Source organism: Rhipicephalus microplus, chromosome 4 (genome assembly GCF_043290135.1).
Source record: "Rhipicephalus microplus isolate Deutch F79 chromosome 4, USDA_Rmic, whole genome shotgun sequence".
Lineage (NCBI taxonomy): Eukaryota > Metazoa > Arthropoda > Arachnida > Ixodida > Ixodidae > Rhipicephalus > Rhipicephalus microplus.
In genome coordinates this window covers 19918300-20046601 of record NC_134703.1, presented here as the reverse complement: position 1 = coordinate 20046601, position 128302 = coordinate 19918300, and the positions used below count along the sequence as shown (strand labels likewise).

Genomic DNA, 128302 nt, shown 5'->3' with positions numbered 1-128302 from the left:
TACTACATACAAGGGACGTACGACTTACGGCGTAAGGAGCTTCGCCCCTAAAAGGGAACAGAAGCTGAAAGGAATGTAGCCACTAACATTCCAATTGGTGTAGGTTCTTTATATATATATATATATATATATATATATATATATATATATATATATATATATATATATATATATATATATATAGGTACTGGTAGAGCCAATTCAGTGGATTCTGTGCACAACAAACTTGATACGCGCATTTTGAGTGTGGCACGTTGAAATCTTTGCTCCATGGTTTCAGACATCATTTTCTTTAGCAGCGATGCTCTATATGTCTCGGCGAATCTAAATCTCGTCTGTCACATGAGTGCTAAAACTCTTAGCTAGCGTATGTGAATGTTACACTGCAAATGTCGTCAAAAGACGATAGTGTTCTGTCTGGAGAGAGTGAACAAAACGTTTATTTGATGTTCTGCGCAAGAAAATCGGCGAATGGTAATCTGGATGTGCTGCGTAAGAGTGCCTCGAGCGTGCAGCGGAGGCGAACGAGCGCATCAAGTCACGTCAGACGTGAGACATGGGCGCTATCTGGCAGTTATTTTTGAAAACGAAGCGCGCGTGCCCCGCCCGCCTGTCTCGGAGGTGATAAGGTGTAGAACGCAAGGTGACGGGTAGGTGCCACCACCGTGTCATCTTAGCAAAGCGTTGGAAACCCTTGCCTTTTCATGCAAGCGTTGCATGTTCAGCGCAACGTGATTAACGCTGCGGTCCTTAAAATTACCTATGTATGCCTTTTCTAGTTAGAGAACCACATACAGAATAATAATGTGTTGTGATGGTGCCTCAGATATGCGCAATGATTGCTTTTTAATTGACAATCGCGCAAGTATGAACGCTGAACCTTGGACAGTACTGGTGGGCGCTGCGGATGGGTTTGGCCGTTCGGAGTAACGTCTGGTGCCGTATAGGGTACCGTTAAGGGTGGACAAACAGGCAGGCAGACAGACCAAAATTTTTGCGTTGAAGGTCCCCCGAAAAGACTATCGTCTTTAAAAGGGAGAATCGTCCAATAGTTCGAGGGGCTCGTATACACAAATGATTGAAACAACAGAAAGCTAAGCCAAGGGACGAATGGGGGACATTACTTGTGTTTTCTTATCTGTAGTGTAACTATGCTCACTTAAATTGTTACCTTAGGGTGTATGTTCTGCAGAAATTGGCTAAGTCCCATTACTCTCCAGTCTCCACTGGTCTGCCAAAAAAAGAAGGGAACACACGGGCGAGAAACACCAGTTAAGATTCCTAATCAGACACAACTAGTATTTGAGAAAGACTTAAGTGAACCGCCGGGGATGAGCAGTTTTAGCTTTGCTTATTAACCAGCTGTGTGGAGATTGGTCGGTGATTTTATTTTTGCTGTGATTTACCACAAGACTTGGCACAGAGCGGGGAGGGTGAAATGATATAGATGGTGCAGGGGCAGTTTAACTACACTTATAATAATAAAAATTAGAAAGACATTTTCATGCTTTTTTAATGTGTGATATCTGTTTATTACGTCTTGTCGCATAGTGTTGAGAGTAAACCACATCCAGTGTGAACACCTCATTGGTATTCAAGCTGGTATAAGCTGAAAGTTTAGGGTACTTAACGATGTAAACGGCCATTATCCTACCAGAATCCTTCAATGACCCTACATCTCAGCATAGTTTCTATAGGCTCAAATGTTTACCAAATATAATACTGGGCATTAGCTCCTATGTACTCCTGAATACTAATGAGGTGCTTACCTTAGATTTGGACGACTGTGTCCAGTACGTTTGTACGGTGTCTCTTCAGCTGAGTGAAATGCGTAATAGTCGTCGGTGGCCATGTACAGCATGATTTACGCGTGGTAAATGTCAAAAACATCACCCTAGATGGCCAAGAGGATTTGTGTACTGCCAATAATTTAAACTCCAAATATTCGATAGTTTGATTTATACTGAGAAGCACAATTGTCTGGCCGGTTTCCAATGCTTTCAGTGCCTTTTGAAGCTTAAGCAAACCATTTCTAATAAAGGTTGTATATGTCAAAGGCTTCTGCAGCGTCGAAGGTCGGCGCTAGGTGACCTTATAGTTGTGTGCTCCGGTAATCAAGAGATGGCGCCACCTTTGACTCCTTCTGTACCCGAGTGCACGCTTGAATAAACGAGTCCCGCGTCGCAAGGGTTGAGCGCATTCGTTGCTCCCAGTCGAGCCTTGTGCTGACGCTGCAGTTCCCAGGATTTCAAGTGCTTCAAACCGCAGCTTCAGCTTACGTTTAGTGTGAAACTGAATAGAGAATGCCCCATTAACAGTCGAGGCGACTGAGAACGTCTACATGTAGTTGCAGTATAGAAAACGCGCTGTTACGTTTCTGCGCCCAGCTTTCCTGGCGCGCCAGAGATATCCCAGAAAGGCACGCGTGTAACACGTCTTGTAGCAACTGTTTATCTAATCTCTCCCAACCTACATTCGACTGCGTCGGGGCTGGAATCTTGGCTCGCTCTGTAACGGTTAGCTGGGCCCGCCTAGAAGGTAAATGTTACGGCCGGAGAGCTCACTGCACCGATAACCTCGAAAAAAAGGTTGTCGCTGCCATCAAAACAAAACACAGCCCCCCCCCCCTCCCCCGAAAAGATTCTTCCCAGCTCTGACTGCGCCTTTAGAAGCAGAATGTGACGTAGCAACTGGTTCATTATGGAGGCGGAAGTGTTGTAGGCCCGTGTGCTCAGATTTGGGCGCACGTTAAAGAACCCCAGGTGGTCAAAATTACTGGAGCCCTCCACTACGGCGTCTCTCATAATCATATGGTGGTTTTGGGACGTTAAACCCCACAAATCAATCAAAGCAACTGGTTCATTAGCAGTTCCTATGTCACATTTTAGGAACACGTACTTAGGAACTGGTTCATTACCCAGATCCTAAGCATGTGTCGGAATCTGTGTGAAGTTGAACAGTCGGTTTTGACGTCCCAAAACCACGACGCGATCATGAGGGACGCCGTAACGGAAGGCTCCGGAAAATTCGGTGTCCTGGCACACATCAATCCAAGTTCACGGGCCTCTAACATTTTCCTTCATCGAAATATGGCCGCCGGAGTCGAGATTCGATCCGTGACCTACTGGTCAGTATTCGAGTACCGTATCCTCTAGACCACTTGGACGGGGCTTGAAACAAGGTTCTCGAGAAGTAGTTTGGCAGTTAATTAAATGACAAAAAACTACTCATTCTCACCGCATTTCACCGTGTATTGGTTAATGCCCGTTCAGCGCAAGGCAACTATAGGCGCAGGGACACCCACACAGAAGACAATTCAAACGTCGAAAACGCTAATTCGGGAACTGCTCTTGCATTTCATAACTGTCTCAGAGATTGGTTCCACCGAGCGTGAAATTGACCTAATACCGTATATCCCAGGTGTAGTAGTTATCGTTTATGTTATCCGTTTTTGTATGCCAAAACCACGATATATGGTCTTGAGGCGCTCCCTCGTGGGGAATCTTGGATTTGTCTTACCGACCGGCGTCCTTTGACAGGCAGCTGAAATTTTAGTTCACGGACATTTCCCCTCCATCAGATTTGCGGTAGGGTATCTAATACGCGTCTTCGAGGCAGCACTTGAAGCATTCTAAGCACTGTGCACAACAGTTTGTACAGGTGCAGTGCCACAAAAATTGTCTACAGAATCAGCCGTTTGGCGTATGAGGTAAGCGCCAATGTACTTGGCACATCGCTTAAGCTGTGAACGTTATTATAGCGACGTACACCACCTAAATGGCTTGCGGTATGTATACATTCGGAAAGCGTAATTCGGAAGAACAAATGCGGCAGGCAAACGGTTTTCAAGTTTTGAACAAGGGAAAGGGCAGTGATATATAAAAAAAACATACAATAACACAGAATTTATGTTACAGCATTTATCGCATTGTTTCTCTGTATTTTTGCTATCTACATGCTATCTTAGGTCCAGGTGTTTGTCAAGGAACTCCAGAGGGTCAAAATTAATCTACAGCCCCTCTCATAAGCATTCTTTCGTAGCCGCGTCTTGATTGATATGTGGGGTTTAACGTCCCAAAACCACTATATGATTATGAGAGACGCCGTAGTGGAGGGCTCCGGAAATTTAGACCACCTGGGGTTCTTTAACGTGCACCCAAATCTGAGCACACGGGCCTACAACATTTCCGCCTCCATCGGAAATGCAGCCGCCGCAGCCGGGATTCGAACCCGCGCCCTGCGGGTTAGCAGCCGAGTACTGTCTCCGTGGCACAATTGAGTAGCCGCGTCTTGATTACGGTGCTTAAAACAACAGAATCTGATTAATGGCTTTAATAAACATTAGTGCTTATAAATCGTCGCTCATTTCATCAATGATCAGTACTTTATAATGATGACGCATTTACGTCACCACTGTTCCTCAGTACACCCACTCTCCCCAGAACGCATTCTTCACCTTAAAGAATTGCGTATTATGCTCTTAAGCTCAGCTGGCCCGGCCTTATCTTCGCTTCTCTCAGAAACCGCGTGACCACGGCCGTTATCACCTGCAATGGCGTCCACGCTGCGTTTGCTATCAAGGTTCCTCACTTTGACGTCCTGTGTGTGCGTCCTCCTCTTTAGCTTATCGGCAGGTGACAGGGAACTCGTGCGTGTTAGCCTTTCTCACACATTTCTCTGCCGCTCCACGTGTGATAGCGGCACCTGTTGTTTGTTTGGTCGCCGATTGCCACCTTGTGGAAGGCGCGTGACGCCGTGTATAAACATTGGCACCGTTATGAAAACGTCAAGAACGTTGCCGGATGCCATGCACAGTCTGATTTCTGCCTCACGCGTCTTGAACTATCGCTCGATTGTGAGGCGCTTATTGGCAGAGGTGAGATAACGGGTACGCACTCACTCTGATAAAGAAACACATTAGTCACTTAGACCACTGTGCTCCTGATATTTCTGAAGATGACAAGTATAGCTCTGAAAAATTGAACGAAAGTGTTATTATGGTGACATGGTATGTTTGTGAAAGTAAGTCGTTAGAGGACAAGACAATAAAACGTTGCAGCCTGTCAATTTTCTCGCTGTTTCATCCATTACTAGAATTTGAGAAATTATCAGCTCGTTTTGCCTGCGTGCTTTCTGTTGGAGACGACGCACGGAGAAAGCAAAGCCCGGCACCCGAAACGTGGGCCGGGAAGGAGGAGAAAGTGGCACACACGAGACCCGGGCGGAAAATCTCCTTTATGTACAAAGCTTGGCTGATATACACATTCGTACAACGCCCTCTAGGAGCCAGCCAACCGCTTCCGAAGCCCGAACTGAAACCACGACACCACACTTTCACAATGTTTCTGTCACTGTTCCCACTGATGCCCGTAGAAGTAGTTGGGCGTGAGTGTCCTGACATAACAGTTTTGTAGCGTCGTCATCGTCATTTTTCTAGCCACCGCGCTGCGCCTCTCGTGCAGCTCATGCGACAGCTCGTGGCGCGAGCGGAGGAGAACGAGCACCAGGCCTGGTGATTCGGACGTGGCAGCTGCTGCTGCTCCGCGTCGGCAATCGCCTTTGATAATAAAGTGGCGAGAGAACGACACTACCACGTTGGCCGCCGTCCCGTCTTCCTCTTTTGCTACAGTTTTTTCTCTCCCACAGTTAGCTGTTTGAGCCTCAAAATTGTTGAGGCATCTGAGATCGCTCTAATTCTAACCCATGTGTGAATGCGTGGAAGGAAGGAAAAGAAAGAATGCATAAAAGAAATAAAGAAAGAAAGGGGGAGGAAATTTTATTCTAGCAGGCTTTCTAGGAGAGTGAAAATCGGTTTTAGAGAAACCCGCAACGTGGGGCAATGTTCATGAAAAAGGGGAAGAAATTGAATATGTTTGAAGCGCGTAGATGACATGAAAACCAAAACCGTGCCAGTTCATTCGAAATTCATCCTGGTTTTGGGCATAAAGTCGACGCTGATTCGATCGCGTTTAGTCTCCGCTAACCGTGGAGGAGGGCAATAAATAGCAGGAATATTTCATAAATTGTGCAGCTATCACTTTAAAAAATCCGCAGGTATTTTTTTTCGTCAGTCGTTTATAAATTGCGGCATCTATTCAAAAATAACATCATCCATCTAAAAGCAGCATGGAACTTTGTGGTTTCATGCTGCTTATGAATATATGCCACGCTTTCGGTTGGTATATATTGCACGAATAAGTGGCAATTACCGTATCTGTTCCGAAGCCTTATTGTGAATATGTGGAGGGCCGTTACTAGAATGCCGTCAAGTTGCGCATGCACCGTTGTTTTGTTTTCAAAACGACATAGATAACGCGTCGTTCGTGGTATGACGCAATCGCCTGAAACCACAATTGATAATATGCTCTCAATGGTGACGCTATCAATGCGTCACACTACGAGGCCGGCTGGACATGATAACATATGCCGTATCGAAAGCTTCGGGACGACTGGTGTTGCAGAAATTTCGAGGCTTATCTCTGTGCGCGTTTTATTGGCGATAATTAGATATCTTTGCTAACTGTATGATTTGCATGTGCGATGCTTTAGTGCTCGGGAGCATCAAGTTCGGCCATAAGAGAACAAATAGATAACACTTGTAAGCTTCTACTGCAGCATCCTGTTACATATCTGTGGAAGACTATGGGTTATCGTTAAATGCAGTACGGTTCTCTAATGTCGAAAAAATTGGCATGCTGTTCGGCTTTATATTGTAGCTGTTAGGTGACTACGTTCAAGAGGGCGCCTGAGACGTTGTTGATGACTGTTAGGGCAACTTGTAACCAGAACCACTGTGTTTTGAAAACTAACTTGGTGCGCTTGAAACGCTTAAGTAGCATGCGTGCGATGAACGTATACCTTTTCGTGGTATAACAATAGTGCCCACGTAGTTGTATATTCGCACCATGATTTAAGAATTGCAATGCAGTTAACATTAACAGGCGCTTCAAGCGCAACAAAAGAAAGTTTAGAGTGAGGAGAACCAATATCGTCACAATTTCAGCTAGGGATGTGACACCTTCAATAATACAAAAGGTATACAAGCTAGGCAAGTTGGACGTTATCAAATAGGAGTTAGCCGTAGCTTGAGAAAACAGTGTCACATTCTAATGCGCTATATCTTCATTTCTTTTTTTCGGAAACGTTGCTCAGTTTCTTATGCATCTCTATAATGAATCCTTTCTGAGCCCAAGTTTGAAGGATCAAGACAATAATAAATGACGCAGACGTTTAGACGCTGAATGGATGCCACATTTTTATTTCACTCATCAGCATCATCATGGCCGATATTCACAATATGGTTGCAGACTTTCAGATAAAATATTATGACATGACACTTTGGTTTTGCACGAGATAATGCAACAGATATTCGAAAAGTAGAAGCAAGATATTAGAGCCGGCAACACGTTGGAAAACACGACCTCCACAAAGTCGATATAAAACGAAACGCATTTGAAACCTTGGGTATCCAGCCGCACAATTTTTTTGTTCATGATGAATCAGTTTTGCCTGGTTCTCTAGTAAAAAAACTATCAAGAAAACAGATTACAGAATGCGTTAACGAGTGACGTTGTGATGCATTATAAGAAATTGTGATAAATTGAGATAATTACCCAGCTGGTTGGCCTAGTTAGGCCTGCATAGTAAATGACTATAATGCAGTGTAACGCCTGGTACAAATGACTCAGTCATGCACTAATTTGCAACACAATAAAAATGGTTTCTTGACAATATTTACAAAATAAGAAACATTACGCATCTTTCAGATCTTTCTATGGAATTACCGATGATATACGGACATCTGAGTGAGCTGCTCTAGTGAAAAATGTGATGGCACGTTATTCTGACAGACAAATTAAATGTCCCGTCAAAGTACAGGCCACTAAAATTTCACGGGTAACCCCTGGTCGTGCAGCGAAAGTATATATGCACAAAAATGGAACTGCCACGATTCGAGACAGTGTTGACAGTCACAAAATGTCTACGTACAAAGCCATATTTACACAATAAATCACCGTTTGCTGCATGGGCAAGTTGCACGACGGTCAAGACTCCTGGTCCTCGTCGACAGACGACTGCGACTTGCTCTTCGGCTCGGCCGGCTTCAGCTTCTGCAGAGCGGCGTGAAGGGACGACCAGGACAGCTTTCCCAGGCTGCTCCTTCTACGCTGATGGCGCGGTTCCTCGCTGTCATCGATCTCCCTGAGGTCAGGCAGACACTCGGACATGCCGCGGCTTCGTCTTCGTATCAGAATCTTGCGTGCCTCTTCCGCCGTCATGATGGCTGTTTGCGTCGGCGAGCTCGAGACGCTGTTGTTGCGGCTGCTGCTGCGAGACTTGTTAGTGCCGGGACTCGTGCCGGGACTCGTGCTACACACTGAGTTCTTCCGGCTGTTAGGCCCGGAGTATATGTCGTAGTCTTGTTTGACGACCGGCATCATAAACGCCATTGTTGCGGACTGCGGTGTAAGCGTCGCCTCCTTTCGTCTCTGTATCCGATGAAAGCTTGCCTCGCCGTTTTTGGGTGAACAGCTGGTAAGCAAGAATGGTAGCAGTCGCAGCAGCTTGTCGTTGAGTCTCAGCTCTCGATTACAGACGGCTGCAACAGCAATCAAGCAGGGGTCGGCCACGCACTCACTAAAGTCCGGGAGGCAATCCTTCCACTCGTCGTGGTCTCAGTGCCAAGTGCAAGCGCGATCCTGCATGGATGATCTGATACGCGTCCTCGATCGCGGCTCCAGGGGCTATCACGAGTTTGCACTCTATCAGTGCGTGGACTGAGTGGGGTGTGATCGGAACACGTGATACTCAGATGAGGAAGGCCACAAGCGCCGCTGCGTAGATAAAGATACTGTGTGGCACTCCGAGGAGGAGTTGCAGGAATAACAAGTTCCAGTTGTGACTGCGTATCAGATTTCGGCGCCACCACGTCGGCTCGCGAGCTCGAGGCAACGTCGTTTGTATGGCGCGCCGGGCAGCCCAGCTTCCTTTTTATGCTCAATTGCTGCATTCTCCTTTCTCGATTGGTGGCCGGCCAGACGGGCAGCTCACCCCTCGCTCATCGCGCGGACGCTCGTCATCGGTGTACGAACCTGCCCACGCAAGCCTCGGCAGACAGACGCCGATAAGCGTCGATGACGTGTGATTAGCTTTCCACCTTATCGTGTAATTTGAACTGTGTACAATACATCAAAGTACCTCGTATCAGAACCCGCACTGCGGGTGAGAGGAATAGCTTTTATTTTCCCACACCACCCCATTTCTTTTTTTTTATTTTGTACCTCTTACCGTAGACGGACGTCCGTCGTACCCCATTGCGCCTGCTTTGAACGAGTGACAGGGCTATACTTATACCCTACATGTTATGTTTTGTCCTTTCCTCGTTGCACGGCTGAGCGGCAAGGATGCGATCGTCCGTCGGCATTTATTGTACGGGAATTAGTCGCTCCCCCTCGTTGTCAGTCAGGCATAAACACGTGCCACAATCTTCGTAACCTTCAGACAGGTAAGCGCTTCTGTTTTCGCAACAAGAGCTGCGCACGTATACCGGCTAGTGCACCGAGAGTGACGGATGTGCCGCGTCAACGTTTTGCACGCTCTATACGTGTCATGTTTTATCCGCTGTTACGAGCCGCGTCGGTGGCCGCAGCGGACCCAGTAGGTAGCATGGAGCTGGGTGGTGGTCGTCATTCCGCAGGCCACGTGGACGTTCAGAACTCTCGAGAGCTGAGGCAGAGGGACAGGCGTAAAGGAAAACTTAACAAGACGTTTATTTGCAACATGTTGGACAGTAACGTCCGAACGACGACTCTTCTCGCGACGCTCTCCTGATTGCTTCTGGCGGGCTGCTGCCCTTGCCTCGCCGTGCAGTTCCGAATATATAGGCGGAATGTCTCTTCGGGGAACCAACCACTAATCGTGAGCACAACACAAGTGTCCCTTCACACACGTGGCAGGTGCACGTGGCACACGTGCGGGGACTCGGAAGCGACCACGCAGGAGAAATTCACGGCAGTCCCTCCTGTAGCACACAACCGGCCCTCCGCACATTCCAGATGGGCCCGCCCGTGGCCACTGCCCCGCAGGCAAAGCGCACAGCCGAGACAAACAGAGCCGGTGCAGGTGACAACCCGCCCCCACACAGAATGTCCGAGATGACGGGAAGGCACGCTTGGGGGCATCCGGCCCAAGGACTTCGTTACTGCTTTGTAACACCGCACTTGACTGCAATTCAAGTCTCTGTTTACATGAAACACGTGCATTGTGAGGCCGCTCTTGAACGGTAGTCATTGTAATGTAACTGTAGTATGCATGTGCGTTGCTTCGTCCATATAGTTTTTCACCGACAGCTGACCAGCAGGTCGCGGGATTGAATCCTGGCCGCGTTTGCGATGGAAGCGGAGAAGTGGCCGCTCTACTTATTTTGGTGCACGTTAAAGAACCCCAGGAGGGCGAAATTTCCGGAGTCCTCCACTACGGCTTCTCTCGTAATCATACCTTGGTTTTGGGATGTTGAACCTAAACATTATTATTATTATTATTATTATTATTATTATTATTATTATTATTATTATTATTATTATTATTATTATTATTATTAGGGACGAAGCTCTCCTTAGTCTGACCTTGTCATGCGTAACCGAGGGAAGAATAGACGAGAAAAAAAAGGAGGCAGTATCTCCCGAACAGTATAATAGACGGCGCTGTCTCATAGAAGTGCAAACTGCAGTTGAGTGAGGATATTCTAGATGCGCTGTACTGCTACTCTCTGATTAGCTGCTGCACGGGCTGTGCCTGGGTACGCGGAGAACGAGTGCCTCTCTCAGGCTCCTTGATAGTCGCCGTACGTAGCGGATCGTTGGTGGGGCATCGACGAAGCAGAGCAGCGGGCATGTTGACGCTTGCGCTTGGCTTCTTTGGCCCCTGTCTCGTCGGTGTTACCCGCTCACCGTCTGCATTCTCTAACGATATTGGACGCATGCACGGACGGATGGAAGCTCCGCTCCACTCATCATCAGTCACTCTGTGGATATGCTGTGATTATTATTATTATTATTATTATTATTAGTTTTTAGTTGTTATAACATAAATGTGACGCACTTTCCCAATTGTTCACGCCTGTTATCATTTGATTCCGTGCTGGCAGATGCACATATTTCAATATTTTCATGTAATGTATGGCACGTCAAGTTTAACATACTAAATGGCCTATGTGCTGTGTATTGGTGGCTACATGTTGCTATTTATGTTAGTGTACGTTCTATTTGTCCGCGTAACAAATCGTAGGTCTGGTTGGTTCAAGTAAGAAAAGAATGTCATTGCCAGTAAATACATCTCTCGGTAATCAGAGAAATGAGTTCAAATAGCATAATAGGGTCGAAAGTTTACTTGTCAGACGAAAAAAATTAAAACGATGGTGAGGATGGTTAGTGCTCTCAGGAGGGCATGAATTGTATTTTTAAATTGAAACTCATTTGTTTGTTCTGTAGCCTCACAGGCTGAGGTTTACAATCTATGAGCGATTTCAATGCACGTACCTGTGGAAGATATTTCCGAATAATACAAAAGGTCATAACGACAGTGCACAAAAACGAAATTTTATTTCTGTATTAACTGCTTAATGTGCTGACCCGTATCCTTGCCCGAATGCTCGTGTTAGAGCGTCAGCTTTCATGCGGTTATAATAAATTTTAATTTAATGTACTTTAATGTATACGCTTGAGCACCGAGCTGGGAAACCCGTTAAAAAAGGGAATAAAACAATACAGAAAGAGGAACAACATGCGTTGTTTATTTCTGTCACTGTGTGATAAGAAGCGCTCTAGCAAGACTCTTTCGTCCCGTTCCCTTGCTTTATACTGTTTAATTGTCGGAGCAAGTGACAATTTCAGGGATACTTTTTTTTAACACGAAAGTGTTTTATGCCGGGGTCCACCACACCTCCGCTGACGTATTTCCGTAACAGATGTGAAGACGTAAAATATATACTAACAGATTGCTAAAACAAAAGGAGAAGAAAAGGTTATGTTTTGGGGCGTCAAACTAGTGGCCTCTCAATCCGCAGCGCGCTGCGCTAACCACTAAGTGACGCAACGTTTCTTTTTCGCGCTTTTTTATTACTTACTTTCACACATCATACAATAATAATACAGTGCATATATAGTACATACAGAGGTAACGAACAGAATGGCATGTTGTCAAGATTGCTAACGGCAAGCCACTTCTATACATCATGTACCGTCCTGCACCCCTCAATGCTCTGTAATTTCAGCTCCTTCTTATCAATAGCGAGGTGGCGTGGCAGTCTCGCGTTGGGCACGCTGTCAAGGTCGTCGTCGCCTCTAGCGATTCGGTAAGTGCCGCCTCCATGGAGCGTGGTGTCTCCTGCGCTCGCGCTTTTCAGACTGATGATTCGGGGGAGCACAAAGGTCGCTTCGCTCGCTGCCATGGCCATGTGTCGCTCGCTGCCGTGGCCGTAAACAGCGCGCTTAAGTGTGCAGTTTTGACAGTTGTTAGTCCGCGCACATCCTCTGTGTGCTCATTTCGTGCGTACTTTTTGCTTGAGGTGCACGCTGCAAGTTTCCAGCTGGTTGTCGTTCTTCGCATGACGTTGCAATTTGTTGCCGTAGCATTCACTCGATCCTTCGCCCTTATGACGAAACAATGCACAAAACAAAACGCTCAACTACCTCTGTGAAGACATGTTTCGCTTACTTGCTATACCGATTTCTAGAAAGAGTGATCGACCACGTATTTTTTGTTCTTGTCTGAGCGCACTGTTCCCTTATTCAGCATGTTGGTCTCGTAATAACACGTTATAAATATTGCCATATTTTCTTGCTTTTTCTTTTTTTCTTGCTGCTTCAAGGGTCATAGTATTTCTGTTGGTTCACTTTTGTCCCATCGTGTTTTAATTCCATCACGTCATGTCTGCGGCGGAGTAGCTGAACGTGGGCTTTTACGAATGCAACTTTCTTCCAGCCTCCAACAACGCATAAAGCCTCGCCGCGGTGATCTAGAGGTTATTGCACTCGTCTGCTTAACGGAAGGTTGCGGGATCGACTACCGGTTGTGGCTGCTGCGTTTTCTATGAAGGCGAGAATGTTTGAGGCCCGTGTACTTAGATTTAGGTGCACGTTAAATAAGCAGAGGTGGTGAAAATTTTCGGAGCCCTCCAGTATACGACGTATCTCGTAACCACGTGGTAGTCGGGGGACGTTAAGCCCTCAGATATTATTAGTATCAGTAACAACCCATAAAATGTTTAAAGGCAAGAAATGAAAATGCTCTCACCGAAACAAGTTTTCTTGTTTTCCTTTTGTCTTCTTTAGTGACAACGATCTTTTGACAACAATTCACAACTTCACAACTTTAGTGACAACAATTCTTCTTTGACTGACGATCACAAATATATCTGTCTTTTTTTAGGAAGCGCTAGCAAAGATACACAAGATGTTTGACGAATATTTTTACCAAAATGCCCTGTTTTAGTATTTTTTTATTTTGTTTGATCAGTTTCCTAATGAAATCAATGCATATTGAGGTATTTAGCGTGGGTTCTGTGTCTATATCTGCGTCTGGGATTGTACGCGTACAATCGTGAGGACGGATTCAGTGGCAATTGCAGCCTTTGGCTAATGTCGTTCTCCGGCATTTCTTTCCAATGCATGCATCCCTTCGGTTTTATTTTTACGTGCGCGCTATCTCACATATTTTTGTATTATTTATCCTACGTCGACTATTGCCTTCCTTGATACCGCTTTGTGGTACTTATTTAAAATTAGAGTATATAACAATGATTGAACTGCCTTCGTTCATGTTCATACAACTTGGTGTGGCGCAATATGGGCTTGTCTCGGTTCCTCTCAGAAGCTCCGGCCGTGGGATCCCTGCCACGCATTGGTTGTGCCCATCGCGACAATACATGTTTGACTAACTCACCGATTCTTGATAAGAGAATGGGAACTCGTGTAAATATTTATTTCGGTAGCAAGTCTGGCTGGGCCTGTCTCCCACCAGGTACCTTGTAGTTGAAGTGATCCATGACTTGCGAATCCGTCCGATTTTAGTGGTAGGCGGAACGCACGCCGTGACAAGTTCTGGCAGGTTATTTGTTGCGGTACGCAGGTCATTCGAGTAGTATGTGCTCCACTGTCTCTATGCTGCCACAGTTATCACAACATGAACTTGTGGTACGCCCTATGCGGCACATATAAATGTTCGTGTATGCCACGTTCGGTTGAAGATGATCATATAGCGTCTGTAGGTCTAAGAGATGATCTCCCACGAACAATTAACGTTGCGCACCGTATTAGACCATGTGCGCGGACCTTCAAAACAGCGTCAGGTCGTACTGTCTATAATCAATTATTTGTCCTAAATTGGCCTTGTCGGAAGGTTCTAATTATAGAATATCTCACGTAGGCAATTTTTCATTTACTTGATACCTTAATTGTAAACGGTTTTATCAGGTTCACTTCGTCATGACTTTTTTCATATTTTGCTTCCCTTCCTTATGAAATCTATTAGTCCCACGCTGCCATCCCAAGACATAGATAGCATGTCAGCGATATATAGCCGCCGGCGAAAAACTCTTTTTCTAATATGGAGTGTCTCTCTGGCAGGTTACAAATGCTTTAAAGTGCACAGCGTTCTGCGGCTTATACCGGGCTATTCTCTCTCTTGTACGCAGTGATAGGCGTCATGCTAAACGAAATACAAGTATTTGCATCGACGTGTGTGTATTCATGATATTGAGCGTGGAGAAATGGAATATTTATTTAAAGGGCGTAAACAAAAGAAGGTGGACAAAAATGAACGAGTAGAGAAATATTGACTTTATAGAATTTACATAATGTCAAAAATTTGAACATGTCGTGGGTAACGAAATTGTTCTTTTTTTAATTTCGTGAAATAGTTTGAGGCAAAGACGAAGAATAATATGTATACATTTGTTGTGTGCGGTTAGCTGACAGCGATGCACCAAAGCCCTAATGGAGTATACCAGACCTCTATCTGGGCACGCTTGGGTCAAAGAAATGTAGTGGTTGCATTCGCTTGAAACAGCAATATATGTCAAGATATGAAAATTTACTGTACAAAAGTTGAAAATCAGTATGTGAAAGGAGTCCAAAGTTCCTGAGAAAAGCGAATCCCAATAGGGCAGAAGTACAGGAGAAGATGGGAGCTTGATGATATAAAACATTCTCAAACGCATCTTCTGTTTTGGTTGTGATATAGTGTAAGAAACATACGCACTTTGAGATTGGCAGTTACAGCCTTGCAGAAGCAAGACCTCTTGTGAAAACGTTCGCTTTTGCTACATCCTGTTTGGATGGATTGTCAGTGTAAGCAAAGAAATTGTCAATGCTTCATACTGCCTATTCATTAAATCTAAAGACGCCGCTTGCCCTAAGGAACATCTCACAAATCTTGTCCGTTAGGCTTGCGTGAATATCGGTCTCTATTAGCTCATATAAGTGGCCCAAACATCTGCCCGAGCGTTCGCACTGTTGGGCTTCTCGCTAATCCGGTGATATCGGTCGCATGACCCTTTCCAATGCTTGGCAGTGGGCGGCCACGAGCCGTTGTTTGTTTTGCTGCCAGTGACAGTTGCGCAATGCGATATCGCGGCACACTGGCGCCCACCACTGACGTGTCGCCGCTGTCGGCGATGGGGAAGGGGATACGCGGGCGAGAGGCTGTACGGGTTTGCTGGCCTCTGGCGAACTGCGCAGAAGTGCACCAACTGTCAAAGACCGCCTCAAGGTTGCCCGAGGGGCGGGTTTTTCAGACGACAAATGTGCGCATCTGTGTGCTTGCGCCCACTATGGGGGATATTCGGCATTTCCCTGCCAGTAGCCGCTCGCAACATCAACGACACACACACGCACACGCACACGCACACGCACACGCACACACACACACACACACACACACACACACACACACACACACACACACACACACACACACACACACACACACACACACACACACACACACACACACACACACACACACATACACATACACATACACACACACACACACACACGCACACACACACGCACACACACACACGCACACACACACACGCGCGCGCGCGCAAGTGCCATTGTATGTGTACACTTGTGAGCAAAAGTATACGGACCATTGTACTTGGTATACATTTGCTGTCTAGAGGCGAACCGTCTGCTGTGGGGACCATTTCACTGACGAAAGCTGTCAGAGTAACGCTCACGAAAGCTATTCGGTCAAAGCAATGATCTCGACAGCAGACGCCTCGCGTCAACGGCTATCTTCAGTCGATTAAGAAGCCCAATTGGTTAACTGTCCATATTCATAGATCAGGTGTGGGTTATCATTTTGTGTCAGAAGAACTCCCAGTACTGAAAGGAATATTAACGAAAAGTCAGTGGCTATACTGACATGAGAGATAAGAAATGCTACATAACACAATTTTGTGTATCTTGCCAATTGAGTAAACTGACCGCGTTGCGTGAACTATTACATCTGGCCGAGACGAAATCATAGAGCAGTAGAACAGAAACGCTTTGTTTGCTGTGGAGACGTTTCAACCATGTGTTTGGATTGCTGGCTCTGATGTAGCAACACTTTGTGTGTACTTTGTGTAAAGAATCGCTTCAGCCTAGCTGAAGCGATTCTTTGGACAGTGTTGAGAAGCATTGTTTGCAGATAACCTTACAATGACACACAATATATGTGCGATTAAAAAATATTGCAATATCTACAACACGCATCCACGTGAAATCTTTCTCGGCTTCGGAAAAAGCTAAACAGCATACGTTTTTGCGGAAACCACGTGCTTCTCTATGACAGCTGTTTGTTTTCGTGCTTGTCACTTGCTAAACCCGGTGCTCTACGTGAAGCAGGCAATTTCTCTACATATCTGCCGTCTTTGTGCGTGCGTGCGTGTGTATGTGCGTGTTTGCCTGGGCTATACAGTCAGCCCTGTTATCGAAGGGGTTGAGTGGCCGCCACGTAACCGCTCTCGAGATCTCACAGCTCCTCCACTATCTCGGATACCCACTACTAAGCAACGCTTGATTTTTGCTGCGTTTGCAAGAGCTTTTCTTGACTGGAAAAAAAAAGAAAATAGCCTTCATGCAAGCTGGAAAACATGGCATCGTCAGCCATCCCCTTCAGCCGACGCCATCGACCGACCTTGGCTCTTTCCGCGTACTCCTGCGAGAGTCGTAGAGGGGCAAGAAAACAAGTGCTTGGAACAGCATCACATGTCAGCTCTGCCGTTATTCTCGCTAGGTCAAAATAAATGCCTGTCGCGGGGGCATCATAGAGGCAACGTGCTTGGCCTTGAAAGGGCTGAGCCAATTATCCCCACACAGGAGTTCCTCCTTGGTGAATGACTGGCTGGCAGCACGGCGGATTCTTTTTGTGCACCTAAAGAGGGCGTTGGGGCTGGAACTGTGTTAGTGTGTCGTGGCCCCAAGCCGACCGCAGTGCCACCCAGGATGGGTGGTGGTGGGGATGACTGTAGTGAATACGGCAGTGATTTATTTATTTATTTATTTATTTATTTATTTATTTATTGAAGTGTTACAGAAAGGAGTGATGTTACGAATTCAATATGGTACTCTTTAATGATGCATGGCCATGGCCAGGAAATAGCACCCCACCCCCATATTCTTACGGAGCACAAAATAACACTCTACCGCATTCCCCTCCTTCACCCCCACTTGAGATCAAGAAGGTACGCCGTCCCCGATCAACCATTTAAACCAGCGCCCATGATGACCAAGGTTGCTGGCGATGTAGACAGGGAGGTGATTCCCTTTTTATGGTGTCTTTTTCACGTAGGGATGGAAGTACATGTTGACCTGGTAAAGCGGCACTTGGACGTTGAAGTTCTGGTCCTCGCGAGATAAAACGTGCGAAAGTGGCGAGTACAACGAGAATTTCTTGATTCGTGAAGATTTTATGAGTGGCATGGGCGAGCCTTCTTCTATCGGTTGTAAGGTTAGGGTGCTATAGAGACGTTTTTATCGAAGTTATACTGGAAGTACGAGAATTATTAGCAAAAATGAACCAAACTGAATTATTTTCGATGTCTTCTAGTCCATCTGCAAGGGTACAGCCGCAGTGATGTTGTGCAGTAAGTAACACACTGCTGCAATAGTGCTGTCTATGGCGGGCCGTAGCCCTTTTACACGGCAGTCTGAATGGTCGTGTGGTGAAACTTAAACACAAGCAACGAGCTCTGTTGCAGAAAGCTCTTACTAAATGTTAGCACAGCTTGCACTAAGTCACTCAATGCTGGGTCACAGCTGAGCTGGTGGTACACTCTACGTGGCTATATATGATCGCTCTCTTTCTTCTATCTTTTTTGTGTTTCTTTTTAGTCTACGTCTAAAACTTTCTTTTTATGCCCGTGGGCCATCCTCGACCACAAAAGCTCTGCTGTGAAAATCCCTTAGTGCGCATGTGCCACAGAAACTAGGCAAGTACCACTACTCACCACCCTGGCCCACTAAAAATCAACAAGGAAACACACGGGCAGCGAACAATGATTAAGGGCCCTACGTTGCAGCTTTTGTTGTTAACCAACTCTACCGAGTGCTTGGGTGGTGATTGAGCACGTGCCAGTTTATGATGGTAATCATTTTCAATCTAGGACCTCGAGCATAGCAGCTACGCGGTAAAATGAGTTGTTTGATGCGCCCCAAATCAATAACAAGACACATCAACGCAATACCCTGTCCGGGCACCTGACTGATCCACGACGCACCAAGGTCGAATTACGCCACTCCCTCGTGACCAAAGGAAGAGGAAGAGGAGGAGAAAACATCACAGCATATCCACGGAGTGAATAATGATGAGTGGGACGAAGCGTCTGTCCGTCCGTCCCTGCGGCCGTTTGTCCGTGTGTTCGTCCATGCTTTAGTCAATACTTAATTCCGTGCTTCCATGCGTCCGTTCGTTATTGCTTCCGTCTGTCTGTCTGTCTGTCTGTCTGTCTGTCTGTCTGTCCGTCTGTCCGTCTGTCCGTCCGTCCGTCCGTCCGTCCGTCCGTCCGTCCATCCGTCCGTCCGTCCGCACTTGCTGAGTGAGTCGTAGAACTAGGCGGTCACGAACCACGACGAGCTATAGGAGGGACAAACGAACGACTCAAGGAGCTTCGCCCCTAAAAACGGAAGGACAGAGATGCGACAATAACGAACTAAGCTTACGAAGGTGCTTAAATGACCAGAGTCGGGATGTTATTGTTCACTTGTTTTGTTTACTGCTTCCGCCCCAAGACACGCATTCAGAAAGCTAACAATATCAGCAGATTTCGCACGTTGCTTGACGGACAATGCAACGGTTGTAAGGCGAGTGTTTCGTAAATTCCAGGTAATTATGCCAGAGGTGCTGTCTCAGACTCCGAATGCGTGTGGCAGCGCCGCTTCACGCGTAAAGCTCCCATTTATAGATGAAAATATTGGCAAAGACACGCGGCACAAACCGAATGTCCTTACGCAAGTGTGTTCTTCTGCTGCGTTAGCAACCGCGGTAGTGGCACGCCAACAGTTTTATCACCTACTTCTACGTTTTTCTCTCTGCTTATTCTTCGTTGACCAGATGAACAGGAAGCTTGAGAAGAAATCCACCATATATATAAGCACCTGTCAGACGTGTAGTGGCATGTGCACAGGTAGGCTTGCGCAATGCGACCCACCTGTCGTCTATTAGGAACTGCCGGACAGCATACATTAGGTGGACGCTTCTGCCCAGTCCCTTTTAACCTGTACAGACTTAATAAAGAGCTGACCTGACATCACTCCCAGGGCTAATAATACACATATGTGCGCTTCTGGGCAGGTTCTTATCGTTTCTCTCCACCCCACAAGTATTCCTCTTCTTACCAGTGGCAAATACAAAGTTTGCTGGCGATGACTTTGCCTCTTTAGCTCAGCGTTGAATTACAAGAGCTTAACCCCCGACTCTGCCTTGCGTATTTGAACATTCTTAATTGATATTTAATGTGTTGAACATTGTTAAAGTGACAGTTCATGCGCACCTAATCTTTAAGCCGCAGATGTATGGGCTTACAATATTACAGCGAAATCTGTTACGAGATCACAACTCGGGTTTCTCTCAACGCCTTAGAGTTGACCGCCGCCGCCACTGCCGCTAGTGTTCGTAACCAGATCACGCGAAATTAGCAAAAAAAAAAAAAAAAAACCTGGTACGAATTACACAGTGGGGCTTGAACTCGGGTCCACTGGACGCCAGTGGACCCGGATTCTGCCACTGAGCCACACCGGTGCTTGGGACTTGTTGGCAAATTTGCAGGCTTGGTGTCGGGAGAGCAATCAAATTAATACGACTTATAATATATAAAGCGTTTTAAAACAGCGAAAGAACAAGCAGTCGTCGCACAATATGAATAGCGTATCGAGTGGGTCGTCCAATGCTCCAGCCCATTACAAAAATTTGTTTTGTTCACTATTAACTCTGGCGCATTCCCACTTCAGGCATAATTCCTCATCGTCGTCAGCCACTGCATGAACAATCGGCACGAAATTCCTCGTAATCGTTTAGCGTATACCACGCGTATCAAAAGAATGACAAAAAATAGCATAGTGAATGCTGGTCTACTACCCTAAAATTTTTATTAGTAATGCCGTAGTGGGCATCAAGTAAGTATGCCTGCGGCAGTGACCCAATGAGTGTTTAGAAAAGGCTCTGAAAGGCCGCTCTTCAAGCTTTCGCTGTGACTGTGCTTTGCCTTTCGCGCAGGCCTGGCGTTTTATTTTCGCGCGCACGCTGTTCTTTTGAAAAAAAAATGGGTCATGTAGCCATCGGGCGTCATATGTCGTTTATTGTCACCTGATGGACACATATTGAGTCTCTAACCCTTCGCCAGATTCGCTGCCGTCAGCGGTGCCGATAATCAAAATGTTGCCACTTCCCATCTTGCATTTACGTTTTTCCACCAAAGCAATAGCATACGTGACACTACGTACAGCGTAAAGCCAGGATGTTACGACCGGAACAGCATTCGTCCCGTTGTGACGACTTTACATACGTCCGTGTGTTTGTATGCGTTTGTTTGCATTGGTACAGAAACGTGCGACACCGACAAGAGGATTATAAAGCGGGCATGTGGTTCCCTTGCGGCAGCCACGTCAACGTCGAACCTATACCTGTCGTAGCTGTGCAGTGACAATGCATAAGAGGCGATTAATCGTGTGGCGTAGCTGAGGCTTGTTTTTTGTCAACCGCCCCGGTGGTCTATAGTGGTCATCAGGCTAGACTACTGACATTTTTTTTAAATTTTATTTATTTACAACATACTGCGGCCTTGAAAAGACCAAGCAGGAGCCATATTGTCTGTACTGTAGTCTGTACTCGACTTGCTTTACTGTTTATCGCAATGGTGAATGTATAATAGGGAGATATACTCATCTCCGTTGTTCTGAAGGTCGTATTAACCTGTGTTTAAGCTCATCTATATATCTCTGTATAATGTACTTATATTCTGTATTTTGTGCGCATCATTCATCTATCACGCTTACGTGTGTTTTTCACTTACTTTTTGTGCCTCTCCTGCTTGGTCTATTCAAGACCCCAGTATGTTGTAAATAAATAAATAAATAAATAAATAAATAAATAAATAAATAAATAAATAAATAAATAAAGACATGAAGTTTGCGGGCTCGATCCCGGTGGTGACAGTCGAAAGGCTAGAAGACCGTGTGCTTAAATTCAGGTGTGCGCTAAAGAACCCCAAGTGATCGAAATTATTGGAGCCCCTCACTGTGGCGTTCGTCATAATCATATCGTGGTTTCGGCACGCAAGACCCCTACAATAATTAATATAATTGAGGATGGTTGTTCGTGTCGGCTTAGCTCCATCATAGGCAGGGTCAAACCACATGTTGCTGCGGCTATGGATCGGACGAGAGCGTATTGAAATCGTCTAACTTGTTTGTCATCGCAGCTTGCACGACAAGTGGGTATGTTAATTTGCGGTCGATAGCTGGTTGACATATGTGCTTGACTTCCGAATGGAACGTGATTAGCTATCGTATGCTTTAACTTTCGTGGTGGATGTTGCACAAAAGTAGTTGAGGTGTGTGCTTATTCCTACCACAGCCACAAACAACCTAAAATTGCCTAAACCTTTAGTGTCTTCATTATGCGTTTTATTTGGGGCCCATTTCTCAACACATCTCTTATCAAGACGTTTCCTTTTCTTAAATCCTTCTGTTCTCCAGATAGTGTCGCAACCGGTACTGCATTATTTTAGTATAGTTCCGAACGTTCCTTTTGGATTGCAAAGCCGAAGTAGAGCACGACATTTTCAGTTCTGCCATTTTCAAGAACGTCGGGAGCCTCGGTCGGAAGATGCCGCAGCATGAAGAGACTATAGGGAAACCTGACTGAAGTGTAATTACAGTATTTACGGCGAGCATTTCATTTCACCCGACGTAGATTTTGATACATCATGACGATCTTGGGCTACATGGCGACCGTTTCGCCTCACAAGAGCCCACAGGGGCTGAATATAAAAAGTGTCTTTTCCCCAAATTTGTAGAAGGGGGAATGGCTCTAAATAGCTATCCAATCACAGCACACACAGCACTTTCGATGGAAGAGGAGGAGAAAGGGAAGAAATGAAAGGCAGGGTGATCAACCAGACGCACGTCTGGTTTGCTACCCTGCACTGGGGGAAGGAATCGAAGGTGACTCCCACACCCGCCCGGGTCAACGTGCGTCACTTGGGCGTTGCCACCACACTACACCTGTGGCACCAATTGAGTTGGTCCCTTCTTGACATGTTATGGTCGCACGCTCAGGCAACCAGAGGCATCAAGATATTCGCAGCTTACCAAGCAATTACAGGGACGGGTTTTCATCCACTATATGACGCCGCTGTCTCTTCAAGGAGCGTGTCGCGACCTGAATGAATAAACAACTTTATTTATCTCTTGGTAAAGGGAAGGGGGCAATGGGACAGAGTGTGGTGGTGAGGAACTACTTGAATTATAGTCCTCCTCTACCCTCTCCGCCCACTCCTGGATGGCCTCCTGAATGTCGGACTTCGAGCTGCGTAAGACAGCTCCTCGCTTGAAATTAAGCGTTTCAAAAAAAGTGAAGAGGGTTCCATTGCGGTCGTATCGTCGAACATTTCACGGCGCCAGACATGCATGGTGTCTGATCAAGGTCAATACACAACGACTGCCAGCAGCTACTCGGTGACTTGTTCGAGGAACAGGGTAGACCGCTCCTTCTTCGGCCCAGGGGCAGGTCATAACAGAACGTTTTATAGAAGAACAGAGAAAAGAACAGAGAACAAAGTAAATGACATTTATGAAAGACTCGTTCTTTTTTTCCTTTGCTGTGCACAACCTAATGAAACAAACTGAAAATGAAGCCAACAAAAGTGTAGGAGCGTTATCACTGTAATGTTCTAATTAGGATATAAATTTAAATAAATTGAATTGGTCGAAAGGATGACCATCGCTCTCTCAAATGGTCGATCATCGGATGTGTTACTCGAAGGCTCTATAGATTCGGCAGCGTCAAGTCGTCTTTTCGTCCACTTTCATTTGTTTATTGCGATAGGAATTATATGGACACACTCGGCTGGATTTTGTCGCCGGCGTCGGCGTCGCCGTCACACATAGTATATGTCATCATCATCATCAGCCTGACTACGTCCACTCCAGGACAAAGGCCTCTCCCATGTGCCACCAGTTAACTCGGTTCTGTGCTTGTTGCTGCCAATTTATACCCGTAAACTTCTTAATCTCATCTGCCCACCTTACCTTCTGTCTCCCCCTAACCCTCTTGCCTTCTCTGGGAGTTCAGTTAGTTACGCTTAATGATCAGTGATTGTCCTGTCTACGCGCTACACGCCCGGCCCATGTCCATTTCCTCTCCTTGATTTCAACTATTATATTCTTAACCCCCGTTTGTTCCCTAATCCACTCTGTTCTCTTTTTGTCTCTTAAGGTTACACCTACCGTTTTTCTTTCCATTGCCCACTGCGTCGTCCTCAATTTAAGCTGAACCCTCTTTGTAAGTCTCCAGGTTTCTGCTCCGTAGCTAAGTACCGGCAGGATACACTTGTTATATACCTTCCTCTTGAAGGATAGTGGCATTCTGCCTGTCATAATTTGAGAATACTTGCCAAATGTGCTCCACCCCATTCTTATTCTTCCTGTTACTTCAATCTCGTGGTTCGGCTCCGCGGTTATTACCTGCCCTAAATGGACATAGCCTTTTACAACTTTAAGTGCACTATTACTTATCTCGAAGCGCTGCTCTCTTCCGAGGTTAGTGTACATTACTTCCGTTTTCTGCAGATTAATTTTAAGACCCACCTTTCTGCTCTCCTTGTCTAACTCCGTAACAATGAGTTGCGATTCGTCCCCTGAGTTACTAAGCAATGTACTGTCATCGGCGAAGCGCAGGTTACTAAGGTACTCTCCATTACCTCTTATCCCTAAATGTTCTCCTTCTAGGCCTCTGAAAACCTCCTGTAAGCACGCGGTAAATAACATTGGGTCTTAAGATTGTATCCCCCTGCCTTACACCCTTCTCGATTGGTATTCTATTGCTTTCTTTATGAAGCACTGTGGTAGCTGTTGATCCCCTGTAGATTTCTTCCAGGATGTTTATATATGCTTCAGCGACGCCCTGATTCAGCAGTGTCTGGATGACTGCTGATATTTCTACTGAATCAAATGCCTTCTCGTAATCTATGAAGGCTATGTATAGTGGTTGGCTGTATTCTGAGCATTTATCTATTACTTGATTGATAGTATGAATGTGGTAGATTGTTGAGTAGTCTGTTCGAAATCCTGCTTGTTTGTTAGCAGCTTAAGGCGCGAAAACGACACGGACGAAGAGAGACAGTACACACACACGGAGTGTACTGTCTCTCTTCGTCCGTGTCGTTTTCGCGCCTTAAGCTGCTAACATGTTAAACCAACAAGCCCAGTCTGCTATTCTTACATCCTGCTTGTTTCTTTGGTTGATTGAATGCTTTCTTTACTTTGTTAGCAAATACCTTTGTAAATAGCGTGTATAATACAAAGAGCATGCCGATCGACCTGTAATCCTTCAAGTCCTCGGCATCTCCTTTCTTATGTCTTAAGATGATGTCAGCATTTTCCAAGCCTCTGGTACTCTTCCCGTCAGGAGACACCTCGTGAACAGGGTGGCTAGTTTTTCTAACACAATGTGTCCTCCATCTTTCAGCAGATTTGATGTTACCTGATCCTCACCAGCAGTTTTGCCTGTTTGCATGCTCTCCATATTTGTGTACGTATCTATATTATGAAAATGCAACATAGAAAAAAAAATCCAGAAAAAGACTCCGGTGCGCGGAATCGAACTTGGGACCTCTGAAACGCGAGTGCGAGGCGTTAACCATGCACTGAGTCACGGAGAAGCACGTTCTTCAACGTTCAAACGCCAAGCTATTTATGTTCACCACACACCGCTGGTAACTGGGCATCTCGGGGGGTAATTATCACGCTTTCCGCGTTACCAGCAAGATGACGTCATGAGAGCGCGTCGCCACATCTGGCAGCACGCGCTCTCACTCCCTCGTGTACTTTGCTCCACGGAGTGAGAGTGGACGCTCACTCGCGCGCTCTTATCTCGTGGTGGGGAGAATCGTACGTCTTGGGTGGCCTTTGGCTTTCACCGGAACGATTCGGTTGTAGTTACCGGACGCACAAAGGTCACTGCATTAGTTGCACAGTCTCCGTATGCGGAAACAGTGAGGTAACAACTGAGACGCTTATTGGCATTCATCTGTACCTACGAGTACGATTCGTACGTTATTTGTGCGTGAGAAACGTGGGGCACATTTTGATCTGCTTTCCATTATGTGCGTGACCTTCCAATTTGTGCTATCGCGTTCATTGCTTCGCTTTTGCGAAAATGCTGTGATTTTTTTATATTGCCGTCATATTTACGTTATAGTAAAAATAGAAGGCATAATGCCGGTATAGTTTATTGGCTTGACTATCTGCTAGTTTCATTAAGTTGAACTCACGCAGAGGGTACTTAAGGCTTCGGCTGACGTACCTAGTTTGGTACCCGCTGCAAAAAAAAAAAATTAATTGTGTATTATGCAACAACAGAAGACAATAGATGCCGTAAAATAATAATAATAATAATAATAATAATAATAATAATAATAATAATAATAATAATAATAATAATAATAATAATAATAATAATAATAATAATAATAATAATAATAATAATAATAATAATAATAATAATAATAATAATAATAATAATAATAATAATAATAATAATAATAGGATACAAATTCTTATACAGCCGAATATAAGACATGCAAATACAGTACTATCGAACACCACGTGAAAGCTCAAGAAACCTACGTACACAATTACTGGAACGCAAATTTGAATGGGTAAAATAACTTCATCTGTAGACGTTCAACCTCAGATATTCTGAATGAAAGTATTATCTGGTGTTTAACGTACAAAGACTATCATTTCATTATGAGGGACGCCTGAGGTTCGATCTCCTGGTGTTTTTTTAACATGCACCTAAATCTAAGCATACGGGGCTCAACATTTTCGTCTCCACCGAAAGTACAGCTGCTGCAGCCGGGTTTTGATCCTGCGACCTTCGGGTTAGCGGTCGCTCGAGTGCCATAACTACTAGACCAACGCTGCAAGGCAGGTATCCTGCATGACTTTACATACACGGGAAAATTCAGTCCTCATCATTACAAAAAAAACGCACTAGTTTAAGTAATTACGCAAAACATTTAACACACGATCTTCATAACATCATCATTTATTTTCCCTCGAGGGCCTCTGACGGGGTATTACATAAGGGGGGGGGGGTTCGAACAAGGATACACAAAGGCAATTCCAGACCAAGAACATAAAGTAGGTTAAAATTTAAGAATTGGAATACCATGGCAATAATAAAATGCATTCGACATCATGCATTCGATTTCAGTATGAAGAGGAAGGCAACAAGAGCTGTAGTCTACGCTTGTTGTACGTTGCTTTCTCTTCGTCGTATAGCTTTTGTTTTGCATGGGCTGCTTTATTCAAGAGGAAGGATTACCAACAAGCCGAAATTACTGCCGCTACTGCATCGATTGCGACTGTGGAGACACAACGCAGTCAAGGTCGCAGCGTGGCGGCGGCTCAACGATGCCGAGCACGCACAAAGCCTGTCGTATATACGTGAGCGCATGCGAACGTCTCGCTCTCATCGACTCTGCAGTATCGACTCGTGGTGGCCGTCGTGCTTTCGTCCCGTGAGTCGGTCGTGAGGAAAACGACGCTCGCACATCGACCTACCGGTGGAAAAGTACCGCGCCGGCAGGGAAAGCGTGACATCATACTTCGTGGCAAACCAATCGAACGTGCTGGCGCTATGCGGCTATCTTTCGTGGAATTCAATGCCTATAGCTCATTCACTTTACTGGTTACTCCCATCATGGTGTTCAGTGTCAAGTATAAGGATATTTTGACGAATTTAGCATATACTACTAATAATAATAATTGTCAGTGAAGGTTTACGAATGAAAACTATAGTAGAATTATGAGCGATGCCCCTAAACTCATGTATACACGGTCCCTTAGATTTTCGCATCCTTGGAAATGCAGCCGCCGCGACCGGGATTCGATCCTGTGACCTTTCGGTCATTCCAATAATGCCGAATAATGGCGATAGTGTTAAAGAGCCCGTTTTGCGGAAGTTCCGGTGTCGCGTCGGCGTCGCTGCTTGTCAGTGAAAAATCAGCGTTGTCGGTGGCTGAAAAAGTGAAATTGATAGAAATGACGTTATAATAAAGAATATTCACCTCAACAGAGAATCGAACCCAGACCCTCCGCATGGAAAGCGGGTGTTCTATAGTACTACAGAGTGACGCCACTGCCTTAAGCTGCTTCGCAGAAAAAAAAAGGGGGTGGGGGGGTGGGGAGAGGGAGCGCAAACAGTTATGAATGTCATATAGTGGGAGAAGTTGATTAAAATGTGAGGTTTAACGCCCCAGAGCCAGCGTATGATTATGAGAGACGCCGTAGTGGAGAGCTCCGGAAATTACGATCAGCTAGGGTTCTTTAACGCTCGCCCAAATATGAGCGCATGGGCCTGCAGCATCTTCGCCTCCAGCGAAAATGCAGTCGCCGCAGCCGGATTTCGATCCCGCGAACTTCGATTTACCAGTAGAGCACGTTAACCACTAGACCACCGCAGTGGGGCATAGTGGGAGAAGGCCGTAGGTCGGCGAACTTACTCATGAGTTGGCTCAGTCGGACTCACTCATACTTAGATCGAGGCGTGAGTCTGAGTGAGTGCAGACCAGGAACGCTTTCGTGAGTGTCAGCCGAGTGAGTGTAATTTTCGTGAGCGTAAGCCCGAGTGAGTTTGGCCGAGGAAAATGTTGGTGAGTCTGATTCCGAATGAGTTCAAGGCGCAAGATATATTTCTTGAGTCAGTCTGAGTGAGTTCCATTTTCTTTTGCCGACATACGGCGCTATCTATGCACTGTTCAGCATTACTATTAGTCTTACGTGGTCTCACGACTACTCCCACATATTCCAAAGCAGTGCCCTTCATACTCCATTTCAATATTTATTGATCAGATGCGCGAATTAGGTACAGGGTCGTCTTGATCTCCCCCTTCCGGAGAAGTTCTTAGGTTTTCATCTCTTCCAAGAAAAATGAGCTTACTCATAACTCACTCGTGTTCGAAGGTACTATATCAATCTACGCTAAGAAGAGCACCGATGACGTGAGGTATTGGCGTTAAAGAGCATGGACACCAGGTTTGAAAAATTTAATTCCAGACTGACAGACTCTTGAGTCGACTCACTAGAACTCACTCATACTCAGACCGAGCCATGAGATTGATTGGTGGGGTTTAACGTCCCAAAACCACTACATGATTATGAGAGACGCCGTAGTGGAGGGCTCCGGAAATTTCGACCACCTGGGGTTCCTTAACGTGCACCCGACCGAGCCATGAGTCTGAGTGAGTTCGGGTGAGTAATGTTTTAGTGAGTTTTATTCCGAGTGAGTTCGGTTGAAGAAAATTTTCGTGAGCGCGAGTCCGTCTCTGAAAAATTTTGGTGAATGTGAGGCGGAGCGAGTCCAAAGCGCTAAATGTGTTTTAATGAACGAGTCTGAGTGAGGCCCATAAGTTTTGCTGACCTCTGGAAAAGGCTAATACTGATCTTGCTTGAAAGAAGCATGGAATAACATCGGGCGTCAGTACACGTGATTTGCGCAACGAGTAGATTTTTGAAAGGCCCACCCGTGGCGAAGCACATAGTCACTGTCAGTAACAGCTTCAACAGAGTGTACAGCTGTGCAGATATGCGTGACACACGTGTGGTTGGCACTTGCCAACGGCACCTGCTGCGGCATTCTGCACTTGTGGTTTGAAACGGCTGCCACTACGCGTACAGACGTTCGTTTTCTCGCGGCACGGTTGAAGTGTCCCCCCCAAAAACCGAAGCGAGGCCCGACCAGCGATTGAGAAGTCGATTCGAACGGGGTCCGATGAGGCTATCGCGTTTTGCTCTTGAAGGCGAAGCTCAAGTGCCCTCTAACTTTTGTATAAAATATACTGCAGGCGTCGGCTGAATGAGAATAAACGGACTAGACGTTCCGATGAATAAAACGTGAAAGGCCCCACTTCGGATTTTGCGATCTGTTGTGTGCGGCTCGTGTGTGACGTGCCTGTGCTTGACAGGAATAGACACCCGTTTAGGTATTGTATAAATATGGACGAAACAATCATGTACTTCGAGGATATTAGAACAAAGAAGTTATGACAGCTTCGCACTAGCGTCAAGCCTGAAGTAGGAATAGCGGTCCTATTTCATTTATTTTTTATTTTTATTTATTGATTTCTTCTCTTTCTCTCTCTTTCTTGTTATGCTTGTTGTAATTGCTCTTCTTTTGTCTTTCTTCATTTATTTATTTCTCTCTGTTTGTTACTATCATTTATTTCCTCTGTGTATCTCTTTGGGGCTTGCTCTCTGTTCTTTTTTTAGATCTTTTTCGTGTCTTTCTTTCTCTTTCTCTACATTTTTATCATTCTTTCGATTGTTTTGTGTCCCCATATATGTATTTTATTTCATACTTCTCTAATCTTTATTTGTTTTTCTTTCCATCTTTTTTTTTCGGTCTTTTTCACGTGTTTCGCATGATCCACTTCACTGAACAGAGTTTTCGTTTTACAGTCGCTACTGCTACTATTAGCAGTGTGACCTGCCCAATTCCTGTCGTGCATGTCCACCTGTGGTTTTCTGTGGACTCGAAAAATTTTAGGACTGGAATGAGCAACTCTGTTAAAAAACACGATGACAACTTAACATTGCTTTTGGCTTAGCGCAGTGTGTCTTCACTGCATATCACATCTAAAATGCAGTGCAGTAGTACCATGGCGAATGTGTATGAAGAAGCATACAAATGATTCAAAAATTGTTAAACAAAGCAAACAAATTAAAAGTGTGAAATTTATATCTGTAGGATGTATGTAGATTCATTGTGATAATAAATGTACTCGCTCGCTTGTAAGTAAAATTACTACAGCTGTACTATGTCAGTCCGTAAAACTAAAGTGGTCCCAATTGTTCTTTTTTTTCCCACTATTGAAACAAATAAACTGATAGTACACTTTGTAGCACCAATCTGTAGCACCGAAGTATCACACATAGAGCGCTTAGTAGGGGTACTTGATGTCTGACGCATTTTCAACGCTTAAAAGAAAGAGAGAAAGAACAAATAAAGAACCCAGAGAACAATTTCAAAATTTCTGCCGTTTTCAAGACAAAATACAGGTGGTAAAAAATTATAAAAGACAGAAGCAGTTGTTTGAATTACCAAATGAAATGTGAGACCATTGCTTTATAGCGCGTGCAAAGACGTACAACCACAACGCGTTTGTATTGCCCAAGAAAAGGTCTGCGTTGTAAAAAACAAAAAACAAAAACAAAACCAGGATAATTGAAATTATACGAGAGTTCTTTATGATGGCGACGTTCGTGTGGCTTGCTGCGCAGCCTTGAATAATAAAACCCCTCCAAATTGATATTTACGCGAAATCATCCAACGGAGAACAAAAACTGCTTCCCAGCTGAAGCTGCAAAAAAGGCAGGATGACATTGGCTAGCCCGTATGACCTTGAGAAATCACCACGATATTTAAAAAAATTACTTAGCGGCATGTCTAATTCTCAAAAAGCCCTACTTCGTCTGTCCCCCTGTAAGTTTGGCTACCGAGCAGGCGCCCAATCGCGAGTGCCTGTATCTCCCGGAAGGTGCCGCCAGCCGCCAGCCCTTGCGCGTTTTTTTGCGGCAGGTGTGGTTCGGGGTTGTTTGGTTACGCGCTTTTTGTTATTACTTATTATGTGCACTTTCTCTTCATGTGACGCTTGTTATTGCAGGCAAATTGCTTGATTAGATGCCCTTTAAAGGGGATGAAGGAAGCTTATTGAGCAAATGCCGATGTACTTTTTATAAAAGTGTTGTTCACTCGTGGTGTAATTAGCACAAATACTGCTTACTTTGATTGGATGTGTGAGCGTCGTATGGTGTGTTCTGGTGAAGTTAGAACTCACATTTAATTATCCACAAGTAAACTTTTCAAATGTAGTTGTAACCATCTTTGGTAAGATTGTTATAAGACTAAGTTGATCGATAGTACATCGCGAAGCATTTACGTGCAGCGTCGCTAGTTAGTGCTGCTTGATACTTTCACACATGTGTGAGTGTAGGTTATTTTAGGAAAGGCAATACGAACACACAGATAAGGAGATTTCAACTGCCCATTCCCCTAAAATATGCGTACATATGTACGTACGCACACATCAAACAAAGAAACAAAGCACTAAGTACACAAGGAATAAATATCAACAGCAAAGAATACGCAGACAAAAAGAAGTTAACGAATCCATAGATTGATGCGCGACCATATGCGTTCGTGTTAAAGTTCTTCGTTTGCTGCAATTATGTAATTGTCTTAGTTATTTCGACATAATATACAAGCTACTCATGATGCTAATAAGACGAAGAAGTGGGGGCGCTGCAGTAAAGCTTTGCCTCCCCCTCCCCCCTCTTTCTCTATTGGAGAACCCCAAGCACGCCTATGTTCGCGAAATAACGTAGAAGTGGCATACACGAAGAAGAGGGGGGAAAAGCAGGAGAAATCAAGAAGAGGTCGACAATACGTACGTCCAGGAGGCTTGGGAATGGCTGCTATATGTTCATATATTTCTAAGCAGTAGCGCAACCTCGATGTAGCACCCCACCCCCTCTCCCACCTAAATTTTTTTCACCATGGCACACGAGCGAAAAATGACCATTTCTAAAAGCAGAAACCCCTCTCCCCTCCGAAAAACATTTCTGCCTAAGCCCTTACTTCCAAATCCAGCGTCTTAACTTAGAAAAAAAAAAAGCTGCGTTTGGTTTACTCTATAGGTTACACGCCGGAAAGTATGCTGCTGTAAACGTAAGCTTAGCGAGTCAGGAAAGGAGCAGTGATACACGGTTACGTAGTACGGGTCATCAGCACGCGTCGTCAGTGAATCATCACTAAGTTCACGCGTTGTACACCTACTGCGGAAATGTTTGCAAACAGGTTCGCAGCCATCGGAGGTGTCGTGAATCACAAATCGAACACTGCGCCGGACTTAAGCGAATGAGCGAAAACGCCTGCTGCAGTTTGTGCTCATGATGGTCTCTAATTTATGTTCCTATTTTTTTGTAAAGGTGTGCTACACAGTGGCATCAGAAGTGTGCTACATTGCGTCATCACTTTGCACCCGTGGTGCCCTCTCATATCCTGTGTCCGCGTTCATTTGCGCTACTGTGGCTTCAGTACCGAGCAAGTTGTCGGCCCCCTAACCCTACTGAAACGTTCCGTATGGCGAGTCCAATAATTCCATATGTTTCCACAAAGAATACATATTTTTCCTACATATTTTTCATATAGTTCTGTGAGATTCTTACGGAAACATACGGAATTATTGGACATCGCATACGGAACGTTTCAGTAGGGAAGTTAGTCGTTCACGGTTTATATTCTTAGCATGTTTGCACTTGTGATTTACCGAGCACCTATTTGCAGCCATTACCGCGATTACAGCAATCACGAAATTGTGTTGTTTTTGTAAGTAGTTGATGGGAAAGAAGAAGTCGACAATAAAGGCTAATGTGGCTGGCAGCATTATACCATTATGTGTTGACCATCATGGGTCGACCATTGAGGAACCTTGTGGATGTTCAGCACCAATAAACAAAGAAGGCCATTGTTTCTTTCTTTGAGAGCGTGTTTATTCAGTACATCTTGGTGGTGGATGCCTGAGTATGAAGCATTGTCGCTCTATGTGGTCTACACATCTATACAGAGTGGCCACAGTGTCCGCTGCAGGTGGAGTGCAATGGTGGACGTCAGCAGGCCTCAGTTTTTCGATGAATACGGACGCCTTGCGAAGCGTGGTACTAGCAGTGGAGCTTGCGGAGCCTTTGGTTGGCCATCCAGCCTGTGGAGTCAGTGAAGGCTGTGGAGTAGAAGTTCTCTTGCCTTCGTTCTAATTCGTAGCGTCCAACCTCAATCCGTTGGTGGACAGCCCGGGTCCGAGCTCGGGAACCCTGGTGCAGATCATCAGAAGAGCCCTTACAATAAACGTGTTGCAAGGGCTCATCTGGCTGAGCGGCCCGATCGCTTACTGGCTGCCTGGTTCAGGATGGTCCCAAACTTCGAGGAACTGGAAGGTATGGCAACATTGTCCATACAACGGGAGGCCGGGCGGCTGGACTGGCGGCTCGAACACTTGCTTGGAGGCGAGCTTGACAGGCTCAGGTGGCCGGAGCTGCCCGAAGACGTGCTGCAGGCCGAGGAGGACTTGGAGGATGAGCTGTGACTAAGGTACAGCTCGAAGTCCTTCTTGACGATGGGAATCATGAATGCCATGCCAGAAGCTTGGAAGGAGTCTCGGTTGACTGGAGCAAGAAAGGCTGACGAGATGCTTTCTCAGGGAGAGCAGTAGTCGTCTGATGCCGCAGTGTTCGGCGACCTCGCTTTTTAAACGATTCGGGCCGCGACATGGCGCAATCGGCCTGTCTGGTTTCCGATCGCTACAGACAGATAAGACGACTGATAAGACACCTTATCTGTCTGGATTTGGTTCTCCGCGACGGGGCCACTTCGTTTCGAGACAGTCCGAGGACAAAGCAAACCACGTGGTTTGTACGTGTGAAGTCGCGACTGGCAGATAGGGCACCACGAGGGACAACGATAACGTTCGCGACGATAAGCTCGCGTCGGGCCAGTCCAGCGTCCAGACGGCGCCGGCGCTCGGGAATGATAAGCGAGGCCTTGTCTTGCTGCGACTGTCGGCTTTGTAGGCTGGGCGAGTTGATAACACGCTCTCTGCAAGCGTTTTTGAAGCTTTGCGTTGGCCGTATTCGGCAACCGAACAGTTCCGCCTTGATAAAACTAGTGCCAGTTATGGCTTGCACCTCGGGTTTTTCCCTCGCTTGAAATCTTGCAACGAATACAAGACACTTCCGTACGCGTTCCATGGGTGAATGGTCGCGTAGAGCAAATTGAGAGACCGTAAACAGTCGTCGAAAGCGTCTCACACACATGTACTCGTGTAAAGTTGCGTCGCCACGATATCGTGGAGTAAAAACACGTCCCTACTTGCAGTTTCATGAACAAAAGCGCTGCCGCGCGTGACCTTCGATTACCTCACCTCCCTCAGTTTACCCAGCCCCTCCCGGTAGTCTCGCCCACAATTGACCTTTTTCGTTGTAAACATTCCTCTTTCTACTTCTCTTCTCCGTGTCTGCACGTGCGCGTATCTTACGCTGTGGTCTCTACACTTGAAGCGGGGCATTCGCCAATGACCTCACTGCATTAGTCTGGTCTGGTCTACATTTCTCATCTAGGATACTAGCTCAAAAAACAATCTAGCACTGGGGTTTTCTTAAAACGAAACGAGGTCCCGTTGCTGTTTCGTTGAAAGTCGGTGTTTTCATTGTGTAATCAGTTTATTTGCATTCTTGTTTATTTTTTGGCTTGCCTGTACGTACGCCGCCGCTTGATTACAGAGCCTTACACTATAGCTTACAGTGGTACTGCAGTGTAATTCAAGCGGTCGCCGCCACCATAATTCTTGTGCCTTTTAGCCTATGCAATACACTCCCAGCTTTCAGTTCTTAATACCGACCTCCATTCTCCACCATCTCTTCGTTAATTACTAGTTTAGACTTTTGAATAAATATACTTTTTAAAAATGTTTTAGGGCTTGTGTACTTAACGACTATAACACGGAACGCGTTTAGCTATCTTAGCGGTATGCCATGTTGTATGAATTGGCACCGTCACAAAGTAGATCACAGTACATAGAAGCACTGAATTAAAAGCTTTTATTTGCACTTTCTAAAGACGGCTTAGCTCCTTGATAGATTGCGTGTGCGCAATGGATGCTTTTGTGTTTGTGCATTTCTCTCGCTTCCTTCTCCTCCCATTTCCTCCCCCCCACCTCATTTTTTAGCAACCCAAATGTAGCCCACTTAAGCTTCTTGTTTTATCCTCAAGTTCTCTCCAATTCTCTTTCTCTCTCTCTACAGCGAGGAAACCTCGCTTTTGCAGCGAAATTTTACTGTGACTGGATGCGGTGAAAAATGCATGCTGCATTCAAAGGTCCGTTCCAGAGGTGGATGACAATGCAGGAATAAACCATCAGAGCTAATGAATACTTGCTACGTCAAAAGGCGTTAGAAGAACGTGAGGGATACTTAGGCGGGCATTGCGAGAAATTTTAATTGGGATTTTTTTTCTGGTCGTGACAGTGGGTGTCAGTATATTTTTTTGTTGGAAAGACTCGATGACGCGAAAACCTAAGCGACTCATTTTTCTCTTTTTTTCGATGAGAGCGAATACTCACTGCGTGTGATGCAAATGAGGTCTGTCTACTTTCGGAAGAACGTTTTTAGCTCACGAAATTATGCGTCTTTTCGAGAAGCCTGCTTCCTTGCTCAATTTATGGACTGATAATGGTGCATACACTCGCACCAATTATGTTCATTCTGATATGTAATTGAGGGGTGGTGCATAATGCACCAAGAATATATCAGCCCGATTTTGATGACGCATGCGTTTCTTACGTTGGCGATCATTAATTCCATTGACTTTTTCTTTACACTCGCGTAGTAAATGGATCACCTCTGTACTGACAGCTATGTCTTTGCAGACTTGAAGAATTTCTAATGTATTGACTTTTATCGGTTTTAGACTTTTGAGATGTAATGAACCACTGAAATGTCCGGACCATTCAGAATCGTATAACATAGTGCATAATAAAAAGTCACAGCTTTGCCGCGAAGGTGAAGCAATGAACGGGATAGCAAGAAATTGGAAGGTCACGCGCAGAATGACAAGCAGATCGAAACGTGGCCCACGTTTCTCACGCACGAAACGTACTCACTGGTACAGATCAATGCGAATTCACAGTTGTAACTGTGAATTCACAGTACAGATCAATGCGAATGTACAGATCAATGCGAAGTCTCAGTTGTAACTTCACTGTGTCTGAAAAGCGCACTCTTTTCGCAAACGGAGACTGTGCAACGATTGTAGTGACCTTTGTGCGCCGGGTAACGTAAATATAATTCTTCCGGCGAAAGCCCAAATCCAGCCAAGACGTACGTTCCTGCCCACCGCGAGATAACCTCTTCTTCGCAGGGCAAAGTACGCGTGTGAGACGAGAGCGTGCGCCGCCGCGTCGTGACGATGTGGCACTCACTTCGCCATATTGCTGGTAATGCTGAAAGCACGATTGTACCCCCCCCCCCCCCCCCGAGATGCCTGACACCAGCGGTAAGTGGTAGATATAAATAGCTTGGCGTTTGAACGTTGGGGGACGTGCTTCTCCGTGACTCAGTTGTTAACTCCTCGCACTCACGTTTCAAAGGTTCCACCTTCGAGTCTGCGTGCCGGAGTCTTTTTCTGGAATTTTTTTCTTGCGTTTTCATGATATACATACGTATACATATACGGTGAGCGACGGTGACGCTGTCGCCGGCGGCAAAATCCAGCCGAGAGTAGCCATGTAATTGCTATCGAAATAAAGCGTCATTTTACTACGCCGCCTGGAAGGGTACAATAATCAAGCCAGTGTGTCTCCGCCATCTCGAAGAGCTTGTTCCTCCTAGGCCTTTTTTTTTCTTTTAGTTTGAGAGTTGTTTAACACTTTTAAAAGTAAGAACACTCGTAGTATATTGTGCAGAAGAGGGCACGAAAGTCAAAGGTTGCACTGTTACTCTGAATAAAGCACAGAAGATATACCCGTGAGGTCACGTTTCCATGAAATTGAAAATTGTGCCTGGACCTAAAGTGCTGAATTAAATACAATCGAAAATACTCAAATATCGTCAGTCCATTCAACCAAATATTCAGCCGAGATCTCCAGTACTTCTTGGGCCATAATTCATCCATGAGGTAATTATAGGAGACGTAAAGAATAACAATGCTTTAAAAGAAGAGTGCTCAAACTTTTCTGAGGAAACATACCTGAGAAAGACAACAGCGGGGACTCGTGCAAATGTGTATTTACGTCTAAGTTGGCTTCAACAGCAGCAACAACAAAAAAAGTCCATTCAATAACTTCTCCGCCAACGTTTGCCTTATCTCGTTATGCAAGCCCAACTGCCACAGCCTATCTCTTGGAATAGCTGTATAGCATTCCACGAGAGTGGTCTGAATTACATTTTTCTGGAGCATTAGAGCAGCCAGCAAAACGCTGGCGCCGTCCGCAGCTGCCACCTTACTGTAACTGCAAGCTTCTGTTTATGCTTGTATTTTAGCATAAGCATTCATCGATTATGTGCCGCATCACACATACACTCTGGATGCTTGGTAGCGCACGTGCCAAATAGTGTGACATCATGACAGGTGGCGGTTTCGGCATACGTTTGGTAAAAACGGCGGCCGATCCAGCCGATTTATAGGCCGCACTAGACAAGTGTTGTTCGAAATGTACACCACGAGAGCACGTCTCTAGACTGGGCTTTTTTTTTTTTTTACGGACTAGTCCGTGAAGAATTACACTGTTGGCCATAAAAATTGTTGTATGCCTTTAACATGAAGACCTGAGGGTCGTCAGGTATTAGCGATACATCAGTGTTACTCTAGCTAGCAGAAAGTATGGTTTTTTTTAGTAGCCTGTAACTGGACTATTGCATGAATTAATTTTTTGTGGCATGCTACGTACATCATTGCACATACATGTAATTGTAACACAGTATTCGTACATTTGGAACAGTCGGAAGCTTGCACTCCGTTTGGCCTCCTTCAGTATATGTTCGTACTAAACTGTTCTTATATTTCAAGTCTACTGTATGTATAGATAAAGACTGGTTTGTTCAGCCTGAGTTCAATAAACTTGAGCTAAACGATCGACCATCTGAACAAGTGTAGCTCTCTATCAGAGAACTGTTGTTTTGCTGGCCAAATGTGCCATGGATTCTGGCAGTTTTTTTTTAGATGCGGAGCATCTTATACTCGCGCCTTGTAGTGCGCCGTCCGCGCCGTCCGCGCCGTCCGCACCGCTTCTCGAACATTCGACAGCTGACGCGCGCGCATGCGCCGTCGCCCACTCTTCCACCATCTGTGCATCCCTTCCTCCTCTACACACCGCGCGTGCTTCACTCCTCCACCATCTGTGCACCCTTCCTCCTCTACACACGGCGTTCGACATCTACAATTCTCCTGATTCTCCAGTGGACGCGCATGTGGCGTCGCGCTTCGAGAACATTCAACAGCTGACAGTGCATGCGCCGTCGAGCTGTATATATACTCAAGGTCGGCGCTCGCTCGCTCAGTTGCCGCTCGTCGGTTGGTTTGTACGGCGCGTCGACGTCCAAGGTCGCGGTGAAATGAATTCCAACGAATCCACAAACACAATGATCGACGTCCCTTCGACCAGCGCCGCCCTTTCGCATACGTGTGTACGTGTTCACTCATTTAACACCCCCTCCTACAACCGCGTTAACCAATTTAGCCATCGACCCAAGTAAGTCGCAATTTAACACCCCATTTCACAACCACGTTAACCAATTTAGCCATCGACCCAAGTAAGTCGCACTTTAACACCCCGTTAACCAATTATATGCTCCGCATCCTCCTCAGTGTTCCCCCGAGGGAAGCTGCGGGCAATTTTTTTGTCGTTCCTCTCCTCGTGTCTTCTGCGGTACACGTGTTCGTTGAACATCCGCCTTCGCACGAATCTCTTTCATCCCACAAACGCGGAGTGTTCGCTTTCCAAGTTTCGAAAGCTGAAGCGGTGGCGGCGGAAATTGATGCGGCAAGGAACGATCATTCTGAAAAAAAAAAAAAAAAAAAAAACGCCAAGCGTGTGGCGCGTGAGAAAAGGGATCCGATCAATACTTCCACGTCAATGCTTCCAAGCGCTTCTCTGGCGTCGGTTTTATTATTTTTTTGCCTTTATCACTTTCGCTGCATGTGTTCCTTCTGGGGGCGGTTCCCAGAAGTGTGTGAGGGCTGCGCAACACGTGTTGGAAGCGTCAAGACACGTGGAATATCGTTCTGTGCACCTTCGCTTTAAGGCTGATGAAAACGTAACTAACCATATTTATTTAGGACTGGCCCACGTGCACGTGAAATCGTTCGTTATGGGCTGTCTCAGAGGGAGAGAGAGAGAGAGAAAAGGAAGGCTCTGAGATAAACCTGATATTGGCATCCGGTTTGCTACCCCACACGGGGCATGGGAAATTAGGGGCAAGAAAGAGGGTGGAGAGAGAGAGAGAGAGAGAGAGAGAGAGAGAGAGAGAGAGAGAGAGAGAGAGAGAGAGAGAGAGAGAGAGAAACGCACAGTATACTCCGGAGAAAACAAAGACGCACACAGGAAGGGCGTTCTGGCTACAACCGTTCAGAAAGGCTGGTCGATCTCAAATATATAGCGCAGTAGCGCTTGCAAGGCCTTTTTCTGTGGCGTACAAGGGCTATATCATTTCGCTGACAGCGGAGCAAGACTAAATCATGACTTGAACGCGTCGTTAGTAGACTGCTGAGCACATTGCTTGTGACTATGGCGTACAATTTTAACGGCCCCCAAAGCTAAGATTGTAATCGAAGTGCCACCAGGTGCCACCCTATACACTATACTCTTGCGAATTTTATTTGCCGGCAGTAATGATGGATTTTTCACTGCCAATGGATGACCCTGATATCATACAGCGTAATTGCCACATGACCGGGAATCGAAAGATCTAAGGAACCCTACTTAAGCGCAATGACTTTCTGACATTACTTGAGCCAAAACCCTTGCAATCTATAATACGGGACAGACGTCGACTGTGATTAGCACTCTATCGCATTTCCTTTTTTTTTTTCATTCTACCGATGCAACCCAGCGGCTATCGCTTCCGTTATTTGCTTAGCTCGGGTGCTCAGCGTTCTCGAGTACATTACCTGGAAGACGCTATCGTGGCGAGATTGCCATTTTCTGCTCACCTATGCTCAAGCAATATTGCACTTGATAGCCCTCTATAGAAGTCGCGACGCTGTATCAGCACCGCCTGCCTGCTGCCTTCCCAAGTCGGGATCTGGGGGGTGTAAATATGTTTTGAGGCTTTCACCTTGCTCCTTTGTCTGTCGCACGAATCATGTCACGCAGCGCAAGGCGCCGTCCACGCTGAGCCTTTACCTCACCAAAACTGCTTAAGACTATTACAGTTTACGGTCGAGATTCCGATGCGTGGAGTTGGTGTGCAGCTGCGGTAGCGCTTTTTCGGGGCAGCGTGATCTGTATGCTCATATACAGCCAGTGTATACTTTACAAGCTGTGCTGGCTGCGGAACTGCTGCAGAATGTATGATTCCTTGCAGGCAGTGCTACAGACGGGCCCTTGTGTTAATTGAAAACTAATGGAGCATAAGAGATCGTTAAATAGATGCTCCCCATGTCATCGTTCTTCACATAGTCGTGAGCGATAGTAAATGCAGGCAAATCTACAAATGCACAGCATTCTACAAAATAAAGGAACGTGCCTGTTGCTTGATGGCTGGCGTATTGGTAGTACTAGAAGCGCATGCGTGATCCAACCTTCGAATAATTTACGTAACGAAGAAATCAAATGTCTGAACAGTTCTTCCGCGTAGACCCCCCGCGTGTGCGCATTGATAGGTGGTGCTGGAATACCTACGGAGGCGCAGATAAGCTTTTGTGCCTTCTTTCTTCTAAGCTGCGATTCATATCCTTTTAGTTTATAATAGCAGTTTGTGCGGCTGTGCGCACCGTACCCTCTTTTATGATGTGCCCTTAACGTCTGTGTTTAGCTGACAGCTCCTACACTTCATACTTCTTCGCAATGCGCAGGTTTCTAACCTTGGATGTCTACACGTGAAGGTACTTCATCTATTTGCTCTACCCTCCAACCGACGTCTGGGAAAGTAATGTGCTCTAATGTGACCGTTAATTATTTCTCATAAGGATGGCTTCGCTTGAGAGCACTGCTGTTAAACTGCAATCAACTGTTTCTATGGCAACCGCAACAAAAAAAAAAAGACGAATAAAGGAAAAAGACCAAAACTTTACTTTTTTTGCGCACTTCTAAACAAAAACGGATTACAGCTCCCACGAGATTACTGAAACTTACAGATTATTACAGAATATTGCGAAAGCCCCTCAAACCACACTCTACCACTTGCCTCCATCCAATGTAGAGCAGCACTCCCCCTTACCAAGCCGCAATGGCTGACGGATATTTAACCTCCAAAATGAAATGCTGCCGACACAGGACATCGCGCTTCTATACCTTCTGTTTTGTTGACGAGTGCGCTAAAATAGTAAAATGGATTACCAACACACCAAAGCATGCTCTGCCATGAATAACGACGATAACCACGTTAAAACGACGGTCATAGCGGCAATACTATCAACAGCCGAAGAAACATTGCAGTTTCGCTCAAAGGATGAAGCAACAGCAACGACATGTGTGTAGCGACAGCTATGCTCACACTTGAAGTGACAGTGTTTTGCGCATTGCTATTAGCTTCGTTACTACATTACTACGTGGTGACGTACATAAACGTGCGCAGGGTCCACATGAGGGGGGAGGGGGGGGGGTATTAAGTTTCGTCTTAGCGCACACCTCTCATGTATGGTTAATGTATTGGGCAAAGTTTGTGCCGCCTCAGGTAAAGCGCCGTGTGCGTGGGAATGCTAACTCTCTCTATCATTGTTTATGAATATTGCGTAAAAGATTGACTGCGAAAAAGAACGGCTGAAATATAGTTTGATTGTAGGGAGCACGATATAACCGGCCAGATGCTTCTAGCACATTCGAGCAGGCCGAGATAAGTGGCGCGCGACCTTGGCACGGCGCGCGTCAGCGGCGACCTTGATAAGGCTTCTCGAGATCACAATGTTTTCCTAATTGCATCAAAACAGCCGAGGTCTTTTTTTGTTTTGTTTTCGTTGTGCTAACGGAACGATAACAAATGGTGTTTGGGTAAAAACATGTGAGATAACGGCTCTCACGCTGCACAGACAACAACAAATTTCTTTTCTGCAAGAAAAAAAGACGCTTATACTGTCATGCATGGATGTGCTTCCTCTACCCAATGTATGTTTCTGTGCAGCTCGAAGCTTCAAAATAATAAAGGTGTCCATGCGGACAGCTAGGAAGTGAATGCAACTCACCATACTGTAGGATACTGCGCTGCCTGAGAGTAATGCAGCCGTTTTTTCTGAACGGACACCGCTGCTCGCGAGGCATGGAATACCCGCTGCTTATTTAATCCGTCGCCAAGCAGTAGGTAATATAATATGATGATTTTGATTGGTATGCCAGGTTTAACGTCCCAAAACCATCATATGATTATGAGATACGCCGTAGTGGAGGGCTTCGGCAATTTCGACCACCTGCGGTAATATGATGTGCTATTATCTATCATTCCCGTAGAACCATGGCAGTATAACATTTCTATCAAAGAAGGATTGTAAAGTGAAATCAAAAGATTTGTTGTTTGGAAATCTTAAAAATTGAAAGCTCATGTCTCGAAAATCTTAATTTTTGTCGTATAAAAACACAATCACGTTGTGATGGGTTTTTCAAACTGCGTTTCATTTCTTAGTCACAAGAGCTACTTATTGATGGCATATCTTGGGACAATACGGTAGTTTTTGCTTTCATATACACACGTGACCTACATTTAGCAATATTCCTTTATGCTTATTTTCTTATTCAATGTTCGTTTTATACTGCGGATTGCTTCATTTTGGTAGGATCTTGGGGTATACAAGGGCCAGGTGACTTGTGAGGCTTTTATGCCTTTTCGTTGGCCCCCTTGGCGAAGTTGTACTTCATTTAATTTTCGCCTAAAATAAATTTCGAATTTGAAAAACCGATCCTCCTCCATCTTTCACTCTCCGGCAACTTGATGGCTGACATGAATGTTTTCTCTTGCTGAATAGACTGCGAAAGAAAGACAGCATCAATTATTTTGTCAGCAACCTTATTACTGACAAAGGTGTTTATTGAGGGTGGGTATGGGGGCCTGTGCAGGTGTCACCGCCGAAGTGTTGTGCATATTCATAGAGATAAAAATCGAAAGTGAGGACAAATTGGAAGAGTGGGAAAGCGAAAGAAATAAGCTAAGAAAGATTCTCAAGAATATGGCGCACAAAGTGGACGTACTATGTGTACGTTGCTTGCTCACGTTTTAATCCCCAACTGCACAAAACAACGCTTGGCCTTGAATTTCTATTTCTGTACCGCATAGAAAATCCCATTCCGAAGAATGTATTACTGATATTAGCATCAATTTCGAAAACTCACGACGGAGCAACAGAGTTGTGGGCCTCAGACAAGGACTGCTGCCCAAGAAGAACAGTGAAGGCAGGAACGAATGCCGGGGCTAATAATGATCACGCGAGTGCAGATGAATGCAATGTCACGGAAGTTGCGTGGAACAGCAGCGCGATGGGGAGACCGCTGTCTCGTGAACATAGGTTGGCAAACTCACAAGTCATGAGTGGAGTAACTCCGTAAACCTGAGAGAGTCCAGGTGAGTAAAATTTTAGTTAGTCTGAGTTTGAGTGAGTCAGGTAAGTCCAAGTGCGCCTTAAACGGGAAATGTAATTCTCGAGTGAGTCTGTGTGACCTCCGTTTTTTTTTTTGTTGAGTACACTTGTGAGGATAGGAAAATGAAGAAGAATATGATTGATAAACGAGCCGTGAGAGACCTTCCGCAAAGCCTTAAGTGTGATATAGCGTTGCGCTTCTGAGCTTGAAGGTGGGGTCCGATTCCCCTCTTCAACAGTCGCATTATGACGTGGAACGTTTTGCAAAAACTACTTGTATACAAATATTTAGCTGTATGTTGCAAAACTGCGAAGTGATAAGACTTCATCTGAAGCCGTAATTCTGATTGATATGTGGGGTTTAACGTCCCAAAACCACCATATGATTATGAGAGACGCCGTAGTGGAGGGCTCCGGAAATTTCGACCACCTGGGGTTCTTTAACGTGCACACAAATCTGAGTACACGGGCCTACAACATTTCCGCCTCCATCGGAAATGCAGCCGCCGCAGCCGGGATGAAGCCGTAATTCTATCAATCTAAGAGTTCGTAAAAGAAAAACGTGTTGCATCTTCTCTGTGTGACAGGCGTTATTTCTACGGCGTGTACGTGGTCGAGATCACGCCCGACGCGTTGTTTTCTCGACATCGACGTGATAGGCGACGTCCCGGCGACGTCTGCGTCGCATCCTATATCGGCAACGCAACGTCACTGCTGCCACTCGCGAACGGGCGAGATCGGCCCCGAACTGGCGGATACGGCACGCTTCAAGACGGCCGTCCGTCTCGACGCGATAGTGGGCACGTGGAGGACGACGGCGCGCCGCTGGCCATCAGCGCGACTGGCTGCGGCTGCTTATCAGCGAGTGGCCTTCTCCTGGCGGCGCGAGATTAAGGGAACCGCGGCGCGAATCGATTGCGCGATCGACTTTTTATCGGTTGTTCCACGACGATTGATGGCGGACGGGTCAATAACGGCCGTTATGGACAGGCGACGACGCTTACGTAGCGTCTGATTGCGAACCTTGACGCAAATAGAAATTAAGGCTCGATATCGTATTGGCAGACGGTGCCGTGTATTGTGTGCTACTTTGGCAAGCCAATCGATGAACCTCAGTAGACGTGGCAGTAATTTTATCGTGGGTGCCATTGGCATTGAATCAAGAGTGCAGATGCTGGCGCCAAAAATAGTGGTCTGATTTTGTGCCTCCTTGCTCATAGTAGTCACCTATGCACGATGTGGTGGCGGTGGCAACAGTAGCAGCAGTGGCACAGTTTAGTACTATTTTAATGACCGTAAACCATAATGAAGACAATGGTTGCGGGAGCAGTATTAAAACAGTGCATTATGTTGCGTTACTTCGATAGGTTATGTGATGCAAGCGCATGGCTCCACCCTTGTTCGCAAGAGCTTAGCGAAGCCGTCGGTAACCGTGGAGCAGTGGTTCTTGTTGTCGGTTCTTGGCTGCTGACACAAAGGTCGCGGGTTCGATATCAGCCATGGCAGTTGCTCTTCAATGGAGGCAGAGGGATAGAAGCTCGTGTAATGTGCACTGCCAGTGCACGTTAAAGAGCACATTAAAATTTTCTTGAGACCTCCACTGTATACGACATTGGGACGTGAAACTTCAGATATTTTTAGCTAAGCGAAGCAGTTTTCTTCGTAGTATTGGAAAGTTTGATATTATTATTATTATAAAGCATGTTATTCGTACTGCGTCGTATACGCCAATCGACAAAATAATAAAATGAAAGCTGTTATGAGATCAACACTCGGGTCTCCCACAGCGCCGTAGTTGTCCACCGCCGCTGCCACCACCGCCAGTGTGTGTAACACATCGCGCGAAATCAGAACAAAAAACGTAGTAACAATGGCACAGTGAGGCTCGAACGTGGGTCTATTGGGTGACAGCCCAGTATTCTACCATTGAGCCACGCCGTTTTTTTTGCATGGTATTTAATAAAGTATTTGCGCAATAAAGACAAATCTAGCGAACAAAAGTACGATCAAATCGCGAAAATAAGCACTCAAGCGTTACTCATAAGCCCTTAATGGCTAACACAGCGTGAGTTCCTCACATTGAGAGATCTTCACATCGTGTTATGCAAACAAAAACGGGGTGAGGTCAAACAGTTCTCTAAGATGCAGTACCAGTCCGGTATAAAGTCAAGCCCGTCGTGAATGTTTTCGAGGTGGATAGTCACTTGAATAAAGTGAGTGCTTGAAGATGTGGTGGGCTCTGCATTGCGGTCTTGCATTCGTGTCTTCCACAAGCTGTGCATACCCATGAGGAAAAACATGTCATATGGTACTTCATCAAGCGCTGCTGGTAGTAGATAGCGTATCGTGTGAGAATTAATGACGAAACGTTTTTTAGTGCTCGCTGAAGGACATCCCGAAACAGTATGGCATCTTTGCAGCTAACAAAGCAATGTTCAATCGTTTCCGGCACATCACATAAACGGCAGTTAACAGACAGAATGAAAATACCATTTCTTTTTAATCATGTGTTCACCGCCAATGTTTCAGAGTGGAGTTTATAGAAGAATGTTTTTGAATTCGGTGGAATGTACATTTTGCGCACTCGCTTCAACACATCATGGCCTGGAAGATTAGAGTACAGTGAGCGGTACAACGGAAGTGGGAAGAGTGTACTCAGTAGATCCTTATACAGCACCTTGCGCGATATTGTGTACAGGTATTCTACAGAAAAGTGAGCTTTAAGGAACTGAACTGCGAGGTAAACTTCCTGCATTAATCCCCACAAGCATGGGCGTTCGGAGAATCATCATTTTCACTGGTATAGCGCACCACGACAAGGACACACACAAAGGAGAGATTCACACACACACAGCGCTAACTTGCAACTAATGTTTTATTTGCGATCACACACGCTGTTTATACAACAGGAGACGGATAAAACATGGATAATGTCACGTCAAGAATACAGCACAGCCCATGCACGTGTCATCACTGATAGCGACAATCTACACTAGCTCGTCAAAGCGAAAATTCCAGATACTTCTTTTCTTTAGATGATAATGCTATGGAAGCCACACTCACACATTTTTCTTTCATTTTGTCTATTTCAAAAGCTTCAATAATTTCACGTGTGGTTCTGTCACGGGCCTTAAAGAGTATACGGGTGTTTTGGAACATAGGGACGCAACCGCACCTCTGACAGTGAAAGGCCAAATGACCACATACAGCTCTTTCTACATTGTACTTGTGCTCCTTTAGTCTTTCATTCACACACCTTCCAGATTGGCCTATGTATTCGCAACCGCAAGTCAGAGGAGTGCTATAGACAACACCACAACAACAATTCACAAATTTCTCCCGGTGCTTAATCTTACAAACCTGTTTCCCGCTACTCTCTGCATTGACCTTTTTGCACATTCCTTGCAACTTTTCGGGAGCAGAAAACACTACATCCGCACCCGCCTTCCTTGCTATCCTTCGCTGTCAGAGGTGCGGTTGCGTCCCTATGTTCCAAAACACCCGTATACTCTTTAAGGCCCGTGACAGAACCACACGTGAAATTATTGAAGCTTTTGAAATAGACAAAATGAAAGAAAAATGTGTGAGTGTGGCTTCCATAGCATTATCATCTAAAGAAAAGAAGTATCTGGAATTTTCGCTTTGACGAGCTAGTGTAGATTGTCGCTATCAGTGATGACACGTGCATGGGCTGTGCTGTATTCTTGACGTGACATTATCCATGTTTTATCCGTCTCCTGTTGTATAAACAGCGTGTGTGATCGCAAATAAAACATTAGTTGCAAGTTAGCGCTGTGTGTGTGTGAATCTCTCCTTTGTGTGTGTCCTTGTCGTGGTGCGCTATACCAGTGAAAATGATGAATCCCAACCAACTAGCCCGGCAACGTGCCTTAGCAACGTTCGGAGAAGTTTGATGAAACAATTAAATCTGGTAAGTAATCAACAACTGTAACCTGCAAGAAGAAACGGATTACAGAATGAGAATTGTGAGACTATTTGCCAAAAAAAAAGAATAATAGTGACACTATTTGCCATAGAAAGGTGTTTTAATCCTAACCCACCCTCACTAACTGGCTTGAATATATTATCACGACGCATGGGCTCAAAAGTCGAAGACCATATGAAAGTAGCGAAAATCCGATGAAAGCGTTGTATATAGAATCTTGCGCAATGAATAAGTTGCAATACATAGTAGAGCTTTGTTGCTAAAAAGTATTGCAAGCTTCAGCTCTCCCAAAGATTGAAAGTCGATAGGGAATAAATGTCTGGGCATGTCGTTCAAGCTTAGGGACGCATTCCTTCCAGTAATGCGCACTGAATCTATATGCATGCAATGGTAAACCGAGGTATGCTGGAAAAGTTCTTGTCCAATTAGTCTCTGCAAAGTGGTTTGAAGTGCTACCCCACAAGCCAAGCAACAGTCCTAAACTTTTAGAGGCATTTAAACGAGCTCCTGATACTACGCCAAACTTTTCAATAGTACATACCACATTTTCGACACATGGATTATCTGTGCAAAAGAATGCGACATCGTCTGCATAAGTTAATACTTTAACCTCACTGCCTAACATACTGAAGCCACGAATGCAACACGATTGTATTATGCTTAAGCACAGTGGTTCTAGATAAAGTGTAAATAGGAGAGGTGACATCAGGCATTCCTGTTTTACACAATAGCGAATGTAAACAGGCTTGGAGAGCTGATCATTAACTATCATACGAGTTGAGCATTCATTATAGACTAGCTTAACGCCTTTAAGGACAACCTGGCCAACATTGGCTTGTTCGAGAGGAGAAAAAAGGAAAAAAATGACGAACACGATCAAAAGCTTTTGCAAGGTCTACCTGTAGCATTGCAAGATGTTTTTGAAAACCATGACAGCATTGAAGCACTATTCGAGTGACATGCATATTGGTTTGTATGGGTCGACCACTGATCCCACATGTCTGATGAGACCCAATGAGGCTCGACATAGCAAATTGCAACCTATTTGCTAATACTTTTGCGAAAATTTTGTAGCCCACGTTTGACAGCGATATTGGTCTGTAGCCCTCTACGAAGCGAAGTTTTTCCTTGTCAGTTGTTTTCGGTATTAACACAGTGTGACTTTTGCAAAAGGATTGTGGGAGTGTATGCATGTCATAATTCATTTGAAAAATATTCAGTAATCTAGGAGCAAGCGATGCTTGGGACTTGTTGGGAAACGTGCCTTAGGCAGACTTGATGTTGGGCAAGCAGTCGCGTTAATACGACTTATAAAGCGTTTTAGAACATCAAAAGGACAAGCAGTCGTCGCACAATGCGAATAGCGTAACAAGCGGGTCCTCCAATGCTACAACCCATTAGAAAAGTTTGTTTTTGTTCAGCTATTAACTGTGGCTCATACCCACTTCAGGCATAATTCCTCATTGTCAGTGGTGCTTCTACGTTTTTTTTATTTGAACATACTGCATTCTTTTGACGGCCCATGCAGGAGTGGAGACAAGAAAATACATGCTAAGTATAAAAAAAATACATAACGGAATAACAAGAAAGCAGATACCACATGACAGCTCATAATTCAAATTGGACACACTGTATTATGTTAATAAATGATTGAATGGTGTTACAGCACACAATATTGTTATCTAGACTATTCTAATGGTGGATTGCTGACGGAAAAAGGAAATGTTTGTGAGCGTTAACACGACTGAAAGGTTGGTGGATAGCTTTAGAATGGTTGAGTCGCGATGAATGTTTAGGCGGGTCTAGCAGGTAATGAGATCGGGATATGCGGAATTGACCATTATATAATTGGTAAGGAATTTTAGTCGCGAGATAAATCTGCGTTGCGAAAGATGTTTTAAGTTTGCCCTTGCGAGCAAACCTGCAGAACTGGATTGCCTCGAGAAGTCTGAATATACAAATCTAACTGCCAATTTTTGTATTCTTTCTATTTTATGAATGAGGTGCTTTTGATGTACACTGCATGAAGTCAACCAGCTTATTCTATGGCTACAAGAGACTTATAATCATGCTCAAGGCATGTCTACGTCGTGGAATACAATTTAGAAACCACATGAACTTGTCAGACAAACCGAAGTAACGTGGTAAAGCATGCAGAGCAGTGAGACTCACCATAAGGGAGTTCCATAAGCTCATGCACACAACAGAAATTCAGGTCGATCAATGAAAAAATAAAGATAACTCAAAACTCCTGTGCACTGTTGACAACTGAGGTTTATTTAGCCCGAGATCGTGAAAAGGCACGCGTATATCCTCTTAGTGATCTTTCCTCGCGGCTCAACTTCGCAAAAAGGTGCACTTCAGGAACTTCAGAGGTAGTCGCACATGAGGAAAGTTCTTCAAAGCACGTGAACACACTCTTAAGTCCGAATAATCTGCGGTTGCCCGAAGAATGTTGGAAATAGTTCACAGGTCTTTTGCCGCGTCTTGTGCACTACGTCGCGTCGACTCAGGACGTCATGGTCTTCTCTCTCTTCACCAGTCGACGTCATGGTCGTGAAGTAGTATCCTGTTCTTCTGGCACCCTAAAGAGCACGTCCCCAAGTTTAGGGCTGTTGCGCACGGCCATCGGCTTTGTGAAGGCGAGCTTGGAAGCGGGTACGAGGCAGCATGGCCGACTGCCACTTCACTTACTTTTCTCTTCTTCTTTGATGTGGTCTTGTTCGTCATCGCAATCAGCCTGTTCCTTAGCCTCCCCGCTTGAGGAACAACCAGAAGCGGAGTGCGATGCTCCCGTCGCCATATGGGCGTGGCTGTTGTGATGTGCGGCGCGCTTCAGCGTATCCACCAGTAGGTGGTGAAACTTCTTGAGTGACGTCAGTGAACCTGACCTTGGCCGGTGTGGACCTAGGGTATCCAGGTGTTCGTGAGTGCGGTACATCTTGCGGACGTCTTCGCCGCTGCCATGCACATTGGGTGACGTGGACAGACTTGTGCTCCCCAGTGGACTACCGATGTTGCTGTGATCGGGTGAGCTGCGTCGACTCCGGTTGTAGATGTCGTAGTCGTTTCGAACAACGGGCATCATGAAAGCCATCTTGAAGGGCCGGTGTTGGAGAAGGTGCCGACCAAGACTTCTCTACTGAGACTCCGCAGTGAAAATGAACCCGTCGGGAAGTGCTCGAGATTGGCGGGACTTTTTCTCTATCTCTTTTTTTTAGCTTTGAGAATGCTTATTGCTTTTATAGCGCCTACTGAAGAGCTTGGCGTTGCGGTTTCCTTTGCTGTTCTCGAGATTAGCCTATCGACTAAAGGTGCACCCGCTGTCTGACACCGCAGGTGACAACGGCTGTGGACTCGGCTAAAGAGAAGGGAGCACCAAAGAGATAACCTTTTTTTTACACGTGATCACGGCGTGTAAGGCTACAGTTGGTTCTCGAAAGATCTTCGTTCTATTGTTAATAGTAGCGGGACTGCTTTTTTTTTCTTCTTTTTTTGAGGTGACTAAAGTGCACTCGATAAGATTTGCTCCGGGAATCATGAAGCCGATTTCAGGTAGTCTGTATGGACTTTCTGTCTCTTCCCTTCTCGCTGTCTGTATCTATCACTGATACGGCTCTCTGGGCTTCGCCACGCGAAGCAATGTTTTTATGTGCGGCGAGAAATAACGTTGACGAGCACGCCACGAGTGCGTTAACAAGATGGTGTCAAGTATTTACTGGGCTCTGTTACACGCGCTTGTTTTGTTACTGCGTGAAAAAAAAAAAGCAGTGAGATCACTCAGATAGCTCATATCCGCGACGGCTAGACAGTGTTTGGGTTTCCTCCACTACGGTGGAGGCGTTGCACTTGGGGCAGAAAGAACAGGCATGTAAACAATATGCGTGTTTCCGAGAAGCGGTGACCTTGTGCCTAAGCCTTGGCCTCGATCGCCAGGTGCGGAGTTGCACGTACACCCTACTGGAAAGATCAGCGAAGCCGGTCAAAGACCAACGCACTTTATGAAGTGGTGTCGCGGCGCTCTCAGACAAGTATCTCTAAGTACAGTGACGCTGCTTCTAGGAATTAAACAACAAATATGTTTACCGTCAAATTTCCGCGTTGCTTACTTTTTCTCACGAAAAGAATAGTGCTTCCTTTTTGATGCCATAATTAAACAGAACGGGCGATAAGTAAGATCACTAATGAGGAAGTATTGATAGCTGCAACATCAAAATCTTTTGGCTGCTAGGTAGGCCCTCACTTACATAAAATCTTCGTTCGCACAGTAGCGCATATAACACACATAAACATGCAAAGAGAATATAACACGTCTGTGTGTTGTTTTTGAAGCACTGTACATGACTCCCTGCCAATTATAAAGACCATATCCGTCGTTGTGAAGTCTCCCATAAACCGTGTCGCGCGCTGCTGGTGCCGACTCAGCAACGACAACGAAGTGTATGCAGGCGCGTGGCGGCCCGCACGAGCCATGGAATAAATTAGTTGGTTTTAGCATTCGATGTAACAGCGTCATTATTCCTTTCGCTTCACCACTACTAGTGCTTTCATACGGTTTCTGAAAAATTGACTGCATATACAAGTGACCCATCACCGCTATAGAACGCAAAAGCCGACAAAAATGCTGTCACCGTCAAAGGGATATTTCTGGATGAACATCAATAGTAGCGTTTATTCTGTTGTTAATTTTCCACACCAGTTGTCCTTTATATTAATGCGTTTATTTGGCAAACAGTTAAAATAATGCCCAAGAGTTGAACATTGTGGCAGTATAGCATGAACATAAGGCAACCATATGAAGTCGCATTTCAGAGTAGAGAACGTCCACAAATTTTAGTCCCATGCAAATCCACTACTTTGTTTACATCTGTGTTTGTCATTGCCACATTCAATACGGTAGGTAGGGGTTTTTCTTGTTGTGCAGTGTGCGAAAGGGACCTGGCCAAAGGTCGTTTCAACGCTGTAGGAAAACGGTTGTTATAGCGCGAGATCAGAACGACGACAAAGGGACAAGAAGAACACGAGTGCTGTCTTCTTCTTAGCCCAAACCACTACTATTCTAAATGTACGAAAACGTGCCGCAGTTGAGATCGCCATCGATCGCCACTGACTGTGCGTACACAAATACGTCACGTCTTTCACCGCACTTTCCTAGCCCTTTGACAGTCGTAATGTTGCTACTTTGTCTAAACACCTAACCGTTATTAACAAAAAAAGGGGGGTTCAACTTGATCATGAAACGGTGCCAGACTCTGTGGAAACTCTGCGAGAAGTGAACTACCATCACTCAGCTCACCACCGCATCCAACATCGTTATGAAATTCAAAATTGCTATCATAACGCAAAAAAAAACAACCCTGCTGCATTCCAACAATAAAGCAGCCAATAGATGGCGATGGCGGCAATGAATCAATGAAATTGTGAGACGGTACTAGCCTGGCTTAAGGTGAATTTCACAGCAAAAAAAAAAAAAAGGAAATGGAGGAGTTGTTTTCATAGCAGGTGGTTCGGAAATTCAGATAATCAGTTTTTTTTTTGTACTATGCCGCTTGGAATGGTCAGCTTTTATTCAATCGATATCTTCGTAAGTATTATAATGTATATGCTTAGAAACCTAATCATGTGTAAAAAAGGGGGAAGTGAAATACAACATCGACTGCTGTGAGATCGGCCTGAATAAGTGGGAACAACATGTGTGAATACGGGCACGGATAAAAAAGGTTTGTTGGCAATTCATAGAGACAGTAATGGCTGAAGTTGGCTGAAGTTGGTAAGTTAGTATGGTATTCATCGTGTAGCATTTGGTCTGTCCGTCTCAGTTTTTGAAAACAAAGTGGTCAAAACGGTTTATGCGTTAGCCTACGCAAATGAAAGTGCACACAGAAAGGTAATCGCGCAGTTTTTGAAGACCACTATTTTCTGTTCTCTTGTTGTTTTTTCGGCTTTGTGCCTGCATCACGTGTGTTCGGCGCCTGCTGAGACAAGCTTCCAAAGGAGGCGCCGCAGAGATTGCAGAAAACCGCGTGTTTCCCCTCAGTTTCTACCACTCGCAGCAGTACCGTACGTCGATAAGGCAATGTTTGAAGTGTTGCTATTTTGCGGAACACTCGACCTTTAGGTCCTCTCTCCCTGGTATTACGCGACTATTCTTGTAAACGTATCCCACAGCATGTTCACCGGAATATGTTTGCTGGTTCATTTTCGCGTTCCTCCTGTAAACGCCGCCCTCTATTACGCTGCGGCAAGGAAACTTTCCATGCTACGTGCATGCCGCTCTTTTGTACTTGCAGCTGACGCATGCAGGGGCGGCGGAGCTGTTTGTCACTCTTCAAAGAGCGCCGGTCCAACGCATGCACGTTCTTGTATATCAGGTGTCTTAACTCAAACACGCGACCCCCGGACTTCTTGCACGCGTTGCCCGGTCCCCACAAGACTCCCTAACGGCTTTTTCGCCGTTAGGCAGTCATGTGACAGCCTAATTTATTTATTCTATCGGTTCGGTCGGAGTTCGGCTGAAGTCAGGCCATAACGTTAAAACAAGTTAGTTTTTCATTCACCCGCTCGATCTTATAGGTGTGTGTGCGTGTGTGCGTGTGTGTGTTTGTGTGTGTGTGTTTGTGTGTGTGTGTTTGTGTGTGTGTGCGTGCGTGCGTGTGTGTGTGTGTTTGTGTGTGTGCGTGCGTGCATGCGTGCGTGTGTGTGAAATTTTCTAAAGTATATTCATGAGCTACACAGACGTGACCCGCCTCAAGCTTTTTTTTTTTTTTTTCGTGAGGCACTCCACGTGGTCACTATGTATTTGATCACGACATGTAAGAAACTGTCTGCTGCGACAGTTTTGCAGCACTTCCTGCCATCTTATTATCTCTCTCCAGCCCCAGCCCATGTGCCTCTAAACTTCGGAATAAGGCCCGCTAGCGGATGCGAGTTCGCTGCCCATTGTTTTTAGAGTTATTGTGTCCGGTCCATTATGTCATTCAGCTGTATTTAACGTAACCTCAAAGCGTTTTTATTTCGACGACTACATAGCTTAATCATCAGCGGCTGTGATGAAGATGACTAGTCTGTGCACCTCCTGGTCTGCCTGCTCTTCGCAGCCGATTGGCGCGTTGACAACATTACAAATACACGTTTCTACGCAATGCGGGACGCTTCGCGTAAAAAAGGGCGTACTTCATAGCTTTCTGACGCGCTTTTCTGAACGCAGTAGAGGTTAATAACGGTTACGTGCAACTGCCCGCGCTCTCTCCCTGCGCACACACAGCTCTGGCAGCTGTGCGCAGAAGCGTACAAAAGCAGCTTTAAACTAAGCGTACGAATGAAATTCATTAACTGACTCTGGCAGATGTGTACAGCGAGACATAGCTTGCAATTTCCGTTTTAAGTTTTAACTATCGGGAACGTGTCAGCGTAGATGTTGATCAATAAGTAAATCAGGTAGTCAAGCAATGAATCAACCAATCAATCAATCAAATCATTATTTACAATGATACTTTTAATGGAGCTGTTTTTTCATTTGCACTAGGCCACTTGGCCCTATCTTCCGGATAATACTGGGCACACATGTGCGTGTGTATACGTACACCAAAGCGATAGGCCGGGCTTGCTTGTAGATGAACTGGAGCGGCAAACAAGAAGCAAAGAGAAGGTAAGCGACGGGTCAGGGTGGCACTTACAACCGATCAAAGGCATGCTTGAAAGGCGAGCTTATACCCGGTGATTTATACATACAATTTGTTAACACTTTAAGACAGGGGGAATGATTAAGTCCCCGCACGCCCTTCCTCTCTTAGGCTCTTTGGCTGCACCAGCACCAACACTGCTTTGCAGATACCAAACTTGAGGTAGAAATTCTATGAGCGCTCGAGAACCTTCGCTACCTCCGACAGTCGTGCTGTGCATTGATGTCGCACCGCCATCTCTCGTAGTAGCTCGGGACGTTCGGCTCCCCACGTGGCGGAGCTAACGAGAGAGCGCGAAGTGGGTGAGTTTTCGAACGCGGTGCGTTCACTTGTTTGAGCTATTTCTGTTTTTTGCGAGCTGTCGATACGACCAGAACCTTTTTCAGCGCTGTCAATTGAGGCGTAAATGTAGGAATGCAGTGGAAAGCAACGCTCGAAAAACATTTATCAACAATTTCCTGCAAAACCCTGAAAGCTCCTTACGTGGACTTCGCGCCACTAGACCAAACAGCATTGTGAGAAATTAGTTTTTGAGAAACCCGCAAGATGGAGCAGCTCGCACGACTGGAAAATATTGGCATACGTTGGTAGGATTTTTATCCTAGCTCTGATTTCGTGCAGTATATTGAGCCTCAGTGTGGGTCCAGTTAGTGGTTTTAAGTTTAGGAGCTTCAAGACGTCATGTCCTTGTCCAGGGCAGGATAGTCTCCACCATTGTGATGCTCGTTGTGCTTCAATTATTTCGTTTACGGTGTTATGTACAATTGTGTGCTATATCATAAAAACATAACAATGGATTAAGTGACTTCGTATGTACCATATGAAAATGCCTTAAATACAAAATATAAAGCACATGACTGAGATCACTATGTCCACATCCATACAGAATAGTGATGGAGAAAGTACGTAAAACCGTAGATTGAACTAATTCTATAGTGCTCCTCGTCCCTAGAACGATAGGCTCCGTGGTTCTTAGTCGGGAATTATAGCTCAAGCAAAACTGTGAATGATGAAGTGGAAGGTGAGAACAGAGTACAATGTAGAGATTAAATCTGCAGGGACAAAAAAAAAGAAAAAAAGAAAAGACGAGAATACGAAGAGAATGAGCGAAGTCATGCCATACGGTGAATTCGCCCGGATAAACTCAACGCTAAAGACTTCTCAAATATAAAATAACTCGTCATTCTTAGAGAAAAAGAAAACAACATTTCAGAAGCTGATATGTTTCGTTTAGTACTCGCAGCTTCACAGGCTCTGATAGTTTCTTTGACATACGGGCTTCAGCTGCAGTTGCCAAAAAAACGTGACGAATAATCGTTGATCGCAATGTCCTCCAAGGTGTAGTCTTGATAGGAATACAGTTTCAGTTTTATTTATTTCTTTTGCGGCCAGCACATTTCTCTTTATTTTCATTTCGTAAGGCTGCTCGCAAGATATGCCTGCTATACGTTACTTTAAAAGCACGACGCGTTGGTATTGCACAAAAAATACGCAGTTTGATTCAATATTCCAAAAGAGTATTGACGTGCTAGTGCACGTGAAACTAAAAACCTCATGCGCGATGAATTAACAACTAGCAATTGTGTGACAGAACACAGTATGTCCAATTTCTATTACGGTTTCTTTCAATGCAAAAACCTGGGGTTGAGTCACAAGCCGAATTTTCACGTGAATATTTGCGTTTTTTGTCTCTTCGGTGTTTTCATCGTGTGGGTCATGTTGTTCTTACGTATTGGCAATGAATTGGTGTGTGTCACTTTACGGTACATGGGATCTTGCGTGGTGGAGGAAAATGAAAATACATATTGTTTGTGCTCAAGGAAAGACCATTTTAGTGTTTGAATAGATGGTCTGTACAAATGAGGAGACGGTTTATGTAGAAGACGACGCTTTATTTGGCATTCAAAATCAAATTCTGAAGTCAACATCGCTTCACAGAATTGCTTCTGGAGCTTTATGTTGCACAGATTTCCGGTTGTTTTCTTCCATACTGTAGTGTGCATAGGAGTAAGACGGTAAGTTGGACCATTTGGTTAGGATCCATCGTAAACTTATTTATAGCGCAACACCAGAAAAACACAGACAGGGAAGGAGCAAAAGAGCGCAGTCTTTTCTTTCTCTTTTGCTCCTTCCCTGTCTGTGTTTTTCTGCTGTTGCGTTGTAAATAAGTTCATGAAGTATGCTTAGGAAGTGACCCTTCGAGATAGGGATTTCAAAAAGAAGAACACCATGATAACTGTTATAACGGCTGTTTTATTCGAGTGTTCGTCGTTCAGGCACTAACGCTTACAAATCAAAATGTCTTGCGGAGACGACTCGTGAGAAGGGCGCTTAATATTTGCACGGCAAGTCAGTTGGTAGAGGGTACTTGCTCTGTGATCTTCTTCCCAGGGGCTGCTGGTCACTGCTGAGGAACGTCCCGTGCGTGAGCTCCCGCTTCTTCATTGCGTCATCGAGGCCTTGCTTGTTGCAAGGCGTCCTCATATCCTGAAGGATCACCGGCATCGTTGCTCGATGAGCATCCTCGGCGCCCGGGTTACTTCGGCACGTTCTGAAACTTGGCGAATGAAGCAGTGAAGGGTGCCGACGCCGTCACTAAGACGGGTCGCACTTCTTCAGTTTCTGGATGAGCAGAGCGTCGACGTTTCCGTGCATTGCGTAGAGGTCTCTGCTTGTCTTGCGCTGGGGTGACGTAGAACAGGATGAACGGTCCCGGATAGGAGAGAGGTTGTTGTTCTTCACGAACACGTTGTTGTTGTTGTTGTTTTGGCACCCGGATCCACGCAGGCTCCTCAGGTATTCCTCGACGCTACTGGTCTGCCATTCCTGCGTTGGCGGAGAGCCGGAGTTCCGCGGACTCCGGCTCAGGTAGATGTCGTATTCGTTGCGGACGGCCGGGATCATGAAAGCCATGGCTTGCAGAAGGCAGGGCTGACAGAGCTCTCGGAGCTGTGTGCGAACCTTTGTAACGAGAAAAGTCCAGGGGGGCCGCCTTTTGTAGCGCGCCGGAGTGTGCGCCGCTGAGGTCGTGTGTTCGTGACGCACATAGAGAGTAAGGAGGAGGCGTCTATCGCTGGTCGCCGCCGTCGCGCCGCCTCGGTCAGTACCCGGCCTTTGCGTTTGCTCTCCCCTCCCCTCATCGCCTTCTTTTGTGGCCGGAATTGCGCGCAGCCTTACAGTTGTCTGCTGATTGCGGCTCGCTATCGGCTGGCGGCAGTCTGCGTCGGATAGTGCAGGTTATCTCCTCCCGAGATCGCCGCGCGTTTACATTGTAGATGTGTCTGTATTGTGAATTGCACCCGGTCCTTCTCCCAGGCACGTGACTTTTCCCGCGCTCACGCACGTGATTTCGGGTGCAGAAAAGTTATAGATGTTTGTTTTGCCCAAACAAAGACACCCTGCCTGTCTTAAGAAAGCGAGTGACATTTTGATATGCTCGTGATCAATGGAAGTGTCTAGTTTGTAAGAAACTAATTCGTTCAACACTTCGCATAGGCACTGAGAGGAGCTTGCTTTTGAGGTTATTTCCCACTGTGACGCCACGCTGACGTCCCTGGTCGCGCAGAGATAAGCGACGGCTTAGGTCATTGGAGGGCGTTAATGATAGAGGCGCGCTGTAAAAGCTTGGTATTCCCTGAGACAGTTGAATAACACGTGTCGATCTAGAGAAGAATGACAGGCGTTGTAGATTTCTCTGTGTAGAAACCGTAATTATTGCACAATGCTTTCTTAAGTACATGGGTCAACTTTTCAGACAAGTTCTCTATGAAATAAAGAAACGTATTTCCTTCGCATAATTAGGAACAACGAGCAAATGGAAAGAGACATTAGCTATCAGCTGATGCTTGTCGGTTATGATAACTGTACTGCTAAACCACAATATCAGTACGAAATAGCTATTATATATGGAGGAAAAAGTTTTGCGTGTGCGTGTCTTTTTCTTTAGATCACTATTCTGTGTTTGCCTTTTTCCGATGAAATACACTGCAATCCATGATGTTAAAGACGGCTTTCAAGGACTGGCTCCAATGTATCCAGAACTTCAAGTGCGCTTCGGGCTGATGGTGTTGTCAGTCCAGTGAGGAGGGCGCGCATTGTGCTCATCAACGACCTCAACACAGCGATGACACGTAGGTCATCGTCGCGGAGATTCTTAGTCGAATCTTGTGTCGAAGTCAACCCGTACGTACTCGGTGACAGTTCACAGTTTTATGACTTTCTGGGCATGTGTAGTACATATCGATGCTATGCGTGCTAGCGTATTATTTTGCCTCTCTTTCCTTCCCTATTCTTTTCCTACCCCTTCCTCCGCGTAGTGTAGCAAACCGGGTTCAACATGGTTAACCACTCTGCCTTTCCTTTGTTTTTCTCTCTTTTCATATTTCAGTCAAATGTCGTGACAAGGGGATGAAGGTTGCCAAGTCTGTATACCATCAACAAATCGGTCAGTAAATCAGTCAACAAACCAAGACATGCGCAGCGCTTTACATCGGTCGCATGGAGGTTAGCAACAATTTCAGACTTACCAAAATGTTCGACATATTTTATAGCCCTAACATAATTTAAGGATTTATAACTACGCGTATATAAGTTAAGCTTGCTTTATCATCCGGTGCTTGCCATTACTGAGTTAGTCAAGTTGGGAGACTTTGACACCACCTATAGCCCAAAAGTCATCACGAAAGGCGTTATTAAAGATCATAGGCTGATTGCCTCATTAATGTTGTATTACCTGATTAATGTTGTCATGACTCAGGAGAGAAAATGTAAGCGTTGAAATACAATGCTGTGCAATGTTACTGAAGAAAATAGTGAAGTTCTACTAACGAAGCTAGCAGAACTTCGTAACCCTATACATAAGCGTAGTGCAGGAACTCTGTGAAAACACTTCCGCCGTGCATGATGTTTCGTTAATTGATCACACTACGTGTGATCATCACAAACTGCACGAGAAAAAGAGAAGAGAGAGTATTCATAGCATGAGTGACTTGCAGTGGTGGATTTCGAAACTATACGGCTGTACGCCCCGTTCAGGTTCCTCGCTTTCTCAACTGTGCGGTAAATGCTACAAGCTTGTAGCGGGTCACTTTAATAGTGAATGCTGATTTGTCGAAAATAGTAATGTTGTAGCATGCACTCATTGCTGCGTGAACGCCCCCGAGACATCTCGCCGGGTTAACCTTGTAGTTGTTAAATACCCTTCTTTAGAAACTATAATTGTTTTTATCCAAGGCACGGCTTTTTGCGTGGCTTACGTAAGAGTCACAAACGATAAATTTACATCTCAGTAAGGTGCCACATATTGATCCCTTCGCAATTTACTGCTCATGCGCCGAAATGTTCGCTGGTGCTAGCTCGAGTTCATCGCGTACAATTATTAGAGCAAATAATTTTAAAGTACCAGGCTGATAACCCATATTATCGGAGGATAAACAAGGCATGGCTACAAATATTTCCATGCGACAGCGTTAAAAAGCTTGTTTCATAGAAATTCTAGTGTCGGCGTAGTTGGTTGTGAGAAAAAAATCATCTAGTGCGTGGCCGCGAAATGGAGATTGATTCAATTAAAATAAATAATGAAAAATTCCGTCTGTGAGTGGGAAAGGAACCAGGGTTGTTTGCGTTGCATGAGGGTGTTTTACCACAGAGTCAGGCGTCTACAGGAGAATGCAGTGAAAACAACTTCCTCTGCTTGGAAATGCAGTGAAAGCAACCGCCATGCTTCACAAACATACGCGTCCTGTATACGTGATTCACAATGCAACATGGAATAATGCCGTAATAATGCAGGTATACAAGCGTACACTGCCATTGGACGAAAGAACATGTGATTCGCACAAGGCCTTCATTGTTTAGAGCCAGGCACCCACTAAAAAAGGCCCACACGTTACTGCGCCCCTTGAAGCCACGTAGTTGGTGCACAGCAAGTTCGAAAAGATTTCATTCACTAAGCGTTCGAAGTACGCACTATATATAGGGACAGGATGTCACGATCACGTTCAACTCTTACCCCCGTATTCTAGAACGTCCCTTCACTCAACGCTTCACCTTCACTTGAGAAAGCCGATGGGAGCGCCATCTCTAGGCACGGCGGTTCAGCAAAAATGTGCTGCGATTGTTGAGTAGCGCAGCGTCATTTTCCGCCGAGCGGTGGCGCAGTGCTCAACTCTGCCAAGTGAAGGGTGGAAGTCGAGTTGAGCAGCGTTTGTGAATACGTGGGTTAAAGGTGAAGGTTAAGGGTGCTTTAGTTTTTTTTTTTTTTATAAAGAGACCTGAGCGACAGTAACGTGAATTTCAGTTCATCGGTATACATGTTGCCCGGTTACGTGATAGCATGCGGTTCTTTCGATGGGCTGGCCCTGGATGGATGGATGAAAGAACTTTATTAAGGTCCAATAGATCGCGCTAGTGTCCTAGCCCGAAGCAGGCCGCTACCGTGTTGGGACTGAAAGACTTAGCTTTACAGCCACTCCACGGGCCTGTTGGACTGCCCACAATTGTCCTTCCAATGTTGGACTGCGTAGAGCTGCTTCCCACCGTTCTTCAGTGTTTTCTTTGTCGCTGCGTAGCGCGGAGCACCGCCAAATCATACGTGTCAGATATATGTCTTGGAATTAATGCTGTCTCATTTTCCGCGCTTTCATCTTTTATCTGTGCCTATCCTATTTCCGCTCGCTAGTGCAGTGCAGTGCAATGTAGTGTAGAGAAGCGCGCGTGTTTGCGTCTCTGTGCGTAAGTATTCGTGCGTGATTGTGTGTGCTTTCGTGCGTGCGTGTGTATGGGAGGGATATCGTCAATCTCATCCCAAGTGTAACTAATCATTTTGTTTGTTGGTTCGCTTGTTTGTTTGTCTGTTTGTTTGTTTGTTCCTTTAAGATGCACTCTCTTCCTTTTCCCTCTATATACCATGCCACCTCTCGCATCCTTTTTTTTTTTGTGCGCCAGGTTATTATCGCGGAGGAGAACCTTTCTTGACTTTAGCCATAATACTTCACGGGCAGATTGACTAGCACAAGCTGCCCGTCGCGTCTGTGGACGATAGCGAGCAAATGAAAGATTAGCAAGCTAGCACCCGTTTGTTGTCAAACAAGCCTTTGCGACTTCGGTTTCCGAGTGCAAAAGCCAGCTGCTTTCAAGAGTGTGCACGTTGAAAAAAAAAATGCTCGAGTGGAGGAGAAACATTGACCTGACAGAATCGGGACTCGGTGGCGTCCGCGTGGGCGGGTTCACAGACAGACGCCAGATTACGAGTCATATTGGGTGTCCGCTAGGCAGCAGAAGCTTCGCGTCGCAGCCGATATGAGAGCGGGACTCAAGGGTTCCTGGCGCCGGCACCGAAGCGCACGTGACACCACCGCAAACGAAGAACCTTATACATGTGCGGAAGGTCCTGCCTCTTTGCACGCTCAGCTCACAACCGCACTCTTCCCTTTAGACAGATACGGCTTTTCTGACGACTCATGCGGACTCTTCGCCTTCGTCACTTATCTCTGCCTTCAGGTACGGGCCATGATTCGGAGTGAAAGTGCAGAGGATGTTGGCATTCGAACTCGAGGAAAGTTGAGCCTTCGATGCCCGCTTACCATCCTCGCATCCTGTGTTCCCGTGTTTCAGATGTTGCTATGCTAAATTTCAATTCGCATAAGCAATCGCAATATCACGGGAATAATATAGGTTGAAAGGTCAAAAATGATTTATGCCGTAAATATCTTTTTCTTGAACTATGGAATATGAGAATTTCTTTATTTCTACAAGATCAACACTCTTGTGTATACGCCAGTAGAAGCACGCATTAACAATTTTCGCATGTTGAGAGATTGGTGGTTTTCTCTTTGATGGGCATTGATGATTGTCACACACTTCGGGTGAGGCCCCACCGATCCAACATCGACGTGCGGCAGACTCGCAGGCTTCCACTTTACGCTTCGGCCTGCGACGCCTGAAAGGCCTCGAAGTGGTGCATTTCAAATTTATTTGCGGGTTGGTCGACCCGTGCGGGGTTGCACGTGTGGTGATGTGTGGGCCTGACCGACGCACTCATAGAGCAGACACGGAGTTCGATTACACATAAACAAGCATTTAATTGAAACAAGGGCAAAGGCAGGAGTTAACGAAAAATAACAAAGAAGGAAGAACTGATACGCGCGATAGAAACAACAGCTATATAACAAAATGTGCTAAAAACACTACAACAGATACAGGCTAAAGACAAATACGTGGAAAATTAATAAAATAACAACAAGATGGAAATCAAAGGAGAGAGACACTAGAAATTAATTACAGAATGATCATGGTGGCGCTTTAGAATTTAAACGTGCGACGCAGCGCACACTACAAATATTTAAAAAAAAGGCTGGTTAAAACAAGTTTACGGTTTAACAAAAAAGTCACAATAAAAAGTTCCATACGGACCAAACCAGCCCTTGGTGCACGTAGGGGAGTTGACGGGTGCCGCTGAAGGTCTCGCCGGCTTGGTAGACGACGAGGGTGCCCGGAATTGCAGCCGTCTCAATACGTTGCGCGGGTCACTCCGTGCTCGCCGCCTACGCGAGACTCGCGACACCGACGACCGCACTTGTTGCTGTCTGTACGTCAACTGCTCTTCCGATGCAGTTCAAACCGCCTCAGGGGCGTACACGTGCTCCCGTCTCATCTGGGAGTAATTTCCCTTGTTTAGATCGCCGGTGCCCCTTCCGGTACCGGTGCAGGGAAGACGAGCCGGCGCCACGCTGGGTCGTTATATTCGCCGGATGTCATCCCCCAACACAAAAACGCCCTTCCTTGGAAGATGGGGCCCGCGGATGCTCCGAAAATTGGAGTCGTTTGTGACATAGCCCCCTTCTTAAGAATATTACTTCGTAATGTTCAAGAAAATCACAAACGCTCAATGTTCGAGAGCCTGCCGTGTTCCGGTTGTCCACCAATGCGTTTTCTTTTTCGCGCGCACCATTTCGCTGACGTGGACGACACCGCAGAGAACACCCGACACACCACACTTTCACGGTCAGAACTCGCGCACAACGTCATGTCCACACACATGAAAAGACAATGACAAAAATACTGCACATTTCCAAGCTAAGGCACGTAAGCATCCTTTGATGCCACATATTAAAAACAATACACGCTTTAAGCGGTATTAAAAAGTCACTTATTGACACGCAGCTTTCGAAAAAGATGAATAAGAAAGAAATCGGCATGATCATCTGTACGCAGTTGTATGAACCTGCTGCACACTAAAGCACTTCATTTCGAAATGATAATTACAAGGAAAGTTGTGAAGAACATGCACATAACGCCATGATTATCACACATGCGTACCGTGATAGACTGATTATATGACCAACCAGTCTCTTTTTAAAAAATTCAACTGAATGAAATAAAAATTTCCCTAAAACAGAGCTTCCCTAACTAAACGTGTAGTAAGTTTGAACAACAGAACACGTCAACAAACGCACAGACGACACAAGCAAACCAAAAGAATAACTAAGCTATTGGTCCCCCTCATTAACGGAATGCTCCAAAATAAAAAAAAAACATAACTGAACATTGTTTCAAAAAACAAGTCATTTGCCTTTAAGGTTACTTTTGAGTGTCGATGTACGCACATTTCACCCGTGCTCGAGGTGGCCGTGCTCGTGGAGGAACCGTTTGAAGCAACCAGGCCAGACAAAACAGTGGACGGCCGCTACCCCGACATCTGTTTCCCGCTAGTTTGCCCCGTGGCAGCAAGCCATCGTCGACACCGCGTTCTACGGAAACAGGCCTTGCAACCACGTCGCGTCGTCTAGGCATAATGCGCTCCCTCCCCGTGCATTCCGCTGTTCGAACACAAGAATGGAGTGGTGGGGGTCGGCTCCTCCGAGCAGCAGGTACAATCGCCTGCCTCACCCCCCTACCCTTCGGGCGGTTTGGGGCATGGGGACGTGCTCGCCTCACGAATGTCACCATGCGCAAACGAATCTTTCGTTGCTTTGTGTCACGTTTGGCGCCTCTCATTTGCATGGATTTTCTTACAGCCTTGGCTGCTTTCTGTAATTTTCGGCGTCTTTTCCGTTTGGCACATTTCCTTGTGCACTTTTTTGGAGCATCTGCTTCAATCAAATCTTGAGCATAACTAGTCTGGTTGGTCTGAATTGATACACTGTGAACACAGCCGGGATAATTTCTTCTTGAATCAATGCTATCCTCACTTGAGGACAGCTTAACCGGCTCCTGAACAATGCAAATGGATTCCTCAGGGCTGCGCCGCTCGCACCTGAAAGAACTATCTACAATTGTACCGTCCAGTCCACAATGCAATTCAGCACATGGCTCTGACCCACTGTACTTACAGGGGTTCTCGCCTGCCGATCTGGTAGTACTGCGGACTTCTGTGTCAGCCGCCATACAGACGAACATACATGGTGGCTGTGGCGAGTCACCAGCAGAGGGTTTTTCTGTACCATTCGAACCCTGCCGGCACAGCTCCTCGTCACCTTTTCTCCAGCTTTCATTGGGCTCTTTTGCCACAAAAGTGCTTTCTACAGCTAACACATCAGGTTCAGGAATGAACCTACTGTCCGCCTCCCAAGTACTATCAACCTGCCCGGCCTTCGGCGGCTCTACCCATTCGGGCTCTTTGCATCTTTTATACATTACATCAAAAGCCTCAAACTCACGCCGCCTGCTTTGAATCTTCAGGCGCAGTTTCTCAACGTACTCATGGTACGACTGTGTCAACTTGTTCGGGGCATGGACGGTAACGCTATTAGAGCTTCCAGAGCACGAGCAGGGGTCCGACTGCGTAGTGGGCGGTCCTAATTTCAAGCGCTCTTTCGTTTGTTCTATTCTGAGTCTGGACCGCTCTTTCTCACGTTCCATCTCGAGTAGCATATTTTGCATGTACCTAGTGCGTTCTGCATCGCGCTCCTCCTTAAGTCTATTTCGTTCTTTTTCGACGAAATTATATAACTCCTTGCCTACAAAGCCAAAGGCTTTGCCCTGTTCAATAAGCTTATCAAACTCCGTGTTGTCCATTGCTATAAACAGTTGACAACCAACAAAGCAATAACAGACGGCTACATACTGAACGCTCAGAGTTACGTCAGTCTCCCAGACATCACCACGCCGTCGGCCAGTCCTGTCGCGCGGACGCCAGATAATGCCACACACTTCGGGTGAGGCCCCACCGATCCAACATCGACGTGCGGCAGACTCGCAGGCTTCCACTTTACGCTTCGGCCTGCGACGCCTGAAAGGCCTCGAAGTGGTGCATTTCAAATTTATTTGCGGGTTGGTCGACCCGTGCGGGGTTGCACGTGTGGTGATGTGTGGGCCTGACCGACGCACTCATAGAGCAGACACGGAGTTCGATTACACATAAACAAGCATTTAATTGAAACAAGGGCAAAGGCAGGAGTTAACGAAAAATAACAAAGAAGGAAGAACTGATACGCGCGATAGAAACAACAGCTATATAACAAAATGTGCTAAAAACACTACAACAGATACAGGCTAAAGACAAATACGTGGAAAATTAATAAAATAACAACAAGATGGAAATCAAAGGAGAGAGACACTAGAAATTAATTACAGAATGATCATGGTGGCGCTTTAGAATTTAAACGTGCGACGCAGCGCACACTACAAATATTTAAAAAAAAGGCTGGTTAAAACAAGTTTACGGTTTAACAAAAAAGTCACAATAAAAAGTTCCATACGGACCAAACCAGCCCTTGGTGCACGTAGGGGAGTTGACGGGTGCCGCTGAAGGTCTCGCCGGCTTGGTAGACGACGAGGGTGCCCGGAATTGCAGCCGTCTCAATACGTTGCGCGGGTCACTCCGTGCTCGCCGCCTACGCGAGACTCGCGACACCGACGACCGCACTTGTTGCTGTCTGTACGTCAACTGCTCTTCCGATGCAGTCCAAACCTCTTCAGCGGCGTACACGTGATCCCGTCTCATCTGGGAGTAATTCTCCTTGTTGAGACAGCCGGTTCCCCTTCCGGTCAGGGGCAGGGAAGACGAGCCGGCGCCACGCTGGGTCATTATAGTCGCCGGATGTCGTCTCCCAACCCAAAAACGCCCTTCCTTGGAAGATGGGGCCCGCGGATGCTCCGAAAACTGGAGTCGTTTGTGACAATGATGAAATATCATTTTCTGTTTACTGTCGCTTCGAGAAATGGCTCCCCATGTGCAACGAAGTTATAAGCCATCACACGCAACTCAAAAGCGAGCATCAAACCACTGTATATTGTTAGTCTGGCATACTTACGCTAAATATTCTAGTTATATCAGTAATTCTTTCATGTCAAATGTAAATACGAGGTTTATTAAGTTGTTATTTTGGTTCCTGCAGTAAGGGTGCACTGAGGATTCAAATTTCTGACACTGGAGTAACGGTGGAAGTAATGCGGATTACTTTTTTACGTTAACGCGTTACTTCTCTTTTTGAGTAACATAAAATGGTAGCGCGTTCCTTTTTTGTTAGCGTAAAGAGTAACGCATTTAGTTAGTTTTTTTTTTCGGTAACGCATACAACGCTGGGGTTTCACTTCCCCAAGCAGAGTTACTGTTGAACGTTCGCACTTGCTTTACTCAAGTGTGGAGCTTGTCTGATTCCTGGTGGCGCGTATTACCCGCTTGTGGTTTTTGGCAACTCCGCACGAACTACGGTGAGCTACTACAACTGCCTCGTCGTTAAAACGGCAGAGAATTGACGCCATGGGCATGTATTGACGAGATAAGAATAGTTGAAGCGACCACTACATTGAAATGTGCGATGTGAAGTTGGCAAAGATGAGTAACAGTGGAAGAGATTTATTGTATTCCATCAATAGCACTGCTTTGGAGCACCGTCCAGTCGCTGTGAGGTATGTTATCTAAAAGAATATGTGCTTCATATCTGCTGATATAAGGCACATCAACTCATTGCTTCCCTCTCTCATGGCCGTGTCTTATCTGTCTCAACTCTGTTTCTTTTTCTTTCTTTTTTTGTCATAAAAAGATGTACGATTCCATCACTGCTGCAGCTGACGTCAGAGGAGCAGTATCAAAGAATTTGTGATTGTCAAGCAGACTCCCATCACGACAGGCAATGTAGAAAGGGCAATTAAGATAAGCATAGCGCCTCACTATTGCGTGCACCGTTGATAGATAGAGGGTTCATAAAAACGTATGAAAAAAGTTGTGCCTCAGCAGCTTCGTGCCGTTGTGGAAGCATTCCAGTAGAATGCAAATGTAATTACCTTAATTCATGGAGCATAATAAGTCAATGTCAAAAAGGCATAATTTGCGGATTTCACGATAGTGCTGATCCAGACCCTCTAGTTTATCTCACGCGCATCATATGTCGATCGCGAACATTGGTACACGAGCAGAAAACATGAATTCCTGATTAAAAGAAATAATGGCAAGAAGTCCTCGGAAAAGTGGAGGTTCTGTTCATTCGAGCAACATTGGTGTCAATCAGATGAAGGGTCTAGGTTTGAATTCCAGACGCAGCAGTTGCATTTCAATAAAGCGAAATTTAAACATGCCCGTGTGCCCAGATTCCGGTTCGTATTTTTTACCGAAGCCAGGAGGTCAAAATTAATTCGTAGTCTTCCCAATACCACGCGCCAATTTGCAATTTCCACAATAAAATGTAATAAGCAAACCCTACACTATAGCTCTTAACATTTGTGACGTTCCTTAGGCATTTTAAAAAACGGGACAGAAGGGATGCATTTATAGAGAACTCACTATAGAGAGAGACGTCAATATAGATTACGAGTAAGACATTTCAGAAAAAAAAAAAGCACATCGCAGGTATTGTCATATTCATGAAGCCAATAAACTAGTATGTCACAGTTCCCCGCGTTAGATGTTAAACTACATATGAATTTGCTGAACGGCGATAGCCGGTTCGCAGCAGTATTTCGAATTTCCTCTAGACACAAGCTTCCGCCAGTTTTATTGAAAAATTAAGAGCACTTTAATCAAGTTATGCTATTCATGTATTATAGTTGATATAATTAGGCCTCTCCGAACTACAACTGGATTCTCTGAATTCGTTCTCTTCTTCTTTTTAGTCGGAATGTTCCTGCGTTTGACAATCACTTGGTTTAGGAAGTTGAGGTTCGCTTTGAGCGTGAGATATTTATAACAAAACGGCTTCACCGACATGGGATAAAGTTTGAACAAGGGATACGCGCATGCTGCCTACTAACACACTTTGTTTTGAACGTAATTTGGATATCCACCAACTTGACCCCTCCGTCAGGCTTTTTCACAGGTCTGGTGCATAATGTTTCGTTTATTTATTTATTTATTTATTTATTTATTTATTTAATTATTTATTTATTTATTTATTTATTTATTATTTATTTATTTATTTATTTATTTATTTATTTATTTATTTATTTATTTATTTATTTATTTATTTATTTACAAATACTGCTGTCTTTATAGACGAGACATAGCACCAGAAGGTGTTTTGGTGATACGTCTTCGGGACACAGAATAGGTGGACGCCTTTACGTTTCGCCCTCCAGCCGCGCCTTTGTCGTAGCTGCTGCTGCAACGGTCAACGAACATCTCTTGACGTGATACCACAACGTTGTGTCAGCTGTGCGTCAGTTTAGCAATCACAGTCTCATAGAGCTGTTGCCCATGTATGGGGAAATGGACAACGTACACCCCGCCCAGTGGCTATGCGCGTACTTGCATGTATCCAAGCAACAGCTTACTGGATGCTGAATCACGGTAAACCTGTGGTCCAGGAAACGTTAATGGTGTTGAAATGCCCATCAGCTTTTCTTTTCTGATAGCATCTAACAATGATGGTCACGTGGCTTGTGCTATTTTTTCGCACTGACAAGAAGTATACCGCCATCAAGACAGCACCGACAAGTACCGCAAACACTTACACGTTGCGTATCATCTGTTCTTGCGTTGCGCGAACACCTTTGCACCTATAGATTCGGGCTACTTCCGCGATCGAAACCTCGCTATCGCGGGCAGGAGCTACACTGGAGGATGTCGCAGAGATTCGCTTTTCGCAGAGCCAAGCTTTCGCGCACTGATTGTCGACATCGTTCTTTTTCTTCGTCACCTGTCTTTTTTTTACTTCTTTTTTCCCCCTACGGCTGCTGGTGATGGTGCAGTCGTCAGCCACTAGAGCGGAGGGGAAAGGTGATCTCGACCCAAAGCAACGTCAACGCTTAGAAGCACGTGAGTGCATGTTTGTCTGGCTCAAAAGCGTGTCCAGTCGGCGGTCAGTGGAGATAGAGTCGTCCCGTGTCATTGGCCGGCCACTCTGCTTGACCGCCGCTGCGGGCCGTCTTAAATATAGAGGAGAGGCGCGAAGAGAGTGTCTGGCGTAACTGAGGTATCGGGCTACTTGTCCGCAAGGTGCAGAGTATAAGAAGAGTGCAAACACGACATCAATCAAGTATGTGTGTGTGTGGGGGGGGGGGGGTATCTCAAAAAGGGACTCATCGGGAGTCACGTGAGCATGGAGTGACTAGCGAAAATAGTTTCTTTGGGTACTTCACAGGTGTTCGCTGAATCGACAATGCAAGACTTCATCAAACACCGTTTCCTGCGTATTTTGTTTGTTATTTTTCATTTTTCGTGCATGTTTGTTAATATCTGAGATGCCGCACATTATTTATTATGTACCTGGTCACGAGCAAGCTAATCTTTCTTCGCATTTGTTTACCATTGTTACAGTCACGCCAAATTCAACGTTTGTTTCTGTAGGTCCTCCGGTGCCGTGACGTTCAGCGTCTGCCACAGAATTTAGCCGGAAACCGCGCCTTTTGTCCTGGGTACTACAATAGCCCTCAGAGCGGCATTAGACCATCGTGACTGGCTATGCCGCGACAATGACAGCTGCATTCGTGGGCTGCATAGTCTTGTCTTGTCTTGTCTTGTCTTGTCTCCTAGGAGATCTTAGCTCATACCCACATGGGAGATTGGCCACACTGTACCTCATAATAGATCATTTTTACAACGCTTGCTAAAAAAATACAGAGAAATTAGATAGGAACAATAATAATGTTCCTTTGAATAACCGTGAAAAATTGCAGAAGAATGCGATAAACCAGAATATATAAAACAAATTAACAAGAATGAGGAAGGGGGAGAAAGAATTGGATATATCTGGCAGTACCACTAGCAGCGTATCCTTCCGGTTGCCTGAATGAATTTATGTAGCGCTGACAGAATAGCACTGCGGCCCACACCCAACTGACTGGCTCCAAACGATAATAGGGTGGATGTATTGACTTTCAATCCAAGCATACCAATCGGTCTTTCAAGAATTATTCGGCTGCATAGTGACGCAGTATTTTGATACGGTTTCTTGCAAAACTCGCGCCAGCTCACACACTGAAAGAACTGGCAAATTCTTCTACGTCGTGGTTCGCCAGAAATTTGTTGTTGTTCAGCCTATTTAAGGCTGCATGAAATGCTTTCTTCAGTGAAGCAATGCTTCGCACGTACACAAATATCGGGGGATGCTCTCGAGGTATTATAAGCGGGGCATCTACTAGGCGTGCTAGGCATTATACGTTTACTCTTCTCGTAGAATAAAGATACTTCATGGCTCACACTCTCTGCTATCAAGGAAAGACACCCCTTCGAGAAGAGCCGATGACAAGTGGATTGAGTCACGTTGCGTGATAGATTCCGAGTAGCCACTGACTTCCCGCTTTAAGAGGCAATGATGCTATCGATTGCCTTGGTGATCGGGTGATGCTTAGGACGTCTTCGCGGACGTCTCCGCTTTGGCGAAAGACGCGTGCGGAAACTCCTCCCGTTACCGGCTTTGTCGGAGAGTCACGCGCCGATAACGTCGTCGAGTGCAGTTATCTCTCCTGGCGTACAGCATGCATCCCGTGGTGCGGCACATATAGCTCACGCATGCGGGTGCGATGCGTCAGGTTGAGTCAACGAAAGCACGGGACGTGGGACTTCTGTTTCCAGAAATCCGCATCCTCGGCATCGCGCTCTTTTTAACACTCTCTCCCAAGCTCCATTCTCAGCCAACCGCTTCAACGTATGGTTTTCTGATCGATTGCAACGTGCGCGTTCAATGCACTCGGCATGCCCGTCCCGGCCGCTCTGTTTGTTTTTCGCCTCATGGCTGTTGCCAGAGTACGGGTGCAACCGTGCCACTCCCGTGCATTTCTTACGTGGCGTCAGTGGTGTTCCCTTTCACTTCCGCTCAAGAGTTGCCCTCCATTGCACGATCGCGCGAAGCTTCGTTAAATGTTTGCAAACAGGCAGTTTCTCGTGTGACCGTATCTACAGAATGGAGAAAAAAGAAAATGAACAGCAATGTTTGTTAGTTACTCGTTGTTACGATGCTTCAGTTCAGCTGTGACCAAGGAGAAAGATACGTTCGTGTTAAGTATATCAATGCGCTAACGATTAGCTTCAGCTTGGAGCATGCATGCGACTGCTCCACATCGTTTAAAGATTTTTTTATTTTGTTTTATTCCTTCTCTTTTGTGCGTGTTTAAGGGTTAACAGCGCGAAAGAAAAAATACACGGCGGACAGGAAAAGGATGGGACACATGTCAACCGTGTATTTTTTTCGCGCTGTTAAACCTTAAGTATGCTAAACCATGAGTACCTCAGCAACCTGCGTTTCGCCGATGACATTGCATTGCTGAATAACTCACGGGACGAATTGCAACTCATGATTACGGAGTTTGACAAGGAGAGCAGAAACGTGGGTCTTAAAATTAATCTGCAGAAAACGAAAGTAATATATAACAACATCGGAAGAGAGCAGCGCTTCGAGAGATTGCCGCTATCCCTCAAGACAGACAGACAGACAGACAGACAGACAGACAGACAGACAGACAGACAGACAGACAGACAGACAGACAGACAGACAGACAGACAGACAGACAGACAGACAGACAGACAGACAGACGGACGGACGGACGGACGGACGGACGGACAGACGGACAGAGAGAGAGAGAGAGAAACTTTATTGGGTCCTGAGAAACGCTGCTCCTTTAGAGCAACGTCGCGGGCCGCTCCCACGTAGGAACGGGGAGGCCTAGCCTCACCGCCGCATCGTGAGCTCTCTGGACAGGTCGTAGTTGTGGAGGAAGGTATATAACAGCTTTATCTTGCCGGTACATAGCTACGGAACAGAAACCTGGAGACTTAGAAAGAGGGTTCAGCTTAGATTGAGGACGACACAGTGAGCAATGGAAAGGAAACTCGTATGTGTAACCTTAAGAGGCAAGAAGAAAGCACAGTGGATTAGAAAACAAACGGGGGTTAAGGATATCATAGTTGAAATCAAGAAGAAGCCGCTGGGCATGTAGCACGTAGACAGGATAACCGCTGCTCATCAAGGGTAACTAACTGGATTTCTAGAGAAGACAAACGGGTTAGGGGGAGACAGAGGGATAGGTGGGCAGATATGACATGAAGTTTGCGGGGACAAATTGGCGGCGGCAAGCACAGGTCCGAGATGACTGGCGGAACATGGGAGAGGCCTTTGTCCTGCAGTGGTGGACGTAGTGAGGCTTAATACAGTCTTTATATATATATATATATATATATATATATATACATATATATATATATATATATATATATATATATATATATATATATATATATATATATATATATATATATATATATATATATATATATATATATATATATATATATATATACGATAGATACATAGCTCGAACGAATGCCTCTAGAGCAATTATTCACTTGCACACAAGCATCAGTCTCAAGTCGGGGGTTTCTTTTCTTAAAAAAAAAAACTCTTTATTCATTGGAGTTTATATGTACAAATAAATAGCATAGCTTGTATAAATGAATCAAAACATTGTTTAGGAACATAAAATGCGTGCAAAGAACTTTCGCTATAACGACATGCGTAGATGATGTTCAGCGAAGTGATTCCTTACTAAGGGATTCATAACTTAAAAGAAAAGCCCGTCTCGTGCAGTAAAGGGCAAACGTTTCACAAATGTACAAAGCGTTCCATCAAGTCTTGTAAAGTGTCCATGAGGTTCCAAAAAAAAAGTGACTAAAGTCCCGTTTGGCAATCGCCCACAGCAAGCACATTTCTGACTTGCCTGCAGAATCATTCAGATCTTCAGAGAGGCTGGTAATATCTTCATAGAAGTTTGTACGGAGATTTTCTCGCTAATGTCCACTGAGTCACCACTCTTCCTTGCTTAATAGGTCACATGAAAGAGGTATTCGTCGCCGTGTGGTTGGCGCAGTCGGACGCTCTCGTGTGCGATAGCGTGAGCTTGTTCTCGACTCCTCATCCGAGGGATGTGGCGCTGGCCCCTTCATCTAGCCTGGAGCTGGTCATTCCAAAGTTCTTGTTTCACCCTCTTCTCGAAGAACACTTGGTTCTTCGTCAGCACTCGCATGATAGCGTTCTGAAGTTCGGCTTCACATTAATTCACTCACTGCCTCGTTATTTCGGTCCCTTGCCTTGTCCGGAGAATTTCTTCAAGAAGGCGTCGTTGAACTTGGACTTGGTCGACGAGACCGAGAATGAGGACGTGTACGAGTCGTTTTTGCTCGCGGAAGATTGCTTGCGGTCCTTGAACTTGTCGCCCATGTTGGAACCTGGCGAGCAGGAGAGGCTGCTGTTCCCGGATCGGCTCTGCAGGCTGCCGCAGGGTGACGATGTCTTGGGACTACCGGCTGCCTCGTACAGGTTGTAGTCCTTCTTGACGATGGGAATCATGAACGCCATGTCGAATCCGAAGTCTTCCCCGGTTGATGATTCTCGCAGTACGCGGACGTTCGTGTGGGGCGACGAAGCAGCAATGGTGATGGGACGGGCAAGACGATGCGTTATAAAGCGGCGAGATAGACGCGCGCGACACACGAAACCGGCGTCGTTGGAAGAGACATCACGTGGGCCTCCCTCAGGGTCGGTCGCCGTCTAGTTACGGGTCGTCTTACTTATCGCGCGGCGCGAATGAATTTCTTTCTGCTGTTGGTTTCTCGTTTCACGGCGAGCAGGAAACGCGCACGCGCGCGTTCCAGCCGGAATCGGTTTCTGCCGCGTTGCGGCGAAGGATGGGCCGCAGGCGTGGCAATGACGCCTTTTTCCCTGGCTTCGGGGTGACCCGCGATGCATCGCACGGCGGCACGTACTCGCTCGCGCTGCCTTCGACGTGGCCTTGTTTGTAAACGGCGGGGAGATTGTCACTCTCTTCTTCAGGGAGTGACATGATCGCTTACAGATTGCGAGTAAACATAACAACGCCGGCTGCAGATAGCTACTTCGTATAGTCTCCCCGGCTATGCATTGGCGGGAAATCATGGGCGCAATGCGCTACGCGTAAGATTTGCGCTCGTGGAATCATATGTGCACTCGCCGGGGAGAAAAAGCGCCGGCAGGACTGTGATGTCGACAACTTTTTTACTTATGTTTTAAGAAAAAAAAAGAATCGTTCTTTCTACAATGCTTGCACAGATAAATTAGATAGCTCTTACGCGCACGCGCAGACACGCCCATACGAAATAACATAAACACGGCGCGTAAAGAACTAAATACGGTTGTCCATATTTACGACCAAATACAGAGACAACTTCGTCATTACGGTATCTCGCGGGTTAGTCGTGCTTCTGGAAATATCTGATGGTATCGGGGATATCAGCTGCGTGAAATACGAGCTGAAAAAATTGAGGCAGTATTTTGTAAGCCTTAAGGTGGGTTGGAGGTCAAAGGCCGAGTCATACCGCGACCCCCAAACCCGCTGCACTGCAATAAACCAAATACTAATAGCCGGTTATCATGCTCGCCTTTCTATCTCACTTCTTTCTCTATACCTCAACAGAAAAGCTTGTATATCTTAACACAAAAGCTCGAAAATCACGTCAGCGTCGTTGGATGTGAGCGAGAAAGCGTCATCTTTGCGTGACCAGAAAATCGAGAACATTGCAAACAATATAAATAATAAAAGAATTCCGGGTTTTATGGGGCTTCGAACCCGGGTCATTTGCGCGGCAAGCGGGTGTTCGCACACCCAGCCACGCCTATGTTTTTCTTCTTTTTTCCAACATTGTATTTGATGAAATGCGTATTGAAATTATACACTATATTGCACAAAATTGCGCTGTTGCAGTCCTATAACGACAATAGGCGTACGAGCACTGGTTAGAAAGAAACTCGCTGAGGTCCTGTAGTCAAGGACGAGTTCGTCATCATGCGCTGCACAACAAAAGTTGTGACGCTAAGCATCACTAAGATGGGGTACCAGTCTGGTCGGAAGTCATGTTCTTCATAAATATCCTTTAAGTGAATAGCCATTCGGATGAAATGTGTGCGTGAAGAGGTGATCGGCTCTGCGTTATGATCCTGCGTACGCATCTTTCACAGACTGCGTATACCGATAAGTAAAAAAATATCGTATGGCACGTCATCAAGAGATGTTGGCATATGATAATGGACAGTGTAATCTTTTCCTGTAAACTTTGATGGAGGACATAGCAGAATAGAATTGCGCCTTTGCAGCTCACGAAGCAATGCTCGACTATTTCAGTTACATCACAGAGACGGCAACTAACAGTTGAAACGAAATATTACGCCTCTGCTTGTGAATACAGCGATGATACCTTCCTCTGCTTGTAAATGCAGGAATAGTAACATTCTTGCTTTACAAACGTACGCGTCCTGCATATATTTTTCACAATACAAAATCAAATACTGCCATAAAATTGCGCGGTACAAGCCTAAATTGTGATCGGGCGTCATAAGATGGAATTATCAAAATCAATTCATAGTTTAAAGTCAGGCACCCACTACAAAAGGCACACACGTTACTGCACCCTTAGGGCCACATATTGGGTGCATAGAAAGCTCGAGAACATTTTATACATTAGGTGTTTGAACTGTCGCTGTCACGTTCAACTCTTAAAGGCGAAGCTTAAGGGTCCCCCAAATTCTTGGAGAAAGTATGAACCAGCTAGTTTCCTCGACAAGTGTCTTTCGGTCCACAACTCCACACAACAAGGCTATTTTTCCTGCTGTCAGATAATGCAGCTGTTATCGTACCGCTGCTGATAGCGAAGTTGAATTCTCGGTACAGACAATACTCTTGATGCGAAAGTGGTGTGAGGAGCTATACAGTTCCCCTCGCTATTTGTAAACATCGGAATTCACACCCGTGCAGCGTTTGCTGTTTATCACACAGAACACCACTAGTGTCAAAGTTCACGAAGGTGTGCACTGTGGTAATCTTACTTCACTCGCATAGCATTAACCCCCACCCTTCCTTCCCCCTCTTATGCACACATGCCAGTTCTGAGGAGGTTATACAACCCGATTGCGACATCTTTATGGTGCCAGAACAGTGTTTCAGAAAGTCCGACCGAGAAAACCATGAAGGCAGTCGTCATGATGTCATCAACGCGACCAACAGATGCGAAGGTGGTCGTCGCGCGTCGAGACAATTGTGAGAAGGCTGGTATACACTTGTCGCGAGCCCCGCGCGATAAGCGTTGTCTTAAGAGAACCGGGTTGAGGCAGTTTCTTTATGACGGCCACAAAGGCTTCACTGAGTAGCTCTTGCGTAAGAAGCTGGACCTGGTATGGAGAGAAAATATGCCGCACATCCGGGAGCTTTAAGTACCGCACGTCAGCATATCCACCTTGCTTGCGCAACTGCTTGACGCATTCCAAATGGGAAGTCCAACTTTGCACTTCACCACACTTCTTTAATGTACCCAGTGTCTTGACCGATACCCTTTTTTTAGGGAACAGCCAAGCTTGCATAATTCCACGTGGAAATGCCACAAGGCGCCACGCACCTGCTTAGAATACGCAATCACTTCGCCTCTCTGCGGGGGCCGCTCTTTCTAGCCCAGCCGTGGACCACCAGCGAACACTGATTGACTGTGCCATTTCAGCAGCATGTCAAACCCCGGGTTGTGGGTTTTACCCTCTGAAACTTCATAGGCAAAACAAATGAAATTTCTATATTTCATACTACCACAACTAATACTGCTACCATGCCCGTCGTCTTCTTCGCCATCATGGCCAGTGTTCGATAATAGGGGCTTCGCAGACCTCTCTCAAATAATACCCATGTTAATAACAACACCTACGATCTTTTGTCCCAAAACCATGATATGATTGAGAGACGCGCTCTGGAAATTTAGACAATGTGGTGTTTTTTCATTCACATTGACAATGCACAGTACAAGTGCCTCTAGCATTTCGCGTCCATGTAAATGCTACCATCTGTGGTTATTTTTTGTATTTGGCGAAAAATCCAAGGTTTTCGCCTTATAACGAAATGGAAGTAGCTTACCGGCTAGGACATTTGTCAGACCCATTTCGCCGTGAACCGAGGAGACGTTATGTAACATCCGAGTAATTTCAGGATACGCAACGAGACCTCCACAAGTGCGGAAACATTCCAACAAAGCACGGCGTGCGTATCGGATGTCTTCTTCTTATCATTTAATGGAAAGTTACGTGAACCGCGGCGCGTCATCACACTGTGAAGAAATTTTCCGCCGGACAGAATAACGTTTTCGTCTCTCGTGTCGTGCAGGAAACCCATTGTGCTTGGACCGGCGCTGTAGAATGTGCGTATTAATCACCGACATTTCATTGGCCTATTGCGTTTCCAAGAAATATGGCAGCGCACGTGTTTTTACAGTGAATGTATAATTTTTAAAGGTATGTTTGGGAGCTGCCATAATAGATTGTTAGCAATGTCGTTTTGTATCTTTAACAAGGAGACGAAGGTATACGCGTACGCCCGAAAACGACTGGGGCTGCTGCATCACAAGTTTTATGACCGTGTTAATTTCTCTTAAGAACTTACAATAATTGAAAAACACTCGCTTAATGCCCCAAGTGGTGGTGCAAAAGTGTCCACGGTAAAATCGTCTATGCGGTGTTACCACTCGTGCCACGAGGAGGAATGTCGACGTGCTTGTTTTACTTCTGAATAATTGTACCACAAAACAAACGAAGCATAAGCATCGAAGGTATGATTTCGGCAAAACACATGCATTGACATTCTCATATTGTGTCGCGCAACAAAACAAGAATAGTCCTCATGCTATATGACAGGTTCCAATTGTTTTCTATTGCAGTGAACCAACTATGATGTCAATTTCCACATGAGAAACAGCTGATGCAATTTCCACATGAGAAACAGCGTCCACATGAGAAACAGCTAGATGTCAACAAAAAAAAAAGGGGTGGAATTTTTTTACACTTTCCACGTTAGGTATGCGAAAGCAACTTGAAAAAGACTGAAATTCGTCACCTTCGTGTCATATTTTGAAATAGGGGTGAAGATAAACAATAATAATAAAGAAACAGTACATAATGAGCAGTAAATGTTCATTCTCAGGCATTCCAATTAGGAGATTGCGCAAAGCTGCGTATTATATTTATCTTGCTACGTTGAGAGAGAGAAAAATAAATAACGTTTACTCGCATTGTAAGAGTGGAAGGAGTGGTCTGCCCTTCGATAAGATGGCAGCTATAGTAGTAGTCTTTGAGCCCAGAGGCATCTTCAGCTTGCCTGATGAACTGTAGTGGGTACTCCATGTTGAAGCTAAGCAGCGTGGCGTTTTACTGCTCCGCATTCATGAATGTGTTGTTTGGCCCCTTCACTATGGTCTCGCAAAGATATTTCCGTAACAGTGGCTGGAATACTAATGCCAATATTTTATTTCACAACGTATTAAACGCGAAGCATTTCTTAGCGAACTTCTGCGACTTTAAGCCTATCTATCTATCTATCTATCTATCTATCTATCTATCTATCTATCTATCTATCTATCTATCTATCTATCTATCTATCTATCTATCTATCTATCTGTCTGTCTGTCTGTCTGTCTGTCTGTCTGTCTGTCTGTCCGTCCGTCCGTCCGTCCGTCCGTCCGTCAGCTTGCGTTTGGGTGCTCTCGTGTTCCCCCCCCCCCCCTTAAATTCGCGTGAATCAAAATTAGCATGAGAGGGTAACAGGAGCCCTTTCACTTGGGCGAGTTGGTAGTTGTGTTCTGTGTGTCTCCTATGGTATTCGTTTAAATCGCGCTGAAGCTGTCCAAAGGGTAAGATGGTTTGACGAATATGACGCGCTGGTCAAAACATGAATAATGTCACAATCCCGTCGCGTGCGTGGTCAAACACTTCCCGCCAGACAGTGGCACAAACCCGTGGGCGGGTATGTGCCGCTGGTATGCGGGTATGTGCCGCAGGTGATTGACACTTAGTATCTACCCAGGAACGACGAGAACACACATGGTAAAGTTTAATGCGCGAGCGTTAAGAAATACTCAACATCAATAAGCGCTTGTGTTGTGTGTTCTTTGTTATAGTGGCTGCGCTTCCTAGCAAGATGACTCAACATCAATAGTGTCGACCCGACGAATGGAAAGAATAAATGTCAGGGTCCCAGCTGGAATCGAACCCACGCATTTTGCGTGGCAATGAAGCATTTTACCGCAGAGCTACGGCAGGTCTCCGAGCTACTTTTTAATAAACGCTAGTATTCATGAAACGTTAATAGTGGTGCCAGTGCTGCCTACCCAATTTTATAAACATTACATATGTACTCCTTTGATACAGCCGCCACGTCAGGTTAACGTCAATAGGGGTTAGTTGCCATGCGCTGAAGTTTATTTATGTAGCAGTATCCAGGGCCAGCATCCTAGCAAGCATCAGCGCTTCATATCAGCTTCTGGTTTTGCTAATACGCATGTTCCAGTTGGCATCGTTGCGCAAATGCAAACAACTGGTTATATAAACGTCTGCAACTTTTCAACATATATGTCTGTGCGTGCAACATTTGTACATATATTTAGCGTCATTTCGTGATCTGCCGCTCATTAAAAAATTGCAACACGATCACCTTCCCTCCGCATGCTTCGCATAACGTTTATTGCCAGGTACGAGGGATCTGCTGAATTCCATTTTTCGTCGTGTTCACTTTAAGTGCGGAATATTTTTGTATATTATGCTTGACCTATCGAATCATTTTAGGTTTCGGCCGTCACTATATATATATATATATATATATATATATATATATATATATATATATATATATATATATATATATATATATATATATATATATATATATATATATATATATATATATATATATATATATATATATATATATGGAAAGAGAGACAGAGAGAGAGGGGGTTTTCTGTCAGGTTTTTTGACAATTGTTAAGTCGCATATGGGTGCTTAAACAAAGCCAAGAGTGTCCCTTGGTACTCCTCCCGCTAATGAAAAAAAAATGATAATGACACACCATCTGGAGTCCATGTTCTCACCAGCGGGCCGGCGCCCCTGGGTGTGCGGGAGCGAAACGCAGCCAACAGCCGCTCGCGTGCTGCATCACCAACTCTCCTATATACACAGGAGGAACTTCATCGTGTCGGCTACGGAATCTTGATTTATTCATGTGGTTTTTTCGATTTGATTGATTGATTGATATGTTGGGTTTAACGTCCCAAAACCACTACATGATTATGAGAGACGCCGTAGTGGAGGGCTCCGGAAATTTAGACCACCTGGGGTTCTTTAACGTGCGCCCAAATCTGAGCATACGGGCCTACAACATTTCCGCCTCCATCGGAAATGCAGCCGCCGCAGCCGGGATTCGAACCCGCGCCCTGCGGGTCAGCAGCCGAGTACCTTAGCCACTAGACCACCGCGGCGGGGCATGTGGTTTTTTTTTTTTCGAGAGCATAAGATTCGTATAGGTAAGTCCTTATGTTTAGCCTATATTAGGTGGGGTTTAATTCACACAGAACTGTTACCTTGTAGTGAAAAGGTGGCCGCCAGGATGTGTCACAAGCAAAATCTCGAAATGTCCCACCGCACAAGGTGGAAATCAGCAGATGGTTGTGTCGAGAGACGAAAAAAGTCCTTTTCGTCTAGTCGACTGTCGCGCCGGTGACTTCCGCACGAGTCTATCGTCCTCATTTCTTTTGTGTCGGGGCAATCATTTTCGCCTACCAAGGAAATCACCATGAACGGTCATGTCTAGTCTGCGTCCACTATCGCTCGGGGTCGCGCCATCGCAGGAGGGATAGCGAACAAATTGTGAAAGCCTTAGCTCTTTTTATAGGTTACGCCTATTATTCATGGTCGATTACACTTACAGGACGAGAACACAAAATACGGGAAAATTAAGTTTTATCCAAGGCAGGACGTCGTCTTCACACTCTTTAAAAAGTGAATGGACACGAAGTTGATGCACCTGCGGAAGCTTGTTTTTTTTTCTGATGGCCAATTTTATCTTCAACATAAAAATTTGATTGTTTGCATATATATATATATATATATATATATATATATATATATATATATATATATATATATATATATATATATCCACAATTTCTAGTGATGAAATGTGTTAGGCTAAGGATTGCGTGTGATAGAGTGGGGATTAAGGTATGCATAAGTAATGATTGAGGTCATATATTAGAAGTAATAAGTAATCATTTTAAACAGCAGTAAGTATAGGTGATCCGACAAACTAGTACAATATTGATTATTGTGGTTCAAGTGAACAATTATATTTTAATGCGAAATGCTCCGATGCGTAATCAAACGAGAAAGAAGGCACTCGGTGGCGGCGCCAACGCGACCGTGTGGAGTAGTGACGCGATCTCTCATTACGTTTTGATGGCGCCATTTTGTGACACAATCAAGAGTTCGCAGATGGTGAAAATTATGATGATCTCGTTTTAACGCCACTATGATGTCACCTAAGATAACGTCACGTGATGAGGTCAGCGTACGCAATGAAAGCTTAGTCACAGAGGGGGCAGTGCAAGGCTAGTTGTGGCACATATACTTGCAATGCTGGCCATTCTGTTAAAAACACGTGAGATGCCGAAAGCTTTCTAAGGCAGGGGAGAGACGATGCATCGACTGAGAAAAAGGAGATAACTTACAGTTAATCACAAGTTTACAAATACAATTCACAACATCGCCAATGCAGTCGGTGTAAATGCCTCTCTCAGACCCCTTAGTCTTCCACAAGGGTAGGCTCACTCTTTCGTTTTATATGAACACGAAGACCAGGAAAAGTATTTCATATCGAACTATACACAGAGCCTTGGTCTACGATTATTGCGACAGCAAAAAAAAAACGTACGAAAAAAGAAAAAATTATTTGTAGTCATTCGCGCATTCCTTCATGTACGGAGTCTCGCGCCTCCATTTGTCAGTCTTGGCAGTTTTTGGCTGTCACGTGGTTTTTCAACACATCACAAGGCTTCGAAACAACAAAATTTCCTTTCCGCCTGCGGAAGTGCTCACTGCCGTGTCGAGATGCGTCAGGCACTAACGCGACCTCCCGAGTCTGGTTATAAAGAGCACTACGCATCGCCGAGGGGCAAATACGCACCCGTAGTACGTGCAGTTTCTCTCAATGGAGCCAAGTGGGCGCGGCAGCAGTGGCTGATAGCGTGGGTTTCTCTGTCGTTTCGAAATAGTCTGCGACACGATTTAGAAGGAGGCGAGAAGAAACGTATGAAAAAGAAAGAAAAAAAAAACTCTAACGTCCTTGTCCGACTGTCGCGCCATTGCAGCTTCCGCTCGTGCCCAGTCCGTCGGCCTCGATTGCCGTGCTGCCGCAGCGATGGGCACGCACGAATATGGAACTCGGGTCAGACGAGACGCGAGACGGAGAGGTCTTGTCTCACCCGAGGAGGCGCTGATAACGGGCTCCCTCCAACTGGACTTGTATTTATAGCGGGTATGGACGTGTTTTTGATATTGGTCCGTAAGTGCGCCGCTATTTGGCCCTTTAATAATCGTTTCACGCGCCACAGTGCTCCAGCAAAAATTGGAGGGTGTGGACGGTCGTCCGATTGTGTCATATGCATATCTCACTTCCTTGAACGATGACCTTGTGGCATCGAAGCCTTCGTTGTCACTGTGCTGTTCACGGCCACTCTTTTTCGGCGATAAATTCTATCTAAAGAAGAAGAAGAAGAAGAAGAAGAAGAAGAAGAAGAAGAAGAAGAAGAAGAAGAAGAAGAAGAAGAAGAAGAAGAAGAAGAAGAAGAAGAAGAAGAAGAAGAAGAAGAAGAAGAAGAAGAAGAAGAAGAAGAAGAAGAAGAAGAAGAATGCTACGCGCCACCCATGGAACCGATAACTTGATGTCGGAGCCAGTCAGTTGGGTGTGGGCCACAGTGCTATTCTGTCAGCGCTACATAAATTCATTCAGGCAACCGGAAGGATACGCTGCTAGTGGTACTGCCAGATATATCCAATTCTTTCTTCCCCTTCCTCATTCTTGTTAATTTGTTTTATATATTCTGGTTTATCGTATTCTTCTACAATTTTATCACGTTTTTTTCAAAGGAACATTATTATTGTTTCTATCTAATTTCTCCTTATTTTTTTAGCAAGCGTTATAAAAATTATCTATCATGAGGTACAGTGTGGCCAATCCCCCATGTGGGTATGAGCCAAAATCTTCTAGGAGACAAGACAAGACAAGACAACTTGATGTCAGAAATCAGCGTAGATGATCTGAATAATCTACAGATATTCTACCCCGCCGCGGTGGTCTAGTGGCTAAGGTACTCGGCTGCTGACCCGCAAGTCGCGGGTTCGATTCCCGGCTGCGGCGGCTGCATTTCCGATGGAGGCGGAAATGTTGTAGGCCCGTGTATTCAGATTTGGGTGCACGTTAAAGAACCTCAGGTGGTCATAATTTCCGTAGCCCTCCACTACGGCGTCTCTCATAATCAAATAGTGGTTTTGGGACGTTAAACCCCACAAATCAATCAATCAATCAAATCAATCTACAGATATTCTGAAAAAGCGGGACACCGGGCAATTGCTCCGGGCGGTAGGTAGCGCAGATAAATGTTGCTGATGCTAAAGAATTTGGGTTTTGCTTAAACGGGAAGAAGGTTCTCATACGTTTCTAAAGGGTTGAAGCGAGTTATTAGAGTAATAGATAGGGCGAATCGGTGCTGCATTATTAATAAAGATAAAACGCTAGATGCGCGACGAAGACTACAGTTGGTTACAACCTCAGAAAAAGAAATGTAACTCTACATCGGTACCAATATTTGGAACGATTCGTACATTTACTCACATGAATGTATTTCCTATGGATGTCGGTCAGGTATAAGGTCATCAAGGGGGCGACCGATTCCTCTGATAACTTCTCCAAAATACCCCAAGAGGGAGCTCGCGAATTGAAAGCTTGTTCTGGCTAATTATTTATGCTCGGCGTTGAGCTCGACCACCACTTCTAGCACTCGCCTCATCTCGCATGGCACAGTACCAGTATAGATTTGTGCGATTATTTGATTGAGACCTCCGAAGCAGCAGGACGCCTAATTCTTAAATAAATGTTTTTTTTGTTTTATCCAAAAACTCTCAACTCACAAAGTTCACTGCCATTGATGTCGACAACCTAGCAGCAGAATTTCACATGATGGCGCTCGCTGTAGGCGCTGAATATTGAGAAAAAGACGCCAGTAATCGAAGCACACTAGGGGAGGCCATCATACACTGCAGATGGCATATATGTATTGATGATTATGCGGTACTTGCCCTTCAAAGGACCTGATTGCACAATTGCATGGTTGATGATCATTATGACGAGTATGGTCCAATACACTTGTACTCCTACTACTACACCATGCATCGTCAGCCCAGCAGGGGAGTAGCCAGATATTTTTGCCAAGCATATGTGTGCGGGGGGTGGGGGTGATTAAGCTCAATGCATGTCGATCCATATACATGTACAAAATATAAACATCCAGTGGAGGAGGGGCGTTGGACATAAATCCCCCTCCTCCGTGACGAAGCCAATGCAGTCCGCCGTATGGCCTGCGCTGCACCGCCAACCAACCTTGACCAAACGATCGTTGTGGGCATGTGCCACGACCAGAATAATGCAACAAGAAGAAGAGGAGAAGAAGGCATGTTCACCTGGATGATGGCTGCTTGCACCTTCTGCTCCGGAGCCGTCGTCGCGCTCGTCCCTTTTCAGCGTCTCGGCTTGGACGAGCAGTGGCTCGTCAGTCCGGGGAACATTTCGGTTCCGCAATTTCGGCTCCGCGCCTTGCGCCCTGTGAGCGGTGACGGCCGTCCCCTGTTATTCAGCTGCTCCGCGGCCACGGCCGAGCCGGCCAACATCTCCTGGGACGTGTCCATGGACAGCAGCAGCGTCGTCTCGGTGGACTCCCGGTGGGGTCGCTTCGGTTCCGTGGCGGTCGTGGACTCCCTGTTCAGCATCAAGGCACCTGAGAGCGTTCACAACGCGAGCGTTGCCTGTAGGATCACTCGGCCAGATGGACGGCAAGTAGCGCTCAAGGTACACACAGTGAGCGATGCTACATCAGAATAACGTTGGTCGAGCTGGTGATGCATTGCACTTTAAGTATGAGTACGCAATTACACAAGCTCATGAAGACAAAACAGTCGTCATATATCTTTGTCTATATTTGCGTTTGCTGGAAAAGTTTCTATAGGACGCTGATACTGCGATCGTTTTAGCGGCATTATGTATGAACGATATCGGCTTCTAAAGCCATAAATCCGCTCGAAGCCAGAAAGACAATGTTCCGGCTAACGCATGCACAGACGACCATTTTCGAGCAGGCATAAAGGGGCACCAAGGGGAAGCAGCAATGTTCACTGTCTTTCTAAATCACTGACTAACCCATTCAGAACGAACAAGCCAAGCATGATCAGGCGCTTTTAGTGAATATTGGTCCACCTGTCAAAAAAGCGGCCAGTTTTTGTGAGGCACATGTTCTTGTTCATATTCAACTTGTACATCACATTGTTCACTCATCTGTCAGTTCTCATCCGCACATTGTGTACATATTTGCAACTGCAGAACAGCACAAAATATTCCACCGGAAATCATGCGATTCGTGCAGCTTCGCGCGTTGTTTTATTTCTTGTGGTTTGTGCTACAAAATTTGGGGCTCTATGCCAGCGATGTATGTGCTGTGTGCTCATTGTGCGACGTTCTTGACTAGTATGCGCCAATAAATAGGACAGCAAACCCGGGAAAGTGTGCGTGTATGAGCAAAGAAAGCTTCGCTTTAATCAACTGGTTAGCCTAAATTGTGAAACCACAATCTTTAGATACTTGAAGAGGAAGCACATTTATTTTATTACCTTAGTTTTGTAATGACCCCGAAAGTAAATGCAGTTCTCTCAAGTGGTTATCTACACAGCAGTTGTGATTCTGGTGTACCCGAATCACTTGAAGCGGTCTATCACTAATTACACCCGTTGCCTTTGCCCTTAGATGTTTTCTGAATCTGTGCGTGCGTGTATGAAGAAGGAACGCGTATTCGAAGTCCCTTGTAAGTTATCGGATTCTGTGTGGAGTGCCAGGTATACAATGAGTTACGGACTGATGCATGCATAATTGTTGCGCAAACCATGATGTATTGTGCATGTCAAATGAGCCACTCAGACAATTCATAGCAATCAAGAAACTGCATGTAACTAACTCGTATTTTTTTTCTAATCTTGTTACGCCTAACTTCATTAACTGTCATTGCTATTATCACTATGCTTCACCACAATACAGTCTTCACTATACGATTCACCCTCAGGCATACTTGTAGTGTGGAGAAACTCACTATACCTTTTGCTATTCTTTGTTTATTTACCTATTTATTATTTTTATTTTTTTGCATGACCTTTTAAAAACAGTAATAAAAATAAATTCACAAATTTCAAGTCACGAACAATATCGCAGCCATGAAATACACCTATGATATTTCAAAAAGCTAGACAAAATATTCGACGAGTACGTCTGCAAGCAACCACGAGACATATCCAGGCGGGTATTCCAACAATGGTGCGTCACATCTCGGAGGGCTTGTTTATGCAACGTTTACATACGGATAAAGTTCGCTTGGTGGCGCCTCAGGCTCACAAAAATCTTTTCACGATCTTTGTGTTGTTTTCGCCGCAGGGCAGAATTGACGTGCGCAGAAGAGCATTCACTTAGCAAAGGCGACTAAACATTTGCTCGCGTTGATACACCGTCGCCCTGAGATAAACGGTGTGCGAGTTAATCTCTTTTCTTGGAGGTGGTGATTTTAATCAGTGTAAACTCTGTCTTTCTCGAAATCCGTGTTATGATTCGGGAAGCAAAGGTTGTCTCATATCTCCGTTACTATGGAGTAAGATTGCTTATTAATAAAGCGTCAGAGATCTTACTTCTTCTGAGTGATTTGGACGCAGCTTGAAATTTTCGTAGCAGAGTATCAACGGATCTGGTAGCGTGGAGAACCTTGTACATGATGGTCACTTTTTGAGCAGTGAATCTCGTAGTGCGCATTAAAATGGTCCTAAGAATTGTAGGCCTGTTGTTTATCAGTGCTATGGTAAAGGTTGGGTTACACAGATATTTTCTACTTTATATAAATGTCACAGATAAGTGATGATCGTGACTCACAGGCAAATCTAGGATTGTGTGTTGTGTGCTTATCAAAGGTGGTAGTGGCAGCATGACGGCGAAGTAAAAAGTGTGTGCATGACTTGTTATCTCTGTCTCTCTGTCTCTCTCTCTCTCTCTCTCTCTCTCTATATATATATATATATATATATATATATATATATATATATATATATATATATATATATATATATATATATATATATATATATATATATATATATATATATATATATATATGTAAACACAAATATTGTATCCGTGACTGAAGGCTTTGTAGAAATGGAATTAGTAGATTACTTAGTGTATAGAATGAGATTGAATAGAAGCGGTGCTGCATTTTCTCGTCTTTCTGAAATAATGGCGATTGTTAGAGATTTTATTTATTTTTGAAGCATTGACGTATATCGTTATTCGCTGACGTATTTCGTTATTGGCGTATTTCGTTACACTTTTCCTTAATGTTTATTTCGTTCAGGATAGTGGTGCAGCCAGATATTTTTGTTTTGGTGGCCGGGGTGAGGGCTCCGTTTACGTCATGCATGTTTGCGTTGTGTTTGCAAGCTCTTCTTTTTAGCTTGCGGTGTTGTCCGCTTACTCGCATATAGATCCCGATCACTTCAATATACATGCCGCGAGCTTGAAAGCAGTAAACCACCTCTTCAGCGCCATATTTTTCGTTCGTCTAGTTAGTGATGGTTTGATAAAAGTCGTCGAGCACGTGTCTAATTAAGGAGCGGGTGATGGCGGTGCAGACGTCCCTGGAGGGCACCGCGGACAACCTGCGCCAGGCAGCTGCGTACGGCGAGATGGGACACGAATGCGCGCGTCGTGGGCGCTGTAAGAGTCGTGGGGCGACCTGCAGGCCTTCGCTTCTTGACCACTCGCTTCTGTGCGGCTGCCCGACCAACAAGTCCGCCTACGACCGCTTCTACGATGTCTGCCACAAGGGGCAGGCCTTGCACGTGAGTTCGAAGTTTTTTAAAGATGGTAGTCTTTCTTGGGGACCTTCGACGCCAAAGTTTTGGCCTGCCTGCCTGCCTGCCTGCCTGCCTGCCTGCCTGCCTGCCCGCCTGCCTGCCTGCCTGCCTGCCTGCCTGCCTGCCTGCCTGCCTGCCTGCCTGCCAGCCTGCCTGCCTGCCTGCCTGCCTGTCTGCCTGTCTGTCTGTCTGTCTGTCTGTCTGTCTGTCTGTCTGTCTGTCCGTGGTAATGGGACCCTAAACGGCACCTAATGCTATACCTCAAACGGCCAACCCCATCGCACCGCCCACCAATACTGGTCAAGTTTCGGCGTTCATACTTGTGCAATTGTCAATTAAAAATAAATTATCGTGCATATCGGAGGCATCATAATAACACGTCGATGTTTTGTATGTGCATCGTTATACTAAAGAAGGTATATATAAGTAATTCTAAGGAACATTGCGTTTATCACGCTGCGCTGGCAGTGCAACGCGATGCTCAAAAAGGCAAGTGTTTCCAACGCTTTGCTAAGACGACACGTTGGTGGCACCTGCTCGTCGCTTTGCGTTATACAGCTTGTCGCCTCCAAAACAGGCGCGCATCTTTCTCCATGGGCGCGCACGCCTTTCTTCATTTTCGAAAATAACTTCCAGATGGCGCTCGTGTCTAACATGCCTCGACGCGCTCATTCGCCTTCGCTGCACGGATCGATACTCTCTAACGCAGCGCTTAGAGATAACAATTCACCAATTTTCTGGCGCCTAACATCATATAAACGTCTTGTTCATGCACTCCACACGCAAGACTATTGTCTTTCGGTGACATTTGCAGTGACACATGCAGATACGGGGCCATTTTTTTTTCTCTGTAGCCTACTGCTCAGCCTTCGTGAATCCGTTCGTTTTTATGTGTGCGTATATATTCTCTGGCCCAACCTCGGTCAATACTCTGTTCAATTGGTTCTGCGAAAGGTGGGGAAACTGTATTGGAAAATACCTATCCTCCAAGCGTATTCATCTGGGTGAGGAAGGAAGGGGGGGGGGTGAAGATAGATAGATAGATAGATAGATAGATAGATAGATAGATAGATAGATAGATAGATAGATAGATAGATAGATAGATAGATAGATAGATAGATAGATAGATAGATAGAAAGAAAGGGCGCATCACGATTGTCTCAATCACGCAGGAGAATTGCCTCTTCTCCGAGGTATGTTCGTCGGCAGACGCCAATTCTCGTTGCGTGAACGGTACGTGCCAGTGCTCCGAGGGCCTGCAGTCAGTGAAGCCCGGTCCCTGCCGCCGCTGGGGCTCGTACGGCGAGCGTTGCGATGGCGGCGTGGCCGGCTGCATGGGCCTCGGCGTCGTGTGCGGCCGCAACTCGGTGTGCACATGCGCAAGGGACCGCGTGCGCCTCGGCGACACGTGCGTCCTATGCGGCTCAGAGCCGGAGAGCGACTGCGTCAAACTACTCACTCCGCGCGAGGTGGGCGGCTTTAAGGCTTAGAGGCCTCATTAGACGTGATAATCGACCGTCGGCTTTCGTGGCCTCAACACGAGTAATCCCAAAAATTGTCACACGGTGACATCACCATGACAGTGGTGTCATAGAACCCCGCCTAACATGGTGGCGTTACCACATGACATCGTATCCCATCACATGCTTGGTGAAAGGTGCGCCATTCCCTGAGGCAGTGTGCAGAAACAAATTTTATCGAGAATATTTCTGTGGTGGGGAAAGGGAAGAGAGTTTAGTATTGGGGCTTATGAGAAAAGAAAGATGGCTTTTGTCGTCAAGTTGTTTTAGGCGAACACATAAAGGGTACTGTGACTTTTTATATCAGCGAAACGCTGTACGATTGTTGGTGAGAATACACTGATGTGTGTTATTACAGATGGGGACAGAATTGATATATTGTATGCAGTGAGAGAAATGAAACGACATAGACATTCCGGGTAATATATATCAGCTTAAGGAGCAGACACCTTTTGATTATAAGGTGAAACCACGGACTAACGTGTTACATACTCTCGGTGAAGCCTCAATACAGTGACCCACATGTAGATGTTATCCATTGGGCTGATTCGCCAAGTAAGTCTATAGCCAGAATGACGCATCTCCGTCTAGGTGGTTGATCATCGTCACGAAACAAAACATTGCGCACTACACCACACGAGGAAAACGAAGAGGTAGCACAGCACCTGTGCCTCGTCTTCCTTTCTTCTTTTTTTCTTCCTATCCTTGGTGCATGCTGTTTTAGCCTTGTTGTTAGTTAAGGGACATAAAAAGTGCTCCGAATTTCGAAACCCGAGCCACATACCTCGACAACCTGTCTCATGGCCGAGAAATCTATTTGCCAGAAGAACTTTGTTTTAGTCTTGCAGCGCACTGCTGGAATGAACCCAGCGCAAGTAGACTTAAAAATTTTGACTATATGTATGATCAAATTGTTTTTGCCTTCGTCAACACACCTTTAGTTTGCCTTCCCTTCACCCATAGTTACCCCCCCCCCTGCTGGGTAATCCTCCTCCACCTCTATGCAAATGGCTGACCTACGCCTGCGCCGGGAACCAGGGGTGGATTCAGCCACTTATGTAAGGGGGGGGGGGGGCTGAAGGAACGTTGAAGAGGGGGCGTGGTCACTACTTTTTGTTTTTACTAGCAGCAAAACCCCTTCATAGCATAAATTCTGTTCATGTGTGTTCATACTGGTGTCATTCATTTGTCCTGATTGGTGATAGGAAGTGAACTATACTAATACTGAAGTAAAAGGGGCGGACCGGGGGGCTGGCGCAGATTAGGGGGGGGGGGGGGGTAGCAGACAAATTCATGAGCCCGAGGTGTCGCTGGCGTCGACATTGCAAGCGGACTTGATTTGCTTTCTTCAAGGCCTCTTGTCAAAAAGAACGTCGTGTCCAGCGACGCCTTGTGTTCACGAATTCACCTTTCCAGGATGGCATATTCCACCGAACTCCTGCCGTCTTCTGTGCCCGGAGCAATTCATTCAGGTTCTCTCGTTTGCGGCGCTTCTGTCGGTGCAGAGGGTGGCTCTGATCTCGTCTGTGCTCATAACGCTCACGGGAGTGGCGCTGGCGGTGGCCAGTCTTCTCGGCAACCTGCGCCAGCGGTGCTGCGAGGGAACGGGTGCCCACGACGATGCCACTTTCAAGATCCCGGAGTGGGCCGAGCCGGGCAGCTACTACATGTCCACGCGGTTCTGGGTGTCCGAGCAGCCGTACTTTGCCATGGACCACCGTGAAGCGAGGCTGCCTCCCAAGAAGTACTTCTCCTGGTAGCAGTGTGCAAGCCTCAGTCGGCCCCACCGTCTTAGTTAACGCGTCCAGTCCGGCAGGCGAGAGGCTCGCGCCAGGTTTCGAAGTGCTAAGAATGTCCGCCCAGTGAAACGTGAATAATTGTCATATTGCGCTTCGCTCACGTCACTGTGGCATTTTCATTCTACATTTTTTTATTGTCCTACTCGCAAGAACAAGCGCTTCGTAGTTTTTGTTATCCGCTATCAGTTTTGGCAAAAACGGTGCAGAAATGCGGAACTGTGAAACGGTGACTTGGACGCAACGTGCACGACAGACGCGTGCATATGGATCGAACGTTACCTGCGTGGCAAGCTATTTGTGAAATAATGCCAATAATAAGAACCTTTTTTGTGAGAACACTTGTTCGTGTTAAGAACTCCTGTGTTTTACAAGTTGTCGAGTTAGATTCATATTCATTAGGACGCTTATTAACAGGAACTAACAGACAATAATGCCGAAGAAAGTATAGGGGTTCTTATCATATAAAGTAGTAAATGTAGTGTAAATGTGAGGGATAAAAATGGGTGAAAATATTACTTTTCCGGAGAAGGTTATCCGTGTTGAACTAAGAGGTACTTATTGTGTTCATAGTGTGTCTAACAAAGAAAAACTAGTCCTAAAGTTTCCACTTCTTTCTTTCATGCATTAGGAAGAAAAGCAGAGAGAGATTTAGACTTTATTAATTTCCGGCAGATTGCTGTGATGGGCTCCCACCTATAGGGGCCAAAGGGGAGACCGTGTTTCCCGACAGCTTGCTTGGCCATACTGGATCGCTCAAAGTTGCTTTTTCATGCCCGAACTGAGCAGCGCAGTCCGCCAACGCGCCCGATGGTCTTCAGTGGAGGCCGCTAGCCCATAATTTCTTACTAATGCTGGACATTCCCATAGGATATGGTCAAGAGTGGCTCTGATGGTACAGTACTGGCTTAGATTATAGCTATAGACGTCGGGATATATGTGGTGCATGATGACAGGGTTCGTGTATGTGCATGTTTGTAGCTGCCGCCACTGAACGGACTGGGCCCGATTTAGCTTGGGGTGAGGCGGAGGGAACTGCCGTCTTTGCAGTCGATAGTGTTGAGTTATATGTCATTAAATTTAGTGATCCGATAGTCCCATTCCCACACCGGCGCAGAAAAGTCCGTTCGGGTGCCGCTTCTTCTGACGTGAATCGGGACGTATAAACTCGAGCCACCTTGTGCGCCACTTCATTCGGACTGTCCTCCGCATTACCCAGTGGTGTGTGGGCAGGGAACCACAAGATGTGCACGTATTTGTCCACCTCGTGAATTTTGCCTGTACTAAGAATCCGCAATGCCGCGGGGGAGATTTTGCCGCTGGCGTAGTTTCGAACGGCTGTTTGCGAGTCGCAGATTACACGTGAGGCGTTAGTGTGGGCTATGGCCATCGCGATAGCCACTGCCTCTGCCGTTTCAACGTTCCGTGTGATGGTTGACGCGCTGCTTTTGCATTGTTGTGTGTGGTCGACGACATCAGCCACGAAACGGTGACGTTCCTGGTAGCGTGCTGCGTCGACAAAGACTGCCTCGTGGTTGCGCCCAAACATCTTTGACACGGCTCTGGCTCTACTAACACGTCTGCCCTTGTTGTGTTCAGGGTGCATGTTTCTTGGTATGGGTGGTACTGTGAGCTTGGCACGGATAGTGCGTGGTATGTCGTGTTTGTCTCCGTGTTGAATGTGATAAAAAGCATCTCTCGATGTTTACTGACTAGCCAGGTTCGAATACAGAGATTTGTATGCCACAGGAAAAGCTCCTTACGTTGATGTAAAACTGATTGATTGATTGATTTTTAGGGTTTAACGTCCCAAAACCACCATATGATTATGAGAGACGCCGTATTGGAGGGCTCAGGAAATTTCGACCACTTGGGGTTCTTTAACGTGCACCGAAATCTGAGCACACGGGCCTGCAACCTTTCCGCCTCCACCGGAAATTCAGCCGCCATAGCCAGGACTCGATCCCGCGACCTGCGGGTCAGCAGCCGAGTACCTTAGCCACTAGATCAACGCGGCGGGGCGTTATAGTGTTAAACTAGTTAGCACGTTCGTGGATGCTGACTCAACCAACTTTTATGCTCATTTCCGTATGCTCTAGCCAAACTATAGACAATGTAGAAGTGCACAAGAAGTTTGTTAGCTTAAAACCGAGTTCTGTAGGACTTCAGTGCATGGTCTTGCGAATCGGACGTGCAATTAGAATGTGTTATCTGGCTAAAGGACGTCAGTTGTTTTGAATTGGAACCATGGAATTTGATAAGATATTAGCATCGAACGAAAAAAAAAACTTGGGTGATCTCCCGCTAAAGGGAACCATGAGTAGATGCGAAGCAGCGAGCGCTAACACTTAAACTGGCGCCGACGTTCACGTTGGTGCTCATCAAGCGAGAGCCAAGTAAACACACCGTTGACTGAATTCCAAACGCGCGATCCAAACCGTTGTGCCGTGGGAGCAGTCGGTTTTTTTACTAGCAGACGCTGCCTACGTCGGCCTTGCGAGGGGAGAGGGGGGTGGCACGAACATGCGCAGTAAGGGTGTACGCGCATGCAGGGACAGCGTCACACAGACCAGTCAAAGAGCTGCTTCGCCTATAAAATAGTGTAGCTTGTGTCAAGTCCTGCAAAGCTGGTGTTACAGCGGTGTCACGGGAGAGCTGCTGGGAATTTGGCATGTTCATCACTTGGCTAGGTTTTAAATGCGGACTCCAGGCAGTTTGATTGATTTGTGGGGTTTAACGTCCCAAAACCAGCATATGATGATTATATGAGGCGCCGTTGTGGAGGTCTCCGGAAATTTCGACCACCTGGGCTTCTTTAACATGTACCCAAACCTGAGTTCACGGGCCTACAACACTTCCGCCTCCATCGGAAGCAGCTCAGCTGCCACAGTCCGGATTTGATCCCGCGATGTGCGGGTCAGCAGCCGAGTACCTTAGCCACTGGACCACCGTGGCGGAGCGACTTTACACACTTTGAGCGTTTGCGTAACTATCTAACCGGATATGCCTCGGTGTTCTCCTTATCACCTCCTTACCATGTGGTAAACCAAAATTAGTATGGGAGGGTAAAAAGGTTCATTGGTAATTTAAATGCGAGAGCGTTAAGAAAAACTGACATTGGCAGCGTTGACCCGATGAATTTTAAACTCAAGAATTCTGCGAGAAAATCAAGTATTCTACCGCAGAGCCACGCCAGGCCTATCTTTTTCTGTCTTTTTTTTCTCTATGGCCTTTCATACTATTTTTCCTTTCCATGCCTTTCTTCCAGCACAAATTTGATATTTGCCTGCCGCTCTCCTTCAGACATATACACATCGTGGGTTTCATCAGCTCAACATTTCAGCATGTGTGGTTGCCATGCGCAGCTCTAAAAACAGTTGTATTGCATAAGCACAAAGACAATCGTATCAGCATGATCACTTAAAACTGAGAAAATGCGCGTAAACCTGACGTGAACCTGGCATGAGCAAACCGCCGATTGATCCCCTAGGTAAAGAGCTCCAGTATTGAGAAAATGACACTCATTGCTTATGAATTATGTTGTTCTGCCTCGTGGATCGGGTGCACAAATTTTGATGTTTGTCAAATTGTAACGTGTTTTTATTTTTGCCTTTTCTGTTCTTTCTCTTTTGTATTTTCATGTTTGTCGTATATATAAACAGGATGTTTTGAGAAATGTGTCCACTATTATTGAAAAATTACAGAAAGGGCGTACCAATCGTGGGCAGCGCAGAAAGTAAGTTCCCACTCGGCCACCTTTCGGTTCGGCTACAGAAATGACGTATCTGCTTGCCTGCGGCGTTCCCTTCACGGTGGCATAAGGCATCTTCAGCAACTTTTCAACTAGTGGAAATGAAGGGTCGAGTCAAATGGGCGATGTCAGGTGCTTCCTGCAAGTAGTCCATGGTCACTTTGAAATTTCCGAAAGGCGGCCGTTGGCAATCACCGCGGAGCGATGAAATATGGCTAATTTATCTGGCTTAAACGAAACGGACGCATAGATAAGGGCATCTATATTATTCACTTTCACAACGCCCTCGGTGAAGACGCTGTTTCGTTCGCATCTGGGGAGAAGTATAAGTGAGCATTGATAAGCGGCCATGCGTTGCCGCGAGATGAAGTATATCCAGACTGAAGATTGATAACGGCGAGAGAAACAGCGTTTTCAAAGTGGATGGTTGGTGTGCTCGTTGGTGGGTCGGTTTCACCTGCTAAATTAGGCATATTTCATCGCCCCGCAGTGATTACCAGCGGCAGCCTTTCAGAAATTTCAAAGTGGCTATGGACTATTCGCAGGACGTAGTTGAAATCGCCCATTCGACTCGACCACTTATTTCCTCTGGTTAGAAAGTTAGTTTTTTTATTTTTATAATTATGGTTGTAATCATTCAGTAAGACGTTAAAGAACCACAGGTGGTCGAAATTTCCGGATCCCCCCACTACGGCGTCTTTCATAATCCTATGACAGTTTTGGGACGTTAAACACCACAATCGTTGTAGTACGATTGACTCTTTCATCAACCGCATACAGTGTATTGAATTTGCACCATGATTTTTTTGTTCATTTTTTTTTCTTCTCTGGCAATGTATGTATTTCGATGTATCTGTGTACCCACTCCTGCTTGGGCCGTGAAGGGCCTGCAGTATATTCAAATAAAAAAAAAATCAATCAATCATTCAGTAGCATCTGAGTGTGCGTTTTACCACAGTAAAGGGAATGCCGCAGATAGCAGACAGAAAACTTTTTTCTGTAATTCTTGTGGTCACATTTCTTGAAACACCCTGTATATACATATTTGTAGTACATGATAAATAAATATTCAGTTGATAGTCTGCGCTTGACCCTGTCTGCTTGTCATCCGTGTTTTCTACCGCACAGTATGCATAGATCACTAATCCTCAAACCTGCCCAATTTTTAACTTGGATTAGCTTCATCAGGACTTCCAGTTTGTTGACCAGCTAAGTAATGGCAAGTCGCCATTTTCACTGTGTCTGCATCTTGCAGTATATGTAGTTCGTTGACAGTATGCCACAGTTACAATGTGCAATGAAATAACCTGCTTTTTCAGTGTATTGAAGGGGGGGGGGGGTCTGACGTTCCCTGGCCACTATCCCGTGTATAGCTATGGACTGAGCGAGGCCAAGGAACTTTTCACCAGAACTTTACAGTCCTACTACTGTGCATACTCACAATTTATGCTTTATTTTGGCTACCGGTCGAAGTTTAGTTTTGCACTGAGTACACAAGACACATTTCGGACTGTGAAAAAGACATTTAATGTGGTTATAATGTATATATGTAAGGTGAGATACGTTCACGGGTGCTTTTTTTTATACAAATGTCTATATACTGCTGGTTGTCACTTTTATAAAATTACAAAAGCATACGTTCACAAGAGTTGAGGGGGCTTTTCTTCGCAGAGGCTTTCACACCAACCTCACCACATCTATTTACACGGGAAGTACATGTGTCTCTACAGAAGTGCATCAACATGCGCTGGCTATTCAGTATCACACATGTCGTGGTTTCTCTTGGTGTCAGTCCTTCTCGAACATGTCTTCACCAGGGTGGCATATATAATCGTTTAAGGCTTGGATGATTACTTCCAAGTTATATATTTACTGTAAATATAGGTAGTGGTGACAGATTGACTATCAGTACAAGAATAAAAGTCATCTATGTACAAGTGGCCTAAACGTCCATGTCGCTGCGGTCTGCGGCACTGGAAACCATGGTCAGATAAGATTCAGGAAGTTGTCAACCGCAGTAGCTTGACTAGTAAGAGGACCGGGAAGGCCCTCTGTGTGAACACAACACTGGAAGTGGTAAGCCTTGAAGTCGGGTCTTGAACCACGTTGAAATTGTAGCAAATCATGTACGTGTGTGAGAGGACGTGTCTTGTAAAACTGACTTCTCGCTCGGATGTACGTACCAAGCCGTCTGCCAGTACCACCCATCTTGTAATTTCATATTCACAAGATGACATCGTGGCTAGCGCTATCTTGTGTTGGTCTCTTGTAGGCGCTCGCTTTAGCCAAGGTAAATAGTCACGATAGGTGCTGCAAGGGGACGGCTTTTGTGTTGCGACGGGCCTTGGGTCTTAAGCCCACCACTGCTAAGTTTTTTGCGCAACATCAAACATTGGTTTCCCAAGTGTCCCTGGTTCAGTTGTAGAGCACGTTGCTGAGCCTGAGCTGGAAGTCCTTGTAGAGCAGTTTGCCACCGAGGGGTACCCGCTGCACGAACATCTCCATGGTCATCAGGCACAGCGCTTTTCCGTTCATCAGGAATCGGTCGGTGGAGACAGCGGGCAGCCGATGCTGATCCATGACGTGCACGAGCCACACGGCCACGTCCTCCCGGCTCCACTGACGCGGATCTACGGAGAGAAGCAAAACGTTGAAACTTTATCTTCAGAATTATGAAGGACAAACTGTATTCGCAAATTGCACTTCGGTTTTATTGGTATAAGTTTCGGTGACTGACTGGTGTTGTGTATTAGTTTTGATTCACAGATTCATCACAAATATTAGCGGCATGAATGGGAGACTCTTGTTTCTCTACCAAGAACTTAAGGTCACGCACTTTCAGTTTTCACAGTATCTACAAAATGTATATTGAAAAATAAAAGTGGTTATTCGATGGGTCTCGTTAAAGTTATGAGCTATGCTGGATACATATGATATCGGAGCATATGGAGCCATTCAACTGTCGAATAATGAAAATTTTTTGAACTTGCACTTTAAAAGAACAGATAACTTTTTTTCTTTTTTATGATACCTGGCGGAGAGAATCTCTACCACGCGCTTATTACTATTTTCATTTCTCGAAGGGCTTTATTTTTAAACTATGCGTTTATCCAGTCGGTCGCGTGCTTCGATAATCGTGGTAATCTGATGTAGCGCAGTTTCATCGTACACGCACCGCCATCTGCTGCCTTTTTTCTGACTCGAGGTTGACTTTGGCGAAAGAGCGCGAACACGAATATGTCAAAAGCTTCTTCCGAACGGCGATAGGGGCCGCCGTACGGCTTTGTGACGCTTAAAGAGCGCCAAAATCGAGAGATAGTACCGTACGATGGCTGAGCAACGCGAAGTCCTTACTATCCCGTGTCTTGTTTTGTTTTCAGTCATGCTTGCCGTATTTAGTTGATAACCGCCAACGGTCAACCTTCTTTTATTAAAATGCTCTCTGTCTTGGTCTACACAAAGTGCAAAAGTACAGATGACTCATTGTAATAATGCCCCGCAAGCGTTCAATTTTAAATGTTCATTGTGAGACGTCAGCTTACGAACTGCCGGTGATCACGCGTGGCGCTGTCTCGTTAAATGGACGCTGCACTGCTGCGATATTTAATGCGAGGTAGCTTGAGAAGCTGTAGTTTTATACACCAAGTTATTCGCGGCGATGTATACGACTTGGTATCTCTACACAGAGCATTCTTTGGAAACTTTAATGTTTCGAGATCTCTAAGGAACCACCTCCTGGTGATTCACAATGTGCCAGATGCAGTTCCATCAAACAACCACGCTATGGTAATGTCAGTTGTCACGCACGCGCAGCAGCAGTCATGGGCGAGCGCACGGCAGTTCCTGTAACGGGTGTGCCAAGCCTGTCCCATACCTGCAAGCCGGACATGTCCCACCATTGCTTTAAGGGACACTAAAGAGTAGAACGTTTTTTCGCGTTTTAGTAAAGGACAATTCCACAATCCCGAAAGCGCCACTCTTACTACGAGACCACGCTTGGTAAGCGAGAAAGCGAGCGAAAGAAAAGTGTGGCTGGATACGCCGCCTTGAGCATCCCCGCATCAAACGCTGTGACACAATATATTTTGAAGGCGTCTTCTGGGTACTACGCATCTTCCAATTGACAAAAATGAAGCAGATTGTCATCCCTGGGTGCTATAGACCTAACGCACGAAGTTTCAGAAAGTTTCATCGAGTCAATTGCTAGAAAATACGAAAAATGCGTTTTGAATATTGTGACGTCATGCGCGGAAATTCTGGCGCGATTCCTTAAAAAATGAAAGTAGAACCTTGATTTTCTCCGCTAATAATGAACTTGTGTTAGTGAAAGTTGTGGCATTGGTGCCCTGAGAGTGCAGTTTGTCAATATAAACGAAGTCGTTGTTTCTCATTGGTGCATGGCCAAGCAGGATTTTGACGATAATGGTGGCTGATTACCTCTATCCTCACCACGATAGAATTATGAAAATATGATTGTTTAATTGCAAGAACTATTTACCGCGCAGCTTTACCTTCTTAGAGCCGAGAACCAAGAGCAGGCGGTTTTGAGAAACGCGTTATCACTTTATGTTCATCGATTGCGAAGGCTTTTTTTTAGCACTCGACAAGCATGGAGAATTAAAAGAGTAGCGCTGCAATAACCATTGTCTCCCCCCCCCCCTCGAATGGAGAAACGTGCACACGCCTGTGATAGTAGCGACCGCACTACTTCTGAAAATACGGAGAATGCATGTAGCTCGCAATACACCACTGACCACGCCAAAAAGTGGCTAAAGTGGTATATATAGCAACAGCGGCGTACAAACGCGCAGTTGTGCTCACCTTTCGGAAGGGAAGAACTGTCTTTTCGGTGCCTGGGCGCTTCCCCGCGGGGTGCAGGTGGTTGCCAGCGGACTGTCAGTGCGTACAGACCCCGGTACGTGGATGAAGGCTGCTGTTCGGGGGAGCCCGCCGCCGGGCCGAACCACGAGCTCGGACTCATTGTCTGGTATGATTCCTGCACAGCGACAGAAGAAACTCTGTTGAGCACCTCCCATCGGAAATTCAGATGCTAGTTGTCTGGTAACAGTGTTTAAAGCAGGCATACTGTAACTCGTTTCACAGCCGGCTTAACTCAGCAAGGATGCATTCGTCGGTCGCCAATGGTGTTTATTGAGGTGTTTCGTTAAATGGAGTCTCCATCCATCCATTCGGGGAGATTTAACCATGCGCCCTCAAGACTCATGCCTTCACAATTCTATAAAGCAATGTTTTCTATATCTTTTCGTGATTTTTACAAACTTCTGCCTATTCACTATTGTAACACATGTCATTTAGAGCCATATTTTATGTAGCGCCTGCAGTTTCTAAAGAGAGAATGCATTTCGATCAGAAACGTAGTCGACCATATTACTGTATAGCGGTCGCAGAATCCCATCACCGAGAGCAGCATCACGCTGTTACCGTTCTGCTCACAACTATCATGGATGAAGTCCAGCGATCTTTCCTACCTTATCCGTTTTTGTTGGAGCACGAGGCCAACGAAAGCGTGACTTGAACGCTTCACGCCAGTGCGCAGATATTTTTAATAAACCTAGTAAGTACTCTTCCTTAATTACTGGTGTCGCGACAGAACTACATATTTTCCCATAATATAGTTAGGTGGATACAGAAAATTCAGCGCCCCGCCGTGGTGGTCTAGTGGCTAAGGTACTCAGCTGCTGACCCGCAGGGCGCGGGTTCGAATCCCGGCTGCGGCGGCTGCATTTCCGATGGAGGCGGAAATGTTGTAGGCCCGTGTGCTCAGATTTGGGTGCACGTTAAAGAACCCCAGGTGGTCTAAATTTCCGGAGCCCTCCACTACGGCGTCTCTCATAATCATATAGTGGTTTTGGGACGTTAAACCCCACATATCAATCAGATAATTCAGCTCTTATCGCAACAACCACGACATACCTTTCCTCTGAAGTCACTAAATGTAGGCCGCCGAACGACTCAATTTCTCGGCGGCTCTCCTTTCGCGCGACTGCCGGTTCTTCACTTGAGACGTACGTTTCCAGCGCGGCAATGCTTCCAGCAATCCAACATTTGCATCGGACTACACACATTTGTCATTATGAAGCGTGCAAAGTATACTCTCCAAGCCTTCTTTGTACGATGCTTACAAGATGGTAGTGATTATGAAAGAAAATAAAATTGTCCCCGAAGAATCCCATTGAGTTTATACCGCAGCGTAATGTCTCCCAGAACTCTGTATCTGCCGCAGTAAAAGATCCTTCATCTGTCATCAAAACAGTAAAACGGACAAGCAGAGAGCGATATAAAGGTAAATGCTCAGAACGAATCGTAGAAAGGTCTTTGACAAAGTGTGAAAGCCGTGAAAAGCCGACAGTGCTTGCGTGTCCTGTCAACTGTCGCGGTTATCGCGCGGTGCCGAGATGAACGACTTCCGGCGGCATTGGCATGTTTATACGGAAGCAGATAGCGTCGGCCCGTAATTATCGGTGCACTTTTCCCGCGTTTCAACGAAGTACAGTGAAAGCTGTACGCGGGCGCGAATCTTGGACAACGTTGGCCCATGACAGTCGTCGAAGGCTACCCGTTGTGAGAACACTTACCGGCACCGCGCACGGCTTGTGAACTTGGACGTCGTACATCCCGCGTTAGTCGACTGGACGCTGCTTGCCAGGTAGCTCCGCTTTGAACTCCGGTCGAGTGTGGTGCTTAGGTTTATGGTAGTTGAGACGAGATTGGTGTCTTCAGGGGGACCAGATGTGCAGTCCAAACCGCCCTGTGCCGGCAAGTCGTGGTGGTATTTCTTTCGGGAAGTCAGCTTACACTGAAGCACCCTGTCCTATTCGCCGTTGAGGCCACCGGCGCGCAGGTATGGCATCCGCGGTACTCCAATATTCGCACCACCGCGACTGGGACAAAGCTCGGACGTGAGTCGCTCCTCACCCAACCACGGGTCTGAGACTACTGCTGCCTCCGATGCTCCCGTTTGGGCTGCAACCATGCTTCACGGTTCCCTTTCCCATTTCATCCTCCTCTCTCTCCTCGTTTCCTTTCTCTCGGTCTGCGCTATTTCCTCTGCCGTCCTCATTTCCTTTCTTCTCCGCGTCAGGGGGTTCTCTCCCCCCCGCAGCAAAGGTGTGTCCCTCCCTGCCGGCCGTCTACCCGCGGTTGGTTTCCGCCCGGGGCAGCTGGCGCGTCGCTCCTGGCAGCCCGCGTCCGGGCCACCTGTCCACGTCACGTGGTAGCCGCCACAGTGAGAAACAGCTGTCGCGGGAGACGCGCGCGCGCCATCGGCCGCATCCTGCGCCCTCGCAGAACGCGCGCGCCGATGTTGCAGCGGGGCCCGATCCACTTCCGTCTTCGCGAAACACCCTCTCCGCTACACCTTTTGTTGTCGGCGCTCGCCTTCTGCCCAATGCTTTGCACGCGCCTGCTTTCCTTCTTGGCGAGGTGGTCCTCTCTCGCGAAGATTCTGTCTGCCGCTAAACGACTGCCTGCACCCTCCCGTGCATCTTCCCACCGCTACGCATCGGCCGATTCTTTCGGCTGTGGCACTGTTTTCCTTCCTCCTTGGCTGGATTAACGCCACGCCGCGTGCACGGCCGAATGTGGAACGGCCGGCGACCCACATTCGGGAGGCCTTGCTGCGCGAAATATATAGGTCTCTGGACACTGGCCTCTGCGGCACGCGGCTGCCCCTATTTTGAGCAGCCGATGGGCCGTTGGGCCCAGACCTTGTGCTTTCGCACGCAAGCAGCCTCCTGTTTTGACGCCTGTCGGCCAGGTGCTAGGTAAAAGGATGGTTTGGGGCACATCCGCTGGTTGCACGGCGCAATGTAAGGTGAAGGTCGTTCGACTAACAAAGTAATACATATACGGGTGGGTGCTGGCACTGTGTTCTCGAATTACTAGTGGGCTTTCGGTTCCTTAACTCATCGAGCACGAAAAGGTGTTGTGTAAACATATACGCTTCAGTACGCTTATAGAGTCAATCTAATGACAGCAAGGAGCGAAGCGAACTGCTTGCCTCTGAGCACCAAGAAAGATTTTCAGCCGGAAGCACAGGTGCAAAAAGAACGACTCATCGCTGGCTATCACCGCTCGTCGTGTGTCGCCTTACTTCCATCCATGTCATATTTCATGCTGGGAATTCATTTCGCTACGTGCAACCATTGATCACAGATGAGTTTTATTACCTGCGCTCTTTTTTTTTTCAAATTATAACTGCAATGTGAAATGCTTGCGTTGAACCTTTGGTCCGACAGTTCACCTGTTCCCCTTTTGTCACCAATAAAAGCTTGCTTACAGAGCCATATTGTCCATGTAAGCGCATTGTAAAAACATGAATTATTATAGAAACGTAAGCCGGTAAGCTCAAATTTTAAACAACTGATACCACCAGTTCAAATTTCGAACAACTGACACCACCAGTAGCTAAAAAAACGCTATTTTCAAAAATTTGTTTGTTTATTTAGTTAAAACTTCTCGATATTGCCTCTTCGTGTACTTGACTTTTCTCGGCATGCATGCACTTCGTTCGGTACGTGGCCAGCTGGTTTGGTCGCAAATTCTGTTTAGACCAAGGAATGGCGAACAAGCAGATATTGCGATACTCGCACTGAATAACTTCGCGTCTTTTGTTCGCTTGTTTCTTTTTTATTATTATTTTTTGCGGTTTAGTGGTTCGATTGTGGGGTGGAGGCATAACGATGGCGGTTGTGACCGCTGCGTCACCCTCCGCACCGGCGGCTGGGGCTGCTGCGGTGGACGCTGCGCAGCGCAAGTTGCATCCAGGGCAGTTCACACACCGACGGGTGCACGGCGGTTTCGCTTCACTGGCAAGAACAAACGGACACCAAACATTTTCCGGCGCTATACCGCATCGTCTGCTTCGAACAGTTATAAACGGAAAGTGAAAACGAAAGCGGGGTCCTGGAGAGCGGAACGCCACACTCGGTCAGTGAGCGGTACGCCCATGCACGGATGAGGCGGCAAGCATGGCGGCCGTTACGTCGCATACTGGGCGTTTAGTGCAAGGCAAGTACGCATCGGCAAAAACAAGTGAGAACGCTGGCGGAAGCCGGCTGCAGTCCGAACGGAAGCGCCGTCTCCTCCGGTGCTTCACTTCCGGCGATCAAAAGGGCTCTTCCGGTGGGCTGCCGCACGCGTTTGTGCATGCGTTTACAGCCGCTCGACGGTTGGTCTTGCAGTGTGTACAAGTGATAACGACGTGAGCTAGCCGACGAGTGAAACACTCGTCGGCTAGCTTTGTTATGTTACAGCAGCTGCGCTTCCTTCCGCCCAACGGCTGTAGCGCTTCTCTTTTACACGTCGAACGTAAACCACTCCCATTGCACCGGCTGTATTCGCAATTCCGGCGCTAATGTCCACGCCTTGGATGAAATATAGCACTCCTCTCTGGAGAACGTGAACTGCATTCTCTAAGTCATATAGTGCTAAATAAATATTTAACAATAAATGAAAATAAAAATGGAATATACTTGAGCTTCGCCTTGAGGAGTAAACGAACGTGATAGCGTAGTTGGGTCTCGTCAACATCGCCTTCTCAATCGGAAGGCTTCACTCCCCGAAAGTAACCCCGTATATTCACAAACGCTCCTTCACTCAAGGGCTCTCCTCGACTCGATAAAGTCGATGGGCGCGCCGTCTCTTGGCGGACCAAGTCACTGCATATCGGCAATATTCTGCAGTGATTCTCGAGAAGCGCAGCGTCAATTTCAGTCGAGCAGCGGCGCAGTGCTCAACTCAATCAAGTGAAGGATGAAATTCGAATCGGGGAGCGTTTCTGAATACGGGGGTAAAGGAGCGTAAAATTGACTGTTTCAACCTATCCTCTCGAACGTTTATAGTAGCGCCCGCCAAGCCTCAATTCTTCCTCTTGCAAAATGGCGGTGCATACACTACCCGTCCGTGAGTGTAACACGCACAGCTGAACGCTGACGATTTTATTGATGACAATGATGATTAATTGTGCTCGTGCGCTTTGCAGCCTGTGGGCCTTTAAACGAAGCAGTCGCTGCACAAATCACCTGTTCTGATGCCTGGTGCAATTCTGCGTTTCTGCCGTGCGATATTACAAGCGTTAAGGATACCATTTCCACCGCATGACATTCGTATAAAGCTTTCCTTTTTTTTTCGTGGCTTTGTGGTAAAGCCGTGGCTCTGGTAAAACGGACACCTCCTTGCCACGCAGGACCTGGGTGCGAATCCCACTCAAACCGAAGATTTTTATTCTTTCTTTATGTGAATCAACTTCAAATTTTTCGCTCGTGGATAACGCTGATCTTTCATTCACGACCGACGAACGCCAACTACGAGATTTCTGCGAAACTAGCTCCTTAATGCTACCTCTTTATGAACACTTACCAATTTTTTGTACGCTCACGGTCATCAGGAAGAGCTGGTAGATCATACGATTGTCAGGGGTCACAAAATATTTTTTATGAACGATTGAGGTTCATGCAAAGTCCCCGCGATTAAATGTGCTGGGAAAATGTGGGGCTTGAACGATGGTGGGAAAAGGTTCGCGGCGCTAGAGTCGACATTTCCTGGCAACCGAGGCGTTGGTTGTTCTTGGTTTAAAGAACAACACGAAAACGCGGCAAATACCACGTCGTAAATTTCAGGCTGATAGAAATGGCAGTCACCTTCAAATACCAGCTACGTCACATTTATGTATTGAAATTAGAAAGTTCAGGTCACGTTTATCACTAAGCACGTAAACTGATGACGTCAGACCTTTTGCGACTTTAGCGTCAACATGTTTTATGCAACCGAAGCGCCTTTTATTCTTGGTTTAAAACAACGCCAAAGCAAGGCAAGCGCTGTGGAGAATATTGGAGCCAATAAGAAATGACAATGAGCGTACGATAATAGCTACGGCTGAGCTGCAGCATTGAAGTTAACTTCCGGTCACGTTTGTGGAGAAGCAGTTCGATCAATCGAATGATTTTCTGTTTTATTCATGTTAATGAATGAGCAGTTCTTTTCTGAGACATTAATATTTTCTACACTATCATGCAGATAATGCTGTGAGGCACAACTTTACCATTGTATCAGCAAAGGGTCATGCCTTGTGCCATGTAGGGCTGCTTTCAAGTCTGAACCAACTCTCCGAGCTATAAGTTTTTTGTGCTCAAATGAATTGCGAGAAAATCTTCGTTCGTACTTTTCTACACAGAAAATATTTTCTAGGCTGTGGAATAAATTAACCACCTTATAAGACAAATATGGCAATATTTACAAGGAAAATAACGCATGCATTCTTCAGCCGAATCGCAGGCTGCTAATTAGTGGCACATTATTTACAGAGTCTAAATGAACTTGAGTGCCAAGTAGGTTGTCACTCTTTACAGTTAACAGGTCTGGCTGAATCTCCATCACGCTCTACACAATGAGCGTTCGAAACAAGAGGCCACCACAAAATTAACGACCGGATACGATGGATCACAGAAGCTCTCATCTTGTGGTCTATCTTTTATTCGATTGTTGTTTCGTTTTTTTTCGTGAGCTCTTTGTTGTCGGCCTCGTGGTCAAATAGACGGGCTGTTTGTTTAGATGGCAGCCTTCGTCGTTCAAGAGACAAGCATGAATCAATTGAAGTTGACTGGTCGAAAAGAAGGCATAGCTAGCGCTTCTCTACAGTTCGGCTGTACATGCCTGCTGCTGTAGCCCAGTTATAAAGTGTTTTTACATACTCCCTGAAAACGTGGTCAGCTTGCGCAATAAAGAACACTTCTAATCCGAGATGCACTATCTAGTTATTATTGTTTTAGTGAACCTCTAGCTAAGGCGAACTATCTTGCACTACATAGCGACACCACATTTAAGTACGAAAAAAAAAACGACTGTAGAAGCGGTGCAGGTGTGAGTTCGAGTCCTTGCCCCGATGAAGGTGTGTGAATCTTACGGTATTATTGTTAGCTGCGGCAATATTATTGTCCTACGACTTCACGCCACATCAAGCTTCCATCTTATCCTGAATTCATTTCGTGTTCTGGGTCTAACCCACATTTTTTGGGGAGGAGGAGGGGGGTTATACCACGTAATACTCATAATGTATGTCTATGTGCGCGTTCGGATGTATGCTTGTACTTACAAAAATCAAAACTTTTGGCGGGAATTTCGACTCACAAACACCACCCAACCGGTTACGCCATGGTCGTTTTCGTCAATCTATTCAATGGAAGCTGATTGTATTCGATTCCCGGCTGCGGCGGCTGCATTTCCTATGGAGGCGGAAATGTTGGAGGCCCGTGTACTCAGATTTGAATGCACGTTAAAGAACCCCAGGTGGTCAAAATTTCCGGAGCCCTCCACTACGGCGTCTTTCATAATCATATGGTGGTTTTGGGACGTTAAACCCCACAAATCAATCAATCAATCAAGGCTGATTATAAGATGAATAAAGATTTCTTAGACTTAGCGACTTTTGTGTTGCTGGGTGATTTCAGTCTTAAGGGATAGTGTGACATATCTGAAGTTATCACCTGAGTTCACCTAAGCTAGATAGTGTGAACATATATTACTGTCTTACAGTGCCTCTTAATATAAAAAGAAAACATTCGCGAAGAACACGAAATAGATGTGCGCCGTAGTTTTTAGTGTGTACTAATATATAGGCAACAAAACTGTGAACCCCGTGCCCTTGTTGCAATATTTCATAATTTGTAAGTACGAATAGCTACATGTCTAGGAGGTCGGAAGAATAGATTTGAAACTAAAAAAACATATTAATGATACAGTTATCTTAATGGATCTTGGGTCGATTCATAAATATGATCAAGAATGTCGGCGCTCCTTCTGCGGACGTGACTTTCACAATAAGGCGGCGCCAGTGGGGCACTGAAAAACATCTCAGGTGACGTGCTGTATTTGTTTTCGTATCCGGAGAGCAATATAAAAGTCCACGTGATCAGCTGCGATGTTGTTTGAAAGGTCATAGTAAGCAAACTAAACATTTACCATCCTTGAAGCTTTGTCTTGACTGCTCTTTTACAAACAATTTACAATTTATAATTTATTGAAAGTGTGATTTCCGTGAAGGTGTCCTTTAAACAACTGTTCGATATGGAGCTGTACCTTTCACACTAAACAGAAACTTTGGATGCTGTGGTCGCGGTTATTGGCAAAAATAGTTCATCTCGTTGAGCCTCGTTGTGGTTGCGGTTCTTGTCAGCTGAACCAAAGGTTGCCAGATGGAATCCTTGTCGTGGCGGTCTCATTTCGATAAAGGCGGAATGCTGGAAGCTCATTTACTGAGATTTGTAAGCATGCATGGCTAAGAAATCCGGCTGTTCCAAATTTACGGAACCATCCACTGCGGCGTCCCTCAAAGCACTGCCTCAAAGTAATAATGGTATCATTGTTTTTCAGATGTAAAAGCCCAGCAGATATTATTATTATTATTATTATTATTATTATTATTATTATTATTATTATTATTATTATTATTATTATTATTATTATTGTTGTTGTTGTTGTTGTTGTTGTTGTTGTTGTTGTTGTTGTTGTTGTTGTTGTTGTTGTTGTTGTTGTTGTTGTTGTTGTTGTTGTTGTTCTGTTTAACGCGCTACAATCCTTTGATGACGGTGCTCGCTAACCGATTCTTGATGTCATTTATTTGCCTCTATTACATTGTCGTGCAGCTCTGTGTTATGAAATTTTAGTGCACATTACAAAATAACCGCAGTTTGCAATATACGTCGCACAAGACTTGGTCACAGCATAGCTGGTGAGGGCCTAGCTCGTCCTATCTTGGCTAAGCTTTTACCCTCTAGCCTATTTTCCCGGCGCTTACAATACACTTTGCTATGCATGGCTACGCACGCCTTTTTTATTTCTTTCTTTTTTTGTGTCTGTCTCTCGATCTCTTTCTCTGTAAGCATATGCCTTACTATAACTGATTATTTTCTCTTCCCATTCCTTCTCTATTTTTCTTTCTCTCTTTTCAAGTGCATTTCCCTTTCCTTCTCTCCCTATCGTCGTTCTCTCGCCCTGTTGCTTTTCCTGTTTTTTTTCCTGTCTTTATATCTCTTCGTTTCTCTCTGTACTATTTCATTTTTCCTCTACTCCACGCTCTCACTTCCCTCTCCGACCCCCTCGTTACACTGTACCATACAAGGCTATGTTATACTCTGCTGTCGTGCCTGTAAAGCCGAGTGAATGTATACGACGCTCACCTTTAAATCATGGCGACGCGGGATCGAACCTCGCCTCGCCAAGAATCTATCTCTTCCTCTATCTATCTTTCTCTATCTTTCTCTCTTTCTTTCCGTGTACTCGTTCTCTAGGATGCCAGGTTTGTCGCATCCCACGCCGGACAAATTCGTGTGCATATTCTTGCGATGAAGCAGAAAAGGAAGATGATGAAGAATAGGACGAACAGAGCGCCTGCAGTCTCGTGATGATGATAATTTTCCGTCTGCGACACACTGGATGCATTAACCGTAACCCACGCGCTGTGAAAATCGCTAGCGTGACTGCGAATAACGGGCTACATCGCGCTCGGAAAGTCAGCCGCGTGTGGTTCACCGAATATTTTGTGAATTGCATGCCGTCGAAACATGGACGTGGTAATATATATATATATATATATATATATATATATATATATATATATATATATATATATATATATATATATATATATATATATATATATATATATATATATATATATATATATATGGGCAACAAGTGTATACCTAAGGGGTCGTTTTTCCGTGTTTTTGACACAATAGTAATGAGATCTAACAGACAGTAATGCCAAGGAATGTAATAAGAAAGAAAAGTGGGTGAAAAAATAACCAGCTGTGAGCAGGAGGCGAACCTACGACCTTCGAATAACGCGTTCGATGCTCTAACCACTGAGCTACCATATATATATATATAGAACTTGAAGGGAAGGCACGACAGGTCCGGGTATTTTCTATATTGTGTTAACTTGCAGATAGCACATAAGAAAACGATCGTATTTACTAACGTTTCGGCCGTGGCACGGCCTTCGTCATATATATATATATATATATATATATATATATATATATATATATATATATATATATACATACATATGTATATATATATACATATGTATATATATATACATATATATATATACTATATACATATATATATATAGGCCAGCCTTCGTCAGTGACGAAGGCTGGCCCACCAGCCGAAACGTATGTGATTAATAAAAGTGTTTCCTCGTTAGTCGTGCCTTTTTGCTTCCGTTATATATATATATATATATATATATATATATATATATATATATATATATATATATATATATATATATATATATATATATATATCTTGCAAGGTGGTGGACGATCTGCGTGATTCAGAGAGGTCTTTTCTACAAAGACCAAAACTTTGTATGAAGCGTCGTGGCTGCACCGGTGCAGTGCTTGTTGGTGCAGGGGATGGTACAAGATAGGTAGAATTGTAGACAGTAGGAAGAACATATCAATGAATTCTGTTATGTAGCAAAACTACAGAAATATGTAAACTTTTTTTGGTTAAATGAGCACCTGAGGTAAATTTGTTGCGTACAGACAGAAAGACGGCGTAATATTACTGTTGTTCTTCAATCTAAGCGCACGATGTGATGCATTGATTGATTCTACTATTCTTCTAACACTCCTATTCGGGACTGCCGAGAGAACACGAAGAAGCACCATTCGATTGATGCATTTTGTACATGCTGCAGATTGCGTGAAACAAACCAACACTTTTTAAAACCCTTGTTAACTAATGGTAGAGGAAGGATATTTTTGAAAACGGTAAACTCAGGCGTCCAGGAGCTATATATCTTGCGCGTCCATAACGTTCAAATGTTTGATCTTTTCAGCAGTGCAGTAATGGTCATCTTAAGTCATCATTGCGCACTGCAGCTAGCAGGATGAGATTTATTGTAAACTTTTAAAATCACTTTACTTGGAGGCTCTTCAGTGCTAAGTATTTGAGTATATGACTACAAGAGGTTATAACTACTGATGTACACCGAATTCTAAAGCGTAGACTAGATTTTATCAGTGTCACTTTCTCACAATTTCTGTCTCGAATTTCGCCAAAAACGACGTCACAGCGACTCAGAAAAAGGAGAGCACACTCATCTATACTCACATAAACCATTCCCGAACGTGCGGCTTCACTGGTCGACTCTCGAAGAGCTTGCTCCAGCTTGACTGTGGAAGATGTAAGAACGGACGAACGAGCCGACACGTTTTGCGGCGGTGTCTTCGTGGAGCGCCTGCTTCGGCGGGCGAGTTCCGGTGACTTCTCAGCGAGACGGAATGACAGTGCGGGCCTTCGCAGAAGAAAAAAAGCCGCCGCGATATCCTCCTACACGGCGGCTTTCTTGTTAAAAAGAAAATGTCACGAGATGCGCGACAAGTCACTTCCTGTTAGACGGACCAATGTTCTTGCACAAGTTGGCCGTGTGGCAGTGCAGCGCGTCACGAGTCGAGACGAAAGCGATGCCCCTTTTCTTTCACTCGGAGAAGTGCGGTGTTCATACACACGCGCGCATGCCTTTCACACCTCTACCTTAACAGCGGGAGAACTCACGGCTGTCCTTTGCGAGGTACCGCACCGTCTGCGCAGGTCGCGGTGCACTGCGCGCAACGCAATGCTCGCTGGGGTCTCTAGCGCTGCCCTTCGCCGCTAATGAAGTCAGTCAGAAAGGGCGGCCTTTTGGGTTCCGAATTGGCTGTTGGCATCGGCAGTAGGCGTTGCAGCTGCACAAACTGAGACCGCCGACGACGTTTGAAGTGAATCTCAAGAGAGTCTTGAACAGGAGTGTGCTGGATGATGTGCTCGCAGGAAGAAGACACGTCGTTGATCAGCGGTTAGTTTTCCTCGCGGTTCGCACGCTGGTCGCGGGAAAACGTTGCGGCGTAGCAGGTCGTTCCCGACGCACTTCTATAGCTCGGAACTTTTTGGGAGAAGATCGCTGGAAAGAAGGGACGCGGTCTGGTTCCTAGGAGCACCGATGGGTTCCGGCCCTGCGAGATCGGAGAGAGCTCGGCTGACGGACGAGGAGGAAAGGAGGGGCTGCGGGGTGCCGAATCCGTGCGACGCACGGGACATAGTCGGTCGTTCCTGTATTTTTATCCACTTGGTTCGCACTAATCACGTGCAGCACAGCGTCAGTGGAACATCATGAGCGGGGTATTTCGTTCGTGGTTACTGTAGCGGTGGAGCCTGAACTAACGGTGAGCAGAAAAGAAGTAACCCGGTCATATCGTTGATTAGGGGCAGAAATCGTTAATTAAGACATGAAAGCAGAAAGAAAAAAATTACATTTCTATTTTTTGTGTGGTGCTTGGTTTCTTTTTTTCCCTTTTTTGTCCTATGTATCAGGTTTGGTTGCTTCTTCAAGTGAACAGCGGCCACTTTTTTGGTGCTCTAATATATTTTGTTTTTATTGATTGCTTTTTTACACGTTCTCACCACTGCATATAGAAGAGATGTAACAGGCTATAATTTAAGCTTGTTCTTACGTATTTTTTAAATATTTACAGATGCAATAGAGAGCGATGACATGAATTAGGGGCCAGCCGGCGCCTTATTTTTTTTTTTTTTTTTACAGTCTACTCCTTTGAATGGCTGGTGGGTACGGGTGACTATTTACGGTGTAAGACGACGCACAATTGTTTTTTCGTAATTTCTACACTATACAGGCCATCTTATTTTTTGCTACTTACAAGTTTATGCAGTTATCTGATTCTTTAGTGATTCGGTGTGGAGGCATTCCGCAGTTAAATCTTTCGCCTTCTATACTGCACGGTTTTAGAGGCGCGACGCGCGGCAAGCAGTAGGTAGGGAAAAAAGTAAGAAAACATGCGACGCAGAAGCGAAACGTCCACGGCGGTAGCTAGTTGGAGAGGTAAAGTCGAACGTCTCAGAATAGTCGGGGGAAGCTCGCGTCGAAAGGGAAACCATTTCCGCGGGGTTCTGAAAGGCTCAAGTAGAAAGGAAGAAATGGGTGGAGTGGGGTCGAGGCGTATGACGCTGCCGAATGGTGCAAAAACGCACCTAAAATACGAGCGAAGAGGCGGAAAAGGTTGCAGAAGAGGGGAGACCGGGGCGCCCCACATCCGGTGCTTCCGCCGCGGCTTTGTCCGCCGCCCGGGGGCCACGCGCGGAGCTCCGCCGTCGTCCAGGTGCGCCCGTGCTTGGGCAGAGCGAGAATTGCCAAATTTCGGGCATCGGAGGGGGCCCAAACGTGAGCCAGGGGTCCTCTCGTCCAACGCGTCTCCTCTTCTTCTGCTCTTTCGTTGCCTTTCTTCTGTCTCTCCTCTTCTGCATGGTAGAGAAGGGAAAAGGAGGAGTGTGTGCCCTCTCGCCGCTCCAGCCGCCTCAATACGCCATCTTTTTGTCAGCGCTTTTGTGCTGGAGGGCCCGGTCCCATTTTTCCTGCACAGGCTGGGTCCGCAGACTCTCATTTTTTTCTTCCTTTATTTTTTCTCTCTTTCTTTCTTTTTGTTTTTCTTTTCTTTTTCTAGTCTTTGTGATAAAACACGAAAGACGGGATCCTACACCGAGCCGCATTTGCTGCGTCACTGCCGGCGTCCCAGCAGAATACGGGCGTCACAAGGAAGCCTACGTTTCCGCACGCTGCTGTTTCACAACTGAAATGACTTATCTAGCGCGATGTTTCTAGACATTTCTTGGAAATGTTAACAACCATATCTTATTTGAGTACATTCTCTGATTTCCACTGGCTTAAGTATTGTGCCATTTCGCAATAACGCAATAACACACGATAAACACAAGACCTCTTCATCAGAGCTACGATGGTGAACACAGATTTTCGCTGCAATCATTTGCAGAAACGAAAACAAACTGCAATATACGTGTCAAAGGTCGCGTTACTCGAAGGTAGTAGGTTCGATTCCTGTGCACGGCAAGTTATTTTTTCACTCACTTTTCTTTCTTCCTATTTACATTACATTGGTTCTTATAACTTCCCCTACACATTCCTTGGCATGACATTATTGTCTGTTAGATCCCGTTAGATCTCATTTATATATTACTACAGCTACTACTACAGCCACCGATCATCATCGTCTTCTTCGTTACCAGCAGAGCGTCCGTTATTCAGATTATATATATATATATATATATATATATATATATATATATATATATATATATATATATATATATATATATATATATATATATATATATATATATATATATATATATATATATATATATATATATATATATGACGCTATGATGAATGGGCGATGTGGCGTGGCTCATACCCCATGTTTATTCCGTTCAGCACTTCTTCCTTCTCTGCCTCTACTACCCATCGCTTGATACGTGACACGATTCCCCCACCCCCCGAAAGAAAGCGTGGATTACGAACAATAAAATGTAAACAAGGAGAGGTTAAAAAGTCACAAATGTCAAAGTTCGCAATTGTTTCTGTGCTCCAGGGAAGTTCCGTAAACTTTCAAAGACTTCAGGGGAAAGTGCAGCAGTCCGGTTAACGCAGGAGTTCTGGTGGGCGAGGCTGGTGGTTGCGTCCTGGATAACACAAAAATGCTTTGGACGTAGAGATAGGGGTAATCACAGCTGGCATTCTTGTGAAGAACAAATGAGGTTCGAACATCTTGCAGAACCGACAGTTCCAATATTGTAGGCATCGAATTCCTCGTCGTGGGTGATACACAGGCCGTGCAAGCAGCTTGCGTGAGCGTTGATCGAGGTTGATTGGCCGCTGCCTGTGTTCCTGCCGGGTACAAGGAGTGCTTTTGTGGCTTTTGGAGATTTTTCTATAGCGATGTCGCAGATGTTTTAATCGAAGGCGCATTTTCAATCTCTGGTGGAAAATGTATACACAACGATGAGCCTTTTCGCAATGTTCTTTGAGCCTTAAGAGTGGTTTCGATGAAGTTTTCTTTCGTCGCTTACAATGTTGAAGTATACGTTGACGTTGCAATTTCTTCGTTTCGTCAACTTGCTTGTGGTGTGACATTGATCGTGTTGCGCCAGGATTCTTAGCGAGTCCTCCGCAGGCTTCTACGATGCCAACCAATGCAACTGTTTCCGGCGCAAGATAATGTGGCGGGTTTGATGCACTTGAATCTTCTGTATTTATAAACCGTTCATTGTTGGTTGTTGCCTGAAGCGTACTTATGTCATCAGAAGTCGCACCGGCGGTTTTGTTTTCATTATAGGCAGTGAGGTTGTATACTAGGTTCACGTCGCTTCGATCTTTTGATTGATGAACACTCGACGCTTCTGCAGAACACTTTTCTTCACAAGATGCTGATTGTGAATGTTTCTGTCTCTGTGGAACTGCTGAACTGAATACTTTGAACAAATGAGATTCCTGTGAACATTCGTTGTCTGGGTTGGTTTCGTGCGGATTTACTAACTCGTCATGCGTGAATTCTACGATCTTGTGAGGTGCTTCATCAGGGTTATCATTAAAGTTGATGACAGGAAATGGAACTGCTGATCTGAATACTTTGAACGAATGATGCTTCTGTGAACATTCGTTGTCTGGTTTGGTTTCATGTGGATTTACTAACTCGTCGTGCGTAAATGCCGTCACGCGTCCGAAGTCGTGTGGGCCATGTGTGCGACACGAAGCATCAAGTGATTCGGGTTGTTCAGTAATACCTGAAGTATTATGGTGCCGTGAATACATTGGAAATGCCGATTTATTTGCCCGTGAAAAATCCAACCGTAAGTCCGGTCTTTTGGCAAAATGGTCTACATTCCTATCGGCATACGGTGGCATTACCTTCTCGGCTGCGATGTGCAAGTCCCTAGTTGGTGTTGTAATGCGTGAAGTGTATTTGGACGAGTCATACGATGGTACAATGGTGGAATATTTACTCTGAAGTCTTGTTTGGGAAATACGCTTACTGCGGGAACATTTCGCGTAACTGTGATGGTTAAGTTGAAGAGACTTCAGGTGATGAGGTATGTACAGGTCTTCATCGTATTCTTTGAAACGGGTGATCATTTCTTCTTTGATTTTTTGCCATGACTCGTCGTTCTCGAATATGTGAATCAGGTAAAATTTGAATGCCTCACCGGTGACGTAGTCGCTGAAGTTCGTAACCATCTCCCGTTCCGACCAAGATGCAGCGGTGGCGTGGAACTCGAACAGGTCGAACCAGTCCTGTACGGGTCCGTCGTCCGCTGATCCGGTGTACTTGGGGATGTCAAGGTCTTCTGATTCTGATGCTGCTGTCATGATGCTTGGTGGTCTTGATGGTCCGCGTTCGGTCACTGCGTCTCGCTGAGGTCTTCGATGATGATGGCCGGGCGATGAAGTGGTTGCGAGGTCTTCATCCCGCCGACTTGTGTGACGCTATGATGAATGGGCGATGTGGCGTGGCTCATACCCTATGTTTATTCCGTTCAGCACTTCTTCCTTCTCTGCCTCTACTACCCATCGCTTGATACGTGACATATATATATATATATATATATATATATATACATACGATCATCGATAGGGTTGAGGCATGCGAACCTTGTCGTCACTTCGTCGTCAGAGTAATATCTGAAGCTCCCGGGAAGCTCTTCCTGAAAACATCGTTCAAAAGAGTTGAGCAATGACTTTCCATAATTGTGTTACCGAAAAATTCATGATACAGTAGCTTGCAATCATGCTTTTTGTTGTGTGCTGCCAGGCTCCAGTTTGATAATTGGTCATTATGTTCCTGTTTTCCGTGGCGATTTCTTAATGTCACCTTGGCGCGCCTTCCAGTTCGTCTGATATAATATCGCTACATACCAAAGGGATCTGGTAGACTACACAACCGTGAACGCGTGTGCGTGCACGTTATTACAGCACTCAGTAAACCCTTAGTTTAGAGACTCCGATGTATGTGTGCATGCCGTCCGAGTTGTATTTGGCACTACACCAAGTAAACTCAAGACGACGCAAACCACTTAATTTATGACATTGTATCTTTAGGTAGTTTTCAGTCACAGGAATTATACCAATTTGGGTCGCATTAGCTCTTGTATTTAATTTCTCCACGAAAGATCAGCTAGTATCACCAACATGAATTGTAAATTTAGTGTTGTTGTCATCACTTCGATCCCACCTATGCCAATTAAAACGAGGAATGCTCCCAAAACGCTTCCTCGGTGCCTGCCACATTTAGGCCCTTTTTGGACTGACCATTTCTTTTGAGAACGAGAATCCGTGTTCAACCTTGTAAATAGGATGACTACGGAGAACGTCTTACTACCCGATTACCTTCAAACTTTGAATTTTCGTTTTCTAAACGAATCATGTAGCTAAATAAGTATTTCGGAGAAATCTTGAAGATAACCGCTAGTACAACAAAAGCTTCTTAATTCGACACACGTTATTTCGGAAACGAATAAGAACAAGAGGGAAAGAAAAGGCAGGGATGTTAACCAGTCTGGAACGACCGGTATGTTATACCCTACACTGGCGATAGGAATGAGGTAGTTTGAAAGATGGAAAAAGGGAGAGAAAGGAGAGCAAGCACACGCGTTGGGCTCACAAATGCTGATGACTTCGATCACACTGACGCGCACTAACTGACGAAAGTCTGAAAAGACGTGGTTTTAGTCCACTGGCGTTCCACTGAGTGTATAATGCTTTCTTGACTTCTCAGAAATTATGGCGATCGTTAGCCATATTTCTACTCGAGCGATTCAAGTACTGTGCTTAAGGCGTCCAGTACTTTGAGAACGCTTTGAGCAGACGTTTTCCCCATGTCCAACAAGATCTCTCGGATGGCATTCACGAGAGAACGAAACCTATTTATGACTTTACAATCTTTCTTATGTGTTTCATCAGCGTTTGGTGGAGACCCCTGAGTGGGCATGGTCTTCTGACGTTCTATGGTTAGCGGACGACTTGGAAGAATGGGCCGTTCCGCTGTAGCAATATTTCTCTCCGTAGTCTCCTTTGAATTTGTCAGTCCTTTTTTTGGAAAATTGGATCATTGTCTGGCCCGGCCAGCGTATGTATTGTTTAATGGCGCCAGAACTCTCATTGATTTGGTGAAATTTGGACGAAACCCGGTTAATTCAGACGTTCCTCGGAGCGCACTGAGAGTGAAGCATACAAATATGCTACACAAATGTAGGAAAATGAGTTTTGATGACAGCCGAAATCGGCACGGCCTTTCGCGAAGCGGTAGTCACCACCCACAATCGCATTGTTAATACGTAATAAGGTATTGGATCAGAGGACACTTCGGTTGGAAACACAATGGTCTTGAGCCGCGTTAACATTGTGAACGAAGTCGCAAATTACGGAAACTTTGGCTTTTGCAGTGTTTTTATGCAGCAACAACAACAAAACAGCAACTTTGCAGCAATACTGGTGCCAAGCCTGAAGAAAGGACGTACTTGGCAGCTTTCTTTGTACCTATTAATGTTTCCCTCTTTATTTTCTCTTTCTTTCTTTCTTTTTCTTCTGCACACACTCGTCTATGCATAGCAGAATGAATGCTGTATATGATAACGCCAGAACTTTCGGTGCTGCAGAAAAGTTTTATGAAGTAAACACAAGTCCGTATTTCCGTTATCTTAAGTTGAGGTTCACGTGTGGCAGCTTGGGCCAGTTGATATGACATGACGGTAGTTATAGCGCGAGAACAGAACGACGACAACAGAGACAAGAAGCGTTCTTCCTTCGTGTCCTTTTTGTCTCTTTGTCGTCGTTCTGTTCTCGTGCTGTAACTATCGTGAGGTTCATGGATGGCCGTGGTACATATGGGCACTTTTTAGAACGCAAGAATATTCACAAGTATAGCAAGCATAGCAAGAATATTCGTGGAAAGGCGGAGGAGCGGGGAGCTACGGAGAAGCATGAAATCTGCTGATTTTATGTCGAGTTAGCGCACTGAGCTTCCGTTTCATGTATGTTCTTGCTTGGCACACACAGCAGGTGTTGCTGCGTCGGCCAGAATAATGCTGCGTACTGCTGCGCTACCATGTTTTTTCCTTGCAGTGAACGTGGCATTGAAAGAAAAGCTGCCCTATATAGACATCTTCAGTATAATTTTTTCTCTGATCTAATGCATAGGTGACGAATGCTAGGAGCATGCATGGTAAAGTATAAACATAAGTGGGACTACAATTCAAGCATCAAAGATGTGGCAGAAAACAGCGACATGTCACGGTGTGACAAAATCGTTTTGCCGTTGACAAGGTGTCGCGAAAACAGGACGTCGTCAGCGTTGTGAAAGCTTAGCCAGAAAATAAACAAAATAAATTATTCGTTCAATTGTTCAATTGATTACACAAGTTATTTCTCGCGCAATCTGTACAACGCTAAATTATATTAAGATGGGTCTTGCCTTGAGTCAGTAAGAGTACTACGGCGTATCAGCTGTGCACCACATAGTAAGACTATAATTGTAGATTCACCGCAAGTGTATCTGATAGTGACGCGGAATATAGCCCCGCCGCGGTGGTCTAGTGGCTAAGGTACTCGGCTGCTGACCCGTAGGTCGCGGGTTCGATTCCCGGCTGCGGCGGCTGCGTTTCCGATGGAGGCGGAAATGTTGTAGGCCCGTGTGCTCAGATTTGGGTGCACGTTAAAGAACCCCAGGTGGTCAAAATTTCCGGAGCCCTCCACTACGGCGTCTCTCATAATCAAATGGTGGTTTTGGGACGTTAAACCCCACAAATCAATCAATGACGCGGAATATATATATAAGTGACAGTGGCAACCAATGGCGAATGCTTCTGAGGAACGATAATCTTTTTAATTCTGGGCCATGGGTTATCAGCTGCGTAGCCTCGTTTGGCGGGCTGTTACCCGAAGTCTCACACTAATGGAGTGGAACGTGCCAAACATAACCCTCACTATAACCCCATTTTCCAACCGCGGCCTTGACGTGAATCTTTGCTTTTGTATTGCATTCAGTATTTGTAAATCTTTTTCAGCAAGGCATAGACATTGTTAATTCTAATGACTGACAGTGCGACATGTGGTGCTTGTCACGCTGTCATATATCGACCACTTGCAGTGCCACTGTCCTCCATTTGCCTCGGAAAGACAAGTATTTTCCAGCGCACTGGGACAACAGGGTGATCGGCCACTCTCCGCTAATTGCTACGGAACCGTCGTCATCTCCCGTCGGTCCACAAGGTGCTCTAGCGCTTCTTGAGGGGGGTGGGTTTGGGCGAACGCCTCTGACCTGTGGAGCAGTACCGCATGATGAAGTAAATTCACTGCTTCTCTCTATCATCTCTCTGTCATCTCTCTGTTACCTTCCCTAATACCCCAGTGTGAGGTAGCCAACCGGAATTCTTTCTGATTTATCACCCTGCCTTCTGCGCTGTAATGCTTTTCACTCATTCCTAAGTGGACTGAGCGGCTATTGATTTAAAGTCAACTCCATGTATAAAACCAATTTGAGCGGGAAAAAGTTATGATGCGATAGTTTTTGTTGGCGCAGGGGCAATGTTTCGCCAAAGAGCGTGATGTCTGTGAATGTTGAGATGGGGAGGTGACCGGTGATGTACCATCAATAATTCATTTTGGCTGTAGAGAGGCCTGAAATCAGTCGAGGCGGTAGTTCATAAAACACAGAGACAAGCAAAAGTACCACAAATATAAGTAGGTGGAGCAATGGCTATAAAACGTATTTCGAGGTGATCAAAAAAAAGAATAAAATAACATGCACCTGACTCGATTATCATAAAAAGGAATAAAATAACATGTACCTGACTCAATTAGGCAGGAAACGAAAGCTACACAGGGATGCCCTTAAATGTTGTGGTTTGCACTAGAACCGAGTGTGGCGCAAATGGACGTATATGCCTGCACCTGCCGGAAGCCCGCCATTTGCAGGGCAATGCATGGTGCTCGTGGCGCTGACGATGTGTTTGCGCCGCAACGCGTTTCCGGCATAGATGCTGTAATAGATGTCCTTGCTTTGCTTAACCATTTATCAACGGCCTTGGTTCTTTCCTAATGCAGTCCTCATTTAGGAAAGACATAAATTAACTCGTTCTGGTCGTTAAAACCGTAATAACACTTGCACTGTTAACCTGGTTTTCTGCTGCAGGTATATTTTAAAGTGAGGAGAAGTAATCGAATAAACGAATTTGCTGGTGCCAACGTTTCGACAAAGGTACAAATTTTTGAATTGAGCCGCTGGTTCTAGTGGCATAAGCGTGCGAACAGGGGTAAAAGAAGGGGAGTAGGGGTTGGCCGCCTTCGAACCACCCCCCCCCCCCCCGCTCGTTTTTTTAATCATCTAAGGGGGGTGCCACGTTCCCCCACAATTTTACATAGTCGGACCTGGCCCGTAATTGTCAAAAAATTACTGTGATGGCCATACAAAGTTTTGCAGATAAAGCAGGCCGAGTACCTTGATGTTGCAATACTAATCCATGCAGTATGCCCTCCTTCATCGGAAAGCTAGACTCAGTGCTGGTTGCTGTGAGAAGCACGTGTGCTTGATTTATAATGGCTTTTACATTGATTGTGAATGTTTTTTTTTTCTTCGGGAATCAACTCTTTTCTTTCGAGGGAGGATGGAGTGGAATTAAAACTTGGCTTCACCTAATGCAGATCTGCGCGCACGCATATGTCTTATTATGCTAGTTATCAGAGCCCTCAATTCACTCGCGGTTATTAGTATTGTAGATGATTTACGCATACCAGGTGAACTGCAGTATTCTGACCACCGATATTGCTAGAAAGATACAGGCATGTCCTACCAATGATTTAACTTGAAAGAACACTAAAGGCAAATATTAAGTCGACGTTGATGGTTGTCACAGTGGTCGAGAAACCTGGTAGGTCAACTTTTGTACCTAGGGAGCGCTTAACTTGAAATAAAATCACGTTTTAGTGGTCCACATCGCGTTAGCGCATTTGCACTTACCCGCTTCAAGCGGAACGTCTCAGGTCACTGTTTCTGTGCACAACATTGCCCGGTTTACTGCGCGGCCGCTGACACTATAGTAGCAGCAACAACGACCATTGAACAATTTACTGCCGGTGCAGACGTGCTTGGTTCAACTGGGCCTCGCTAGATGGCAAGACCTGTCTGGTTTAACTAAAGCTACTGTGTATGCTGCATGCTACCTAAAGGTAGCATAGAGTTTAACCAGGCGAAAATGGAACTTTTGAACCCCTCGCGCCATTCCCCATATTAACATCCGGCGGTTCTTTCTTCCATGAATCAATCAGGCCCGAACAAGCAGCATTTTATTACTTCTCTCGATGCACGGAAGGTTTTTTTATTTTATTTAGTACAGCTAGTTCGATTACTAGTGATTAATTGTAGGTGGCAAATCTGACGTCATCGGGATCATTTTTTGAATGTCCCACTCGTGGCGCATGGGTTCTCGTGCACTTGCATTAAAATTCTCGGTAAGTAGGGCAGTGCTGCTGGTGATATTGTCGTTTTAGACGTTGTCATACATTGAACTTTCACTCTGACATAAATCGTTATTTGACTTTAGTGTCTTTTTAAGCAAAACACTCGGGCTCGGTAAGTTTGGCTGCAAGTTTGGCTGCAAGTTTGGCTTCAATATAGGGTGCTATACGGATGCGTTAAAGTGGTTGTTTTGAATCGTTTTTTTTTTCACACAAAAAAGCATCGCGGACAGCTCCTTGAACATGACTGCATGGTACCCCACTGGTGAGTGATTAAATAAAGGTATTGGTAAGTAGGTACTTCGGTCGTGAGCGGCGCCTGCCTGGCAGCAGCGTCGACTTTTGATCGTCCTACCTTTGACCTCCGATGTCTCGTATATAACCTGTTAGTCCACGCTACCGAGTCCACAGAGAGTCGCGCTTTTTGTTCACCGGGGTCAAAGGACGGCGCTCGTACATCAAACACCGAAGGGCACCGACTGTGTTCACCATCTGCCACCTTACGACCTCCAGACGGCAGACGTCACTGTGGCTCATCCCCACACAACCGCGCGGCACTCCTCGGAAGCAGGAGCGAGAACAGAAGCAGAGCGGACTCCCCGCAGCCTCCGAGAGGTAATTACTTAGCGCGGTCGCCGTACAACAGCCCGCGAATTGCAGGTGACCCACCCGTGCATGCGGGTCGCTTTTTTATGCCCTCACCGTACCCCTCTCACCGGTTGAGACCCGAGAACATCAACCCGAGCTTCAAGTCTAAGATATGCAGAGCGCCGTATTGAACAGCTCCCCTCGGTGTTTGTTTAGTGCATCTCGTTGCCGCTTTCCTTTTTCTTTTTTTTACTTTATTGCCGTTCATAGAGGTCGAGGGCTGTTGCGTAGCCTGGGTGCGATCGGTCGCTAGGTGGTAAAGGACGCACGATTGAATTGCATCCATGGTGGGTCCCGAGGGACGTTGAACCTGGCATCTCGACGGAGCCCTTTGCGCTTTGCCCTTTCAACCCTATACCTTACCTGCGCTCTTTAAAGGCTCTACCTGGAAGAAATGAGACGGTGGGACAGAGGCAGAGAAAAAAAATTATGCCAGCTAGACAAAACAAGGCCATACTTCTTCCTCGTAGGCTTGGTCTGGTTCTCATGGGAGCTGAAGTTACGTTGACCTCTGGGTGTCATCTGTGCGCTTGAACGCAACGTGGCTGAGGATTAGTGAAAGTGGCCCTCGGACAAGCCACTGTTCACAGCTAGCTTACAGTTACATGGCCTTCGTGAAAGTCGCTTATGAGAAGTTTCGTGAACTTGTAAGGGCTTCCTTTGTATTCACCATTCGAGTGCAGATGGAGAGCTGCCTTTAATGCGCAACGCTATGAATTGGAAGGCATTAATAAGAATAACCTGTTGAATCGTTGAGCAGGGTAGGTGGAAGTGACCTTTTTTCGGCTGAATTGTTTGTCGGCATAGACTGCGGCGCGGTGCATTCAAGTAAACGACTCTCGAATCGTTATGGTAATCGTACGTAGCTGTACTTCGACTTTTCCGGAGAGCAAATTTTTGTAGTTATGTTTAAATATATTCATATATGTCTTTTAAGAGTTTGATTATTCAAATTGAGTAACGATAGTTATTTGAACAAGATTCATTTTCTTGTTTTCTTTCTCTAAAGCGAGATATGAAGCAAGCGATAGAGGAGGATAAGTACCACCACACTGTATGCCACCACATTATGTATTTATGTGCTATGTGCTAGTATATTATGCATAGCTGGCCGGCGAAGTTCTATTTGTGCTGTTTACCCCACACCTCACTTCGACTCTGAGGAGGAACATCAACTACGATGTCATATATACTGGTTAGTGAAATGACGCATATAAGGCTGAAATAAAACTGTCAGCGCCTGCCAAAGTTATTAAAGGTTAGGATTTCACAAGCTAATATGCAGTTGACTTGATCAAGCTTATACAAAATAAAAATTCATGTGACGACATGATTTTTGCTTTAACCATATGAAGCCAGCAAGGCGCAATAATTGCAAAGCACGAAAAAAATCAGCTTTATTTTCTGAACTTAAATACTGAATAACAACAATGAAGAGTACTGTTTAAATTATTTAAGTTGTACGTCGGTTCAATGTAAGTAACCTTCATACACATAAGCTCTTGGTTCAAAGTTTCCGATTCTTTCAACGTCGGTTTTGGAAGGTAATTTATTCTTTTCAATTTCAGCAACCTTGCAACAGATTTCACGATATTTCCAAACTCCCACTATAAGTGCAACCTGAGAAATGTGCTTCACAAATGGTATATCTTGTGCATGCGCACAGCTCTCCCGGATGTGTTGAGAACAAATACTGGTGGTGTGGCACCTGTTAAAAAAGAAGCATGACACCAATGACATAATAGCAAGGCTTCGTGAAGGCATGCCGGTAGAATGACGAGTTTGCCGGCCGGAAGCAGTTTATCTCTACTATTTCGTTTCTTTTTTTATATGACAGGTGACACTGTCACTACACAGCGAGGAATACGGCCAAATGAACAACCCTACTTAAGAATATTCGCAGCGACAGCAGCATTCGGCATTCCCAATACCCCACAGCAGTGTATGAAGCGTTCATAATTGTCGAAGCTATAAAGTCTACAGAAAGCACTATCAAGTGGCGTATCGCGCAAGAGCACAATCTGAAAAACGCATGCATTAGGAATGTCACATTTTACGCTATAACGTGTATAATTGCCTTGAAATTGCTCCCATTTTGGTGGCTTATTTGATATTAGGTTACTCAATTTGAAACTTGCGGGAAGGAACGTAAGACGACCGAAAAAAAAAAAAGGAAGATCACCGTATTTGATATCCGACTGGCTCATCCTGCGGAGAACAAGGAGTCACCCTTGTGCGCTCACACCGGCGCCCCCCTTGCGTTCGCAGCTGCTTGTGCACCGCCGCGACATTTAAAAGTGATCTCCATCTGCGCCTCGCGCGCGTGCTGCGCGTGTCTCGGAAACCGCGGGAGCGATGCACCAGTAGCAAAAAACGTGTCTGCCCTTTTCGATAGCTGCTTCGACAGCGGCCGCCGTTTCCGCTTTATTAAAATAGCCTCGGGGTGAGAACGACCGCGGGTTGCGCGGACGGAAGCGGAAACGCACTGAGGACCCCTGTTGCCGTGTATCCGGCCTATTACTTCCACAGTGCATTTTTTTTCTTCCTTGCCGTAATTTTTTTTCGCGAGTTCAGTCGATTCGACGCGAAAGTGCACGTGCAAACGAAGCGTGCCCCGAGGTCTGTCGACACACTCAAAGCCCACTCGCTCCTGTGTGTACACGGTCGCTGCAACGCGGCTGTATTGTGAAGGCAGCACGTTCCAACGAAGGGGGGGGGGGGGGGGATGTTCATTCGACTATTAGTTACAACATGTTCTGCAAGTGTTACGATGTGAACACTTTATAACAGTGACGGATCCGAGGTTGCCCGAGGACGCGTATAGGTCCCTCACCATTCGCCTACGTCAGAACGAGTAACGAACCACGAGGGATGAAATTGAAGCGCGTCGGCTCGCAAACAAAAAGTATTACTAAACAAGGAACAGGACAGCGCTTAATCGATTAACCTGACTCGCCATCCTGTTGGTGAGGCAGAAGGCTCCACTAAACGTTCAGTTTCGTCAAAGCGAGAAAAAAAAAAAAAAACAACTGAGCAAACATACT

At 45.6% G+C, this 128302-nt stretch overlaps 4 protein-coding genes across 5 annotated transcripts; 1 reads left to right on the top strand and 3 right to left on the bottom strand.

The window, feature by feature from the left end:
• Positions 1-7242: 7242 nt before the first annotated feature.
• Positions 7243-8974, bottom strand: LOC119171671 (uncharacterized). Its single transcript, XM_037422465.2, has one exon. The coding sequence runs from the start codon at positions 8448-8450 to the stop codon at positions 8046-8048; it is 405 nt and encodes a 134-aa protein (XP_037278362.2). The 5' UTR covers positions 8451-8974; the 3' UTR covers positions 7243-8045.
• Positions 8975-47701: 38727 nt separating this feature from the next.
• On the top strand, positions 47702-98300 carry LOC119171358 (uncharacterized). The gene is made up of 3 exons (XM_037422212.2): positions 47702-48037; positions 89925-90134; positions 93175-98300. The coding sequence occupies exons 1-3, from the start codon at positions 48020-48022 to the stop codon at positions 93427-93429; spliced, it is 483 nt and encodes a 160-aa protein (XP_037278109.2). The 5' UTR covers positions 47702-48019; the 3' UTR covers positions 93430-98300.
• LOC119171669 (uncharacterized) lies at positions 57968-58828 on the bottom strand. Its single transcript, XM_037422464.1, has one exon. It carries the CDS (start codon positions 58645-58647, stop codon positions 58330-58332), a length of 318 nt encoding a protein of 105 aa, XP_037278361.1. The 5' UTR covers positions 58648-58828; the 3' UTR covers positions 57968-58329.
• Positions 98301-98719: 419 nt separating the features above from the next.
• On the bottom strand, positions 98720-113740 carry LOC119171668 (ets DNA-binding protein pokkuri-like). Of its 2 annotated transcripts, none has more exons than XM_075892251.1 (3): positions 113366-113740; positions 102038-102212; positions 98720-99846 (listed from the first exon to the last, which is right to left on the bottom strand). In XM_075892251.1, exons 1-3 carry the CDS (start codon positions 113372-113374, stop codon positions 99632-99634), a joined length of 399 nt encoding a protein of 132 aa, XP_075748366.1. In that variant the 5' UTR covers positions 113375-113740; the 3' UTR covers positions 98720-99631. The 2 variants fall into 2 exon arrangements, with proteins under 2 accessions (XP_075748366.1, XP_037278360.2); XM_037422463.2 differs by lacking the exon at positions 113366-113740 and adding an exon at positions 103813-104482.
• Between the last annotated feature and the right edge of the window lie 14562 nt (positions 113741-128302).

What these genes read in the sequence shown, in the direction of transcription:
- LOC119171671 (XM_037422465.2), bottom strand. Translation starts at nt 8,450, where the DNA reads ATGGCGTTTATGATGCCGGTCGTCAAACAAGACTACGACATATACTCC.
- LOC119171358 (XM_037422212.2), top strand. An exon ending in ACAAGGGGCAGGCCTTGCAC is followed by an intron (nt 90,135 to 93,174) that starts GTGAGTTCGAAG and finishes CTGTCGGTGCAG; the next exon opens with AGGGTGGCTCTGATCTCGTC.
- LOC119171669 (XM_037422464.1), bottom strand. Translation starts at nt 58,647, where the DNA reads ATGGCTTTCATGATCCCGGCCGTCCGCAACGAATACGACATCTACCTG.
- LOC119171668 (XM_037422463.2), bottom strand. Translation starts at nt 103,851, where the DNA reads ATGTACGACGTCCAAGTTCACAAGCCGTGCGCGGTGCCG. An exon ending in ACAAGCCGTGCGCGGTGCCG is followed by an intron (nt 102,213 to 103,812) that starts GTAAGTGTTCTC and finishes GTCGCTGTGCAG; the next exon opens with GAATCATACCAGACAATGAG. An exon ending in CAGTTCTTCCCTTCCGAAAG is followed by an intron (nt 99,847 to 102,037) that starts GTGAGCACAACT and finishes TTCTCTCCGTAG; the next exon opens with ATCCGCGTCAGTGGAGCCGG.